Here is a 144,179-nt window from a genome sequence, read left to right on the forward strand (position 1 = left end):
CAGTATGGTTGTCTCAACTTCATTTGTGCTGTGGGTCAACTTCCAAAATATTGCCTGTACCAGTATGGTTGTCTCAACTTCATTTGTGCTGTGGGTCAACTTCCAAAATATTGCCTGTACCAGTATGGTTGTCTCAACTTCATTTGCGCTGTGGGTCACCTTATCAAATATTCCCTGTACCAGTATGGTTGTCTCAACTTCATTTGCGCTGTGGGTCACCTTATCAAATATTCCCTGTACCAGTATGGTTGTCTCAACTTCATTTGTGCTGTGGGTCACATTATCAAATATTCCCTGTGCCAGTATGGTTGTCTCAAATTCATTTGTGCTGTGGGTCAACTTCCAAAATATTGCCTGTACCAGTATGGTTGTCTCTACTTCATTTGCGCTGTGGGTCACCTTATCAAATATTCCCTCTACCAGTATGGTTGTCTCAACTTCATTTGTGCTGTGGGTCACCTTATCAAATATTGCCTGTACCAGTATGGTTGTCTCAACATCACTTGTGCTGTGAGTCAACTTACCAAAATATTGCCTGTACCAGTATGGTTGTCTCAACATCACTTGTGCTGTGAGTCAACTTACCAAAATATTGCCTGTACCAGTATGGTCGTCTCAACATCACTTGTGCTGTGAGTCAACTTACCAAAATATTGCCTGTACCAGTATGGTTGTCTCAACTTCATTTGTGCTGTGGGTCACCTTGTCAAATATTCCTTGTACCAGTATGGTTGTCTCAACTTCATTTGTGCTGTGGGTCACCTTATCAAATATTCCCTGTACCAGTATGGTTGTCTCAACTTCATTTGTGCTGTGGGTCAACTTCCAAAATATTGCCTGTACCAGTATGGTTGTCTCAACTTCATTTGCGCTGTGGGTCACCTTATCAAATATTCCCTGTGCCAGTATGGTTGTCTCAACTTCATTTGTGCTGTGGGTCAACTTCCAAAATATTGCCTGTACCAGTATGGTTGTCTCAACTTCATTTGCGCTGTGGGTCACCTTATCAAATATTCCCTGTGCCAGTATGGTTGTCTCAAATTCATTTGTGCTGTGGGTCAACTTCCAAAATATTGCCTGTACCAGTATGGTTGTCTCAACTTCATTTGCGCTGTGGGTCACCTTATCAAATATTCCCTCTACCAGTATGGTTGTCTCAACTTCATTTGCGCTGTGGGTCACCTTATCAAATATTCCCTGTACCAGTATGGTTGTCTCAACTTCATTTGCGCTGTGGGTCACCTTATCAAATATTCCCTCTACCAGTATGGTTGTCTCAACTTCATTTGTGCTGTGGGTCAACTTCCAAAATATTGCCTGTACCAGTATGGTTGTCTCAACTTCATTTGCGCTGTGGGTCACCTTATCAAATATTCCCTGTGCCAGTATGGTTGTCTCAACTTCATTTGTGCTGTGGGTCAACTTCCAAAATATTGCCTGTACCAGTATGGTTGTCTCAACTTCATTTGCGCTGTGGGTCACCTTATCAAATATTCCCTGTGCCAGTATGGTTGTCTCAACTTCATTTGTGTTGTGGGTCAACTTCCAAAATATTGCCTGTACCAGTATGGTTGTCTCAACTTCATTTGCGCTGTGGGTCACCTTATCAAATATTCCCTCTACCAGTATGGTTGTCTCAACTTCATTTGCGCTGTGGGTCACCTTATCAAATATTCCCTGTACCAGTATGGTTGTCTCAACTTCATTTGCGCTGTGGGTCACCTTATCAAATATTCCCTCTACCAGTATGGTTGTCTCAACTTCATTTGTGTTGTGGGTCAACTTCCAAAATATTGCCTGTACCAGTATGGTTGTCTCAACTTCATTTGCGCTGTGGGTCACCTTATCAAATATTCCCTGTACCAGTATGGTTGTCTCAACTACATTTGTGCTGTGGGTCAACTTCCAAAATATTGCCTGTACCAGTATGGTTGTCTCAACTTCATTTGCGCTGTGGGTCACCTTATCAAATATTCCCTGTACCAGTATGGTTGTCTCAACTTCATTTGCGCTGTGGGTCACCTTATCAAATATTCCCTCTACCAGTATGGTTGTCTCAACTTCATTTGTGTTGTGGGTCAACTTCCAAAATATTGCCTGTACCAGTATGGTTGTCTCAACTTCATTTGCGCTGTGGGTCACCTTATCAAATATTCCCTGTACCAGTATGGTTGTCTCAACTACATTTGTGCTGTGGGTCAACTTCCAAAATACTGCTTGTACCAGTATGGTTGTCTCAACTTCATTTGTGCTGTGGGTCAACTTCCAAAATACTGCTTGTACCAGTATGGTTGTCTCAACTTCATTTGTGTTGTGGGTCAACTTCCAAAATATTGCCTGTGCCAGTATGGTTGTCTTAACTACATTTGTGCTGTGGGTCAACTTCCAAAATATTGCCTGTACCAGTATGGTTGTCTCAACTTCATTTGCGCTGTGGGTCACCTTATCAAATATTCCCTGTACCAGTATGGTTGTCTCAACTACATTAGTGCTGTGGGTCAACTTCCAAAATATTGCCTGTACCAGTATGGTTGTCTCAACTTCATTTGCGCTGTGGATCACCTTATCAAATATTCCCTGTACCAGTATGGTTGTCTCAACTACATTTGTGCTGTGGGTCAACTTCCAAAATATTGCCTGTACCAGTATGGTTGTCTCAACTACATTTGTGCTGTGGGTCAACTTCCAAAATATTGCCTGTACCAGTATGGTTGTCTCAACTTCATTTGTGCTGTGGGTCAACTTCCAAAATATTGCCTGTACCAGTATGGTTGTCTCAACTTCATTTGCGCTGTGGGTCACCTTATCAAATATTCCCTGTACCAGTATGGTTGTCTCAACTACATTTGTGCTGTGGGTCAACTTCCAAAATATTGCCTGTACCAGTATGGTTGTCTCAACTACATTTGTGCTGTGGGTCAACTTCCAAAATATTGCCTGTACCAGTATGGTTGTCTCAACTTCATTTGTGCTGTGGGTCAACTTCCAAAATATTGCCTGTACCAGTATGGTTGTCTCAACTTCATTTGCGCTGTGGGTCACCTTATCAAATATTCCCTGTACCAGTATGGTTGTCTCAACTTCATTTGCGCTGTGGGTCACCTTATCAAATATTCCCTGTACCAGTATGGTTGTCTCAACTACATTTGTGCTGTGGGTCAACTTCCAAAATATTGCCTGTACCAGTATGGTTGTCTCAACTTCATTTGTGTTGTGGGTCAACTTCCAAAATATTGCCTGTACCAGTATGGTTGTCTCAACTTCATTTGTGCTGTGGGTCACCTTATCAAATATTCCCTCTACCAGTATGGTTGTCTCAACTTCATTTGCGCTGTGGGTCACCTTATCAAATATTCCCTCTACCAGTATGGTTGTCTCAACTTCATTTGTGCTGTGGGTCAACTTCCAAAATATTGCCTGTACCAGTATGGTTGTCTCAACTTCATTTGCGCTGTGGGTCACCTTATCAAATATTCCCTGTGCCAGTATGGTTGTCTCAACTTCATTTGTGCTGTGGGTCAACTTCCAAAATATTGCCTGTACCAGTATGGTTGTCTCAACTTCATTTGCGCTGTGGGTCACCTTATCAAATATTCCCTGTGCCAGTATGGTTGTCTCAACTTCATTTGTGTTGTGGGTCAACTTCCAAAATATTGCCTGTACCAGTATGGTTGTCTCAACTTCATTTGCGCTGTGGGTCACCTTATCAAATATTCCCTCTACCAGTATGGTTGTCTCAACTTCATTTGCGCTGTGGGTCACCTTATCAAATATTCCCTGTACCAGTATGGTTGTCTCAACTTCATTTGCGCTGTGGGTCACCTTATCAAATATTCCCTCTACCAGTATGGTTGTCTCAACTTCATTTGTGTTGTGGGTCAACTTCCAAAATATTGCCTGTACCAGTATGGTTGTCTCAACTTCATTTGCGCTGTGGGTCACCTTATCAAATATTCCCTGTACCAGTATGGTTGTCTCAATCACATTTGTGCTGTGGTTCAACTTCCAAAATATTGCCTGTACCAGTATGGTTGTCTCAACTTCATTTGCGCTGTGGGTCACCTTATCAAATATTCCCTGTACCAGTATGGTTGTCTCAACTTCATTTGCGCTGTGGGTCACCTTATCAAATATTCCCTCTACCAGTATGGTTGTCTCAACTTCATTTGTGTTGTGGGTCAACTTCCAAAATATTGCCTGTACCAGTATGGTTGTCTCAACTTCATTTGCGCTGTGGGTCACCTTAACAAATATTCCCTGTACCAGTATGGTTGTCTCAACTACATTTGTGCTGTGGGTCAACTTCCAAAATACTGCTTGTACCAGTATGGTTGTCTCAACTTCATTTGTGTTGTGGGTCAACTTCCAAAATATTGCCTGTGTCAGTATGGTTGTCTCAACTACATTTGTGCTGTGGGTCAACTTCCAAAATATTGCCTGTACCAGTATGGTTGTCTCAACTTCATTTGCGCTGTGGGTCACCTTATCAAATATTCCCTGTACCAGTATGGTTGTCTCAACTTCATTTGTGCTGTGGGTCAACTTCCAAAATATTGCCTGTACCAGTATGGTTGTCTCAACTTCATTTGCGCTGTGGGTCACCTTATCAAATATTCCCTGTGCCAGTATGGTTGTCTCAACTTCATTTGTGCTGTGGGTCAACTTCCAAAATATTGCCTGTACCAGTATGGTTGTCTCAACTTCATTTGTGCTGTGGGTCAACTTCCAAAATATTGCCTGTACCAGTATGGTTGTCTCAACTTCATTTGCGCTGTGGGTCACCTTATCAAATATTCCCTGTACCAGTATGGTTGTCTCAACTTCATTTGCGCTGTGGGTCACCTTATCAAATATTCCCTGTACCAGTATGGTTGTCTCAACTTCATTTGTGCTGTGGGTCACATTATCAAATATTCCCTGTGCCAGTATGGTTGTCTCAAATTCATTTGTGCTGTGGGTCAACTTCCAAAATATTGCCTGTACCAGTATGGTTGTCTCTACTTCATTTGCGCTGTGGGTCACCTTATCAAATATTCCCTCTACCAGTATGGTTGTCTCAACTTCATTTGTGCTGTGGGTCACCTTATCAAATATTGCCTGTACCAGTATGGTTGTCTCAACATCACTTGTGCTGTGAGTCAACTTACCAAAATATTGCCTGTACCAGTATGGTTGTCTCAACATCACTTGTGCTGTGAGTCAACTTACCAAAATATTGCCTGTACCAGTATGGTCGTCTCAACATCACTTGTGCTGTGAGTCAACTTACCAAAATATTGCCTGTACCAGTATGGTTGTCTCAACTTCATTTGTGCTGTGGGTCACCTTGTCAAATATTCCTTGTACCAGTATGGTTGTCTCAACTTCATTTGTGCTGTGGGTCACCTTATCAAATATTCCCTGTACCAGTATGGTTGTCTCAACTTCATTTGTGCTGTGGGTCAACTTCCAAAATATTGCCTGTACCAGTATGGTTGTCTCAACTTCATTTGCGCTGTGGGTCACCTTATCAAATATTCCCTGTGCCAGTATGGTTGTCTCAACTTCATTTGTGCTGTGGGTCAACTTCCAAAATATTGCCTGTACCAGTATGGTTGTCTCAACTTCATTTGCGCTGTGGGTCACCTTATCAAATATTCCCTGTGCCAGTATGGTTGTCTCAAATTCATTTGTGCTGTGGGTCAACTTCCAAAATATTGCCTGTACCAGTATGGTTGTCTCAACTTCATTTGCGCTGTGGGTCACCTTATCAAATATTCCCTCTACCAGTATGGTTGTCTCAACTTCATTTGCGCTGTGGGTCACCTTATCAAATATTCCCTGTACCAGTATGGTTGTCTCAACTTCATTTGCGCTGTGGGTCACCTTATCAAATATTCCCTCTACCAGTATGGTTGTCTCAACTTCATTTGTGCTGTGGGTCAACTTCCAAAATATTGCCTGTACCAGTATGGTTGTCTCAACTTCATTTGCGCTGTGGGTCACCTTATCAAATATTCCCTGTGCCAGTATGGTTGTCTCAACTTCATTTGTGCTGTGGGTCAACTTCCAAAATATTGCCTGTACCAGTATGGTTGTCTCAACTTCATTTGCGCTGTGGGTCACCTTATCAAATATTCCCTGTGCCAGTATGGTTGTCTCAACTTCATTTGTGTTGTGGGTCAACTTCCAAAATATTGCCTGTACCAGTATGGTTGTCTCAACTTCATTTGCGCTGTGGGTCACCTTATCAAATATTCCCTCTACCAGTATGGTTGTCTCAACTTCATTTGCGCTGTGGGTCACCTTATCAAATATTCCCTGTACCAGTATGGTTGTCTCAACTTCATTTGCGCTGTGGGTCACCTTATCAAATATTCCCTCTACCAGTATGGTTGTCTCAACTTCATTTGTGTTGTGGGTCAACTTCCAAAATATTGCCTGTACCAGTATGGTTGTCTCAACTTCATTTGCGCTGTGGGTCACCTTATCAAATATTCCCTGTACCAGTATGGTTGTCTCAACTACATTTGTGCTGTGGGTCAACTTCCAAAATATTGCCTGTACCAGTATGGTTGTCTCAACTTCATTTGCGCTGTGGGTCACCTTATCAAATATTCCCTGTACCAGTATGGTTGTCTCAACTTCATTTGCGCTGTGGGTCACCTTATCAAATATTCCCTCTACCAGTATGGTTGTCTCAACTTCATTTGTGTTGTGGGTCAACTTCCAAAATATTGCCTGTACCAGTATGGTTGTCTCAACTTCATTTGCGCTGTGGGTCACCTTATCAAATATTCCCTGTACCAGTATGGTTGTCTCAACTACATTTGTGCTGTGGGTCAACTTCCAAAATACTGCTTGTACCAGTATGGTTGTCTCAACTTCATTTGTGTTGTGGGTCAACTTCCAAAATATTGCCTGTGCCAGTATGGTTGTCTTAACTACATTTGTGCTGTGGGTCAACTTCCAAAATATTGCCTGTACCAGTATGGTTGTCTCAACTTCATTTGCGCTGTGGGTCACCTTATCAAATATTCCCTGTACCAGTATGGTTGTCTCAACTACATTAGTGCTGTGGGTCAACTTCCAAAATATTGCCTGTACCAGTATGGTTGTCTCAACTTCATTTGCGCTGTGGATCACCTTATCAAATATTCCCTGTACCAGTATGGTTGTCTCAACTACATTTGTGCTGTGGGTCAACTTCCAAAATATTGCCTGTACCAGTATGGTTGTCTCAACTACATTTGTGCTGTGGGTCAACTTCCAAAATATTGCCTGTACCAGTATGGTTGTCTCAACTTCATTTGTGCTGTGGGTCAACTTCCAAAATATTGCCTGTACCAGTATGGTTGTCTCAACTTCATTTGCGCTGTGGGTCACCTTATCAAATATTCCCTGTACCAGTATGGTTGTCTCAACTACATTTGTGCTGTGGGTCAACTTCCAAAATATTGCCTGTACCAGTATGGTTGTCTCAACTACATTTGTGCTGTGGGTCAACTTCCAAAATATTGCCTGTACCAGTATGGTTGTCTCAACTTCATTTGTGCTGTGGGTCAACTTCCAAAATATTGCCTGTACCAGTATGGTTGTCTCAACTTCATTTGCGCTGTGGGTCACCTTATCAAATATTCCCTGTACCAGTATGGTTGTCTCAACTTCATTTGCGCTGTGGGTCACCTTATCAAATATTCCCTGTACCAGTATGGTTGTCTCAACTACATTTGTGCTGTGGGTCAACTTCCAAAATATTGCCTGTACCAGTATGGTTGTCTCAACTTCATTTGTGTTGTGGGTCAACTTCCAAAATATTGCCTGTACCAGTATGGTTGTCTCAACTTCATTTGTGCTGTGGGTCACCTTATCAAATATTCCCTCTACCAGTATGGTTGTCTCAACTTCATTTGCGCTGTGGGTCACCTTATCAAATATTCCCTCTACCAGTATGGTTGTCTCAACTTCATTTGTGCTGTGGGTCAACTTCCAAAATATTGCCTGTACCAGTATGGTTGTCTCAACTTCATTTGCGCTGTGGGTCACCTTATCAAATATTCCCTGTGCCAGTATGGTTGTCTCAACTTCATTTGTGCTGTGGGTCAACTTCCAAAATATTGCCTGTACCAGTATGGTTGTCTCAACTTCATTTGCGCTGTGGGTCACCTTATCAAATATTCCCTGTGCCAGTATGGTTGTCTCAACTTCATTTGTGTTGTGGGTCAACTTCCAAAATATTGCCTGTACCAGTATGGTTGTCTCAACTTCATTTGCGCTGTGGGTCACCTTATCAAATATTCCCTCTACCAGTATGGTTGTCTCAACTTCATTTGCGCTGTGGGTCACCTTATCAAATATTCCCTGTACCAGTATGGTTGTCTCAACTTCATTTGCGCTGTGGGTCACCTTATCAAATATTCCCTCTACCAGTATGGTTGTCTCAACTTCATTTGTGTTGTGGGTCAACTTCCAAAATATTGCCTGTACCAGTATGGTTGTCTCAACTTCATTTGCGCTGTGGGTCACCTTATCAAATATTCCCTGTACCAGTATGGTTGTCTCAATCACATTTGTGCTGTGGTTCAACTTCCAAAATATTGCCTGTACCAGTATGGTTGTCTCAACTTCATTTGCGCTGTGGGTCACCTTATCAAATATTCCCTGTACCAGTATGGTTGTCTCAACTTCATTTGCGCTGTGGGTCACCTTATCAAATATTCCCTCTACCAGTATGGTTGTCTCAACTTCATTTGTGTTGTGGGTCAACTTCCAAAATATTGCCTGTACCAGTATGGTTGTCTCAACTTCATTTGCGCTGTGGGTCACCTTATCAAATATTCCCTGTACCAGTATGGTTGTCTCAACTACATTTGTGCTGTGGGTCAACTTCCAAAATACTGCTTGTACCAGTATGGTTGTCTCAACTTCATTTGTGTTGTGGGTCAACTTCCAAAATATTGCCTGTGTCAGTATGGTTGTCTCAACTACATTTGTGCTGTGGGTCAACTTCCAAAATATTGCCTGTACCAGTATGGTTGTCTCAACTTCATTTGCGCTGTGGGTCACCTTATCAAATATTCCCTGTACCAGTATGGTTGTCTCAACTACATTTGTGCTGTGGGTCAACTTCCAAAATATTGCCTGTACCAGTATGGTTGTCTCAACTTCATTTGCGCTGTGGGTCACCTTATCAAATATTCCCTGCACCAGTATGGTTGTCTCAACTACATTTGTGCTGTGGGTCAACTTCCAAAATATTGCCTGTACCAGTATGGTTGTCTCAACTTCATTTGCGCTGTGGGTCACCTTATCAAATATTCCCTGTACCAGTATGGTTGTCTCAACTACATTTGTGCTGTGGGTCAACTTCCAAAATATTGCCTGTACCAGTATGGTTGTCTCAACTTCATTTGTGCTGTGGGTCAACTTCCAAAATATTGCCTGTACCAGTATGGTTGTCTCAACTTCATTTGCGCTGTGGGTCACCTTATCAAATATTCCCTGTACCAGTATGGTTGTCTCAACTTCATTTGCGCTGTGGGTCACCTTATCAAATATTCCCTGTACCAGTATGGTTGTCTCAACTACATTTGTGCTGTGGGTCAACTTCCAAAATATTGCCTGTACCAGTATGGTTGTCTCAACTTCATTTGTGCTGTGGGTCAACTTCCAAAATATTGCCTGTACCAGTATGGTTGTCTCAACTTCATTTGCGCTGTGGGTCACCTTATCAAATATTCCCTCTACCAGTATGGTTGTCTCAACTTCATTTGTGTTGTGGGTCAACTTCCAAAATATTGCCTGTACCAGTATGGTTGTCTCAACTTCATTTGCGCTGTGGGTCACCTTATCAAATATTCCCTGTACCAGTATGGTTGTCTCAACTACATTTGTGCTGTGGGTCAACTTCCAAAATACTGCTTGTACCAGTATGGTTGTCTCAACTTCATTTGTGTTGTGGGTCAACTTCCAAAATATTGCCTGTGTCAGTATGGTTGTCTCAACTACATTTGTGCTGTGGGTCAACTTCCAAAATATTGCCTGTACCAGTATGGTTGTCTCAACTTCATTTGCGCTGTGGGTCACCTTATCAAATATTCCCTGTACCAGTATGGTTGTCTCAACTACATTTGTGCTGTGGGTCAACTTCCAAAATATTGCCTGTACCAGTATGGTTGTCTCAACTTCATTTGCGCTGTGGGTCACCTTATCAAATATTCCCTGCACCAGTATGGTTGTCTCAACTACATTTGTGCTGTGGGTCAACTTCCAAAATATTGCCTGTACCAGTATGGTTGTCTCAACTTCATTTGCGCTGTGGGTCACCTTATCAAATATTCCCTGTACCAGTATGGTTGTCTCAACTACATTTGTGCTGTGGGTCAACTTCCAAAATATTGCCTGTACCAGTATGGTTGTCTCAACTTCATTTGTGCTGTGGGTCAACTTCCAAAATATTGCCTGTACCAGTATGGTTGTCTCAACTTCATTTGCGCTGTGGGTCACCTTATCAAATATTCCCTGTACCAGTATGGTTGTCTCAACTTCATTTGCGCTGTGGGTCACCTTATCAAATATTCCCTGTACCAGTATGGTTGTCTCAACTACATTTGTGCTGTGGGTCAACTTCCAAAATATTGCCTGTACCAGTATGGTTGTCTCAACTTCATTTGCGCTGTGGGTCACCTTATCAAATATTCCCTGTGCCAGTATGGTTGTCTCAAATTCATTTGTGCTGTGGGTCAACTTCCAAAATATTGCCTGTACCAGTATGGTTGTCTCAACTTCATTTGTGCTGTGGGTCAACTTCCAAAATATTGCCTGTACCAGTATGGTTGTCTCAACTTCATTTGCGCTGTGGGTCACCTTATCAAATATTCCCTGTACCAGTATGGTTGTCTCAACTTCATTTGCGCTGTGGGTCACCTTATCAAATATTCCCTGTACCAGTATGGTTGTCTCAACTACATTTGTGCTGTGGGTCAACTTCCAAAATATTGCCTGTACCAGTATGGTTGTCTCAACTTCATTTGCGCTGTGGGTCACCTTATCAAATATTCCCTGCACCAGTATGGTTGTCTCAACTACATTTGTGCTGTGGGTCAACTTCCAAAATATTGCCTGTACCAGTATGGTTGTCTCAACTTCATTTGCGCTGTGGGTCACCTTATCAAATATTCCCTGTACCAGTATGGTTGTCTCAACTACATTTGTGCTGTGGGTCAACTTCCAAAATATTGCCTGTACCAGTATGGTTGTCTCAACTTCATTTGTGCTGTGGGTCAACTTCCAAAATATTGCCTGTACCAGTATGGTTGTCTCAACTTCATTTGCGCTGTGGGTCACCTTATCAAATATTCCCTGTACCAGTATGGTTGTCTCAACTTCATTTGCGCTGTGGGTCACCTTATCAAATATTCCCTGTACCAGTATGGTTGTCTCAACTACATTTGTGCTGTGGGTCAACTTCCAAAATATTGCCTGTACCAGTATGGTTGTCTCAACTTCATTTGTGTTGTGGGTCAACTTCCAAAATATTGCCTGTACCAGTATGGTTGTCTCAACTTCATTTGTGCTGTGGGTCACCTTATCAAATATTCCCTCTACCAGTATGGTTGTCTCAACTTCATTTGCGCTGTGGGTCACCTTATCAAATATTCCCTCTACCAGTATGGTTGTCTCAACTTCATTTGTGCTGTGGGTCAACTTCCAAAATATTGCCTGTACCAGTATGGTTGTCTCAACTTCATTTGCGCTGTGGGTCACCTTATCAAATATTCCCTGTGCCAGTATGGTTGTCTCAACTTCATTTGTGCTGTGGGTCAACTTCCAAAATATTGCCTGTACCAGTATGGTTGTCTCAACTTCATTTGCGCTGTGGGTCACCTTATCAAATATTCCCTGTGCCAGTATGGTTGTCTCAACTTCATTTGTGTTGTGGGTCAACTTCCAAAATATTGCCTGTACCAGTATGGTTGTCTCAACTTCATTTGCGCTGTGGGTCACCTTATCAAATATTCCCTCTACCAGTATGGTTGTCTCAACTTCATTTGCGCTGTGGGTCACCTTATCAAATATTCCCTGTACCAGTATGGTTGTCTCAACTTCATTTGCGCTGTGGGTCACCTTATCAAATATTCCCTCTACCAGTATGGTTGTCTCAACTTCATTTGTGTTGTGGGTCAACTTCCAAAATATTGCCTGTACCAGTATGGTTGTCTCAACTTCATTTGCGCTGTGGGTCACCTTATCAAATATTCCCTGTACCAGTATGGTTGTCTCAATCACATTTGTGCTGTGGTTCAACTTCCAAAATATTGCCTGTACCAGTATGGTTGTCTCAACTTCATTTGCGCTGTGGGTCACCTTATCAAATATTCCCTGTACCAGTATGGTTGTCTCAACTTCATTTGCGCTGTGGGTCACCTTATCAAATATTCCCTCTACCAGTATGGTTGTCTCAACTTCATTTGTGTTGTGGGTCAACTTCCAAAATATTGCCTGTACCAGTATGGTTGTCTCAACTTCATTTGCGCTGTGGGTCACCTTATCAAATATTCCCTGTACCAGTATGGTTGTCTCAACTACATTTGTGCTGTGGGTCAACTTCCAAAATACTGCTTGTACCAGTATGGTTGTCTCAACTTCATTTGTGTTGTGGGTCAACTTCCAAAATATTGCCTGTGTCAGTATGGTTGTCTCAACTACATTTGTGCTGTGGGTCAACTTCCAAAATATTGCCTGTACCAGTATGGTTGTCTCAACTTCATTTGCGCTGTGGGTCACCTTATCAAATATTCCCTGTACCAGTATGGTTGTCTCAACTACATTTGTGCTGTGGGTCAACTTCCAAAATATTGCCTGTACCAGTATGGTTGTCTCAACTTCATTTGCGCTGTGGGTCACCTTATCAAATATTCCCTGCACCAGTATGGTTGTCTCAACTACATTTGTGCTGTGGGTCAACTTCCAAAATATTGCCTGTACCAGTATGGTTGTCTCAACTTCATTTGCGCTGTGGGTCACCTTATCAAATATTCCCTGTACCAGTATGGTTGTCTCAACTACATTTGTGCTGTGGGTCAACTTCCAAAATATTGCCTGTACCAGTATGGTTGTCTCAACTTCATTTGTGCTGTGGGTCAACTTCCAAAATATTGCCTGTACCAGTATGGTTGTCTCAACTTCATTTGCGCTGTGGGTCACCTTATCAAATATTCCCTGTACCAGTATGGTTGTCTCAACTTCATTTGCGCTGTGGGTCACCTTATCAAATATTCCCTGTACCAGTATGGTTGTCTCAACTACATTTGTGCTGTGGGTCAACTTCCAAAATATTGCCTGTACCAGTATGGTTGTCTCAACTTCATTTGTGCTGTGGGTCAACTTCCAAAATATTGCCTGTACCAGTATGGTTGTCTCAACTTCATTTGCGCTGTGGGTCACCTTATCAAATATTCCCTCTACCAGTATGGTTGTCTCAACTTCATTTGTGTTGTGGGTCAACTTCCAAAATATTGCCTGTGTCAGTATGGTTGTTTCAACTACATTTGTGCTGTGGGTCAACTTCCAAAATATTGCCTGTACCAGTATGGTTGTCTCAACTTCATTTGCGCTGTGGGTCACCTTATCAAATATTCCCTGTACCAGTATGGTTGTCTCAACTACATTTGTGCTGTGGGTCAACTTCCAAAATATTGCCTGTACCAGTATGGTTGTCTCAACTTCATTTGCGCTGTGGGTCACCTTATCAAATATTCCCTGCACCAGTATGGTTGTCTCAACTACATTTGTGCTGTGGGTCAACTTCCAAAATATTGCCTGTACCAGTATGGTTGTCTCAACTTCATTTGCGCTGTGGGTCACCTTATCAAATATTCCCTGTACCAGTATGGTTGTCTCAACTACATTTGTGCTGTGGGTCAACTTCCAAAATATTGCCTGTACCAGTATGGTTGTCTCAACTTCATTTGTGCTGTGGGTCAACTTCCAAAATATTGCCTGTACCAGTATGGTTGTCTCAACTTCATTTGCGCTGTGGGTCACCTTATCAAATATTCCCTGTACCAGTATGGTTGTCTCAACTTCATTTGCGCTGTGGGTCACCTTATCAAATATTCCCTGTACCAGTATGGTTGTCTCAACTACATTTGTGCTGTGGGTCAACTTCCAAAATATTGCCTGTACCAGTATGGTTGTCTCAACTTCATTTGCGCTGTGGGTCACCTTATCAAATATTCCCTGTACCAGTATGGTCGTCTCAACTTCATTTGTGTTGTGGGTCACCTTATCAAATATTCCCTGTACCAGTATGGTCGTCTCAACTTCATTTGTGTTGTGGGTCAACTTATCAATGGTTATTTTCATATGCAAGAGACAGAGATCAATCCATCAATATAAAAAGGCACTACTCATCAAAAACTCTTCTTCATTGTGGCGTACCCCAAGGGTCAGTACTCTCACTCTACATATATCCACTCGGTCAGATCATTCGTCAACATAGTCTGGAATTTCACCAATATGCCGATGTTAGTCAACTGTGTTTAACATTCACCAGAGCCAACACTTCAAATGCAGTTACACAAATGGGACATTGTCTACATGACATCAAGAAGTGGATGACACTCAACAAGCTACAACTCAACGATGGAAAAACAGAAGTTTTGCTCATTTAATCCAAATTTGACCATACTCCTTGTCCTGTCAGCAGTATCCATGTTAATTCTAGTCATTGAGCCAGTCATAGCTGCATGCAACCTTGGAGTTGTATTTGATAATACTCTTCAATTCGAAATAAAATCACCATATGGCCAAAGTATTTACTTCAACATTAGATGTATAGGACAAATTCGACAGTACTTATCTACAGAAATTTGCCTCAAGCTGTTCACTCAACTCTTGTCGCTAAACTGGACTACTGCAATGCTCTGCTATGTGGCTTACCAACTGCACAACTAAATCAGTTACGAAGAGCCCAGAATAGTGCTGCTCGTCTCATTACTCACACAGAAAAGTTTAATCATATGACACCAATACTCCAACAGTTGCACTGGCTTCAGAATCCAATTCAAAATACTCATTACATACAAAGCTCTTCATCAGTTGGCTCCACCATACATTTCGGATCTCATACAACAGACATGGCTGCCCCCAGGGTTTGACCGGACCCCACACAAAGAAGTTAGTAAAATCTGTTCTAAACGTTTTGGATTCCTATGATGTATTCCTGATAGGAAAAGACGTACAATAATAAGGTTATTACGAGGATACTACAAAGTATGCACTCAGACAGTACGCTGTTGCATCAACTTCTGCTGTGTATCAGTCGATACCGCTGTACTATCTCTGTGCATACTTTGCAGTATCCTCGTAAAAACCTCATATCATACAGATGCGCCAACTGCAAAGACTAATTGTGGGCAATTGTATTTCCGCCTATAAAATAGTACACAAAAATATATTATTGACAGAAATTGCCAGAGTGGCAAGTCTAGAAACTATGCATCAATAATGAAACAGTGTATATACCAGATTGCAAGATTAACAAAAATAATTGGCAATGTACAAGAACAATTCAAAAATTACAAAAATATTTGCCAAAAATAAATGTTATTGACACTAAATGAACAAATCTGATAGAGAGCCACCCAGCATACTTAAATAAAACATATCAAATCAATTGTGCTGGTAGTTTTGAAAAATAGTCCAAAATAGCATTTTTTTTTTTTTATACCATTGGTCCAAAAATTACATTGAAATGAAGATATAGTCCTGAAATGAACAAATCTGACAAAGGTCCACCCAAGGTACCTACAAACCCAGTATCAATTGAGCTGGTAGTTTTCAAGGAGTAGAAAATGCAATAATTGTTGACAGATGACCATGACGAACAATCACCTATATGAACAGATGGGTGTAACTCGGTACGTTAACAATGTTAGATAGAAGAATTGACTGTCGTAGATATACTATACAAATAAACATGAACAGTTTATGCAGTATGAAACATTTTTTGTTTCTACCTTGATCACCTGGTAACGATTTGAGTATCCTAACTTTATGTGCAGTTAGTCCAATTATGAGAGTATAAAGCCGAGATTATTGCCGAACATCTGCAAGAAACATTCAATATTCCAACTGTGACGAATAACCTCAGAAACGCTACAATACAGTTTTTACAAAAGTTGGTTCATGTACATTCCTTGCTACCAGGATCAACATCTAAAATCATTGAAAAGCATGAAAAGTTCTGTTTTAATTTTGTATGGAGGGAGGAGGCGTGTCAATCAATACAATTAGAATTGACAATAGGTGTGACAATAACCTTAAATATGTATTGTTAATGTGCATTAACCAAGCAAATCAGTCCTATAAGAGGACACACTGGTAACATAACAGTAATAGCTCACAACAATATGATGAAGGCATGTTTTATTATAATATATTATGGGACAGGTCTATTGTAGACAAGTCAATGTACATTTTATAAGGTCACACAGATGACAAAAAAAGGAAACGTTACAGAGAATACAGAGTAAAAGTAGTTGGCAAATTCGCCAAACTCAAAAATGACACAGCTATTTCAAAGCGTTTTACAGTAATTTGATATTGGATGAAAAGCACAGATTTCCCCCATATTATGTAAATCTTTATATTAGTATCAAGTAGTATCACACAAATAAAAGTAAATATTGCTTGAAAACTCAGTATTACCAATGCACATTTCCTTGCACACATATCGATAATACTGGGAATTATTCCAAATTACAACCTTTAATAGGCACAAGTTTTACAGATGAGTAGATATGTGGTCACCTCATGATCAGTCGAAGACTAAATCTGAATAATAGCTAATGGTACATTCAGTGGTTCCTAATGTGCTATTTCTTCATAGGTACATGTCGGATATTATAACAATTTATATGAAATACTGACATTCTAGGAGAAATTAACGAGGATGACATATTTGCTTTATTAGTAGTGCATGTACCCTTGTAAATTACAGAGGTATGTGTATGTTCAAAATAAGTTGTGATTCGGTGTGCAATTATGATGCGCTTCTAATAGAGCAAATATAATAATGTTAACATGTGCAGTTTGCTTCACTTAGAAGTGATTCTAGTCACAAAAGAGCAAAAAAAGCTTTTTTACTATAATATATACATACATCTTAGTTAATCGTACAAGGGCAGGATTGTTTAATAATGGTTTTGATAATTTGTAAACACGAGTCAGTGAAACACTGTTTATTTACAGAAAAATTGTTTTTAGACTGCGCTATAACCACCATACAATCACGAAGAAAATGTAAAAGGGCTTTTATTTTGTATTATAGAATTCACCTGTGAAAAGAGCATAGATTGACAGAATCAAACTTATAAATAAGACCATCATCGCTGAATTTTTCAGGCTAAATACATCATCCCTGTTATTAATATTGATTTTTTACTAAAAATAATTTATAAAGCAGGTATTAATCACCGACAATTTAATCTGAAACGAGCATTCTCTTTGTTTATTTGCGTGTATGATGGTTGATGATTCTACATTCATTATTAAGCAAGACTATTCGAAATAGTATTATTATTTGCACTATCTAACATACAGTACGCTGTAGTATCTGCAATATCGCAAAGAACATATACAAACTCATAGGAACTGGTAATAATGACATCAAATTTTAACTGATTTGACAAGGGAATGAACAAAGCTGGGCAACCTAGATTTTTTAGAACTGTAAAGTATTTTCTGATTGGTCAAAATATTATATAATTCAAATAAGGGAATTAGAATACTAGTAAGATAGTTTTTAGTATTACAGAAAGATGTTAATTTTGTTAAAATTAATTTCAGTCGAATAAATGTGCTCAGCTATTACCACTCCCAATTACTGCACAACTGATAAAAATAAAATGTACCTCATTAAAAACAACGTTTCCACCTCTGTCTAAAAATATTTGGCAGCGATAATGTTTGACCAAGGAAGCACAGTACATTCCTACAAAAACTCAATGTTCAAAATACTTAATTTGGGGCACACAAACAGACAAACAGACAAAAATATTACCGAACCCTAAGGTTAGCTTTCACATGAAATGTTGAAATTGAATATTTTAACCTAATTATTTAAATTGTTGAGCATTATATTTTGCATATCTAGGTTGGCAGCCATTGTGCAAATAATACATCCTCTTTCAAGGTTAATATTTTTAATTCATTAATTAATATATCCTCTTCCTAGGATGGAAATTACAAATTTCGCAAAACGTATGTCTTCTTCCCCGGTTCATATTTTCTAGTTCATGAAATAATACATCCTCTTCCCAGGTTCATAGGTTCATTAAATGGTATATCGCCTCTTTCCAGGTGACAATTCCTGTTTTTCCCAAATGATACATCTCTTTGCTAGGTTGTTAATGACTTAATCTCGCTTGGAGTTTTTCTTTGTACTGATTTCTGTTTCCACAGCTTCCCAGGCAGCCTCGTCCCACCCACCAGCATCATCCCAGGTGTCTTCAAGAGTTAGTTTACCTTTAGGTGCTGAATGATTCATTTTGGCACTTACTTTGTCCCTGAAAGAGAAACCATAGTGGAACAAATGAAGCCATACTCAATTACAAATAATTCTACAACTTCCACGATATTTTCTCTTAGGTTTACAACAGCATACAAGAGTTGTATCAATCCAAGCCATCTGCAGCATGTTACTCTAGCAGTCATCTCGAGTGTCAACGGGTTTTTTGAGCATATTTGATAATTTTATCAGAAAGAAAGAATGGGGTATTATTTATTGATGAAATAGTATAAAACGTAAATGCAACCTTCCTGGATTATGAAAACTTACTGTTCATCGTCATCATCTAGCCCTAATAAATCGGCAGTACCAGCAGTGCCGTCATCCCACTGGTTATTCCAGCTATCATTCGTGTTGCTATGACCAACATTATTAGTCACAGGTTTATTCCAATCAGTCGCATCCCAGTTCCAGTTATCTTCGTCAACTTCCTGTGCCGGAGAGGGGGGTCTGTCGTACAATAAAGGTGTATTGCTATCATCAGGATCCATATTTCTGGATGTAGATGAAAAATGAAGGGACAAACACAGGTGAACACTCCCTGCCCCTAACGCAGCTAGCTAGACATGCCAAGAGCAAAGTCAGTAAGAGCATACGTACAGGATGCTAAGAAGCAATGAGCAAGACAAACAAAAATATGTTATGCACTTAAAAAAACATAGAAACATAACAATGGGAGAGGAGCATGCTAGAATGTTTTTAATGGCTTGACTTCCATGTAATTTAGTGAAACAAAATGGGAAGATTGAATCACGAAAATTTAAGACATTCAGAGAGTGCCATGCAGGAAGTACATTAAATGTGAAACGTCAGACTTTAAGCAAGCTCAGGCGACAACAAATTGGAGATGAAAGAACTCAATGGAAATATAACCAGAAAAGATATTATTATGAAAAACAGAATAGACAAGTCATTGTCAATGACACGTCCCCGTTCCGTTCATATTTGAGTGACATATACATTCAAAGCAGATCATGACCGAAATGCACCTGCATATGTACAACACATTGTGCTAAATCTGAACAAAATCCATCCATGCATGACTGAGATCCGGTTCTGGAATTGTGAGAATACGTGATTTTGATGCATTTTCGGCCTTAAAATGGCCATCATTCCGCTATTGTTAAGCAGATCATGAAACAAATGCACATATCTATTTGTGACATGATGTACCATGTGTGTGTGAAGTTTGAACTTGATCAATCCAGACATGTCTTGGATACGGATCCAGAACTGAATTCTTTAACAAAATGGCCGCCAGTCGGCCATTTCGAACTTGATCCGGAAAAAAAAGACGTGCATCAAGGTCCTATTATGTTTAATGTATGTACCAAATTTGAACAAAATCCATCCATGCATGACTGAGATCCGGTTCTGGAATTGTGAAAATACGTGATTTTGATGCATTTTCGGCCTTAAAATGGCCATCATTCCGCTATTGTTAAGCAGATCATGAAACAAATGCACATATCTATTTGTGACATGATGTACCATGTGTGTGTGAAGTTTGAACTTGATCAATCCAGACATGTCTTGGATACGGATCCAGAACTGAATTCTTTAACAAAATGGCCGCCAGTCGGCCATTTCGAACTTGATCCGAAAAAAAAAAAGACGTGCATCAAGGTCCTATTATGTTTAATGTATGTACCAAATTTGAACAAAATCCATCCATGCATAACTGAGATACGGGTCCGGAATGGTGAAAATGTGCGATTTCAATGCATTTTCGGCCTTAAAGCGGCCCCCATTTGGCTATCGTTAATGAGATCATGAAACAAATGCACATACATATTTGTGACATGATGTACCTTGTGTGTGTGAAGTTTGAACTTGATCAATCCAGACATGTCTCGGATACGGATCCAGAACTGAATTCTTTAAAACAAAATGGCCGCCAGTCGGCTATTTCGAACTTGATCCGGAAAAAAAAATGACGTGCATCAAGGTCCTATTATGTTTAATGTATGTACCAAATTTGAATGAAATCCGTCCATGCATAACTGAGATCTGGGTCCGGAATGGTGAAAATGTGCGATTTCAATGCATTTTCGGCCTTAAAGCGGCCCCCATTTGGCTATCGTTAATGAGATCATGAAACAAATGCACATACATATTTGTGACATGATGTACCTTGTGTGTGTGAAGTTTGAACTTGATCAATCCAGACATGTCTCAGATGCGGATCCAGAACTGAATTCTTTAAAACAAAATGGCCGCTAGTCGGCTATTTCGAACTTGATCCGAAAAAAAAAATGACGTGCATCAAGGTCCTATTATGTTTAATGTATGTACCAAATTTGAATGAAATCCGTCCATGCATAACTGAGATCCGGGTCCGGAATGGTGAAAATGTGCGATTTCAATGCATTTTCGGCCTTAAAGTGGCCGCCATTTGGCTATCGTTAATGAGATCATGAAACAAATGCACATACATATTTGTGACATGATGTACCTTGTGTGTGTGAAGTTTGAACTCGATCAATCCAAGCATGTCTCAGATACAGATCCAGAACTGAATTCTTTAAAACAAAATGGCCGCCAGTCGGCCATTTCGAACCCGATCCAAAAAAAAAAATGACGTGCATCAAGGTCCTATTATGTTTAATGTATGTACCAAATTTGAACAAAATCCGTCCATGCATAACTGAGATCCGGGTCCGGAATGGTGAAAATGTGCGATTTTGATGCATTTTCGGCCTTAAAATGGCCGCTATTCGGCTATCGTTAATCGGATGATGAAAAAAATGCATGTGCATATGTCCCATATAATGTGTGATGTATGAGTGAAGTTTGAACTTAATCGGTCCATGCATGTTCGAGATACAGGTGATCACGGACGCACGGACGCACGGACGCACACAGGGCAAAACATAAGTCCCCGTTTTCGGACTGCGTCCGAACGGGGACTAAAAAGAGAAGAGAATGTGCACATAAAGGAGGATAAATGATGATGATGATATACAGATGAAGAATTGGTATGCGTCCTGCGACAATATTACATTTATAATTGTGTTAGCTGAGATGCAAATTAAAAGAAACTATTTCATCAGGAGAGCAAATTGCAGTGCTGCAGCAGCTAGAATCAACCATTGCAGGTTTCAAGGCCACATGTACCACCGATACCAACCAGACTTTATTTTGATATTTTTTGTTAAGGATATACATACACACTGACAAAAAAGATACTGTAGGAGTTCCCAATTCCCCAAATGAATTATCTTCAGAACTGAGATGAATATTTGACAATCTGCTTAAAATTAATTGTTTTAGTATGTGGATTTTTCTAATTCACTGTCGCAAAAAACGGTCTAAAATTATAAATAAAATTGCAATTTGGCAGTGGCTTCCACAGACCACAATGAAAACACACATGAACAAGTACATGCTATGACAATATATATATTTTTTTTTCACTCCATGTCAACAACCCAAATTGTGAGATATATGCTTGCCATAGAGAAAAAAATGATAAAATGCCCAAAACAGACAAGACATGTTACATGTCCATTTTTTCTGAACCAAGTAAGATAAAATATTTTCATTTGATTTTCGTCATCTTTGTAACATGGAATTTCACATGCATAATATTGAGTACAATTCTACCTGAACAAATCATTTAAGTCAGCATATTATGTGCTTTTAATAGATCTAACACGCTAATGTCCACATAAATAACATTTTCACGATAGTGATATCAGTGGTAGAAACAAAATGTGATCATGAAACATACAACTGGCATATTTGAAAAAATTACTATTTGAGTGTTTGTCTAGAAGCACACAAAAGTAGCATCAACATCTTGGTATCCAACAGATGTTACATGAATGCGATATCCATATTAATATTAAAGATTAATGATTACCATAATTCTATATTTATTTCAGCATCAATTACTAATACTATTAATAATCTGAATTAATTTATTAGATAAATTTACACATTATAAAAGCTATCTTAACCTGCTGACACTATTTTCCCATTTCTGACTATTCACAGAGGCTTTCAGCAGGTCATGTGATAACTCATTCATCTGCACAATTTTTCCATCAAAATTTTACAAATTAGTTTGTAATTTCTATTTTAATGTTAGACCAAATACTGTTTCCATTTTCACTTTTCCATTGGCTACACGCCTTGATCTAATTTTTGAAAAATATTTGGAACAAATTATGCAGATTTTATTTTGTGAACATTGACAAAAGTTGAGGTTAGGGTTTGAGGTAATGCCATGAGATATAGAGAAAGAAAGGGAGATTGCAACAGTATGTTAAAAGTTAAATAAAACTTTACTCTTGGGTAGCACTGCACATTCCAATTGTGTTGGATAGTGTCAAATTACAGTAACGTCTCACACTTCCCGACTGTCCATGTATATCATTTTTTTCCCAACAACACATACAAGACATGTACAACATGTTGGTTTACACAATTCAAATGCTAGCTGTAAGAGACTGTATAACTTATGTACAACTTATTTTGGTTTTGGCAACAAACATTTGATTATTATACTGGTCTATGTAAAATTTCAATATATAAAATAAGAATGTTATTATATTTTGAAAAGAAAAATTCAAGCAGCTGTCATTGACAGTTTAATCTAGAACAACTTAAATATCGGTCCTACTATTTAACGCCCGGACACGCGAGGGAGTGTCCGGGCACGCGCGGAGGCGAACAGGGGGGAATACCTAACGCGCGGGGCAGCGGCAGCAATCCTTGTACTGTATAATATTCGTTTATGCTCAAAATTTGAACCGGAGTGGCGAATTCGAGCAGCTAACCACACTTTTTATGATCGACGCCCGGGCATTCCGGCGAGTCGAGTCCGCCATGTTGTTTACTAATTTTGGTTAGCGTTTAACAATAGGACAATACCATTCGATCCATGGGGGTGACAGTCCTACGAATGTGCCGACATTGTCAAAGGACAAGGACAGGACAAGTTTGTGGAAGTGTGGCGAGACTCCCGTAGTATTTTTTAGTAAGATTCATTTAAAAATGACCATGTAAGACGTCTGTTACGCAGAAATTATTCACCTCATGTTGTTTTCTCATTGTTATGTGTCCCCGTAAACACAGCATTGTATGCAGGTGACAATGCTACGTACACTTGCAATGAAGTCGGTATCCTAAGAATATCGTAACGTCTTTGTGTTTCCTGTTGCAGTGCAAGTTTGTATACGGTAAATATCGTGAACGGTACAGAGTTTGGTAAATCTCGTGTACGGTACAGAGGGGATATTTTCGTCCAATGTTTGTATACTTTGTAATGTAATTCAAACAAATAAACAAGCAGCCTATCGGCTGAGATAGCTCCGCTGTTAGCAATGCACATTTCAATTAAAGAACTGAAGACATCATTAGAAAATGAACAATATGAATAGTATCAAAGCAATCGGACTTACAGTTTTTAACAAGAAGTCAAAAATATCACTTTTTACCAAAAATTACAAAAATATTCACCAAAATAAATAGAGAATTGAAGATATCATCACAAAACAAACAAATCTGAGAGAGGTCCACATGTAGTACCTATATATGTAATATCAAAGCAATCGGACTTACAGTTTTCAACAAGAAGTCGAAAATATCACTTTTTACCAAAAATGACAAAAATATTCACCAAAATTAGAGAACTGAAGATATCATCACAAAATGAACAAATCTGAGAAAGGTCTACATGTAGTATCTATATATGTAATATCAAAGCAATTGAACTATTGGTTTTTAACAAGAAGTCGAAAATATCACTTTTTACCAAAAATTACAAAAATATTTACCAAAATTAGAGAATTGAAAGTATCATCACAAAATTAACAAATCTGAGAGAGGTCCACATGTAGTACCTATATATGTAATATCAAAGCAATTGGACTTGCGGTTTTTAACAAGAAGTCTAAAATATCACTTTTTACCAAAAATGACAAAAATATTCACCAAAATTAGAGAATTGAAGATATCATCACGAAATGAACAAACCTAAGAGAGGTCTACCCAAGGTACATATACACCAAGTATCAAAGCATTCAGGCTTGTAGTTTTCAAGAAGAAGTCGAAAAAGTAAAACATTGACACGAACGACGGACAATCACTCATATGATAAGCTCCGCTCGACAAAGTCGACAGCAGAGCTAAAAACGTATATTCGTAGCCATGGACAAGACTTAAAATGTAATCAACCGTTTTATTCATCCATGATTTGTACAAAGATCGTATATTTTGTAAGTGTATAAAGCATTTTCCACATTAAGCTTTCAATATAGATTCTTAAACACAAAATATCAAATATATCTTTAAGTGTAAAAATCGATTTTTTTATTGTAAATGGTAACTTCCTGTAAAAACTTAAGATGCCTTTTTCCTGTACCAGTCACCCACCCCCTGTCCCCACTCTTACAGCATGCGGTAAATTTCTTATTGTACACGCAGTTTACGGTAAACCTGGTTTATACCTCTTGTCGAAAACACAGAGTTGGGTCAATCTCGTGCACAGTATAGCGTACGGAATATGTTACGTTTCGTCCACATATTTCAAAGTGTTGACGCCGCGACACATATTCAGCTGTGATTGACACTCTATTGTACAACTACAACAGAGAGGGGAACATATACTGTCCCTAATTCAGTTCAACCACGGTCACTATTTTTAGTAACCGTGGTTCAACCCAAGCAAGGCACGTTTTTTTTCAAATAAACATGACATACCAAATATGATGAACTTGTGTAATTCAGAAAAAAAAGGTTGTCATTTGTTCCGGCTTGGAGCCTGATGGTAAGGGAAAACATTTACATAACCAGGGCGAGTTGCGTCGAGAGACAAAGCATTTGTTGTTTCTGTTGGAGCTATAACAGGTAACAAAAGGTCTTGAATAAATTAATGGCGTGATAAACGCCACCTTGTATTTCTATTTTATGGAATCTTTTGTAATTTGTTTGTGCAGTGTATAGTTACAGTAGATTATTTACAAGCTGATCCCAGACCAATTTGTAACGGCCGGGCTCGTAACACGGACCACATGATCCCCGAGCAGGGTGTGAGTCCAGTATGTGAGCTACTATAAAATCGCGATGCGACGGCTATGACCTCTATTCGCACACATGCTTCCGGTGCGCTAGTGTAATCTGCCGTTAACAATGAAACTGAATGACGTTCCCACTTTTATTAAATATAGGTAGTAATAAAGAGAGTATCACAACGCTTTGGAAGCGACACATCGAAAGGTCAAGTTTAGTTCATCGCCCGCTGTACGAATTCACGTTTGCGAATGAATGACCACTTGACGCGATGGAGAGATCCCAAGCCCAGTTGGCGAGCTTCATACCAGTAGTTTTCTGTATACACGCCCCGTGATCGATCTTTTCGATCTTTTTTTTTTTTTTTTAAATCAGTGTATGACGTTGCTTTTAGTTTGAACAATTTAACTTGCCGACATGATAACACCTTCTTTTCAGAACTATTACAGAGTTATGACATTGTCTTCGGTGTGGACGATTGAACTTGCCGACATGTTAATGTTTTGCTTTTTCAGAACTATTACAGAGTTATGCCATTGTCTTAGGTGTGAACGATTGAACTTGCCGACGTGTTAATGTATTTTTTTCAAAACTATTAGTGTTATGCCATTGTATTCAGTGTGGACCATTGAACATACCGACGTGATAATGCCGTTCTTTGGAACTAATGGGAGGCATGCGCAATTGTACTTCCCCGTTAATATTTTAACTTGGAGTTCTGATACTGCATTATAGCGACAACGAAAAACACGTTTATCATAGCATTGTCAATTTCGAATAATTTTGAATAAAAATATTTTCCACAAGGGCGGGGTGTCTGTCTATTTACTATACATGTTTTAATTTTCGTTTTAGTTGACTTGTACTTTGAATGATTTTGAATAAAAATATTTTCCACTAGGGCGGGGTGTCTGTCTATTTACTATACATGTTTTAATTTTCGTTTTAGTTGACTTGTACTTATTTTTAATAAAAATATTTTCTAAAAGGGCGGTTTGTTTACTATACATGTTTTACAGTGGGCGCAAACAAAGCGAGACTTTCTTAGCGGCACTGTTTTGAAAACGATTTGCTACATTTTGCGACAATCTCACTTTTTCTTGCAACACTCGATTATCGACAAATTATGTTTGGTCTCGATACGTATTATGGTTATAACATTATAACACAACCACGAAGCTCTTGGATGCTAGCCCTGAATACAGTGCTGTATGTACGGGAGCGCGTTTGGTTGATAGACGACCCCACCACAGCCCGGCGTACCTCCATAGACTGTACGCAGGACTACCTAGATCCATGATACGATACAATATAGCACAACAATGAGAAACATGCTTTTTTTTCACATGAAGTAAATAATTTCCGCGTAACTACGGGAGTCTCTCGCCACACTTGCACAAACTTTTCCTGTCCTTGTCCTTCGACAATGTCTGCACATACGTAGGACTGTCACCCCCATGGATCGAATGGTATTGTCCTATTGTTAAACGCTAACCAAAATTAGTAAACAACATGGCGGACTCGACTCGCCGGAATGCCCGGGCGTCGATCATAAAAAGTGTGGATAGCTGCTCGAATTCGCCACTCCGGTTCAAATTTTGAGCATAAACGAATATTATACAGTACAAGGATTGCTGCCGCTGCCCCGCGTGTTAGGTATTCCCCCTGTTCGCCTCCGCGCGTGCCCGGACACTCCCTCACGTGTCCGGGCGTTAAATAGTAGGACCCTTAAATATAGTCATGGAAATTATTGCTGTTGTATGACAATACCCCAACAATGTGCGACCTTTAGGGGTCATGCACAAATGCCGGGATGTGCGACCTTTAGGGGTCAGCACAAATGCCGGGATGTGTGACTTTTAGGGGTCATGCATAGGTGTGGGGATGTGTGACCTTTAGGGGTCATGCACAGGTGTGGGGATGTGTGACCTTTAGGGTCATGCACAGGTGTGGGGATGTGTGACCTTTAGGGTTCATGCATAAGTGTGGGGATGTGTGACCTTTAGGGTTCATGCATAAGTGTGGGGGATGTGTGACCTTTAGGGTTCACGCATAAGTGTGGGAATGTGTGACCTTTAGGGTTCATGCATAAGTGTGGGGATGTGTGATCTTTAGGGGTCATGCATAGGTGTGGGGATGTGTGACCATTAGGGGTCATGCATAGGTGTGGGGATGTGTGACCGTTAGGGGTCATGCATAGGTGTGGGGATGTGTGACCATTAGGGGTCATGCATAGGTGTGGGGATGTGTGACCATTAGGGGTCATGCATATGTGTGGGGATGCGTGACCTTTAGGGGTCATGCATAGATGTGGGGATGTGTGACCTTTAGGGTCATGCACAGGTGTGGGGATGTGTGACCTTTAGGGTTCATGCATAAGTGTGGGGATGTTTGACCTTTAGGGTTCATGCATAAGTGGGAATGTGTGACCTTTAGGGGTCATGCATAGGTGTGGGGATGCGTGACCTTTAGGGGTCATGCATAGGTGTGGGGATGCGTGACCTTTAGGGGTCATGCATAGGTGTGGGGATGTGTGACCATTAGGGGTCATGCATAGGTGTGGGGATGTGTGACTGTTAGGGGTCATGCATAGGTGTGGGGATGCGTGACCTTTAGGGGTCATGCATATGTGTGGGGATGCGTGACCTTTAGGGGTCATGCATAGGTGTGGGGATGTGTGACCTTTAGGGGTCATGTATAGGTGTGGGGATGTGTGACCTTTAGGGGTCATGCATAGGTGTGGGGATGTGTGACCTTTAGGGGTCATGCATAGGTGTGGGGTTGTGTGACCTTTAGGGGTCATGCATAGGTGTGGAGATGTGTGACCTTTATGAGTCATGCATAAGTGCAGTAGGTAGTGTATTTTTAATAAAACTAAAAGATCTCTACCTATTAATACAGAACAGAGGTCTGCTCTTACATATAGGTCTCTTTTCGCCTTCAACCTCCAAGATGGAAGGGAGAGAGATGGGGAGTACATATAAAGGCAAAAATGTGTATTTCAACATGCAGTTCTCAAGTAAAGTGTTATATACATACATTAATGAGAATAGATTGATGTACTAACCGTATCCTTTCTTCATTTCTTTGACTGGCTAATAATGGAGAGTCTTGATGTGGTACATTATTCACATGGTCTAGTGATGAGTCTTTGTCTGTAAATATTGTCTGGAAACTAGACCAGCCTTTAGTGGTGCCTTCAGCTACCTGTAAGCATATCACAACATTAACTACCCTGCATAAATACCACAATTTTGAAATAGGAAGTCTTTTTGGTGTCATTGCTGTCTGGAACCAATATATACAAATCATCATATAGTTCATGTATTGGTAAGGGCTGTCAGTGATTGTCAGTAGATATCGGATCATTTATTTGTCAATGTTCATATCTGCGGATTACCCCAGAGTATATGTGTGCAAAATTTCGATTAGATACAACAATGATGCATATTTTACAAATTAGAAATTCATTGATTACTTGATGGTGCCTGCCATGCACTAAATGCAACCAATATGGATACATGTTATAAACACTGAGATGTGAGCATTGTGACATCGTCTGCACTAAATGCAACCGTCTATACATAGGCATGACTAAACACTTTACAACTTTATTTTCTGATGCCATCTTGTGTAATGACAAGCATAAATTAATCGGCAATAGAGGGAGTTTGGCCGGCGTATTGTGTTCACACGGCACATAGTGTTGTGCAAGAGCTGGTGTGACAACGGTGTTTAGGATCTGGTCTACCCTTTAACGACGGTGTCAAATAAAAGACGTTGTGACAACAGCTTATTTCGTCCAGTGAGAACACACGCTGGGATTTGAGAAAGTGGGTATTGTTACTGCATTACATCCAGAACATTGGCCTTTCATATTGCGACTCAAAAATTACTAATTACTACTAATCACTTTTTTTGGCAGCCATTTTGAATTTATGATGAAGTCATTAGCGAATCAGTTCTCTCGGTAAAAAGGCATGTTCACGAAAGAGACATGTTTTACAGTATGTGCCAAGATCTGGCTCCAGAATGGCAGAAAAGCTTTATTTTGATGAATTTTAACATTAAAATAGCCACCATTTGGCCATCTTGAATCTGATTGTCAAACATATGATATGATGTATCTATAAATTTTGAACATAATTGGTCAAGGCATGTAAGAGATATGACAGCTGAACAGTAGTTGTTAGAAAAAATGGTATACATTTGACCATCTTGAATCAGATCATAAAATGAATAGACGTTCATATGTATGATGTATGTGTGAAAGTATTTGATGATGGTGCTCTGTGAAAGATTTCTGATGACCATGGATACATTTTTGAGACAGGGATATTTTGAAATCCTCTTAAATTTTCCTCTATGACTTGCTTTTTGGAAATTTGAAGAAAAAAATGCATTGATACTAAACCTAAACTAAGAAAATAACAGCCATATTATGAATGCTGGCTAGGCTGGGTGGCACATTACAATTTCTACCTGTGTAAGACAGTAAGTGGTTTTACCTTACTAGCGAGTGATTTGGTTCCTTTTGAAAGATCATCCAGTAAAGTGCCTTCTTTCACTTTATCTTTGGTTGGTTTAATAACACTCTCGTTCATTTTATATGCATATTCTTGTGTCTAAAAATAAACAGTACACATTGTTACAGCGGGCGTAAATATGATTTGTACCGGTAACTTGCAACTTCTCTGGAAAATTTCCTTTCAAAGTTTATCAATATCTGTATTAACTTCCCCAGACGATTGATCATACATATTATTTACAACTTTTTTTGTGTAGTCACAACAATGTTGCAATGTCCTGAGTAACAACCTTACATTGTAAAAAAATCCTGAAGTTAATCTGAAACTAGTACATTTGACTCACAAACTAATATCAAACTCGCACAATATACAAAAAGTCAGAGTGTCATGTCTACTGGTAGTTTGGATACAACAGAGACATAGTAAATATACACTGCATTTCTGAAAGTGTAGTCACTCATTTTTCTATTTATTAAATAATGAAATAATATATAAATATGACAAATGTGACATATTGCTAAATATTGGTATGTGTTACAATGTTTCAACTTAATCAAGTACATATGTTCTCACTGAAATTACCACACTGGACAAAAAAAACACTAAAATCACTGTTATGCGGTTATTCATTAATGATCTAAATACTGTTTAAATATCAATAAATTCAGTTTGGGAAACAAAAAAATGACTCAACTCATCTTGAAATCATCTCTTTTTGAGTATGTTGTCCCAACGATGTCTTTCCAATGACACCAGCCATATTGCCAATAGAGAAAGATTACATTGCTAAACTGCCACTCAAAGTTACATATGTATAATAAACAAGCAGCCTCTCAGCTGAGATAGCTCCGCTGTTAGCAATGCACATTTCAATTAAGAACAGAAGATATCATTAGAAAATGAACAAATGTATAGTATCAAAGCAATCAGACTAGCTGTTTTTAACAAGAAGTCAAAAATATCACTTTTCACCAAAAATAACAAAAATAATCATCAAAATTAGAAAATTGAAGATATCATCATGAAATGAACAAATCTGAGAGAGGTCAACATGTAGTACCTATATATGTAATATCAAAGCAATTGGACTTGGGGTTTTTACCAAGAAGTTGAAAATATCACTTTTTACCAAAAATGACAAAAATATTCACCAAAATTAGAGAATTGAAGATATCATCATGAAATGAACAAATCTGAGAGAGGTCTACCCAAGGTACATATACACCAAATATCAAAGCATTCAGGCTTATAGTTTTCAAGAAGAAGTCGAAAAAATCACTTTTTACTAAAAATGACAAAAATATTCACCAAAATTAAAGAATTGAAGATATCATCATGAAATGAACAAATCTGAGAGAGGTCTACCCAAGGTACATGTACACCAATTATTAAAGCATTCAGGCTTATCGTTTTCAAGAAGAAGTCGAAAAAGTAAAATATTGACACGGGCGACGACGGACAATCACTCATATGATAAGCTCCGCTCGACAAAGTCGACAGTGGAGCTAAAAATTTAAAACTATGATTTGAAAATTGTATTATAAACATTAATACATAACAAATTAAAACAAAAAATTACACTCACCTTTTGTGTTGCCACTGATCCAAATTTAATTGCCTGAAAATATGATATCACGAGTCGTTATGTTTTGGTTAACAAAATGAAGAATGAGTATACAGCTTATTTGCACTTGATGTTATTGTCAAAAGCAGAACAGCAAAACAATTTTGAATCTCATATTTGTCCCTAATTACACAGTTATGTGCAATCTAAAGAGAACCATACCAACCTATATCCTATATATACAAGGATACAATTTTATACAAAAGTTATGATTATTTTTTATATTGTTCTTCAAACATTCGGCCGAAAATTTTGTTAAGTGAAAAAAGCACATGGTAAAAAGACTACAATGAAAAAGAGAGCTAACATTACCCCATCTTTTGTAGCTGATGCAAATTTGGTTGCTCCTAAGGCAAATGTACTCCACCCCTGTAAATAAAATGCTTATATTAGAGTGATTAGGGAAATTCATTGATGGGGTCAATTTCATGTTGTTTTGCCTTTCTTTCACTTCTTTACAAAAAGCTTTTGCATCAAAATCCATCCCGCAAGATCATTCTTGATTACGAAAAACTGTAAGATACTGTCTCTCGGACATTTTACATACTGGTAAGTGCATATACTTCTAACCGGGAAAATATACAAAACTCTTAGGTAATGACGATCCAAAAGGTAGATATGGATATGATGAACTCAAAATATGTTAAAAAACTCACTGAAGACAAAGAAGATAATGCTCCATCTAAGAATTCATTATTGCCGCTGTCTGGTGGAGGATTTGGTGTATTTCCAAAACCTGTATAGCGCCCTCCTTGACTTGGTGGCAGATCACTGAGAAAGATACAAAGAATAAAAATATACCACAAAGCGCTTTATTTTGGAGAGTCACAGAAATTTTGTAGCTATAAACACTTCATTAAAGTTGTACTTTATCAGGGTCTTGGGACTACTAGGTTAAATATTTGATTTCTTATGAATTGTGGGAAATTATAATGTTCAAATTTCAAAGCTTTTAAGGACATCGAAAAGCGATCATTTCAGCTTTCCATTTGATTGTGCAACAAAAATACACAAAGATTTCTTCCAAATCATTTTAGGCTTCAGTAATTCAAAAGAAGACGAAATCCTTGCGAAAAATATTTTTTTTTTCAGACAATAAAATATTTCACGTAACAGTCTCAATGCCCAAATAATGCTAAATATGTTATTATATTTGATGTTATTTACAGATACTTACGCTGGCTTAACTGCATTTTCTCTCTGTCGTCGTTCGAAAAAATCTTCTTTTTGAGCATTTATTTCTTCCCTGATAAAAATATAACAGTAAACATCTTTATACAATTTGTCTCCCCCAATCTACAATGTAAATAATGTCAGCAAAGTTTGGTAACAATTCCTATGGATTGCATGCAATAGAGTTGTATCAGACCTACACTTAATTCAGTCTGAGGATGAATGACACTCTCACACTTTTGATGCAGGGATCTGTAATTTGTCTTATTATTTGTGACTGGCTATTTAAAATCTGAAGAAACAAAAATTGTTTCCATGAAAAACCTAATGATGCCTGGTGCTACAAAACTGCACTTTAATGTTCAGTTAATGGCAAGGGAGATATCTTGTTTATACCATAGCTATTGTATTTATTACAGTACACGTGTAACTTAAAATATACAAGGCTTCAAATAAAATGTCGAAAATATGACAACCACAAAGACAGACCATACCTCAAACTTGCCCCTCTATTAAGCAAAGGCAAAGTGAAGGCATTGAACATATAAATGTAGTACTGGGAAATAGGACATACTTTTTTAGTGAAAACATTGCATCCCAGTCATCCTGTGTTCCACTCTGATAACCCATTCCTTGTCCAGCATCAAAGTCTCGATACACGCCTCCAGAACTGTAAGAACCTCGGGATGAATTACCGGTACCGAAGGCTGGCGAAGACGCAGAGTGATTTAATTTCAAACTAGAATTGGAACTTGATGCACAATGTGGTATATGATTTCTGGCTGGTGATGTGGCTTCAGACCATGTCTTGCCTTGTGCTTCTGTCAATACCTGCAAGTATGAAATGTAAATGATTGTGGTACATGTAAATTTCATCTTATCACTTCTGTAGACAATAGACCTGAGAGCGAAATGTTCTTTGAGATCTTGCTGACAGCATCACAAGACTGGTTTTAGCCACTCAAATAGGATTCTATTTGCTATTGTGCTCACTATTCTAAATATCTGATATAACAGATCAGGGGAATAGCGGACACAGTGATGGGAGAGAATAGAACACGATTTGTAGGGAAAACATTTTCTGGCTCTCTTTTGTATCAAAGGTCTGTTATACAAAAATTCGTAGATGAACTATTGAGATAATGTAGCAGATGGACAAATGAATGAACAGACAGAACCCTATCCATAAGGAGGTATGTAAATGTGTCGAAATGGGCGTAGTGCGAGTGGTTAGTGCTAGTAGCACTAATCCGAAATAGTACTAGATCTAGTGCTAAAATGGCACTAGATCTAGCGCTAAAATGGCACTAGATCTAGTGCTAAAATGGCACTAGATCTAGTGCTAATATGTACATAGTGCGAGTAGCATTGATATCGCATTGTCAACGACGTCAATACATCCTGTAATTGTCCGAAAATGAATTAATATTTATGTAAATTGTTGTATCTTTCATTCATTGGAAATGTGCTGCAGTGGGAAAATTGAGAATGTACATGAATGTCATTGTCCACGTTTGTCGTAATCACGGTTACTAAAAGAGACCTTTGAAACAACGCGATCGGCCGGGAAACTAGCTCCACGGACAGTGAAACTGCAGGTCAAACTTCGCAATTTTTACAAATTGTGAATAGATACACTGTATGAAATCGTATTGTGTGGAAGTTTGTGTTTTCAGCTTCGGTGGATATAAACTTGTAACTTGTATGTAAATGGGGGAATTCAGCGTTGATTTTTTTTAAATCGCTGACGTGCCGTTTTATTTCTAGTCGGCGCCACATTTAATGAAAATAGATCTTCAATGAAAATATGATGCCATATATGAACTAAATAAAAAAATTGTATACTCCTAGTCTAAGTCCCGGGTCCCTGTAAAACTCGGTGGATTTTGTGTGTACGGCGACCTGTGAATGGGCATGTCGCTCAGTACCGCTGGGAACCAGACAGAAAATGAACCGTTGTCTGGTTGTCATGACATTGACCTTTGCGGACATAATCAACCAATGATAAAAGTGGATTCACACAATCCTGTTGTTACATTGTACCAAGGAGCATAGACCTTAGAATGTCTATGCAAGGAGGTACTAACGGAAGCAGCGACAACCCCTCTCAAGTGGCCATTTAAGCCTCTTAACTGACTTATTCCCCTTTGTTTCAACCCAAGTTAATCCTGACAAGGACACTGTCAAGCTCATCTTTACACAAGTAACCAGTTAGCGGAATATGATATAACCTCGCCGATTTTTTAACATGACCATATAATATATGTCTAGACACTTTCTCAGCAATAGTATTTTTTAGGAGTCCTATTATTTGTTCTAGACTCTCGAAATTTTGTTCTTGTTACAGTTGCTAATAATTAAAACATGCGAAATCTGTGAAGTTACAAGTTAGTCTGTTGAATTTCCGGTTGTGAAATGCGTATTTTAACCCTTCACAGCTAAACAAACCCAGTGCGCATACGTGATGACCGTAGTTTTGTATAGCGGCGATTTTTCGGCAGTTTTTTAATATTTTGGCGTAATTTTTTAGACATTTCAATCTTTCCGGACGCCTAAAATAGTCTATTTAAGCACCGTCCCTCAACACGGACGGTGATTTAAATTTTTATTCAAGAGCGTGTTTATTGTTACAAGCGTGAATGGGTAAGCTTCGTTTGGACAAAGAGCTGCTATCACTGTAAACAATATTAAATTATTCTTCTGATGCTCAGTTCATCTTTTGAAAACAACTATTTTTTGACTTGAAAAAAAAAATCATGCCATTTTCCCATCAAAATCCAAGCCAAAATATCGTACTACAACATCGGCAAATCTCTCTCAAATCCGCGTTGCGTTCAACCTATTTAAATGAGCTATGGTGATTTGAACACATGGGCATCCTTCAGCATTTTGATTGGTTAATTAGCGATTTGACCTATTAGCTCAACTCATGCAAAAGAAACATGGCGGATACCCATACAGCATCGAACGTTTATATGCGATCGGAATCATTTGCTTACGATGAAACTAAGTGAATTTTATTTGAATTTCATAACAATTCAACGAATTTATTTTTTGTGCATTATTATAATCACTACTGAATAATATTCAACAATTGTGAGACGCAGCATGACCGGATTGCGCAACCATAATCATTTGCTACTACCATGGAACTATAAACCCCATGCTACTACGCAATGCAGTTGTGTTCGTTTTTATTTGAAACTTCGTTGAGAATATACTTTCGTTACCAATAAAATAAAAACAAATGTATTTGAAAAATGACACTGGGCGATATTGTAATGAAATTGCAGGCGGTCTACTTTTTAATTCAACAAGAATTATTAATTATTATTGTTAAACTCTGCAATAGTTTCTTTCGTCTTAGGTGGCCCAACTGACGGTGTTGGAAGTCTGCGTAGTTAGATACTTCAATGATGAAAATGGAAGTCCCCAAAAAATATTTGATGATTATTTTTTGAAATTCTGAGCCCAAAATAAGTGCCCACCAGCGGTGAAATCCCCAGGGAGATTTTCGGATGGCTAATTTACGACGGCATATAAAGAAAGTATTATTATGGATATCTCGCGTATATTGCCGATGTTTTATACTGTTTGTAGTTTGAATATGAAAGTGGTTGTTGATGCCCCTCCTATTATTCGACGTCGTTGACAATGCGATAACAATGCCACTCGCACTGTGCACATTTTAGCACTAGATCTAGTGCCATTTTAGCACTAGATCTAGTGCCATTTTAGCACTAGATCTAGTATTTTTTCGGATTAGTGCTACTAGCACTAACCACTCGCACTACGCCCATTTCGACACATTTACATACATGCCATAAGCTTCCAGACTTTGTCCAGTCAGGGGCTAATAAAATGCAGTCTCAACATAAAAACAATCAGGAATCAGATAAAATTACATTTACCTTATCTCTAAATAAAGCAGCAGCTTTACTGTTATATTTTTCATGGAATGACCAATTGGAATTATAATCTGGCTGTGATTGTAAGAAAGATTTAAATTTATTATTTCCACCGCATTTCATCTTTTCTAATTCTAAGTCTTTCCATTTATCCATTGTAGTTGACCTAACAAAACTGGAAAAAAAATACAGAGGTACATGTAAGTATTTCTGAGAAATTCAAATGCTCAAGAAAACAACAAAATATAAATGATTACCGGTACCCTTTAAAGGGTATAAGTTTTTTATCCCAAAATTAGTAGCAGCATTTTGCATATTTTTATATATTTTTCAATGATTGTTTTGTTAACTTTGGATGAAATAGTCATAATTTGTTCACAGGTCTGAAAAGTGATTTAACTTCATGTATTTTGTATTCGTACATGTACATACCTGATCCAAGGAGGTTTTTGAAAAGAAATCACAAAATATTTTTCAATGACAAAATTTCTTTTAGAAGAGACCATTGGGTAGGGTTATAAAATGCAATGTGCTTACTGATATCTACTGTTGTCTTTACCCAAAATCACAAATAAATCAGTCAAGTTGATTACATACCTTAAATGTACTCCAAGTGACCGATGCTTTCCTGAGCATTCTAAACATATCCATATTCCATAAGTGACACTAACCCACTGTGGATTATGACCTCCACATTCAAAACATAACTGCAGAGAAAAAATAACGATTAACAAGAGTCAATAGCGTAGATTTCAATAAATTTATGAAGTAAACAAATAAAAACACAAACACTAAAATATAGGAATACATATTTGTAACTGTTTTGGGGTTGACAACACATCACTTATTATCTAATGCACTAGAAGTTTAAACAATTTTTTTTTCTAAGAATTGGAATCTTGTTTCTCAAAATATTGAAGATAAATACTTTGCTTGATACCTGAGGTAGCAAAGTAAAGTAAAGTTGAATGTGAAATATAAGACGAGCAGCCTCTTGGCTGAGATACATGTATCTCCACTGTTAGCAATGCACATTTCAATTAAAGGACAGAAGATATCATTAGAAAATGAACAATATGTATAGTATCAAAGCAATGGGACTCACTGTTTTCAACAAGAATTTGAAAATATCACTTTTTACAAAAAATGACAAAAATATTCACTAAAATTAGAGAATTGAATACATTATCATGAAATGAACAAATCTAAGAGAGGTCTACCCAAGGTACATATACACCAAGTATCAAAGTATTCAGGCTTGTAGTTTTCAAGAAGAAGTCGAAAAAAGTAAAACACTGACACAGACGACGACGGACAAACACTTCTATGATAAGCCCCGCTCGACAAAGTCAACAGCAGAGCTAAAAATTTACCTCAACCCTGTACGAGTATGTCACAGACTTGATGGAAAGGCCAAAGCCATTGGTCAATTATATTAATTAATTGACTTACAGAAGCGATGTTTGGGAAACCTTGGCACTAAACATGGGTGATGCCAGGATAGTGCATTAAGTCACACAAAGCACTGTGTCACACACTTGCAGTCCCAAATTTCAGGGTTGTATGCTTTTTGTGAAGACAACACTGCTACAAAATTTTGACTTTATAATGTTTTCTGTACATGTACATTAACTAAATTGTTGGCAAAAGAGTAAATAATCAATTAACAGCTCCTAGCATACATTTTGTAAACACAATATTTTGATTCTATATTTCAATGATACAATGTACTAACTACACTACAAGCAGTTTACACAGACACATACTTTAGAATACTTTATTTTCGCTGGAATTAATTTTCGCTGAAATGGCTTTTTAGGTGTTTGTATGGAATTTATTTTCACTGATTTTTGATGAATTTAATGTGAAATATAGGGAAAAAAGTATATTCGCTGGATTTTATTTTCACTGAATCATCCCTTCAGCGAAAATAGCGAAAATAAATTCCAAGCGAAAATAAAGTATTCTACAGTAAACTGCTGTTACTATTTAGCAGAATAATTTTATCCATATTAGTCCGTCTGAATAAAGCTGTGTTTTTTGTCAAGTGCATGACTGTGAATGTTGACAAAAGCTGACTTTGACCAGTGTAGGAAATTTGTCCAGATTACATACCAGACATCAGGGCTGGTAACTTTCAAAAGTTACAAGCCCTGCTAAAATGTTACCAGTCCCGCACATTTTTTTCAATTATTTTCGCACACACACACAAATAAACACAAGTTGTATACAATATACTATGCACGGTTTATTTTAACAACAAAGCAGCTGTAGAGAACATGCATATTCAGAACATGATATATCAGATGTCTGTGTCACTGTTGCTCTCAGCTAGATCAGAAAAATCTGAACCATAGTCAGAATTTAATCCAGCTACCAAATGAGCATTACCATCTGTTACAGCCTCGGAATAGCTTGTCTAACCTGTCAACACTTTTACCATTCAACATTTCGATGATTCTATCAGCAGGAAGTTGCTTTGGTGGTGGGGCATTCTTTGCTTCGAATATCGATTTGGCTTGTTTATGACCAATTGACATTTCATGGCATGCAAGGGCATCATGTTTTAAGTTGGTACATCCCTTTCCGTACTTACGAAGTTTGTCTGGTATTTTGCGGTTTGATAACGGCCCGTAAATAGCCCGGCAGATACACCGTATGATTACCGGTGTCATCGGTGACCAGCCATTCTTTGAACACCGTCTTCCAGCTTGGAACTATTTTGCGAGTACGTTTTGACTGGTCATACTCCTTATTTGCCGCAATTCTATCGATGCTCGACTTCTGTTTCTTTGTTGGAGGGTCTATCCCCAAAAAACGATACATGTTGTACGCGAAATGAAAACTACGCAACTATAGAACTGGTCAGGGGTCACCGGAAGTCTCACTGCACCATGGGAGATAGGACCTGACCCGAGGTCACGTACCTATTATTATGTTAATAAGTCAATGGATTCCGTGTTGTGGGATGAGAATGCGTGTCGGCAAGTCGCGATGTGAGACGGCAATGCAATATTTTCATAGTTAAAATGTTTAGAGCACACATAAAGAATGGTAGCTTGTTTTTATTTTAATTTCGGCGGAAGAATGTGGTAACATGTTACCCGACCATTGGACAGGGAAGTTTGAAATTCAACCAGTCCGATACGAAAGTTACCCGTCTCGGGCGTGCGGACGGGCAGGAATTTCCTACACTGCTTTGACATTCAAAAGGTTTAACCCTTTCGAGCATCATTAGTTTTACCATCAAAATGTTGGTGCACCATTTTGCCTTCTTTTATTTATTTTCCTATACATTTTTTTAATTTTTAACCAAATGAACATAATTTCTTACCAGTCTTGATAAAAATTTTGGAATAATTATAAAAAAATAAGGGGGAGGGGGGGTTAAAATTTGTGAATGTTCACCAAAGCTGACTTTATATCAGTATAATTATTTTACAGACATATTCAGATGGGGTTCCCTTTATAGGACAAATAATGAAATCCTCTTATAGCTTATTTTATTAGTACACTCCAATGATCTAATGTAAAAAACAAATATTTAATTTATTTATAAATATTGTAACTTGATAATGATAGTTTTACAGGTCGAAATAGAGAAAAAATTATACTGAATGCTTAAAATTGATTTTATTTGATATCTATAAAAATATGCCTGATTGTAGTTGTGTTTTGTACTGAGTCAAAATGAAATCCTCAAATTCAAGTTGTGTCACCTCATTGACATTGAATTTCATTTTACTAAATTACAAATTCCACAACAACAGTGGCGTCAATGACACATCAGTGAAATAGGACAACTAATTGTATCACAACAAATCCTTGCGTGTCAGTGGCATACCATATCGGCTTAGAGGGCAAACCGGAGCTATGGCATCATCCCTTATTTAAAACCAGCTAAAATTCACAGGCGAAATACGGTATTGGCGAAAACATAAGTTTATGCTCTGTGAACAAAACTGTCATTTCTAAGAGTCATTTAAATTGAATTTTAAACATATTTTTAAAGTAATTCTGGAATACTGATCATGAATAAATGAATCTCTGTTGTGGATCAACTAAAAATGTGTTTTAATTAACGCTAGGGATTGTGAGATACAAACCTGTGTTGGCTGTGTTTAAGGTTACCTAGCATATGAGGATATTTTTAGCTACAATCTGCTTAAACACTAAGTTACATGTACCACTTTTCATGTATGGGATCTCCTGTAGCTTAAGCGGGAAGGTCGTCATCTGCGCATACGGAGTCCCAATCGACGATGAAAACACGCTGAAAACACAAAGGCTCATGGGTAGACATTTGTTTGTAAACAATGGCAGGCTATGGCCATCTGACGCATGGCGACGACTCCCCGGCTTTAAGAGAGTGACCCAATAAAATAAAATGTCAACAAAAATTAATTAAATATAAAAGGTAGGAAAACATTGGTGGCAATCTGGAGCTATGGAACTGTAGCTACTTAGTAAACATGACATTATTCTTGCACAATCCTTTAATCAGGGCAGATGAGTATTGTAATTGGCAATCAAAACAAATTTCAGAATCAAGCAGAGCTTCGGCTTTAACTAAAATACGCTACCTAAGGTCGAGCAAATGATAAGCAAAAATCACACAAACTACTTGATTGAATAAAAAATATTTATAAATTATTAATAAAATGAGTTAAATATATGAATACTCGTAAGTCCTATAAAAGCATGATTTAACAATAAATCAAATAATTTTAAAATGGTTCAGTTATAAATACCATTGTTGGCATGACTTTATTAATTAAGGTTGTTCAATACAGTTTAACTTTTGGAAACCTTCTTGTTTGAATATACATGTAAGTAAAATGCCAATTTAGAAAAAAAATTGTTTTATACATGTACATGAATCTTAAAAATGTTTTATTTTGGGGGATTTAATTTCACATCATTGTATTAATTATACCTCTATGAAACTCTGTGCAAAATGATCAGAAATTCTAAAGTACGATTGTAAAAGCTACACATGTACAAATGTACATGTACATCACAAACTTTTCAAATTTTATGAGGAATCGTTTTCACATTCTGTTGTACAAGTATTAGTGAAGCGCTATTAAACTTGAATACCATTTTAAAAAAGTCAGTAAACCATTGTTTTTATTTGTAGAAAATGTTGTTCTTTAAAATTACCATAATTACCATGAGTTCCACAGTAATTTGTCATACAGTCTGTGTATTAACCATGTTATATGAGTTCCCCAGTAATTTGTCATACAGTCTGTGTATTAACCATGTTATATATGCATGTATGTATGTGTTGAAATCAACACAGAACAAGTGGTCAGTGCAAGTAGCAATTGTGCAAAATGATACTAGATCTACATGTAGTAGTGAAATAGCACTCGTTCTCGTAGCAAAATGTGCACAATGCAGCATGTACATGTACACGTCGTGTAATTTTGCCTTAAAAATGTTGTAATACAATGTACATTTTAAATTACATAAATGAAAAGACTAAAAGTGTACATCACTTTTATTGCTAATTCATCTCTATGTTTAATACTCTTCATAAATTTTCAAAGACAAATATTGGAATGCGACCGGGGAAGTACAAACAGACAAAACAATCAGACAGGTCAACAGTAAAACTACAAGTTGAACTTTTATAGATGGTGAAATTGAGAGATTGCATGGTATGGTTATGGTACAGGTGTTTTGATGGAAAGTTTGTTTGAAAAAAAAAACACTGGCGTCACCAGTGTACTGAGCTGGAATGTTTTAGTTCTGATCAATGCATATGTTTTTGTGTGTACATGTATTTGGTTTACACAGCCAAAACTAGGGTTTTTTGCACCGAATCAATCAACAAAAAGTGACATTGATTACAGTACAGTTCAAAACTTGTTTACCAAAATGCAAAACATTAACACATGTCAAATGCATATGCACACAGGGGTAACATGCCAGCACATTAGTATATTCAAATATTGTTTGGAGTAAAAACACGAACAACAGTGGATGGCATTATTCTTTGAAAAATAAAACATGACCTTTTAATCTAGATTCGACTTGGATGTAATCTATTTTTAGTACCAGAACAGTCCCTCAAAAAAAAAATATTATCTCCATGGATAGAGAGGTCCTGTGGCATCAGGAATAAAATAGAGGTTTCTTTTTCATTGTCAGTGTTATTTCACATAAGCTGTGTAAATGGATTGGATTTAAATCTACTAACAAAGTACAGTATGATTATCAGGTTTGAATAGTATATCGGCATGATGTCTTGTTTTGCTATTAAATGCACTAATTTTATTTTGGTATAAAACGATTGATCCTGCCCCGATTTTTTCAGTTTAAATGTTGATATATTATTAAAATTAGTCTTTTGCGTTAATACATTCAATGACTATTACTGCCAATGTTATTTTTATTGAAAGTATGTTTGACATAATTAATTATGAAATTAAACTACAACGCTCCATTCTCGTTGTCAATATGGAGTGATTATTGGGCAGTACTTGAAGAGAAATGAAAAAGGAAAATGCAAGTAGTGATATTTCGTTTTACTTGTTTCCACTGCAATTGTTGTTGTCATGATGTCATGGTGCTGAACCAAGACTACAGCAGCCATCCAATGAGAATTGTGAATCCACGAAGTTGTTTTGACAATTTGTACATGTTTTTGAATGACAAACAATATGTTAATTTATGCAAATTACATGATAATTGTTATGCAAATTAACTGTAACTCTAAGGAAAATTTCTGGAGAAAACACTGAGCTGACCTACATGTGTATGTTCAAAAGCTGAACTGTAAACAAACAAAATGGCTGAAGTTTCGGAATATGTCGCACCGAATCAGTTTTTGAAGAAAATGACATGAGAAAATAAGGTATACCAGGCTAGTGCAGATTGTTTTGTTGTTTACAGCAACGCACGTCTTACATGAATGTATAATTTATATTCAACAATCTGCTAATGATGAATCGATCGGTCCAAAATTATTTAGAGCGAAAATTATTTTTTACAAATTTGAAGATGCCCAATCAAGTATTTACTTTAATATGTAAATTAACAATCTTCTAATTATTTGTTCTCTGCTATGTTTTATGTCCACTGTTGTTCTCTGCTACGTTACATTTTTGTATATGCCGAATGTTGTTCTCTGCTACGTTTTTAAGCCCGCTGTTGTTCTCTGCTATGTCTTATGCCTGCTGTTGTTCTCTGCTACGTGTTATGCCAGCTGTTGTTCTCTGCTACGTCTTATGCCTGCTGTTGTCACTACTCAATATTTTATGCCTACCGTTTTTTTCCCAGTAAAATATTTTTGTTGGTATTCCCAAAAGTCTCATGTCCTCAGTTACGAGGCATAACAAATCAGTTGTTATCAAAATAACTTTATCGCAACTTGAGATGATACCAGAGAGTCATCACCTGTGCATGCTTCAGATGGCCATAGCGTGTCATTGTTTACAAACAAGTGTCTACCCATGAGCTTTTGCGTTTTTAGCATGCATTGTTATCTTTGCTTGAAACTTATGATTTGAAGGATGGCATTTTGGAGTTTATTTTCAAAATATAACTTGTTACAGAACCACCCAGGCATCTCTATTTTGAAATATTGCTGTCGCACGTGTTCATCGCAATAAGCTGCAGGCCTCCTCTGTTAACTCCAGGTTGGAATGGTCATATGATAACACAATCTTAACGCAGCGTTAACGTACGCAAGCACATTAGGTTAGCAAGTTTTGAGCTGTACTGTACCTCAACACATAAAGTTATGATGTCGAATGAACCTGATTGCCTTGAAAAATTGCTAGTTGCAACTATTGAATTTGTTTTTTGACAGTTTTAAATCTCACAATGAAACAAATTTTAAATAGACAAAACATGCATAATTGTATAAACCAGATCATCATTAAATGTTACATGTATTAAAACAATTGATTTACTGGTGGAAGAAGGAATGGATTCTTGAAAAAAATACATTTCTCTGCAGATGACGTGTGGTGTTTCGACCCCATGGCTGTGCTGGGGCTAGGGAAAGTCCTGATATGAATATCCCCACTAAGACAGCCATGTACGCAGTGCTATATAACTACTAAGTACCGGTACATGTATTTCTCAAAACTAGGTTGGTGACCCCATTTTTTATTATTTCTATATAGTAGAATAATCTGCCAGTGTATCAAAATGTGTTTGTAAAACTTTAGTGGCCATCCTTAATGAAAAGCTGGTAAGTTTAAGTTCACATCAGGTATTTTACCACCATGGTAGAATTGTCTGGTTATTAATATCACGAATGGCACTATAATGTTACGGCATGGCGTAACGTATGGTGACAACTTCCGTATGTCTCACGCAGTACTGACATTCTATTTCCTGTATAATTTTCACACCCGTCTGTAAAACAATTCCAAATGTGGATAAAAAAAAGTAAACGGTTGACTTACTTTATTGCCGTCTTTTACATTGAGATCTTTCAGAGCTCGTCGGGTTCTCGGGCTTGACATCTTCGATGATTTTGACTCGACAATAAATATAAAGCCAAAAAAAATGGAGGGAATCAGTGCAATAAATCAACTGATGTGACTGATATATGTGTCTCGCTCTGTGTTTTTTTAAGTAATTGATGGAATTTGATAATTTTTCAAGGTGGGTGATGTGTCACTTCTCTCAATGACGTTTTCCGATGTACGCCATATTGAAATTAATACGGACTGCCTAACTGAATAAAAATATACACAAAGGCAGCAATTTTATCAATTAAATAAAATAATAATTTCATAAATATAATGTAAAAGTGGTGTAACTAGTGCCGATAAACATTATTAGTTAAAAGGGTGTAATCGAATGTTTCACTAAAATGCCAAAATTCGAACATAAATTGGCGTTAGCTACCACCTAGGCTGAGAAAAATTCATACCCGGATGTTCGTCACTGGAGGGAGCACCTGGCTTTGTTGACCTCAGTGAGAGATTTTCCTTCTGTCAACGTACTTTGTGTTATTGCGAACGAGAGTCGGGCGATCATCCTGTGGGTTGCACTATGCGTTCGTGAAGTATTGAAAATCACCCAGTGCTTGGAACAATATGTCGAAAGGAGCAAAACAAGGCGACAAAGGGTTCGAGACTCCAAGACCATATAGATTATAAGTATACAGCGTGATTTTTAACCGCAATCACTCAATTTTGTTTACTCTTTCTTATATGTTTGTCATCCCTTATTTGCATCTTAGCAAGCAAGTTATTGCAATATAAAATTGTTTTAGGAAACAACAACAGCTATCCTCATGTTGGACGGACGGTATAACGCCCTCTCTGGCAACAATTAAGACTACAACCCGTTGCTTTTAAAGTAATGCCTCTGGGGGCGTTGTACAATCGGCTATGTCATGCTATCACCATGTTCATATTAATTATGTTTACGTAAATGATAAATTATAAAGGTGATGGTTCAGTGTAAGTTTGGTGTACTTGCCTTGGCTCACAATTGCCTGTGTTGGAGACCTGCTTCCTTTCCTTGTAAATTTTATTGGAAGTTCTTGAAATAGGAATGCTCTATCTTCAGGAACGGACATCCAGGCATTTTCACCGCCTGGCAACCATCGCGGTAAAAACAAAGGCCGAAAACTGTCAGAAAACTGTACTTTGAGATGGTTGTTGAAACTTGCTGAACAGTGTAACAAGATTACCCCTGTGTGTGCAACATATATAAATTTGGTTGTTCAGGATTACTTCTAGGTTGAGTTTGTGCTGTTTTCTTGAATTTAGCTATTTTCACCGGTTCTTCGAAAGTTTTATACGAGTCCATGTGACACATTCAATATGTGTGATATGTGATGATGACATATATAAAATGTTGTGGGAAATGAGAGACGATCACTAATTGCAAGACAAACATGACTTCCTAGAAATGCAAATAAGTGAGTCAGTGCTCTTGCTCATATCTATTTGCTTTCCATGTGTTCATTGAGTTCTGTGATGCTTTTGCCTAGAAGTATTTTCGATTGACTCGCTTGCAGAATAAGATCTTTATTGCATATCACTGCACACAGTTATCAAAGTTACACACATGTATCTTATAAATCCATGATAAAATAATTTGTTCATTACAAAAAATGGCATGATGATGGCTTGACATACATGTTTTTTGGCACTTTAAAATTCTACCAAAACCACAGTCGCCTAACTTCAATTTTATGTGGTTGGAAGCTGAAGTCTAGATTACTGTAAAATACTTTATTTTTGCTTGGAATTATTTTTCGCTATTTTCGCTGAAGGAATGACTATAATCCAGTGAATATATTTTACATTCAACTTGACAAAAATCAGTGAAAATAAATTCAATACAAAACACCCAAAAAGTGTTTTCAGCGAAAATTAATTCCAGCTAAAATAAAGTATTTTACAGTAGTATACATGTAGTTTAGTGATTGGATGACATTACATTATCAATCTGTTTTTATTCTGTAATTTGAATATTTTGAGATAGTGTTGTATCAGGATATCAGGAATAGGAATCCCTTTATTAGACGTTTCACCCCATAGTGTTTTTGAATTAAGGGAAGGTATGACTAAAACACTTGGCTCACATGTAACTACAAGCAAATATCACTAATAAATTATGTTAGCATATGTATCAGTCACTAATAATGTTGTTATTTTTCCTTTTTTCTTCACGAGTCACCAAATTCTGTGTATCACTGGTGTCAATTTCCAGAGACGGTCCTTAATTGTAAGTATACAGGGTGGCACACTTTAAACAAATGTTTTTCAATTAAAACATGCATATTTCCACTTTTAAAATCATAATTTTTATGTATGAAGTCATCTTATAAGACAAATGAAATTTTTTTTTTCAAAATCATTATCAAGTATCTTTTGCTTTTATTTGTGTATGTCCAGTGGGCAAGGTTTTAATAGTTCCACTATGTTTTATTCTTATTTTGCAGGGATATGTAGAACTACATATTATTCCACTGAAACCCAACCTGAACCGAATCAAGTTGAACAGCAAGCAGTGTAATATCCTTTGTCTATCGATATACTTTTTTTTACTGTACATTTAACCTACATACATAGATCCACTGTGGTTTAATTTTTTGCATACATGTACAAGTGTACTAAGTATACCCTGACAATTGTGTTTAATAAGTGTCCAACTCAACATACTGTAAAACATGTCTTTTTAGCTTGCATGTTATTTTAGCTAATTTAGCTAATCTGTAATTTCGCTAATACAAGATATAGCTAATTTAACAGAAAGTCTATTCTCACAGGGAGATAATCAACACTTAGCTAAATTAAGATTCTGTTAATTCATGCCAAGAGTCAAATCTGCTAAAATTGCATGCAGCTATTTCAACGTGTTCTACAGTATACAATACTTGTAAGAACATTGTTTCCTTTGAGTGCATGCTGTAAAACCATGTTGTGGCACAATTACATATACTTTAGATCTGTTAAAAAGGGAAGGATGATATACAACATTGCTTTTGTCACATTTGGTAACTCATTATTTGTGTGTGAATAATTTTGTTTGCTTACAAAATTCGATGGGAGGAAATGATAGAAAACATATTAACATTGTGTATTTTTGTTTCAAAAACTTGTCATTAACCTTGACTTATTAGTGTAAGGATTTATCGAGTATGTATCAATGATGTATGGGAGGCGTCATTCTTGTATAATGATCCTACATTGGCAATTTGCCAAAGTGATGCCAAGCAGTAAGTACTACCTACAGTGATTATTTCATCATTATGTCATTCAGGAATCTTTTACGCAGTTGTACCGTAAAATCTGTATTAGAAGCCGCATCCCTAATAGAATTCACACCCATTCTTTTTGAACAATTGAGAACCAAAAATTCACTGTTTCTCATATGTGTAGATGCTCCAATAGAAGCTGCATCACCTCTGTTGCATTGTACCATTTTAATAGAAGCTACGGCTTTTAATACAGATTTTATAGTAGTGTATTATATGTTATAAATTTAATTTAAAACATTTCTGTATTTTTTAATTAATTTAACACACTGTGACACAATTTGAATGCAGTATTTTTTTCTTGCTGCAATTTGGTGCAACATTTTGCAAATTTCTATGATTTTTTTTAGAATTTGGTCTAAATTGATATTTTTTTTGTTGAAAAATTTCATGGATTCAATATTGGTAGTGCTAATAAAAGTTGAAAGGGATAATTTTTTGCACCCTGAATGTTGTTATTATTTCCATTCACAATATACACCTGCATAACCCCATAAATTTTAATCAAGACCTGTAGACTTATTTTCTGATTATATAAAAAAATTAACCGTATATACTTGTTTGTGGCAAAAACTAGTATTGTATATAAGATTCCTTTTTTTTTCTCTCGTTAGGCGTAATTTGAATTTCTTCTCGTCTTGCCATGCCAGTGCTGTCAGCTCCGTAGATGCTGATAGCGGCAATGGTGAGCTGACTATCAGAATACCGCAAGAAGCCATGCATATTGTTCAAGGTACGGTAGTATATGTTTATGATAATATTCATTCCGTAATCAGTATTAGTTGTGTATATTGACTAATTTAAACAAATATCCGTAAAACATGTACATTGGTAAATGTTATTGTTTTGATGTTAGCCCTAATAAGGGCCAGGAACTAATGTTCTATTGTATTCTGTGCATCTGTCTGACCAGCCTGATAAGTTGGCGTGAGTGGCGCCCTGGACTGCTGCGAACCAGCCACTACAGTTTATAAATTGCTATACATGCAATTGCAGTGCTTTGTATATCTAATAATCTTGTGGATCTGTTAAATTTTGCTGAATGTATGTATTTTATTTTTAGAGTTAAAACCACTAAGAGTGAGCATAGAATACTCACTGGAAAAACCGCAAGGGGGAATCCAGTTTGTTGTACCAGAGATCGAAGGAACAATGACTGAGGTGAGACGATGCACTATCATGTAAACCACATATTTAGTCAATTCTACAAGAGACAAATACTATAATGAAAAGAATATTTACACAATTGTTTAAAATTTATCAAGCTAAACAAGTAACATGAAACAGTTAGCAATTTGCATTGAATATAATTCAAATTTACCACAGATAGCTTTCAGTTTTTTGCATGATCAATTTTTGTTGATCGACTATAGTTTGTCATTTAATTTTAGACGTCACATTATTTATTTTACATGACATCATTTTATATACCGGTAAGTTTGAACAGTACACAAATAACAACATGAGAACTTCAGACTGGATAGCAATTGTTCTCATGGTACAATGACATTAACTCATCGGTGGCTGTATCTACATTGTACAAATAATTTTACATATACTCTATCAACTTGCAATGTGTAAAATATGTATTTGATGTAAGAATAAATACAAATATTTGTCGTCAGTTTGGGTGTTAACTGACAATATGCTAGCTATCTTTTCATTTGATAGTTGCTTCTTTGTATTAGTGTGCATTGCGATATTGCAGTTCATACAATCATCTACAAAATATGTGATCAACTTTGTAATAATTTAATAATTTATGTTGGCCTTAAATTTGGGTGTCCTCAGATCACTTACTTAAACCTTGATGATGTGTTGTAGCAATGTAATCGTAAGACTTAAGGTACAATACTAGAAATATTGGAATAATTGTTACTTTTAAATATCATTTCAGAAATCAGCGCATATGTTTACCTACGGTTATGAGAACTCGGCCAGACTTTGGTTCCCCTGTGTGGATTCCTACTCGGAACCATGTACATGGAAACTGGAATTCACGGTAGATGCCACAATGACTGCGGTGTCATCAGGAGATCTCATTGAGACGGTATTTACACCTGATATGAGAAAGAAAACGTACCATTACGTATTGAATGTACCCACGGCTGCCCCTAATATTGCTTTGGCAGTTGGGTGAGTATATCTTTTCTGATTGGTCATTCAAAGTCACATGATTAAAATCAGCTGTTCAACTAATGATTTTGCTGTCTTAAGAGATTTTTTTCTGATTATCTGCTTTAAAGTCATGTGATTAAAACATTGGTTTGATCGTTAAGCGAATGAAAAGTGTAAGGGTTAAACTATTCTCTCTTGGGGGGGAGCTAAATCTGAAGTTTGAGTAGATTTTATTGTTTTGTTGTGTAGGACTTTTATGCACACTTTGATTCTGCTCAACATAAAATTTCATCTCATTTTCTAGCCCCCCCTCAGAAACAATGGTTCATCCCTTATATTGAGCATTTTTGTTCACATATCCACAACATTGATTCAATTGATGTAGACTGTTTAATCTGTTTTATTTCAGACCGTTTGAAATTTATGTAGATCCGTATATGAATGAAGTCACACATTTCTGTCTACCACAATTACTTCCTGTATTGAAACATTCCACTGTTTTTCTACACCAGGTAAGTTCTGTCATCGTGTATGCTTTTAGATACCACTGCTTTAATTTTGTGGGAAATATTATTTTGCAAATTTCCTGAGTTGGGAAAGCAAAATTTCACTAGTTCTTTAGGCAGTGAGTTACATTGAGTTTTTTTGAATTTATGTAACTGTTTCTGTAAAAAGTCTCAGTCAACTGAATCGCACATGATCATTTCTTAGCGGAAAATTTGAGGAGGTTTACCAATACATATGCTTCTATCAGACTGCTTTCCAGATAGGGTTAGTGCAGAATGAAGAATTTAAAAGTAAACTTCAGTTTCAAACTATGAAAATAAAATTGTGTGCTAATGAATTATCCATATGTAGATTCATATTGTACATACCTCTCTCAGTAATGATTAATTTTTTTGAGTGGTAACTATGGCAATACAGAATATTGATTGACTTTATATCAATTTCTCTTGAATTTGTGCTGGATTGGTAGAATTGTTAAAATCAGATTTATAATTTTTTTTTCTAGGCATTTGAATTTTTCGAGGAGATTCTTGGTACACGATACCCGTATACCTGTTACAAACAAGTATTCGTAGACCAAGCCTACAGAGAGGCTGCATCATTTACGTCAATGACAATATTCAGGTAAATAGTGCCCTCTATCTTTGTAACCATGTATGTGTACATCTTGTGTAACTGAACATATTGAAATATAATGAATTTAGCAGAATTTCCAATAATGCATCACAATTTTCCCACAATGCATCACATATTTGATTATTTTTCTTCCAGTACCAATATTCTTCATTCCAGTCGTATTATAGATCAAACGTTCAAATCTCGGCTATTGATGGCACATGCTATAGCCGAGCAGTTCTTTGGTTCATACATATCCATGCAGTCGTGGGCCGACGCGTGGCTAATCAAGGGTATCGCTGATTATCTCAGTGCCTTGTATACCAAGAAAACATTTGGAAACAATGAATACCGAGATGTCATTAGCAAGGTACGTAGTATCTTAGTTTTAAAATGGCGTAACTAAGTATAATCCGACAGACTACAAGTGTGGATGAAAATAAATTAAGAAAAACAAAATTAATATTATGAAAAGTAAAGGGTTCATTTTTTTATGGCAAAAATACCAGGACAGATAATGTTTTTTTTTAATGCACAGTTTTATAATTCTGTCACTGAAAAATAAACCACAACTAATGTGATATTATAATCAATTAAAAATTATTATTCCAAATAATTATATTCTTCTTATCAAAATGAAATAATAATTTCTATTCTCATCCCATCTCAGATTTTAGCAAAAGTGTGTGATTACGAGAGAGAGTGTGGTGGACTTGTTCTTTACCGCAATAGTAACTCACACTCCAGCAAATCAGACACTTTGAGTATGAGTAGTTCCGGATCCATGCACTTCCCTAGAAAGTTCCCACATACTACATCTTGGAAATATGCCAAGATGTTACGAATGAAATCGCATCTCGTCATCAGACTGATAGCTCTTAGGATTGGTCAGCATTTATTGCTTCAGGTAAGCATTGTTCAAATAATATCATAAATTGATTTAATTTTCAAACAATAAATTATTGAAAATTTCACAAATCGGGAAATTTAATTTGAAATTTTGAAATTATTTAGAATCCTAGGAAGTCACTGAACTGTTTAGAGTCCTAAGGAGTTACAGTGAACTTTTCTCTAGGATCCTAGGAAGATCCTGTGAACAATTTTTTGAAGTAACAGTAAACTATTCTCTGGGGTCTTGGGGAGTTACGATGAACTATTCTCTGGGGTCCTAGGGAGTCACAGTGAACTATTCACTGGGGTCCTAGGGAGTCACAGTAAACTATTCTCTGGTATTCTGTAAAGTCACAGTGAACTATTCTCTGGAGTCCTTCGGAGTCACAGTGAACTATTTTCTGGGGTTCTAGGGAGTCACAGTGAACTATTTCCTGGAGTTCTAGGGAGTCACAGTGAACTATTCTCTGGGGTCTTAGGGAGTCACAGTGAACTATTTCCTGGAGTTCTAGGGAGTCACAGTGAACTATTCTCTGGGGTCTTAGGGAGTCACAGTGAAATATTCTCTGGGGTTCTCGGGAGTCACAGTGAACTATTCTCTGGTATTCTGTAAAGTCACAGTGAACTATTCTCTGGGGTTCTTGGGAGTCACAGTGAACTATTCTCCGGAGTCTTAGGGAGTAACAGTCAACTATTCTCTGGGGTCTTAGGGAGTCACAGTGAACAATTCTCTGGGGTCTTAGGGGGTCACAGTGAACTATTCTCTGGAGTCTTAGGGAGTCACACTGAACTATTCTCTGGGGTCTTAGGGAGTCACACTGAACTATTCTCTGGGGTTCTCAGGAGTCACACTGAACTATTCTCTGGTATTCTGTAAAGTCACAGTGAACTATTCTCTGGGGTTCTTGGGAGTCACAGTGAACTATTCTCTGGGGTTCTAGGGAGTCACAGTGAACTATTTCCTGGAGTTCTAGGGAGTCACAGTGAACTATTCTCTGGGGTCTTAGGGAGTCACAGTGAACTATTTCCTGGAGTTCTAGGGAGTCACAGTGAACTATTCTCTGGGGTCTTAGGGAGTCACAGTGAAATATTCTCTGGGGTTCTCGGGAGTCACAGTGAACTATTCTCCGGAGTCTTAGGGAGTAACAGTCAACTATTCTCTGGGGTCTTAGGGAGTCACAGTGAACAATTCTCTGGGGTCTTAGGGGGTCACAGTGAACTATTCTCTGGAGTCTTAGGGAGTCACACTGAACTATTCTCTGGGGTCTTAGGGAGTCACACTGAACTATTCTCTGGGGTTCTCAGGAGTCACACTGAACTATTCTCTGGTATTCTGTAAAGTCACAGTGAACTATTCTCTGGGGTTCTTGGGAGTCACAGTGAACTATTCTCTGGGGTTCTCGGGAGTCACACTGAACTATTCTCTGGGGTTCTCGGGAGTCACAGTGAACTATTCTCTTGGGTCCTTGGGAGTCACAGTGAACTATTCTCTGGGGTTCTTGGGAGTCACACTGAACTATTCTCTGGGGTCCTAGGGAGTCACAGTGAACTATTCTCTGGGGTCCTTCGGAGTCACAGTGAACTATTCTCTGGGGTCCTTCGGAGTCACAGTGAACTATTCTCTGGGGTTCTCGGGAGTCACAGTGAACTATTCTCCGGAGTCTTAGGGAGTAACAGTCAACTATTCTCTGGGGTCTTAGGGAGTCACAGTGAACAATTCTCTGGGGTCTTAGGGGGTCACAGTGAACTATTCTCTGGAGTCTTAGGGAGTCACACTGAACTATTCTCTGGGGTCTTAGGGAGTCACACTGAACTATTCTCTGGGGTTCTCAGGAGTCACACTGAACTATTCTCTTGGGTCCTTGGGAGTCACAGTGAACTATTCTCTGGTATTCTGTAAAGTCACAGTGAACTATTCTCTGGGGTCTTAGGGAGTCACAGTGAACTATTCTCTGGGGTCTTAGGGAGTCACAGCAAACTATTCTCTGGAGTTCTTGGGAGTCACACTGAACTATTCTCTGGGGTTCTTGGGAGTCACAGTGAACTATTCTCTGGGGTTCTCGGGAGTCACAGTGAACAATTCTCTGGGGTCTTAGGGAGTCACAGTGAACTATTCTCTGGGGTCTTAGGGAGTCACAGCGAACTATTCTCTGGGGTTCTTGGGAGTCACACTGAACTATTCTCTGGGGTTCTCGGGAGTCACAGTGAACTATTCTCTGGGGTTCTTGGGAGTCACAGTGAACTATTCTCTGGGGTCTTAGGGAGTCACAGCGAACTATTCTCTGGGCTTCTTGGGAGTCACACTGAACTATTCTCTGGGGTTCTCGGGAGTCACACTGAACTATTCTCTGGGGTTCTCGGGAGTCACACTGAACTATTCTCTGGGGTTCTCGGGAGTCACAGTGAATTATTCTCTGGGGTTCTTGGGAGTCACAGTGAACTATTCTCTGGGGTTCTTGGGAGTCACAGTGAACTATTCTCTGGGGTTCTTGGGAGTCACACTGAACTATTCTCTGGGGTTCTTGGGAGTCACACCGAACTATTCTCTGGGGTCTTAGGGAGTCACAGTGAATTATTCTCTGGGGTTCTTGGGAGTCACAGTGAACTATTCTCTGGGGTTCTTGGGAGTCACAGTGAACTATTCTCTGGGGTCCTAGGGAGTCACAGCGAACTATTCTCTGGGGTTCTTGGGAGTCACACTGAACTATTCTCTGGGGTTCTCGGGAGTCACACTGAACTATTCTCTGGGGTTCTCGGGAGTCACACTGAACTATTCTCTGGGGTTCTCGGGAGTCACACTGAACTATTCTCTGGGGTTCTCGGGAGTCACAGTGAATTATTCTCTGGGGTTCTTGGGAGTCACAGTGAACTATTCTCTGGGGTTCTCGGGAGTCACACTGAACTATTCTCTGGGGTTCTCGGGAGTCACAGTGAATTATTCTCTGGGGTTCTTGGGAGTCACACTGAACTATTCTCTGGGGTTCTCGGGAGTCACACTGAACTATTCTCTGGGGTTCTCGGGAGTCACACTGAACTATTCTCTGGGGTTCTCGGGAGTCACAGTGAATTATTCTCTGGGGTTCTTGGGAGTCACAGTGAACTATTCTCTGGGGTCCTTCGGAGTCACAGTGAACTATTCTCTGGGGTCCTAGGGAGTCACAGTGAATTATTCTCTGGGGTCCTAGGGAGTCACAGTGAACTATTCTCTGGGGTCCTTCGGAGTCACAGTGAACTATTCTCTGGGGTCCTAGGGAGTCACAGTGAACTATTCTCTGGGGTCCTAGGGAGTCACAGTGAACTATTCTCTGGGGTCCTTCGGAGTCACAGTGAACTATTCTCTGGGGTTCTTGGGAGTCACAGTGAACTATTCTCTGGGGTCCTAGGGAGTCACAGTGAACTATTCTCTGGGGTCCTAGGGAGTCACAGTGAATTATTCTCTGGGGTCCTAGGGAGTCACAGTGAACTATTCTCTGGGGTTCTTGGGAGTCACAGTGAACTATTCTCTGGGGTCTTAGGGAGTCACAGCGAACTATTCTCTGGGGTTCTTGGGAGTCACACTGAACTATTCTCTGGGGTTCTCGGGAGTCACACTGAACTATTCTCTGGGGTTCTCGGGAGTCACACTGAACTATTCTCTGGGGTTCTCGGGAGTCACAGTGAATTATTCTCTGGGGTTCTTGGGAGTCACAGTGAACTATTCTCTGGGGTTCTCGGGAGTCACACTGAACTATTCTCTGGGGTTCTCGGGAGTCACAGTGAATTATTCTCTGGGGTTCTTGGGAGTCACACTGAACTATTCTCTGGGGTTCTTGGGAGTCACACTGAACTATTCTCTGGGGTCCTTCGGAGTCACAGTGAACTATTCTCTGGGGTTCTTGGGAGTCACAGTGAACTATTCTCTGGGGTCTTAGGGAGTCACAGTGAACTATTCTCTGGGGTCTTAGGGAGTCACAGTGAACTATTCTCTGGGGTTCTTGGGAGTCACAGTGAACTATTCTCTGGGGTTCTCGGGAGTCACAGTGAACTATTCTCCGGAGTCTTAGGGAGTAACAGTCAACTATTCTCTGGGGTCTTAGGGAGTCACAGTGAACAATTCTCTGGGGTCTTAGGGGGTCACAGTGAACTATTCTCTGGAGTCTTAGGGAGTCACACTGAACTATTCTCTGGGGTCTTAGGGAGTCACACTGAACTATTCTCTGGGGTTCTCAGGAGTCACACTGAACTATTCTCTTGGGTCCTTGGGAGTCACAGTGAACTATTCTCTGGTATTCTGTAAAGTCACAGTGAACTATTCTCTGGGGTCTTAGGGAGTCACAGTGAACTATTCTCTGGGGTCTTAGGGAGTCACAGCAAACTATTCTCTGGAGTTCTTGGGAGTCACACTGAACTATTCTCTGGGGTTCTTGGGAGTCACAGTGAACTATTCTCTGGGGTTCTCGGGAGTCACAGTGAACAATTCTCTGGGGTCTTAGGGAGTCACAGTGAACTATTCTCTGGGGTCTTAGGGAGTCACAGCGAACTATTCTCTGGGGTTCTTGGGAGTCACACTGAACTATTCTCTCGGGTTCTCGGGAGTCACAGTGAACTATTCTCTGGGGTTCTTGGGAGTCACAGTGAACTATTCTCTGGGGTCTTAGGGAGTCACAGCGAACTATTCTCTGGGCTTCTTGGGAGTCACACTGAACTATTCTCTGGGGTTCTCGGGAGTCACACTGAACTATTCTCTGGGGTTCTCGGGAGTCACACTGAACTATTCTCTGGGGTTCTCGGGAGTCACACTGAACTATTCTCTGGGGTTCTCGGGAGTCACAGTGAATTATTCTCTGGGGTTCTTGGGAGTCACAGTGAACTATTCTCTGGGGTTCTTGGGAGTCACAGTGAACTATTCTCTGGGGTTCTTGGGAGTCACACTGAACTATTCTCTGGGGTTCTTGGGAGTCACACCGAACTATTCTCTGGGGTTCTTGGGAGTCACAGTGAACTATTCTCTGGGGTTCTTGGGAGTCACAGTGAACTATTCTCTGGGGTCTTAGGGAGTCACAGCAAACTATTCTCTGGGGTTCTTGGGAGTCACACTGAACTATTCTCTGGGGTTCTCGGGAGTCACACTGAACTATTCTCTGGGGTTCTCGGGAGTCACACTGAACTATTCTCTGGGGTTCTCGGGAGTCACAGTGAATTATTCTCTGGGGTTCTTGGGAGTCACAGTGAACTATTCTCTGGGGTTCTCGGGAGTCACACTGAACTATTCTCTGGGGTTCTCGGGAGTCACAGTGAATTATTCTCTGGGGTTCTTGGGAGTCACACTGAACTATTCTCTGGGGTTCTCGGGAGTCACACTGAACTATTCTTTGGGGTTCTCGGGAGTCACACTGAACTATTCTCTGGGGTTCTCGGGAGTCACAGTGAATTATTCTCTGGGGTTCTTGGGAGTCACAGTGAACTATTCTCTGGGGTCCTTCGGAGTCACAGTGAACTATTCTCTGGGGTCCTAGGGAGTCACAGTGAATTATTCTCTGGGGTCCTAGGGAGTCACAGTGAACTATTCTCTGGGGTCCTTCGGAGTCACAGTGAACTATTCTCTGGGGTTCTTGGGAGTCACAGTGAACTATTCTCTGGGGTCCTAGGGAGTCACAGTGAACTATTCTCTGGGGTCCTTCGGAGTCACAGTGAACTATTCTCTGGGGTTCTTGGGAGTCACAGTGAATTATTCTCTGGGGTCCTAGGGAGTCACAGTGAACTATTCTCTGGGGTCCTTCGGAGTCACAGTGAACTATTCTCTGGGGTCCTAGGGAGTCACAGTGAATTATTCTCTGGGGTCCTAGGGAGTCACAGTGAACTATTCTCTGGGGTCCTTCGGAGTCACAGTGAACTATTCTCTGGGGTTCTTGGGAGTCACAGTGAACTATTCTCTGGGGTCCTAGGGAGTCACAGTGAATTATTCTCTGGGGTCCTAGGGAGTCACAGTGAACTATTCTCTGGGGTTCTTGGGAGTCACAGTGAACTATTCTCTGGGGTCTTAGGGAGTCACAGCGAACTATTCTCTGGGGTTCTTGGGAGTCACACTGAACTATTCTCTGGGGTTCTCGGGAGTCACACTGAACTATTCTCTGGGGTTCTCGGGAGTCACAGTGAATTATTCTCTGGGGTTCTCGGGAGTCACAGTGAATTATTCTCTGGGGTTCTCGGGAGTCACAGTGAACTATTCTCTGGGGTTCTCGGGAGTCACACTGAACTATTCTCTGGGGTTCTCGGGAGTCACAGTGAATTATTCTCTGGGGTTCTTGGGAGTCACACTGAACTATTCTCTGGGGTTCTCGGGAGTCACAGTGAACTATTCTCTGGGGTTCTCGGGAGTCACACTGAACTATTCTCTGGGGTTCTAGGGAGTCACAGTGAACTATTCTCTGGGGTTCTTGGGAGTCACACTTAACTATTCTCTGGGGTTCTTGGGAGTCACACTGAACTATTCTCTGGGGTTCTTGGGAGTCACACCGAACTATTCTCTGGGGTCTTAGGGAGTCACAGTGAATTATTCTCTGGGGTTCTTGGGAGTCACAGTGAACTATTCTCTGGGGTTCTTGGGAGTCACAGTGAACTATTCTCTGGGGTTCTTGGGAGTCACAGTGAACTATTCTCTGGGGTCTTAGGGAGTCACAGCGAACTATTCTCTGGGGTTCTTGGGAGTCACAGTGAACTATTCTCTGGGGTTCTCGGGAGTCACACTGAACTATTCTCTGGGGTTCTCGGGAGTCACAGTGAATTATTCTCTGGGGTTCTTGGGAGTCACAGTGAACTATTCTCTGGGGTTCTTGGGAGTCACAGTGAACTATTCTCTGGGGTTCTTGGGAGTCACAGTGAACTATTCTCTGGGGTCTTAGGGAGTCACAGTGAATTATTCTCTGGGGTTCTTGGGAGTCACAGTGAACTATTCTCTGGGGTTCTTGGGAGTCACAGTGAACTATTCTCTGGGGTCTTAGGGAGTCACAGTGAATTATTCTCTGGGGTTCTTGGGAGTCACAGTGAACTATTCTCTGGGGTTCTTGGGAGTCACAGTGAACTATTCTCTGGGGTCTTAGGGAGTCACAGTGAACTATTCTCTGGGGTCTTAGGGAGTCACAGCGAACTATTCTCTGGGGTTCTCGGGAGTCACACTGAACTATTCTCTGGGGTTCTCGGGAGTCACACTAAACTATTCTCTTGGGTCCTTGGGAGTCACACTGAACTATTCTCTGGGGTTCTTGGGAGTCACACTGAACTATTCTCTGGGGTTCTCGGGAGTCACACTAAACTATTCTCTTGGGTCCTTGGGAGTCACACTGAACTATTCTCTGGGGTTCTTGGGAGTCACACTGAACTATTCTCTGGGGTTCTCGGGAGTCACACTGAACTATTCTCTGGGGTTCTTGGGAGTCACACTGAACTATTCTCTGGGCTTCTTGGGAGTCACACTGAACTATTCTCTGGGCTTCTTGGGAGTCACACTGAACTATTCTCTGGGCTTCTTGGGAGTCACACTGAATTATTCTCTGGGGTCCTTGGGAGTCACAGTGAACTATTCTCTGGGGTTCTTGGGAGTCACACTGAACTATTCTCTGGGGTTCTCGGGAGTCACACTGAACTATTCTCTGATGTCCTATAAAGTCACAGTTAATCCTAGAAAGTTGCATTATTAATTAATTTTCTACAAACATCGCCATGATTAATGCCCGAGTCAATCGTTTTGATTATTTGGACTTAGCAGTCAAACGACAAGGCATGCTTTTTGACAGAGTTGTTTACATTTTGACGTCAGGGCGGAAACTGGCATCTCACTCGTAGTCACCGTAATTTATCGAGAATTTAAGCTTCCATGCTTCACACGCCACAATTTAATTTAAATATTAATTTATTTGATGATTTTGCTGTGATTTTTCTGCTTCAGTGTCAAACATTTCCTCCATTCGGTTGTAGGATTATAATATTTACAGGCTTATTAATTTTTTATCATATTTAACATTTAATTTCATTTGCTTGTTTTCTCTTCAGGCTCTGAATAAATTATTGTCATTGGCATCTTCTGCAGCTCAGCAGAAGTTCCAGAGTAACACCTGGTCAAACATGCTGCTGTCTACCAATGGGGTGAGATTATGCAAATAATAATCAAATTTGTCTTGTTCCTTTATTCCTTGTGATTAACTGTCATGGCAATTGTAGGTCAAGTCTTCTTCTGTTCATTTCATGAGAATGACACACATATTTGTGTTTGCTTTCATGCAATTTTCTATAATTTGTAAAATATACTTAAGTTTTTCAGGTAAAATGATTTAGGTCTGAATCTTATTTTTCTTCCTTTTTAATTTTTCGTTACTGAATTTCAGAATTACTTTAACAAATGGCATCACCAAACAATTTGTTATGATAACAGTGTTTGTATTTGTGTTTGTATTTGTGCAAAATTATGTTGAAATACAATTATGAAAAGTATTAATATTTAGCAAACAATAAATAGCTATGATACTCTCTATTTTTCTAGTTTCTCAAGTCTGTTGGAACCGTGTCGGGTAAGGATTTGAAGACTCTGATGGACCAATGGGTGTATCAGGGAGGATGTGTTCGTTTCCATGGTAGCTTTGTGTTCAACAGGAAGAGGAATATCGTAGAGATGGAACTCAAGCAAGATCTGACGAGTAAAGGCGTCATGAAATATGTTGTGAGTTTTACCAACTTACCTGGACAAGATATTTTAATTGAATGTCTTGTGTTAAATTTGATTGATTTTATTGAATAAATAAATTGACGCAAGCACGTTGTATACCTGCCTACATAACAGTTAATCTAAACACGCTAGATGTATGTAAATATTTTGCGCCCGCTGTAAAATATTAACTTCAACAATTGTCACATTATCTTTACAGTTTTAATAAACAATATTCTTCTATTGTGTAGGGACCATTACAAGTCACAATACAAGAGTTAGATGGCTCATTCAATCACAATGTACAGATAGAAGAAAACAGCACAAAACATGAAATGACATGTCACTCAAAAAGTAGAAGGTGAGAATAGAATTGGACATATAAAGTATAATGGCATTTAATTTTTGGCCAATATTGACTCGGTTTATTAATGCATCACCTGCTGCTGGTTATTGTGTAGATCTTGTTTTGTGTTAACAAATTTAAACAAATAATGTACACTTGTTGAATAAGTTGCATATCAAACATGGCGTGATGTGAATACTTTTTTTTTTTCAATATTTGTGTGCGAGGTGACAGTTCCGGACATTATGTGTACTTTCCAAGTGCGAGTACTGACATATAGTGCATTTTGAAACAGAGATTATATTACAGAGTGGGACAGATTTTTGTAGCAATTTTCCTATCCTAATGACATTATGGCAGTTTAAGGCACTATCATGGTACTATTATGCCACAACCAACCTTCAACTTTTGTCAACTTTCACAAAACAATTCTTCAAAATTGTTTCCATATTTGTTATTCAGAAATTCTGTTGGCAATGGAAAATTGCTTCAAAATTAACCATTTAAAAATTTTTAGAAAAAATGTGCAGCAAGTTGCTCCATGGGATATGGGATGCAAGACGTGGCAATTCATCGTAACATTGCCACTCATCACACAATTGCTATTCAGTATTTATTATCTGTTACCTTTATTGTTTATGTCATCTTTTTTGTGTTTTTTTATCAAAGACACAAGAAGAAAAAGATCCCCCTGGCAAATGGTGAAGAAGTTGATATGGACCTAAGTGCAATGGAGTAAGTGCAAATTTTCTCTGTCATGTATGAGTGGCACAGAAATAATACTTTAGTGTTCATATGTATATTCTTTTATTTGTAATTTACAATTTGATTCATTATGTCACTGATTTCGCTTTGTCACCACTGATTTTACCACCAGGCATAAGTCAATTTACCTTTTTGGCTTTCCACCAGGACAATGGATTTGATCAGTTTTTGATTCAAATCTTTGCATAATAATTAACCAATTTTCTACCTACATGTATATCTCAAAAACCAATTATTGCATTTCAATTTGGAAATATGCAAAATCATCACATTTCATCGAATTTGGTACCTTAATGCTCAGGTGTAATCCACAGATTAGTTTAATGTTGAAAACCATGCATATTGATTATCTATTTATTATCAGCCAATTTCTGATATCTCAAAAAATCAGATTTAAATTGAATTTAGGGTAGAGGTGGTACTATCAAATTTAATTTCTGTAAATATTATAAACGTCAATTGTGTGAATCAAATTGTTTTCGCATTGGACATGTCAAATAGCAGACAAATATTAATTGCCAAGCTTCTTGTTTAAAAGGCTAATCTTAATTTTTGAATTAATTTTTAATACTCTGCTGTTGTTAATTTTTGTACTTGATTCCTGGTGAGATGCTCAGCTGTGATTCACAAGCACTGTACTGATAGTTGTAGAATGTTTTCATTTTCTGTTTCTGTTTCTGTGTTCATTTATTACAGCGCAGATTCACCATGTTTATGGATTCGTATTGATCCTGAGATGACGACGATAAGACATGTGACGTTTGAACAGCCCGATTACCAATGGCAATATCAGTTGAGATACGAACGAGATGTTGTGGCCCAGTCGGAGGTACAAAATCACCGTTGTCCAAAATCTATATTGTTGCTATGATGACTGTTGCAGCAAGTATTACAAGTATTGGGGCAGCCAATTGGCAACCTCAATAATGAATTGGCTTACTGCTTGGGTTGTGACTACCAGTAAACAGTTGGATTTTGAATCTCGCCCACTCTGCTGCTGCCCTCTCTGGCTGCCCTAATACTTCTGAGAATTGCTGATATAATCCATTCTCTGGAAAAGAAATGAGATTGGCATGCTGGTTTTCACTGAAAAAAAGAGAAAAATTATTTTTAAATATTTGTAAATACCTTGGTATTTAGATGTGGAATCACTTTACGTATTTTTGTTTATTTTTAGGCTATTTCTGCCCTTGGACTGTTCCCAAGTACGGCCACCAGAGTAGCATTATCTGATATCATTGAAAATGAACAGTGTTTCTATAAAGTCAGAATGGAAGCCACGCATTGCTTAGCAAAGGTATGTTATGCGAAACTAATCATAAACATTAAAATTAGGTGCTGTACACGAGCGCCGGTTTGAGTCACGCATGCAGTACGTGTTTACTTTGATTTGATGTTACAGTAGTATTTACCATGCTGTTCATTCGGTGTTATTTGCTAACATTGAAATTATGTTTATTTTTTGTAATGTTTACAAAAAAATTATTATAATAGTTAATAAAGATGTGAAAAAGAACAGTTTTTAATTTTGCTCTGTTCTATTTTTAACTTTTCCAATAAAGTAGTTTTAATTTTAGAATTGTTGCTTTTGTATTTCAGGTAGCGAATGAAATGACAGCATCTTGGACAGGACATACTGCTATGATGTCGATGTTCCGGAAGATGTTTGGATCATTCTCCTGTCCGAACATCGTCAGACAAAATCATTTTATGAATCTTCAGGCCTATTTTATACAAAAGGTAACAAATTTTCAGTCTCAGAAGCAGATTTCGATCCACTAACAGATTTCGATTTTACTAACAAAGTCTACTTTGTAACTATGGTGACCAAAATCAACTGATGTGTATTCCGATGTGTAGACAAATTCCAAACTGTAAATGTATGATTTAGTCTTTATGTGTGCGTCCTCTGGAGCACTTCATACATACATGTATGCACATACAATGATTTGTCATGTGATCAAAGATGGCCGACTGTTGACCATTTTAGTTGTAAAAAAAAACACAGGTATTTTGACATGTTCAGTCCAGAATCTAGGGCATGTGTTGGTCAATTTTCTTCAAATTTGGTGGAGAGAATAACCATGGAGGTTGATGCATGTCCTTTTGATTTGTAAAGGCATTTTCTATAGTTCAGCTATATATGTTTTCATTTAAAGGGTGGTAGTCGTCGCATCACGCATGCGCGAGATATATGGGTCTCGTATAAACAAAGATGGTGACTTTTACTGTTACCAAGCTTTAATTTTTTAGGTGATTGGAAGATATCGAAGGAGTCATTGTCGGTAATTAGTGCAAGTGTCGTCCAGGTCAAACCTCATACAACTGTGCTTGTGATTCCCATTAGAAGATCGCATTGGATTGTGGGAAAATCAATATTTATCAGCACAAATGTTGCACATGCGCAGCGCAATGACTGCCACCCTTTAAATGTACCTCTGTTAGACCAAACGGTATTCACAATCAAATTCTTGTTTCCTGACACCTTTAATTTTATTTTTATTTGTCTTTATAATAATCACTTTATTGTCGTCATGGATTACATAAGGTATTCAACTGAAAAAAGAAAATCATCACACTGTTAATTGAGTTCCTTAAAAACTATAGCAACATGTATTTAAACAATTTTGAAAATTTCTGTGGACAGTGGAATCCTGTGACTTTCATGATATTGTGTCTTCACAATCCTGAACTCACGAACATTTTTACCAGTGAAATTTATGGCATCGTGATGCATGTACCTAAATACAATAAAGTTGTGTTATAGCATTTTAAGAACTGAACTAAATTTAAATTCTCTCTTTAGGGACAAAGATGTAGAAACAATGACAATTGTTGTGTAATATTATATACGTAATATTATATACTTATTAAATGGTCTTTGAATCAATATACAACGAGGATGATGCATTTCAAAATTCTTGTTAGTCCCTGTTCGGCTGACTGATGGCCATTTTGTTTTTCATGATACCCATGCCTACTTTCCCATGAATACAATGAACATTTCTGTTTTGTACAAAGACAGTATACCAATAGATATATCAACATGAACATTATTTTTGTAATTTGGTTCAATATGACTGCCCAATGTTCAATTCTCGTGTAAAAGCACTAATTTAAAATCATAATTTTATACAAATCCATCTCCTTTCAATCTAATCTCAATGACTTCATCAGCATCACATTTTGGACGGGGACTGTGTCATTAGCAATGACTTGTTTTTCCCGATTTTTTTCAAGAATTTATATTTGTTTTCATTTGTTTGAAAAATTATTATAGCAAAAATGAACAGGATGATTTGATGAGAACTTGAACCGGAAACTAGATGTATCAATATTATCAGTCTTTAGTGTTTCTTGTTATAACATTATTTGTTTTCCCCTTACAGACAGTTCCTGTTGCCATGGCGAGTATTCGTAATGCAGTTTGTGTCTGTCCCAAAGAAGTTGTTGATTTCATATCTGATTTAATCAAGTACAATGATAATAGAAAAAATAAGGTATATTATGACAGTTGGTTAGGGACTGACCATTCTTTATGAGGGGGGTGTTAGCTACATGTAGAATCAGAATACCAAAAATACAGAAAAATCATAGTTACACTAAGACAAGATTTAGTATTCTGTTTACATTGTCTACTGATAATTTTGAGCCCGGATATTATTTTTCTGTAAACAGATCCAGATTGAAGCCTTTCATATCACTGAATCTCAAATAATAGAGAAGTATCAGCACAAGTTCATTTCTTTTGCTATGTTTATGCATTTTAAATGGTTATACTATGTGTTTAGTTTTCAGATAATTACTACAGAGCAGCTTTGATAAATGCATTGGCACAAACCATCACTCCATCGGTGTCTCTGGTTAAAACAGTAGAAAACTTGTCACAGGAAACCAAGGTATACACGCATCATAATAAATTTTGTCCTGATTTTGATCATTTTTATGTGTTTGCCGATGTGATTTATTGTTAAAGTAACAAATGTATGCCTGAGTATGCCGTACAGTGTGAAGGTATTGTCTGAGGCGCATAGCTGAAAAACACAGGAAGTCTCTGCCTTTACAACTTTGTTATGATTGTTGTTTTGATTTTACTGACAACTTTGGAGCAATTTGCTGTACATTAAGGGACTACCGACGATAGTTTGATATTAACTAACACAATTGTTTTTACCCATTCATTATCATTCAGACAAATGTGGTATCGACATTAAATAGAATCTTCTCAGATGGTGAGGTAAACATAAAAAAATCATAGTAAAAATAATTAAAAAAAACACAAATAAATGAAATCCAAAGTCTAGTTTGGTCACTTTTTACATAATAAACTACTCAAAACCTGTCATAATTTTTTTCAAAAAAAACTCATCAACCTGTGGGCAAAGGAGGTTCGGTTCATTTGGTCAACAATTCTAAGAAATTAAACAAAAATGCATAAAAATGGGAAAAAATTGACTCCAACAATTTGGTAGGGAAAATTATGTTCTTATAGTTGATACAATTGAGTAGCGAAACTCTATGGATAACTTTCTGTCAGGAGATGGTGTCTCTTTAAAAAAACTCTCCAAACATACCGGTAAATACGGTATATGCATAACTTTCATTTTAGTTTGATCTTAGATGCAAATTACTGTGGAGAGTTTGTCGCGAGTAGGAGAATCACGCAACTGTTTTTTTCCCATCCAGTAGTGTTCCATTCTCTCCATCAATACGATCACCATGGTGATGACCCATATTGATGACTGACATGATGATGGGGGGAAAATAGAACAACTATTTCAGTTGCATAGTTTTCTCGCTCTCAATGAGATCTCAACCACCATTTGCATCATAGATTTATTAGTTCAATGGAAACATTCCTTAACTCTGCTGTTTCACTCACACAGTTGGTTGTTGAAGAAATCACTCGGTTTTTAAATCTTGAGAAATTGTTGCCTTGTTATCGGCATGTGGTAACAGTGAGCTGCTTGAAAGCCATCAGAATACTTCAGAAGAACGGATGGATACCAAGCGATCCTGGATTATTCAAGAGTTATGCCGAATATGGACACTTCGTCGATATCAGGGTTACAGCATTAGAAGCTTTAGTTGACACAGTCAAAGGTCAGTAGTAATCTCTGAATCAGAGTTGATGTGTCATGTTTTTATCAGTGAGCAAGAGACCTCAAGTTTTACTAGAAACTATATGCTTAAATATTGAATTAATGTTTTGTTTTGTTTTTTTGTTTTTAAATGTTTTTGTGCCAGACGACAGTTCTGGACATTGAGTGTCACTGTTGTCTCTCCCGACTTTTTTGTAAGTGCAAGTGCTAGTGCTGACAAATAGTGCTTTTTGCCACATTTGGGACTACATGACAGAGCTGTGTGGCCATCTCTATGCACTATCCTGGCGTCAACCAGGCTCGGTTGAACACAAGCACCTGCAGACCTTAACCAAGGTTCCTCCAAAGTTGCATTAGTTTGTGAATGAATGGCCTTCCCATTGAGTCTGTGGTACACTCACCCAGGGTAGGGTCTACCCTTTTGATGTTCAGCCTAAGGTAGGATTTGAACTTGGGTCTACCGATCATAAGTCTGATGGGACATCCACTGTGCTACCAGTGACTGGGAATTAATATTAATTATATCAGGATCAAGCCAAAATGATAATTCTGAATACTGTGGAATACTTTATTTTCGCTGGAATTAATTTTCGCTGAAAAGATATTTTGGGTGTTTTGCTTGTAATTTATTTTCACTGATTTTTGTTGAGATTAATGTGAAATATAGGAAAAAATGTATATTCGCTGGATTTTATTTTCACGGAATCATCCCTTCAGCGAAAATAGCGAAAATAAAGTATTCTACAGTATTTAGTTGTTTACTGTGAAAAATATTCCATGCTGTATGAAATCTTAGGTCACTGAAGATCAAATTTCAATATATATATGACAATGGGTCAGAGGTCAAGATTTTTAGCACCTAAAATATATCTGTAGTGGTAGATTCTCTCAGCCATATTTCATGTTCAGGACTACATGACAGGGCTGTGCGACCAATTTCCTATCATAATGGCATTATGGCAATTCAGTATTTTACTTGGTGTCAGGTCAGTTGGAACACATGCACCTGCAGACCTTAACCAAGGTTATTAGCATTAGCTTTGACCTTCACATTGAGTCTGTCACACACTCGCACTAACTCATGATAACCAAATTGTTGGTGTTCAATCTCAGATAGGATTTGAACTCTGTATCTTTGGTTTGGTACACCCACCATTATATTGCCAGTGATTAATACATTCAATACTTAATATTTTCTCACTTCACATATCTCAACAGATTTTTAATACAGAATTTTTCACTATTTTTTCTCCCAAGTTGAATCAAATGAAGAGGTATTCTGTTGGTTATTAGAAGTAGTAGAACAGGATCCACTGCCATATATAAGGTAACCATTTTGTTTCAATATGTTTTAGTTACCAAAGATACTGCTTCAAATTTATTTTTAATTTGCCACAAAAGGCTTTATTCATTTACCATAATGTCTTATTTTTTTATTGAATAATTTTGTGCTAGAAATTTGTATTTTGGTCAACATGATTGATATGAACATTGTGTAAAATCAGATTAGCTGGAAGTTGATTTCTCTGATATAACTGATTGAAAATATAATCTTGACATTTGGTCCACATTAATCAGATTTTAATCAGATTGGTTTGACATCAGTCTAGTTTTAGTATTTCTCTGTGTGATTAATTAATGAAGCAATGATACAGTGGTTAACATGTTTTCAGAAAGGTTGCAGGCTTGATTCTTGTCAAATTTTGCTTAGATATGTTGCTGTACTATTATTTTTAGAATCTTTTATACAATTTATGTTATGTTATTTTATAAGGGTCATTGAGATTAATACAGTACATGTAGTATAGAGGAACGTGAATATTAATTAATTTTTTATGTAATTATGATGACTTTTATAGCCTCAATTTTTCTGTGCAAAATGCTTATATAGTATGTTATTGCATTGTTTGAGGATTTTTATTCTCACTTTTGCCATGCAAAAAAAAGATAATGCATCGTTAGTTTGTATCCATCCATCCATTTGTTATTTAAAAATCTAGGTTCTCAATGGACAAGGTCGTAATAGTTACACTATGTTTTATAGCTAAATGTCAAAATACCGATCTTTGAGAGAGAGATATTGTGATGGGATACCCTTACTTCACCCAACATTGACATCTTCAAATGTACATTGCATATAATTAAAAGTAAAAGCCCTCAACAAATAGTTCCATGTTTGTTGAATCCCATATAATGTTTTGACAACACTATACCTTTATTTGTTCTGTTTTCACGTTTTGATTTTAGACACACAGTGTTAAAAATGTTAACTAATAATCCACCATTCACTAAGAAAGACAGCTCTCCAATGAGTAACGAAACCATGGTAGAGAGAATATGGTCATTAATGAAGTAAGTCAAAATGTTTTTGTTTGTTTTTCTTCAAATTTTGAGGAGCTATGGTTATTGCTGCAACTCAATTAAGTCATGGTATATTGATTAGGAACATTTGCATCATGGGAAAACATAGACAGCAAAGACGTATTTTTTTTTTTAAATTAATTTAATAAACAAATATTATAACATATGCCCGATTTGGATACATTATGTGGAACATAGATCAAATTGCTGGAAGGTACCACTTTCACCTATTTAGTTAAACATACCTAAACTAGACTCAACTCAATAACTGACAGCAAAGACGTATAATTTATGCCATATTTAAAACAATTACCGATTTGCACTGTTAGTGACACATTCGCTTGCGTGAGGTCTGTCTGGTCTGGTCATACAAAATGTAGTATAAAGTCACATTTTAATAATTCCAATATACAAAACATATGCCTGCAGCTCGTGCATATATGTCGTGAATTGTGCAATATCGAGTGGTATACCCAACTTCGGCGGGGGTTATTGCTATTATATTATACCAGTATATTGACAATTCAATAAAACTAGTAAAAAAAGAGATCATGGTTATGGCCCTTGAACATGAATATTTATAAGAATAGTATGTAGTTGTACGCTGAATGCATACAAAAATTACATACGCAACACAGTTTAAATTGAATACAAACTAATTTTTATTCCGCATGAAAACGAAACGTATCCAAAGTGAATAGAGCAGTGTAAAAACAAAAATTAACATAACAAAAGATGACCTTTCTGACCTTTTACTGACTGCGTCAATGCCATTTGACATACAGGGTCGTGTACAGTTTGGATCATTAAAACTACGGATTTACCACGTTTTCATTTCGGGTTTTGTACAATTTGGATTGTAATTTGCTCATTGAAATACAGTTGTGAAATAAACCGGTTTTGTTCAGTGGTACTTGGTTCTACCGAAATTTGAGGCGCGGCGAGACGCGGTGTATCATGTATGGCGATCGGCACGGCGACTTCAGTTCCAACATCTAACCTGGATACCTTTGGTATAACCAAAGTTTTGTGACAGTATGACTGACAAGTTTTGTTGTTGTTCTGGGGTAAGTTTGATGGTGTAAGATCGGATTCTCGCATCGTTTTTGTGACACTTACATTGTCTCAACTCAACTCCGGCTGAAAAAAAGACGCCGTCGCTCTAATGCAGTGGTTTGTGTACACTTGGAAACAAATCTGCAGCTTTCGAAATTACCTTCATCATCTCCTGTAATTCATTTACCCATAGTGGAGAATTACAATACCATATATCGTCGTCGAACTCTGCGTTGTCCCGTGTTCTTTGAAACAGTTGGCAATTATCCTGGTGCAATTTCACTGCAGTTTTGTCAGCTAGAATTCGAACGCCGCTACATTATTGGTGGCATACATTTTTTGCCTGTGACTCATAGTTTTTTGCATTTTTTTGTCCCTCAATCTCATCTAGTACTTGATGATCATGTTTTCTTTGTTGGAGGTTCGCAATCCATTTCAAAGTCACGACACAGCGTTCTGGCTTTCGTTTAGGCACCTCACGGTTTTGAGGGACGGTGGTTTAGGTTTGTGTGGCGAACGACAATCACCCAACGACCGACGCTCACCATTAACAAAAAGCAGTATTATGGTTATACAATTTTTAATTCAGTATTTTTTTCGGTATTTTTCCAAAATTCAACCACTATATTTCCCTAAAAATCATTGAGACAAATAATACCGGTTTTATGTATTTCCCTATTAAACCTGTAGTAAATTCATGTTCCAGGGCCACTTGTTTAGCCGTGCATTATCAGCCAATATACCATTAATTGCATATGCAAATTTTGTGTTTGGACCAATCGAATCAATCAATTAACACCATCAAATAAATCATAAATATTTTTGTGGTAAATCAGTAAACACTTTGTCATATATCATTCAACATGTATTGATGAGAATCGTATGCAAAATCATAAATTTTTGTTGCAGTAAAATTGTTTTCTGGAGTTATAACGACAGCAACTTTTGCAAAATATTGTCGTAAATGCAAATCACTGAAAATTAAATAGTTCACAATGCTACATTGTATGCATATCATAACGTGAAGATTTGACCACATGGGTGTTCATAACATCAATCATTCTCAGTATTATATAGATTAAAAATATGAAAAGAAATGAACATTTGTTGTTTTTCCAGTTCTGGTCTATCCCATGATGCACGTTTGCGCTGTGATGCTGTTGATTTGTACAATGCATTGTGGGGCAGAACAAGACCTTCATCGCTACCCATTCCTGAGGTAAGTTGATTTGTACAATGCATTGTGGGGCAGAATAAGACCTTTATCGCTACCCATTCCTGAGGTAAGTTGATTTGTACAATGCATTGTGAGGCAGAACAAGACCTTCATGGCTACCCATTTCTGAGGTAAGTTGATTTGTACAATGCATTGTGGGACAGAACAAGACCTCTATCGCTACCCATTCCCTGAGGTAAGTTGATTTGTACAATGCATTGTGGGGCAGAACAAGACCTTCATCGCTACCCATTCCTGAGGTAAGTTGATTTGTACATATTCCTTCATGGCTTCTGGTGTTTGAAACAATATGGCGATGATGCATTCGGAACAGTATGGCTGTGACAGTAAATCGTGTGTAAGTTGAGTTTGATTGTTTTTGTTTCTTTTTCAGCTGGGAATGGTATTGAACTTGATAGAAAAGAAAGCTGTTCTAAATCGATACTTTGTTCCAGAGGAATCGTCTGCAAACGAATTCCAGTCACAGGTATGTACTCGGGAGTACCGTTATGTACTTTACGACTCAGGAAGTGAGATGCATCATGGGAGTACCATCATGCATGTAGGATCAATGAAATAATGTTATTAGCGTAGTTCCAGGGAGCTCTAAAAATGTTTTCTTTATTCTGTTCTTTCTTAAATTTTTTTTTATTACTTTCTTTGTTAATGTGCTAATGGCTAATGGGTCTTCATTTAATGACATCATTACCCATAATGCACTGCATGTAACCTCTGAATTAATGTGAGTGTACACTATCTTTATGATCTAATACTAAAGAATTAATGTAGCATTCAACATTTAAGTATGTGTTTAAAATACCATAGTGATGTTTATTCTCATAGCGGATGTAAACTGAAATGCAGTTGCCATTCCAGTTAGAGTTAAATAATGGCTTCCACTACTGTAGGAACTGTAGTCCTTGATGAAGCAACATGCTAATTTTTCTACTCCAATCATAAATAATAAATCAGCTGTGGTTAGTTCCATATCTTAATTGTGTAATTCATGTATAGTAAGATGATCTGTAGACTGTCAACAGTCCTCTGGTCTAATTTGTTAGTATACTAAATCAGTAAATGCCGAAGGCAAGGTGATTCAGCAAAGGCCTTGATTTTAAGTATGCATGCAAGCGAATGACACCACTCTGTTTTAATAATAGGCTGAGCATGGCTCAGTTCACTTACTGTTTAGAGGTCAACAAAATAAAGGTCACAGATCCATGTGCTTTTTTCGCTGTTCTTTCGTGCTCGTGATCAGCAGATATTTTAAACTAGAAACATCAAAGCGTATTCAACTTTCTATTTCCTGTGTACAGTACACAATGATGTGTCCACCGAATCTGTGATTGGCTGGTTGCTTTGTGACGTTGCATGAGCTGTCAATCATTCTCTGATCAGTACCGGTTGAAAACCATGTAATTTCGCGTGAGGGCATTTACAAGCGTTAACAGTCCTCAGGCCTCCAACCTTCGCCTGAATGCCTTCAGCCTTTGGTGTTAGCAGATTTAGTATACTATTATTCCCGATTACTGTCAACAGTCTAGATGGATCTGTAACAATTTGTATACACTGATATGTTTGACAGTCATGGGCCATTAACGCATATGCCCCCCTAGTTACCAGTGATAAATAAATGATTGTTTACATAACAGTTCAAGTTTATCACATATAGCAATATTACATTTTATTGAACTTAGTGAGTGTGATGTAAAGTGACAACCAATTTGAGAACAATTATAATTGAACAGTATCCCTTTAATAATAATTTTGAAACATTTTTATTTTTGTTTTTATATTATCAAATTCTGAAAAAAAACAAGGAAATGAAAAATTACAATCCCCCAGTGTAATTTTCTGATATTCCATCTGTAGAACAGCTACAGTGAGGTTAATGAAAGTGAAATTGGTAGAGAGCCCTCCCGTGACAACAAAAGGAAAGCTAGCTCACCTTTGACCTCACATGATGTACAGTTGGAATCAAGTTCTGATCCTAATATTAGTGTGCATGCATCTGAGGAAAGCCAGTTCAAACTCAAAATAATGGTGAGTATTGTATCTCTGCACAAATCCCTTTTTTAATGCCATATTTTTTTCCCGCCAAAATTTTGGTTCTATATTTTGCATATTTTTGTGTATTCTCCTGTATTTTCTTTAATTTTTAATCAAAATGACTTAATTTCCCGTTTCCTCCAGGTCTGGATCAACATTTTTGAGATAATATTCCAATAAAATGCTGGTTTATTTTGTGATTAGTGACAGTTTAAATTCAATGGAAAACAAAACGTACTTTCATCTGTAACACAGAATTGCGCTTTTCAGTAAACCAATCTAACCTGATTCACAACCTGAATCTGGACTAAACTGGAAACCAAAGTGTGTAAAGCAAAAACCAGAATTTTCAGAATTAATAAAGTAGTTTGTTCTGTTAAATTTTGTATCTCCTCAAAATTTTTGGATTACTATTTCTACTACATGTATGCGACAAAGTACAAATAATATATACAATTGTTAATAAGTAGACATGAACAGTTGTATAAACATCAATAAAATTGAGAGAAAATAAAAATAAAGCAGAAATGTAGTTATAATTAGTCCCCGTTCAGGTGGATTGGCATTTGTCTGTCTGTAAGAATGCAACAGTTTCTCACAAATTTTGCAGCCGATAACATTGTTGATGAACAATTTGTTTTTGAATCTGTATATCCGACGGACCACTGCGCATGTGCAGTTAGGTTGTAAAATTGGAATGAGATTCAAATCAGATTCATGAATTCACTGATTTGGAATTCACAATTTGTGCATTGTATGTGTGATCTGAAATAAGTCTGTGTGTGTACTATGATTGGAAAATACATAGTTGTCATCAACCCAGAGAAACCTATCACAGACCTATCATTGAAAAATTTATAAAGTTTACGAAGAGAGGAAATTCCACCAACAACAATTTTTGTAAAAAAATTAATATTATTCTGTATCACCTTTATATTAGATGTTGTACAAGAAATATTTCCCAAAAAGATATTATCTTTATTTTATGTATTGCTTTTCTTGTTATTTACCTTTTAATACGTGCATATTATTTTTCATAATATTAAGTACTTACAACATGCAAACATATTGATTTTATAAAATTATCAGACACTGACAAATTCAGAGTATTAATGGCATTAAAGTTTTATGAATTCTAGTAATTAAATTCATGCCATGGGTATGTGTATTCTTTGAATCAATCTTACTTTCAATTATAATCTCAATTTTGTGTTCTTATATTACCACTGTTTTTCCCTAAGTCAATGTTGTGTCCATAAATATTATATAATTACTGCATGAATTATTGAAACAGTTTACTGGAAATAAAGTTTATACTGGAAAGAGGCGATGATTGCTAGAATAAATCATGAAAGTTATGTAGGTGAATCATGGAAAAACAAATATGAAGCTATGAACCTGGAACACTGCATGACCTCTATGAACTACCGGTACATGTGTTTTCTTAGTTTCACAAAAACATGAGAAGACAGGATTTGGTCTGTGGCATGCATATAGTAGTTTGCGTCAAATATTACTGGTATGAGTTTAATCTTTTATTAAATATTGAAGGGAACGTTTGTGGTATTGATCGTAACCATGAACATTAATTCACTGTACAGTCGCCATATTGGTGCCCCTTTGCTTATTAGGCTGAAAAGGGGGACTTATGTTTTGACCTTTGTGCAACCATGCCTGCGTCCTGACCTGTATCTTGGACATGCCAGGACCAATCACAATAAAACTTCACACATACATCATACATAATATTATACATATGCATATCAATATGTTTCATGGTCTGATTCAAGATGGCCGAATGGTGGCCATTTTTGTGCTAAAAAATCATCAAAATCAAGCATTTACGGATGGATTTTGTTTAAACTTGGTACATACATTGGACATTATGGGACCTTGATGCACATCATTTTATTTTTCAGATCCAATGTAAAATGGCTGACTGGCGGGCATTTTGTTTTAATGAATGCAGTTCTAGTGCCATATCTCTGCCATGCTTTGACTGATTATGTTCAAATTTTTAGCTCCGCTGTTGACTTTGTCAAGCGGAGCTTATCACATGAGTGATTGTCCGTCGGTGTCCGTGTCAATGTTTTACTTTTTCGACTTCTTCTTGAAAACTACAAGTCTGAATGCTTTGATACTTGGTGTATATGTACCTTGGGTAGACCTCTCTCAGATTTGTTTGTTTCGTGATGATATCTTTAATTCTCTAATTTTGGTAAATATTTCTGTCAGTTTTGGTAAAAAGTGATGCACCTTGATGCACATCATTTTATTTTTCAGATCCAATTTAAAATGGCTGACTGGCGGGCATTTTGTTTTAATGAATGCAGTTCTAGTGCCATATCTCTGCCATGCTTTGACTGATTATGTTCAAATTTTTAGCTCCGCTGTTGACTTTGTCAAGCGGAGCTTATCACATGAGTGATTGTCCATGGGCGTCCGTGTCAATGTTTTACTTTTTCGACTTCTTCTTGAAAACTACAAGTCTGATTGCTTTGATATTGCATATATAGGTACTACATGTGGACCTTTCTCAGGTTTGTTCATTTTGTGATGATATCTTTAATTCTCTAATTTTGGTGAATATTTTTGTAATTTTTGGTAAAAAGTGATATTTTTGACTTCTTGTTAAAAACCGCAAGTCTGATTGGTTTGCTATTATATATATAGGTACTACAGGTAGACCTCTCGCAGATTTGTTCATTTCGTGATGATATCTTCAATTGTCTAATTTTAATGAATATTTTTGTCATTTTTGATAGAAAGAGATATTTTCGAATTCTTGTTGAAAACAGCAAGTCTGATTGCTTTGATACGATACATATTGTTCCTTTTCTAATGATATCTTCAGTTTTTTATTTGAAATGTGCATTGCTAACAGCGGAGCTATCTCAGCCGACAGGCTGCTTGTATATATTCGTTTTACATCATGTTATAGATAAGTAGATGTATTCAAAATGGCCAACTGGTAGCCATTTTGTTTTAATTAATGCTGTTCCAAAGCAATATTTCTCAATATGGACAAGTACTCGTTTGACGATCAGATACAAGATGTCAATCATTTTAATGTTAAAAATCATCATAATCAAGTATCATCTTCTGGATCCATACTTCTGACATGTTTATATTCCAGCTATATTAATATAAACAAAACTGTATATCTTAAATTTGATATCTAACAGGGACTGTGCCGTGCATGGCTTGTTTCTGCTGTTTTGAATTTCTAAACCAAAATATATTTATTTAATTATGTTCCTTATTACACAATAAATAGAAATAATTTAAACTGATCAGAATATAATGATATTTGCTTAGTATCATAACAAAACAAAATCTGTAGGAGAACTACATGAGATTGGTGCCAGTGAGGTGGAATTATTCACAAACCTGCAGTTTAAGGTTAAAATCCATATTTGCCTAATTTCAATTCTACTAATACATCTTACTAATAATCTTTCCCTGTCCAAAATCAAATATTTTTCTTGTGTTATATTTGTAAGTATTCTCAATATCATGTCATGTCTCATTTACCCACATGTGTTCATTCAAAACTCTCTTTATTATACTCTCTTTTAACTACTAACTGTTTTTTTTACAAACAGCAGTGGCATTTTATGTCTTTAAATATTGATCTATTTACCCTATATCAAGCTAACATTGTCATTAAAAATGTAGTAATATCACTCACCAAGAAGACTTCAGACAATTATTGTTACTACTCCATTGAAGGTTATGAATGACCAGCCCTTATCGATACTGGCTTGCTTAATTATTACTTTCTCAAAAGACATACTACATGTATGACAAATAGTCTTGTTGCAATTGTGTACTTTGCGATTCTGGGGTCTGGGTCAATGGAAGTCTTGTTACAGTAAAATACAAGATTATTTTATATGACATTACTTTATGATGAGTTGTGCTCACAACAATGTATCACATTATGAATTTTTTTAAATCAAATGACAAGGACTGTGACATTCATGTCTTGTTTCTCAACTGAATAATTATGTAACTGTTAAAACGAATATTATGTTACCAAATGTCTTTTTGTCTGAACATTTTTGGATTACTTGTTGCCCCTAGCCAAAAAAAAATAAAAACAGAATAACTAGATATGAGGTTTAATTACTTGGTTAAATAGATATTACGGAAATGACATCAGACTAAAATTAAATTGCTGAATTTTCATTTTTGTGGCATTAAAATTAAAATTTGATAACAGTACTATGGATCGATATACCTGGAGGTGATAAGACAAACGGATAAACAAAGGATATCTCTTGTTTCTCTGATGTGCAGATGTCCCCAATCTGTTCAATACATAAATCATTTAAAATCTTAGATATTCTCAAGTTTTATTACCATGGTTACAAGATGTTGCAGATTATTTTATAGAATATCACGTTTTTGAACAGACAAGAAATATCCAAGAATTGGTGTCGATTAAATGGACACATTTTCACTTCTAGGAATGTGTGCAATTTGAAGATCTAGTGGGAGTTCATGAGAACAAATAAAATGTTCACTGCTACGAACAGAACAGAATAATGTTTGCTAACTTCTGATATTTAAATGTGAAATCTTTTTTATCTGCTATGTCAATGAATAATTAAATTTATCCTTTTGAAGGTCAAAGTTGACTTTTGTCACTTTCATATAATTTTTATTTATTTATTAACACTTACTCACTCCCCCGGAGAGAGTGGAAATGGTTATAGATAATAGTAAAAGTTTACAGTATTAATAAGCTAATAAGGAAGTAATAAAAATAAACTAATCTACATATTAATGGAAAAAAACAATTCCTTCTATAAAAAGAAAGATGTACATTATTCCCAAATTTGTTGTCTAATTTCAAATAATAAACCCCTGTTAAATAACCATTAATTTTATATTTTTTGATTAAGATCTATATCTAATGGAATATCTTATCTAAAATTGAAAAAGAAATTACAAAAAAATACACAAAAAATGCAAAATGTTTCACCCAAATTTTGTTCACGTAATGACCTCATTTTAAGTCAATGTGAACGGAGCATGTGTGCTATAATGAAAAGTTTACAAGTAACCTATAAATATTGCTAGTTAAACAAATATTCTTAGCAACATAGAGTCACTAATGACGTGAAAGTGACATTTATTCTCTGTTCCATTTCACAAGTACACATTTGTGGGACCATCTGTTTTATTGCTCACATCTCACAGTGTCAATAATTCTGATCTGGATGTTCAATGTGTACAATACTCCACAGTCAACCTTATGTTTAATCCTTCAATGTCACATATTCTAGCACTATTTTTGAGGGAGGGAGGGGCATTGTGGTCTTTAAAACTGTAGACTACAATGTTTGTTACTGGGTAAACTGTTTTTGAATCACAACCACTGGCGTTTTTTTTTAAGTATCCATGAGAAAAAGGGGACTTGTGGATTGATCTCCACGAATGTGTGCATCCTCACCATGCATTGCCCAATCACATTCAAACTACACACATAGGACATACATCTTCAGAGACATGTGCTTGTTAGTCCCCGTTTTGACGCAGTCCGAAAACGAGGACTCATGTTTTGACCTCTGTGTGTCCATGCGTACGTCTGTGCGTGCGTCCGGACCTGTATCTTAGAAATGCCTGGACCAATCACAATCAAACTTCACATATACATCATACATGATATTATACATATGCACGTCAATTTTTTTCACGATCTGATTCAAGATGGCCGAATGGCGGCCATTTTTGTACTAAAAAATCCTAAACCTAAAATTAAATCCTAATCAAGCATTTCTCGGCTGTTTACAGATGGATTTTGTTCAAACTTGGTATATACATTAGACATAGGACCTTGATGCAAATAATTTTGTTTTTCAGATAAGATTCAAAATGGCCGACTGGTGGCCATTTTGTTTTAATGAATGTGGTTCTCGTGCCATATCTCATTATACATCATGTCATAGATAGACAGATATATTGGTTTGACGAGCCTATTCAAAATGGCCAAATGGTGGTCATTTCTGTGCTAAAAAATCATCAAATATCAAGCATTTCTGGCATTTATGGATGGATTTCGTTCAAAGTTGGTACATACATTAGACATAACTGGTTCCTGATGCACGTCATTTTATTTTTCAGATTGGATTCAAAATGGCTGACTGGCGACCAATTTGTTTTAATGATTGAGCTTCTAGAGCCATACATGTATCTCTTAAATGCTTGACTGATTATATTCAAATTTTATATATTTATTATACATCATGTTATATATATATACATGTATTCAAAATGGCTGATTTTGAATGCTGTTCCAGAGCAATATCTCTCAATATGGACAAGTACTTGTTTGACGATCAGATACAAATGTCAATCATTTTAATGTTAAAAAAATCATATTCCTGACATGGTTATATTCCAGCTATATTACTATAAACAAAACTATATATCTTAAATTTGATAACTAACAGGGACTGTGCCATGCATGGCTTGTTCATTCATTTCTTGATCTGATTCAAGAATCCTGAATGATGATTATTTTTATGTTAAGAAACCAAGCATTTCTTGAACCAATATCTTTGAACTCTCTTGACCAATCATGCTCAGAATTTATATACATTTCATACAAGGTTTTCTTCTAACATTACACTAAACTGAATATGTGTGAAAATCTTTATGAAACTTTGAACTTTTGTTAGTTCTCGTCGGACGAAGTCCTAAACAGGGACTTGTGTTTTGACTTGTGTTTTGGGTTTGTTCCATCCATCGGTCCTTCTGTCTGTGTGTCACTGTGTTTGTTTGCCTGACATCATTTCCCGGACATGCCTGGACTGATGTTGTTCAGAGTTGGAACAAATGTATTAGTCTTAAAGGGAGACATATATATGATCAGGATTCTGCATAATGAATTAGTTATTCAAGAAAATGTAAAATCTAGAGACATCGATATTTATAGGTGCAATATCTGGTTCAAGAACATGTATGACAACAAGTATTGCAGTTGTAGCTACATTTCATCTTCTATTTGACAAGTTATATATCCTATATGACTCGCGATGTGTCCCATAGGACTGTTTCCACATCCTGTTTAGCACTATTATAATATTATTATAGTATTTATTCTGTATGTCCTAAAAAGTGCACTATTTGTCCTATAACACTGTTTTCATGACCTATGACCTATATGACTTGTGCCATGATACCATATATGACTTAATAGTCACAAATATAATGAACATCAGAATGTAAAGAAGTTTGAAAATCAGAAAATTCAATTTAACTCATGAATTTTCATCTTGTATCATTTTTGTTTTTGTATTTCTGTAATTTATTTCAGAAACCTTAAGAAATGTAAGATTTTAACACTTTTATACATTCCTATAAAACTCTTTAAAAGGCTGTAGGACATTGATTTCTTTTCTATACTGCTTGTAAAAACATTGTTATAAACTTATTAAAAAGTGAATTCAATGAACTAATTAAAAAGTTGCCTTATATCGTTTGATTACGAAATCTTACTAAAAATAGAACTGAAGTAATCATAGAATGTGGTACAGTGCATAAAATAGATTAAATGAATGAATGAATGAATGATAAATGTGTTAAGCTCATGAATTAAAATACCCAGAATTTATTCATTTTGTAATAAAATGTACTCCAAGGCAATATAAGGATATTGACCTAAAAAAACATTGGGGGGTCACAAGCCTTTTTTTTTTCAAAAAATTGATGGTGTGTATTTTAGCCATTTTGACACTATTATAACACAGGTTGCTATGGCAGAGATATTATGCAATATCTCAAAAGCTAGCCTGGTGACAATAATATATCGTTAATGATGGAGTACTTTTTGTTGTTCTGAATTATTTAAACAATCTGGGTTTTAAAAAGTGTCAAAAAATGCAATTTTTCTTTAACATTGTGTTCTATGGAATTGTTCTAAAAATACCAATTTTGAAGAAATATTAGGACACATTTCTCAAAAAGCTTAACTGTAACACACAAAATAATGCTATTTAATTGTACCATGGGACATTAGCTTCATGATTGTACATAATAAACTAATGAACATTCTCATGCAATTTATGACCAATTTTGTCAAAAATTATGACTAGGCTTCTACCTTAAGACAATAATATATTTTTAAACCCAACTGCACTGTATTTGAGATTTTTGAAGATTTGTTGTGAATACCAAGGAAGTTTATTGTCTGAACAATGCTCTTAAGAAATTATTTTGGACAAACAGTATTGTGTTCAAATGATTATTAAACATTCATTATATTTGCAAACTTAAATTGTTTCACTTTGTTTACAGTTGGGAGGAAAAAGCATTGATGAAAAAACAGATAACAAAAAGATAGATGTGGATGAGAGAAAAGAAACAGAGGTTGCCCAGGGTAACACTTCATCACAGAAATTAGAAATGGATCACCGTCCTATAGACTCTTCGTTTGAAGACCGACCGCCGACTCCTGGAGCTATGTTGCCTGACACATTAGGGGATTCATTCAAGCCAGGTACATGTACTGTAAAATGCATCTTTTTGGCCAGCTTGTCTGATTACTTCAAGATGTAGGTACACAGTCTTTTGTCTGACCATAATCCAGTTTTCCAACCATTAACCCTCTGGTCTTTTCATCTAGTCTTCGTAGGATGTAGTCATAATTTGTCATAATTGTTTCCCTTGAGTACCTTCAAAAACCCATTAGGAAACATGGGGCAATTCAGTACTGCTCAATAAATGCTTAGGAGCCAGCCACTAAGTATGTTCGGGGGGGGGGGGGGGGGGTCAGTTTGACACTACATTTTTTCCGCCTTCATTAAATTTGTTTTTGTTCAGGGTGATGAGTATTTAGCAACTGTTTTTCTTTATTTGACACCCCCCCCCCCTGCATTTATTTAATGATCAACCCCCTCATCAATGTGTTGACCTTGCTTGGATGCCATTTACATTGTTCTCATTCAAATGACAAGCTTGCACAGATCCAATTAGTTTTGACTAAAAATATGTGCATATTAATTACCTAATTTGCATAATAATTCATATTTTTTCTGTTTTTCCATTAACATCTCAAGTCTAATCACATTTCAATGAAACTTTGTATATTTATGGTCTGTGGCATTGCGCAGAACTTTTTTAGTTTTCCATCAAAATCTGTAGTTATCAATTACCTGTTTTGCATAATAATTAGTTTTCAGCTTTTCCATCAATATCTTTTTTTCAATGAATCTTGGTATGTAAATACACTTTGTACGTAAATACAACGACAATGCATTAGTTTAGGATTGAAATTCGAACATACAAATTGCAGAATATGCACAATGTGCATAATCATCCCATTTGACTGTAATTTAGTTTATACAGACGTGATTAGTTTAATAATGAAAAACATGCATATTGACTATCTAATTATTATTGATTTGAAACATATTGAAAATCTGAAAACCACAGATGTAAAATCAAATGTATTTTCTGTAAGTGAAATTCAATAATGTGGAGCAAATTGTAGCAGACAAATATTAGTTGCCAAGCTTCTTGTTTGAATAATTAATTAATTGTTAATGTGTCTCCAATACACTCATCAAACAGGAGTCCTTTCTAAGCTTTCTTTGATATTTATTTTCATGACAAGTACATTTTCTCAACTTGCAATGAAACAGCCATAAACAAGACTCTGTAGATGACATTGACATTGAATTGTTTTCTGACCCATTGTCTTTTTATTTCTCCTCCCAGCAACTCCTAAAATGGAAGAAACACTAAGTTCAAGAAGCAATACTCCCTCCCCGATTCTGAAGAATCCGACACCTCTCACTGGTCTGACTGGTGGGGGCAATAGTACACCAATATCATCTAAGATGCATTCTACCATACCCCCTATGCATACTCATATCAAGCGAGAGAGACCTCTTCATGGAGCAAGTGGCACTGATAAATTGCATAAAATCAAGAAGAAGAAAAAGAAGAACAAACACAAGCATAAACACAAACATGGCAAACATGACCACCATGATAAACATAAAAAACATCATGGTGGGTCTGCAGGTGGTTCATCCAGTCAATTTCATAAAGGATCATCATCAGAGAGGAAGTAGTTGCTATGCCAACATTAAGGTAGAGATGCAGTTTACCTGACAGATATTTTAATTAGTTAATTAGGAAACCAAGATGACCACCCTTATCCACAAAACTATATATTTTCGGAAAGCTTATTGTATGAATTTTAAAATTTTTTTAGTATTTTTTTTATGGACACTGTAGTTTGAAATATGCCCAAGAATGTGCTTTTTTGGTCAAAAGTGATTTAAAAAAAATTAGCTCCTAAACCATGCTTCTGTTTCCTGTCAAAATTGGTTTGTGGGTACATCTGTTTACTATGAAGAAAGCACTGTCTTGAAAACCGTCTACCAGTTGTCAATTTTGCAGGGCAGCAGCCCAAATTTCACTACTTCAAGTTTATGCATAAATTAACACCCAGGCCAGTTGTCTGTACGATTGTTGTAACACTGTTCAACCAAAAACAATGCCCCGACGGCGTTTTGAAGATAAACACATTGTCAATCATTTGTGAAAATTTCAAAACAAAAGGTCAAAGCGTCTAGGAGCTATTGTTTTTTAAAGTTCTAGGATGTGCACTAAAAAGCTGAGATAATGGCTAATTTGCATAACAATTCACTCAGTAAGAAGATTGCTAATGCTCATAATTAAAATGGCTGTAACAGTTCCAAATTTAAATGTTTTGTAAAAAGTTAAATATAGTGCATAATATGGAGATCCCATCATTTCTTTTTTTCAACATGTTTCTTTTTTATTATTTATGTACAGCCGTGCTAAATCTTGCTAAGCATTCAAAAGAGAGAATGTTTGCACCTGTTATCTATATTTTAAAATCGTTTTTGAGTATGTTCCACTATTCACAATTCTCCAAAATTTTAACACTCCCAAATGCCCACAGACATGCATCTCTACCTTAATTGAACCATTACATTGGAGTTAATGTGCTGTGATGATGGAACAAGTTTGTCTATTTGTTATGTAATCTGTGTCGGCATCTTGGGTGTTTAAACCACAATTGACATGTGACCTTACACCACATAGAACATACACCATATATAAATTATGTCATAAACACCATGGAGGACATTGATATCATGTCTCCATACACCACACACAGTTGTTTCATTATGTCTTCATACACCACACATGTTACCAAACATCACACACAATTGTTATAAATTCATACACTGCACATGTTGCCATAAATCACACAATTGTTATAGCAAGTCTTCACATACAGTCACATCACGTCATCACATCACATCGCATCGCATTGCATCGCATCGCATCGCATCGCATCGCATCGCATCACATCACATCACATCGCATCACATCACATCACATCACATCACATCACATCACATCACATCACATCACATCACATCACATACAGTCATTATATTTATGTCTTCATGCATCACACAGGACAGTGGTAAGATACAAAACATTTTAGGTGAAAATAATCATAAATGATTTATTGTTTTTAACACATAAACAGTAGATTATGGACGTAACATGTATGTTAATGATCTGCTTGTACATTTTTTTATATAAATAAAGTATTGAATGTTACCCATAATCATGTATTCGTAGATTATTTATTGAAGGTTTAAATGATGTCTTGCTGCAATGCTGGGTAAGATTATTGTGCTCAGGTGTACATACCTATATTTGGAATGCTAGGGAGATGTTAGGAAGAATAGATGGTAAGCTGGATAGATTTCACTAAAACAGGAAAAGATAATCTACAGTGAAGTAATGACAAGTACCTGTACTTCAACGCTCTCCATGCCCTACCCTATGCCCAATAGAGAGCATATTGGTTGTACATAATGTGAAGGACTTTAGATAGTTATGATATCACACGTTAGTGGCACAAAATTTGACAGACTTCAGATGGTTATGATATCACACATTAGTGGCACAAAATGTGACAGACTTCAGATGGTTATGATATCACACATTAGTGGCACAAAATGTGAAGGACTTCAGATGGTTATGATATCACACATTAGTGGCACAAAATGTGAAGGACTTCAGATGGTTATGATATCACACATTAGTGGCACAAAATGTGAAGGACGTCAGATGGTTATGATATCACACATTAGTGGCACAAAATGTGAAGGACTTCAGATGGTTATGATATCACACATTAGTGGCACAAAATGTGAAGGACGTCAGATGGTTATGATATCACACATTAGTAGCACAAAATGTGAAGGACTTCAGATGGTTATGATATCACACATTAGTGGCACAAAATGTGAAGGACTTCAGATGGTTATGATATCACACATTAGTGGCACAAAATGTGACAGACTTCAGATGGTTATGATATCACACATCAGTGGCACAAAATGTGAAGGACTTCAGATGGTTATGATATCACACATTAGTGGCACAAAATGTGAAGGACGTCAGATGGTTTAGATATCACACATTAGTGGCACAAAATGTGAAGGACTTCAGATGGTTATGATATCACACATTAGTGGAACAAAATGTGAAGGACTTCAGATGGTTATGATATCACACATTAGTGGCACAAAATGTGAAGGACTTCAGATGGTTAGGATATCACACATTAGTGGCACAAAATGTGAAGGACTTCAGATGGTTATAATATCACACGTTAGTGGCACAAAGTGTGAAGGACTTCAGATGATTATGATATCACACATTAGTGTCACAAAGTGTGAAGGACTTCAGATGATTATGATATCACACATTAGTGGCACAAAATGTGAAGGACTTCAGATGGTTATGATATCACACATTAGTGGCACAAAATGTGAAGGACTTCAGATGGTTATAATATCACACGTTAGTGGCACAAAGTGTGAAGGACTTCAGATGATTATGATATCACACATTAGTGGCACAAAGTGTGAAGGACTTCAGATGATTATGATATCACACATTAGTGGCACAAAATGTGAAGGACTTCAGATGGTTATGATATCACACATTAGTGGCACAAAATGTGAAGGACTTCAGATGGTTATAATATCACACATTAGTGGCACAAAATGTGAAGGACTTCACATGGTTATGATATCACACATTAGTGGCACAAAATGTGAAGGACTTTAGATGGTTATGATATCACCGTTAGTGGCACAAAATGTGAAGGACTTCAGATGGTTATGATATCACACATTACTGGCACAACATGTGAAGGACTTTAGATGGTTATGATATCACACATTAGTGGCACAAAATGTGAAGGACTTCAGATGGTTATGATATCACACATTAGTGGCACAAAATGTGAAGGACTTCAGATGGTTATGATATCACACATTAGTGGCACAAAATGTGAAGGACTTCAGATGGTTATGATATCACACATCAGTGGCACAAAATGTGAAGGACTTTAGATGGTTATGATATCACACATTAGTGGCACAAAATGTGAAGGACTTCAGATGGTTATGATATCACACAGTGGCGCAAAATGTGAAGGACTTCAGATGGTTATGATATCACACATTAGTGGCACAAAATGTGAAGGACTTTAGATGGTTATGATATCACATTAGTGGCACAAAATGTGAAGGACTTCAGATGGTTATGATATCACACATTAGTGGCACAAAATATGAAGGACTTCAGATGGTTATGATATCACACATTAGTGGCACAAAATGTGAAGGACTTCAGATGGTTATGATATCACACATCAGTGGCACAAAATGTGAAGGACTTCAGATGGTTATGATATCACACATTAGTGGCACAAAATGTGAAGGACGTCAGATGGTTTAGATATCACACATTAGTGGCACAAAATGTGAAGGACTTCAGATGGTTATGATATCACACATTAGTGGAACAAAATGTGAAGGACTTCAGATGGTTATGATATCACACATTAGTGGCACAAAATGTGAAGGACTTCAGATGGTTATGATATCACTGTTAGTGGCACAAAATGTGAAGGACTTCAGATGGTTATGATATCACACATTAGTGGCACAAAATGTGAAGGACTTCAGATGGTTATGATATCACACATCAGTGGCACAAAATGTGAAGGACTTCAGATGGTTATGATATCACACATTAGTGGCACAAAATGTGAAGGACGTCAGATGGTTTAGATATCACACATTAGTGGCACAAAATGTGAAGGACTTCAGATGGTTATGATATCACACATTAGTGGAACAAAATGTGAAGGACTTCAGATGGTTATGATATCACACATTAGTGGCACAAAATGTGAAGGACTTCAGATGGTTATGATATCACTGTTAGTGGCACAAAATGTGAAGGACTTCAGATGGTTATGATATCACACATTAGTGGCACAAAATGTGAAGGACTTCAGATGGTTATGATATCACACATTAGTGGCACAAAATGTGAAGGACTTCAGATGGTTATGATATCACACATTAGTGGCACAAAATGTGAAGGACTTCAGATGGTTATGATATCACACATTAGTGGCACAAAATGTGAAGGACTTCAGATGGTTATGATATCACACATTAGTGGCACAAAATGTGAAGGACTTCAGATGGTTATGATATCACACATTAGTGGAACAAAATGTGAAGGACTTCAGATGGTTAGGATATCACACATTAGTGGCACAAAAATGTGAAGGACTTCAGATGGTTATGATATCACACATTAGTGGCACAAAATGTGAAGGACTTCAGATGGTTATGATATCACACATTAGTGGCACAAAATGTGAAGGACTTCAGATGGTTATATCACACATTAGTGGAACAAAATGTGAAGGACTTCAGATGGTTAGGATATCACACATTAGTGGCACAAAATGTGAAGGACTTCAGTTGGTTATGATATCTCACATTAGTGGCACAAAATGTGAAGGACTTCAGTTGGTTATGATATCACACATTAGTGGCACAAAATGTGAAGGACTTCAGATGGTTATGATATCTCACATTAGTGGCACAAAATGTGAAGGACTTCAGATGGTTATGATATCTCACATTAGTGGCACAAAATGTGAAGGACTTCAGATGGTTATGATATCACACATTAGTGGCACAAAATGTGAAGGACTTCAGATGGTTATGATATCTCACATTAGTGGCACAAAATGTGAAGGACTTCAGATGGTTATGATATCACACATTAGTGGCACAAAATGTGAAGGACTTCAGATGGTTATGATATCACACATTAGTGGCACAAAATGTGAAGGACTTCAGATGGTTAGGATATCACACATTAGTGGCACAAAATGTGAAGGACTTCAGATGGTTATAATATCACACGTTAGTGGCACAAAGTGTGAAGGACTTCAGATGATTATGATATCACACATTAGTGTCACAAAGTGTGAAGGACTTCAGATGATTATGATATCACACATTAGTGGCACAAAATGTGAAGGACTTCAGATGGTTATGATATCACACATTAGTGGCACAAAATGTGAAGGACTTCAGATGGTTATAATATCACACGTTAGTGGCACAAAGTGTGAAGGACTTCAGATGATTATGATATCACACATTAGTGGCACAAAGTGTGAAGGACTTCAGATGATTATGATATCACACATTAGTGGCACAAAATGTGAAGGACTTCAGATGGTTATGATATCACACATTAGTGGCACAAAATGTGAAGGACTTCAGATGGTTATAATATCACACATTAGTGGCACAAAATGTGAAGGACTTCACATGGTTATGATATCACACATTAGTGGCACAAAATGTGAAGGACTTTAGATGGTTATGATATCACCGTTAGTGGCACAAAATGTGAAGGACTTCAGATGGTTATGATATCACCGTTAGTGGCACAAAATGTGAAGGACTTCAGATGGTTATGATATCACACATTAGTGGCACAACATGTGAAGGACTTCAGATGGTTATGATATCACACATTACTGGCACAACATGTGAAGGACTTTAGATGGTTATGATATCACACATTAGTGGCACAAAATGTGAAGGACTTCAGATGGTTATGATATCACACATTAGTGGCACAAAATGTGAAGGACTTCAGATGGTTATGATATCACACATTAGTGGCACAAAATGTGAAGGACTTCAGATGGTTATGATATCACACATCAGTGGCACAAAATGTGAAGGACTTTAGATGGTTATGATATCACACATTAGTGGCACAAAATGTGAAGGACTTCAGATGGTTATGATATCACACAGTGGCGCAAAATGTGAAGGACTTCAGATGGTTATGATATCACACATTAGTGGCACAAAATGTGAAGGACTTTAGATAGTTATGATATCACATTAGTGGCACAAAATGTGAAGGACTTCAGATGGTTATGATATCACACATTAGTGGCACAAAATATGAAGGACTTCAGATGGTTATGATATCACACATTAGTGGCACAAAATGTGAAGGACTTCAGATGGTTATGATATCACACATTAGTGGCACAAAATGTGAAGGACTTCAGATGGTTATGATATCTCACATTAGTGGCACAAAATGTGAAGGACTTCAGTTGGTTATGATATCTTACATTAGTGGCACAAAATGTGAAGGACTTCAGATGGTTATGATATCACACATTAGTGGCACAAAATGTGAAGGACTTCAGATGGTTATGATATCTCACATTAGTGGCACAAAATGTGAAGGACTTCAGATGGTTATGATATCACACATTAGTGGCACAAAATGTGAAGGACTTTAGATGGTTATGATATCACACATTAGTGGCACAAAATGTGAAGGACTTCAGATGGTTATGATATCACTGTTAGTGGCACAAAATGTGAAGGACTTCAGATGGTTATGATATTACACATTAGTGGCACAAAATGTGAAGGACTTCAGATGGTTATGATATCACACATTAGTGGCACAAAATGTGAAGGACTTCAGATGGTTATGATATCACACATTAGTGGCACAAAATGTGAAGGACTTCAGATGGTTATGATATCACACATTAGTGGCACAAAATGTGAAGGACTTCAGATGGTTATGATATCACACATTAGTGGCACAAAATGTGAAGGACTTCAGATGGTTATGATATCTCACATTAGTGGCACAAAATGTGAAGGACTTCAGATGGTTATGATATCACACATTAGTGGCACAAAATGTGAAGGACTTCAGATGGTTATGATATCTCACATTAGTGGCACAAAATGTGAAGGACTTCAGATGGTTATGATATCACACATTAGTGGCACAAAATGTGAAGGACTTCAGATGGTTATGATATCACACATTAGTGGAACAAAATGTGAAGGACTTCAGATGGTTATGATATCACACATTAGTGGCACAAAATGTGAAGGACTTCAGATGGTTAGGATATCACACATTAGTGGCACAAAATGTGAAGGACTTCAGATGGTTATAATATCACACGTTAGTGGCACAAAGTGTGAAGGACTTCAGATGATTATGATATCACACATTAGTGTCACAAAGTGTGAAGGACTTCAGATGATTATGATATCACACATTAGTGGCACAAAATGTGAAGGACTTCAGATGGTTATGATATCACACATTAGTGGCACAAAATGTGAAGGACTTCAGATGGTTATAATATCACACGTTAGTGGCACAAAGTGTGAAGGACTTCAGATGATTATGATATCACACATTAGTGGCACAAAGTGTGAAGGACTTCAGATGATTATGATATCACACATTAGTGGCACAAAATGTGAAGGACTTCAGATGGTTATGATATCACACATTAGTGGCACAAAATGTGAAGGACTTCAGATGGTTATAATATCACACATTAGTGGCACAAAATGTGAAGGACTTCACATGGTTATGATATCACACATTAGTGGCACAAAATGTGAAGGACTTTAGATGGTTATGATATCACCGTTAGTGGCACAAAATGTGAAGGACTTCAGATGGTTATGATATCACCGTTAGTGGCACAAAATGTGAAGGACTTCAGATGGTTATGATATCACACATTAGTGGCACAAAATGTGAAGGACTTCAGATGGTTATGATATCACACATTACTGGCACAACATGTGAAGGACTTTAGATGGTTATGATATCACACATTAGTGGCACAAAATGTGAAGGACTTCAGATGGTTATGATATCACACATTAGTGGCACAAAATGTGAAGGACTTCAGATGGTTATGATATCACACATTAGTGGCACAAAATGTGAAGGACTTCAGATGGTTATGATATCACACATCAGTGGCACAAAATGTGAAGGACTTTAGATGGTTATGATATCACACATTAGTGGCACAAAATGTGAAGGACTTCAGATGGTTATGATATCACACAGTGGCGCAAAATGTGAAGGACTTCAGATGGTTATGATATCACACATTAGTGGCACAAAATGTGAAGGACTTTAGATGGTTATGATATCACATTAGTGGCACAAAATGTGAAGGACTTCAGATGGTTATGATATCACACATTAGTGGCACAAAATATGAAGGACTTCAGATGGTTATGATATCACACATTAGTGGCACAAAATGTGAAGGACTTCAGATGGTTATGATATCACACATTAGTGGCACAAAATGTGAAGGACTTCAGATGGTTATGATATCTCACATTAGTGGCACAAAATGTGAAGGACTTCAGTTGGTTATGATATCTTACATTAGTGGCACAAAATGTGAAGGACTTCAGATGGTTATGATATCACACATTAGTGGCACAAAATGTGAAGGACTTCAGATGGTTATGATATCTCACATTAGTGGCACAAAATGTGAAGGACTTCAGATGGTTATGATATCACACATTAGTGGCACAAAATGTGAAGGACTTTAGATGGTTATGATATCACACATTAGTGGCACAAAATGTGAAGGACTTCAGATGGTTATGATATCACTGTTAGTGGCACAAAATGTGAAGGACTTCAGATGGTTATGATATTACACATTAGTGGCACAAAATGTGAAGGACTTCAGATGGTTATGATATCACACATTAGTGGCACAAAATGTGAAGGACTTCAGATGGTTATGATATCACACATTAGTGGCACAAAATGTGAAGGACTTCAGATGGTTATGATATCACACATTAGTGGCACAAAATGTGAAGGACTTCAGATGGTTATGATATCACACATTAGTGGCACAAAATGTGAAGGACTTCAGATGGTTATGATATCACACATTAGTGGAACAAAATGTGAAGGTTTCAGATGGTTAGGATATCACACATTAGTGGCACAAAATGTGAAGGACTTCAGTTGGTTATGATATCACACATTAGTGGCACAAAATGTGAAGGACTTCAGTTGGTTATGATATCTCACATTAGTGGCACAAAATGTGAAGGACTTCAGTTGGTTATGATATCACACATTAGTGGCACAAAATGTGAAGGACTTCAAATGGTTATGATATCTCACATTAGTGGCACAAAATGTGAAGGACTTCAATTGGTTATGATATCTTACATTAGTGGCACAAAATGTGAAGGACTTCAGATGATTATGATATCACACATTAGTGGCACAAAATGTGAAGGACTTCAGATGGTTATGATATCTCACATTAGTGGCACAAAATGTGAAGGACTTCAATTGGTTATGATATCTTACATTAGTGGCACAAAATGTGAAGGACTTCAGATGATTATGATATCACACATTAGTGGCACAAAATGTGAAGGACTTCAGATGGTTATGATATCACACATTAGTGGCACAAAATGTGAAGGACTTCAGATGGTTATGATATCACACATTAGTGGCACAAAATGTGAAGGACTTCAGATGGTTATGATATCACACATTAGTGGCACAAAATGTGAAGGACTTCAGATGGTTATGATATCTCACATTAGTGGCACAAAATGTGAAGGACTTCAGATGGTTATGATATCACACATTAGTGGCACAAAATGTAAAGGACTTCAGATGATTATGATATCACACATTAGTGGCACAAAATGTGAAGGACTTCAGATGGTTATGATATCACACATTAGTGGCACAAAATGTGAAGGACTTCAGATGGTTATGATATCTCACATTAGTGGCACAAAATGTGAAGGACTTCAGATGGTTATGATATCACACATTAGTGGCACAAAATGTGAAGGACTTCAGATGGTTATGATATCACACATTAGTGGCGCAAAATGTAAAGGACTTCAGATGGTTATGATATCACACATTAGTGGCACAAAATGTGAAGGACTTCAGATGGTTATGATATCACACATTAGTGGCACAAAATGTGAAGGACTTCAGATGGTTATGATATCACACATTAGTGGCACAAAATGTGAAGGACTTCAGATGGTTATGATATCACACATTAGTGGCGCAAAATGTGAAGGACTTCAGATGGTTACTGCATGTTGAACAACTTTATTGTAAACTTAATATGTTACTTTTGCAGCACACAGTCTTTCAGCGAAAATGACAAATGCTTATACATTTGTGCAGTGATTGTAATATTGCATACCAAAACACAAAGTGCGCATGCGTATTAAAAATGTTATTGTATTATTGTATACTTAGTTGTGTACTGCAAAATGTGTTTAAAAAAATAGTTCACGATAAATCACATTCCATTGTTTTCATCAACATACAGTATAACACTCATATTACTAATTACATAATTTTGCATATTTTATAATAATTCTGGTAATTAAACTTTATATACATTGTAAGGACTGTAAATAACAAATATATTCGTATAAAGTCCAACCACCAGAATTCAAAACATCACAATTATAGATATGACGTTTTTTCGTTTCAAAACTTGGTAAAATAAATTGTTACAATAAAATACGCCCTCTAGAGACAAACCCATTCTGTGACGTAAAAATAGGACAATTCTGTATAATGAATACGTTCGTTCTTTAGAATGTAATAAATCGATAAAATAAAACATTACTTTTATTGTCGGACTCCCACGGATCAAAATGATAGTGACGCCGCAAACTGCGATCAATTACGTCACTGAAGAAAATCCGAGTTTACACTCAATTATTGGCTGGATTATTCTGCCACAATTTTTATTTAAACAAAAAGAGCCTGTTTCAGCGTTGCCATAGTAAATGATGTCTTTTGGTATGAAGCTTCGCGACGTCGAATATTCCCTCATCTCTGCAGTATCATCCTATGAAATCTACGCTAGATCGATAGATTCACTTTTCGTAGGCAAGTGTCACGGTATCTGAACCTTTTGCACTATCAACCTCTTACGTCTTAGTGATTGCTTGTAGCTGATCCATAAGTATCACACTACATACCATGTTGTCATGGCAATCATCATTAGTTTCAAAATTCGATATTTTAAAGTGATCCATATGCCTAATGTGAAGTTCGATTATCGAACTTAGCTTACTAGCTGAGAAAAAAAAACATACTTCAAAATTAATCACATTTTTCCTAGAGTTGAGTAATGAATTAAATAATGGTACAGTGGTTGTGGGATGTCTTCTAGATGACTGCGCATGCAACAATGCAACACAGACCACCAAGCATGTATCATTAGGTTTGGGAGAATCTGCCCGTGATGTGAAGGAGAATATCGTCCTTTCCGATGTAAGCGATGAAAAACTATCAGTAAAACTACTCGTATCCGTATTGTCCTTAGCACACGTTGCACTTGAAAAACCAATGTATTCTCATTACAAATATTTTGTCCGTTGCTTATTGAGTAAATAAATAATCATCACGTGACCAGAATACAATTTTCACTTTCTTTCCTGTGTAGAACAATTTATCGTATTTTTAAGAATCTCGCCATTACGAAAAACTAAAATTCCAACATTTGAAAAAGCTGTCATCAATAAAAATCTCACCTATCTATTACTCATGTGCGTAACTAGTAACTTAGCATACATACTTGACGAGCAATGTCGTATTTAGAATACTCAGTAAACCCTTACTGTGTAAATCACGTGATCCTAGATATGAACACATCAGACGTAACACACTTGACACTCAGTCTGGTAAACCGTAAGAAATAAGCCTGTTCAAAATGCAACCATGCCTTGCGATGTTGAATACCTGTGAATGTCAATAAAGATTAAGCCCACCTTAGAATTAAATATTTCTGCGCAACGGCTTGAAGTGTAGAAATGATGCCCTTTGTGCGGTTTTCACGGAAACCAGCTTGCGAATCAGAATTTATTTTATTTAACAATTTGCTGGTGCTGATAAGAAAGAAAGTTCTCTGTAGTTATTAACATCTGATCTGATTTTGTCAAGTACCATTCTTTTATGAAAATATAGAAAACAATTTACTGATTACTACAAATACTTGGTTATAAAATCACTCCTGCACTTAAACATCTCATTTACAAAAGCGCCTGTGTCTGCATGGCAACTAATGAAAAGGACATATATACTGATAAGGAACCGATAATATTGTAAATGTCCCACTGCAGACCGTCGCTTTGTCTTAGGTCTGAGCACAATTTCTTATGAAATGTAACAATAATATGATGTATTATAATAATGTCATCATATTTAGTTGACATGCGAACCACATTCAGCAGACTGAATTTACTTTGAGGTAAAATTTCCTGTCCTACCAAGCGGCACTGTTTTTACTGTCATGGCGTCTGTAAGTTTAACCTTATGACGTGCTTTTAATATCTTCGATTATAAGGTCCACTGTCTTGTCATAATTAAAGGTGGTCGTCGCGCCACGCATGCGCGAGATATGGGTCTCATTCAAACAAAGATGGCGTCTTTTACTGTTGCGCAGACCAGCGAGTACAAACTGTGGACACAAAGCTTTAATTGGACAATTTGTTAGATGACTGGAAGGTATCGAAAGAGTTGCTGGCGGTAATTAGAGCAAGTGGCGCCCAGTTCAAAACTCGTACTCTTGATTTCATCAGAAAAGCGTATTTAATTGTTAGGCAATCCATGTTTATCAACACAAATTTTGTACACGCGTGGCAGGATGACCTCCGCCCTTTAAGAATAGCCGCTTGGATAAATCGTTGAAAATTATAAAGATTTTAAAGCGGGAGGTCCCAGGCGACGATAACAACACGCGCTAAAAACGCAAAGGGTAGGCGCTTGTTTGTGTGTATGTAATAGTCTTTATTGAAGTCGTATCCTAAAAATGGACATAGATCTAAGTACAATAAAGCATGGTTGTCATTCCATGTCAGAAACATGATACACTAGAAGATACACTAGTATAAAAAAACTAAACTAAACACAACTAAAACAACAAACTTGCCCGAAAGTGGGTTAGAAATGCAAATTAATAAAGTAAATGTTAGGATTACTTATTTAGATATCTGTGAGGCAGCTGTGGTTTTTTTTTAATTTGCTTTCTCTTATGTTGAAACATTCGTATATATATTTTACTAGACATTTTAGCATGACAGTATTCTTTGTGCCTAGTATGTTAATAAATCTTGTATCAGTGTTGCCCTCAGAACACTGTCTAATTGTGTGGAGAAGGATTTGTCTTTCACGTTTGTATAACTGACATTTTAACAGAAAGTGTTCTTCATCTTCAATATCATTTGTATTACATACAGGACAGCTTCTTTCAGTAATGTAAATTTTATGGTATCTGCCCATTTCAACTTATAAAACATGTGCGCTTAATCTTAGTTTAGTCATTGATGATCTGTGTAGTGGGTTATTTACTGTCAGCAGATAATTTTCAAGTCCAAATTCAGTTTTAAATTTTCTATAAGTACGTAGTTTATTTCTGTGGTTAATACCTTTATTGTCATTGTTTAGAGAATCCCTACTGTTTATTTTGAAGTTTGTTTCAAGTGCTGTAGTAACATTATTTATTAGGTATTTGTTCTCATTAATCTTTATATTTTCCCACTCATGTTCCATATTAAAGTCTTTGAGAATTGTTTTAATACAATTGACCCAATTTTGGCTGTCTGAGTTATCCATATTGATTGTCAATCGGTATGCTTCATTTATGAGGTTGTTTTCAGACATATTACGCAATCTCAACCAATATTTAAGCATCTGTCTGATACATGTAGTTATTAGGGCGTATCGTCCCAATTCTAATATGCAGGCAAGGTGTGTGGTCCTGCAGTTTACTTTCAGTATGTACTTGCAAAATTTTAAGTGCATGTTTTTCCATTGGTGGCAATAAGTGCATGAGATAGTTTTTATTTTTTATTATGTCACATGTCTAAATTTCTGCACAATATGTGAGTATTGGTTTGATCATAGTGTCAAACATTTTCAGATAGATTTTGATGCGAACTTGAGCGAGTTGAGCATCTGCTTCAGTTTGAAAAATGCCTTCAGAGCCCGGTTTTTCAAGTCTACTTGTGCTATATCTAGGTTGTAAACAATGACATGCTATGGCCATTTGGTGCATGCGCAGGTGACGACTCCCCCGCTTTAAATTGACTAGTCTACAAAAAAATGTTCCCGATATAATCGGATTGCAACGGTATTTGACCCAATTGTGTACGAGGCAACGATAACCTTTCTCACATTGTGTAGATCCTCGCCGAACGGATAAGTAAATGCCATGGGTTCAGATATGCCCCCCACGCCATAGCTCTAAACGCCCATCTGACCCCACTCCACTTTGTCGAGTTCATTGCATTCAGCAGAGGTCACATGGTTATCAAGCTGATAAATCACATCTTTGCGGAAATGGTATTTCAGACATTAACGAGAACGTGTTATTGATTAATTGATTGATCGACCTCCTGATTCTATGATTGTAGTGATTTCACTTTGTCTGCTGTAGTCGATTTGGAAATTGATGACATCGTTATTACTACCCAAACACGTTTAAAGGAGAAACTCGCGTGTCAAATCTGACTATCAAAGTTACCAAAGACCGATTTTTAAGTAAATTTAGTATAATTTGAAGCATAAACCCAACCAGTTACTGTTACATTTAAATTGTAAACAAAAAGAATATTAGCGATGGCAAAACACAAGTAACGTTTTATTATATGCTACATCAATTTGTATAAACAAACCACATTACTCTATTTTATTGAGAAATGTTATATAATACTGTCATTAAATTTCATTTTAAAAAAACGAACAGAGGTTGATACTTATTCGGAAACTGAATAATTGCACTGTGCTACCTGTCATCTATGAAGAGTATAATTGTAGTGTGAGACATGTACATTGTCATCTATGAAGAGTATAATAGTAGTGTGAGACATGTACATTGTCATCTATGAAGAGTATAATTGTAGTGTGAGACATGTACATTGTCATCTATGAAGAGTATAATTGTAATGTGAGACATGTACATTGTCATCTATGAAGAGTATAATTGTAGTGTGAGACATGTACATTGTCATCTATGAAGAGTATAATTGTAGTTTGAGACATGTACATTGTCATCCATGAAGAGTATAATTGTAGTGTGAGACATGTACATTGTCATCTATGAAGAGTATAATTGTAGTGTGAGACATGTACATTGTCATCTATGAAGAGTATAATTGTAGTGTGAGACATGTACATTGTCATCTATGAAGAGTATAATTGTAGTGTCAGACATGTACATTGTCATCCATGAAGAGTATAAGAGTATTGTCATCTATGAAGAGTATAATTGTAGTGTGAGACATGTACATTGTCATCTATGAAGAGTATAATTGTAGTGTGAGACATGTACATTGTCATCTATGAAGAGTATAATTGTAGTGTGAGACATGTACATTGTCATCTATGAAGAGTATAATTGTAGTGTGAGGCATGTACATTGTCATCTATGAAGAGTATAATTGTAGTGTGAGACATGTACATTGTCATCTATGAAGAGTATAATTGTAGTGTGAGACACGTACATTGTCATCTATGAAGAGTATAATTGTAGTGTGAGACATGTACATTGTCATCTATGAAGAGTATAATTGTAGTGTGAGACATGTACATTGTCATCTATGAAGAGTATAATTGTAGTGTGAGACCTGTACATTGTCATCTATGAAGAGTATAATTGTAGTGTCAGACATGTACATTGTCATCCATGAAGAGTATAAGAGTAGTGTGAGACACGTACATTGTCATCTATGAAGAGTATAATTGTAGTGTGAGACATGTACATTGTCATCTATGAAGAGTATAATTGTAGTGTGAGACATGTACATTGTCATCTATGAAGAGTATAATTGTAGTGTGAGACATGTACATTGTCATCTATGAAGATTATAATTGTAGTGTGAGACATGTACATTGTCATCTATGAAGAGTATAATTGTAGTGTGAGACATGTACATTGTCATCTATGAAGAGTATAATTGTAGTGTGAGACATGTACATTGTCATCTATGAAGAGTATAATTGTAGTGTGAGACATGTACATTGTCATCTATGAAGAGTATCATTGTAGTGTGAGACATGTACATTGTCATCTATGAAGAGTATAATTGTAGTGTGCGACATGTACATTGTCATCTATGAAGAGTATAATTGTAGTGAGAGACACGTACATTGTCTTCTATGAAGAGTATAATTGTAGTGTGAGACATGTACATTATCATCTATGAAGAGTATAATTGTAGTGTGAGACATGTACATTGTCATCTATGAAGAGTATAATTGTAGTGTGAGACATGTACATTGTCATCTATGAAGAGTATAATTGTAGTGTGAGACATGTACATTGTCATCTATGAAAAGTATAAGAGTAGTGTGAGACATGTACATTGTCATCCATGAAGAGTATAATTGTAGTGTGAGACATGTACATTGTCATATATGAAGAGTATAATTGTAGTGTGAGACATGTACATTGTCACCTATGAAGAGTATAATTGTAGTGTGAGACATGTACATTGTCATCTATGAAGAGCATAATAGTAGTGTGAGACCTGTACATTGTCATCTATGATGAGTATAATTGTAGTGTCAGACATGTACATTGTCATCCATGAAGAGTATAAGAGTAGTGTGAGACATGTACATTGTCATCTATGAAGAGTATAAGAGTAGTGTGAGACATGTACATTGTCATCTATGAAGAGTATAAGAGTAGTGTGAGACATGTACATTGTCATCTATGAAGAGTATAAGAGTAGTGTGAGACATGTACATTGTCATCTATGAAGAGTATAATTGTAATGTGAGACATGTACATTGTCATCTATGAAGAGTATAATTGTAGTGTGAGACATGTACATTGTCATCTATGAAGAGTATAATTGTAGTGTGAGACATGTACATTGTCATCTATGAAGAGTATAATTGTAATGTGAGACATGTACATTGTCATCTATGAAGAGTATAATTGTAGTGTGAGACATGTACATTGTCATCTATGAAGAGTATAATTGTAATGTGAGATATGCACATTGTCATCTATGAAGAGTATAATTGTAGTGTGAGACATGTACATTGTCATCTATGAAGAGTATAATTGTAGTGTGAGACATGTACATTGTCATCTATGAAGAGTATAATTGTAGTGTGAGACATGTACATTGTCATCTATGAAGAGTATAATTGTAGTGTGAGACATGTACATTGTCATCTATGAAGAGTATAATTGTAGTGTGAGACATGTACATTGTCATCTATGAAGAGTATAATTGTAGTGTGAGACATGTACATTGTCATCTATGAAGAGTATAATTGTAGTGTGAGACATGTACATTGTCATCTATGAAGAGTATCATTGTAGTGTGAGACATGTACATTGTCATCTATGAAGAGTATAATTGTAGTGTGAGACATGTACATTGTCATCTATGAAGAGTATAATTGTAGTGTGAGACATGTACATTGTCATCTATGAAGAGTATAATTGTAGTATGAGACATGTACATTGTCATCTATGAAGAGTATAATTGTAGTGTGAGACATGTACATTGTCATCTATGAAGAGTATAATTGTAGTGTGAGACATGTACATTGTCATCTATGAAGAGTATAATTGTAGTGTGAGACATGTACATTGTCATCTATGAAGAATATAATTGTAGTGTGAGACACGTACATTGTCATCTATGACAATGTTTTGTTGTTGTTCTTTTATTGCATCATATACTAGACTGATTGGGCCATTCTTTATAATATTTTGGTAGTATATGATTACATTCAGTTGAATTTTTGCTAGTAATGTTAGTCATCCAATTTCCATTCTACTACCAATGTTACTTGTTCTGTTATTAACATTTAATAAGCGTCTACAGAACATTAAATGGTGTTTATCTGTACACGTATTGTCCCAGTACTCTGGTCTGCCATTGATTCCCCAAATTTCTGCAGCATAAGTTAAAATTGGTGTCTGGACGCCCTCAAATAATTTCAATTGTAAAAGCATGTTTAACTTGTTTGATGTTAATACTGGTTTGATTACTGCATCAGCTTTATTTTTTCTTTTTTGCTTAATCTACCAATTTTTCCATGGTCATGTTCATTGCCCCATTTGTATTAAATGTTACCCCTAGATATGTGAATTGGTTTAATTCTCAATTGTGTTTAGCCCATATGAGAATTCTGTATTTTTTGTTTTATGACCATTTCTAGTGAAAATCATAATTTTTGTTTTTCTTGTATTCAACTGTAAACCCCATTGTTTTGTATATTCATAAAGTGCGTCTAATGACCTTTGTAAGTCTTCTTTGTTAATAGCTGTTAGAACAATATCATCAGCGAATAGAAGTGAAGAGATGTTTTGACTATTTAGGTTTGGACTATTCATTGTACAGTTATCAATGTTGGCTACCAAGTCGTTTATAAAAATGTTAAATAATGTTGGGCTTAATGGACACCCTTGTTTGACACCTTCTCGCATTTTATAGCTCTGGGTCACTTTGTCGTCTAATTTAATTTAATTTTAAATTGCATATTCATATGCATATGCTTTAGAACTCGATATGTATTACCACATATAGGAACGCGTTTAATCGAGTTAATATCACAACTATATTAAAAGTTAATTCAACCACGGTCCCTCTATCCCGTGATTCAACAATGGTAAGACATGTGTGCGCGCGTGTGCGTATTACGTTATTTTTTTATTGTACTGTACGATTGTAATGTATTTTGAACTGAGCCCTGACTTCTGTAATAAATAACTAAACTGTTTGAGATGATGCAGCACCTGGTTTCCATGGTAACAAGTAGTTTTCACATTGTGTTCGCGCGATTCACGCAGTGTCTGTGAAATCACGCGTGAGAGCGTTCTGGCATTGTTCCAAATGATTCCCTGCTTCACACAGACCGGTTTGGTAATGCTCAATTCTGTCTGGGTTTTACTCAACAGTCGTTTCACGTCTACGAACCCATAGCTTAATCGGAAAATTAAAAATGTACCAGAGCACAGTCCCTAGAGGGACTAGATGGACTGTGACCAGAGAAAATAGAAAACACTTGAAAATGATAACGTAGGTAAAGTTTATATATATATAAACTATTTAATTAACCTAATTACGTGGGTGCATAAATACATATCACTGTCAAAATATAATAAAGACATGTGAAATATTTATAGATTTTCAAAATCGCGACTAATAATTAATAATTATTTAGCATTTTTGATTTATTAGTTAAATATAGAAAAGCAACGATTGAACCCCAAATATAAAGTAAACTTAAAGTTTTAGTGCAAAGAAGATTTACACTAAAACATATTTATTGTGCTGACATGGGATAGCAGTGACTTACAGGGCTGTCTTGCATCACCAGCTCGGAAGGTTTCGTATTAATTCGTCAATCTGTGGAAGCAATAAGCTCAAACATTATACCTTGAAAATCTATGATGCTGCATGGGTCCAGTTTTCTAAATGGTTCGCGAACCGAAGCGCTCCCGTGACGTCAAAATGAAGTACATGGATGTCGTTCAATGTCGTTCAAACAGACTACTGTAGTTGTAGTCTTTCACGATTTAGAAAATTAAAAATCTCATGAAATATTTTTGTCATTGTCAGACGACCACAGATGCAAACAATAACAGTGAATTGTTTGAACACCCCCCCCCCCACTACCACCGCCACCACCACCACCACCACCACCCACACTTAGGTGTCATGACACACCAAGTTACAAAATGAAATTCGTACAAATTTCTCACATAAACTACAACAAACACCAATATTACGTAAAATTCTCATCACGGAGTGGTCTTCGATTACACAATTCGTCAGATTTTACATGAACACATTTGGCAGCAAATATACAATATTTCAAGCCATGTCATCTTCATAAAGATTGTATATTTTGTTCAAAATGACAATCTAGTTAATACGATCTCTGCAGACGATTCTATTGGGGGTTTTGTCATTTATGTAGTGGGATTGAAATGAAACCGAACATTGTTGGATATGGATCATGCATTAATTGTCAATATTGCAAAATATTACGTTCATCTGCGAATTAAATTCGCCATGATAATTTTCCAACCAACAGGTTAGCTAACAATGTGCAATGCTAGAGAGCGAACATCCGGGCATTTTCACCGCTTAGCAACTATCGCTGGTAAAAACAAAGGCCGAAAACTCTCAGAAAACTTATTTTAGGCGAGTTGCTGAGTCTCTTCTGAATAGCGTAACAAAACTACCCCTACATGTGCAACATATACAAATTTGGTTGTTTAGGATTGTCTCAAAATTGGGTTTATGCTGTTTTCTCGACTTTAGCTCTTATCAAAGCAGCTCGCACAGAGCCCATGCATGTGATGTGTAGTCTTAGCAACATAGAACGTTCTGTGACGTAGCTCCGTCCCTGGGAATAATTTATATAGTTGTTGATTTGGGGCAAAATATACATCATTTTTCATTTCATGTGGGTTTATTTAGTGAAAAGTGACAACAGTTCATGACTTTGGTTTCTGTTCTCATGGATTAAACTTCATGTAATATAAATGATGGTAGCTGTATCAGGCAATTAGTCTGCGTTTTTTTACACAATAACTAATGAACACGGCGAGGAAATGAGATGTCGAAAGTACAAGATGGATACACATCGTCTTCATTATTCGTAATCACAAATGCAGACACCCCGCTGCGAAGTTCAAAAGTTCTGTTTCACTTAGGTGCTCAGCTGTGCAGTACTGTGTACAATTCCGAAACTGCTCTCGTCATACTAATTAAATGACCACTGGCGTTCTAATTAACTTGTATATATTTGATATGACTTGTTTTAACCCTTTGAACTCCATAATTGCTCCCATCAAAATGTAGGTGAAATTTATAAATATTTTATATAGCAAAATATTCACGCCTTCATGAAATTCACTGTACTCCGATTAACTTATTTCTACCGCAACAAAATCAACCTTTTTTGTTCGAATACCAGTTAATTTGTGCTATGTAACCCACTGAAATATACAATAACATCCTCCTTACTCGGACTCTTCTGGGATAAAAAGTCGTCCCCGCGATAATGTGGTCATTGATCTAATAATTTGCATACTGAAATTAATATAACTCAGTGACGGAGCACGCGAATTTGCCAGATCGAGCGTTGTATGGGCTCCGAGTTCGAATCCGACTTCTTTGGTTTTCTCTTAGCATAGTAAAACTTAGTCAGTGTTACATCTCTGATATAAACGTAGCGAACAATTTATGTAAAGAAAGGCGTATAATTATCCTAGGCAAGTCACGAGTACAATGAGATTTGACTTGAGAAAACAAAACATTTGAAAGTGCGGCAATGTGTTCCTTCCATGAACATACATACATTTCACCACAGGACTGTGATTTCACTATGGTAAAAATATTTTTATACATAACGGTCGACTGATTTGCGGATTACTTCTACAATTTGTTTTGAAATATTCTTCTATTGTTAGCGGTCTATTGTGTTCAATAGCGCACTTTAACATCTTGTCTTGTTGCAGTTTGATTGCTCATGGCTGGCCGTATCTAAGTTTGAGTGTCGAATGTGTAGGGCAGAGATATGTTTTACAACCAATGAGTGATGTACTCAAAAAAGGAATGACAGTGGTTTAACTATTGTTTAAAAATCAAACCATAAACGCCCAATTTTCAAAAAACGGTTGATTTACACTAAAAGCCCGCTCAAAGCAGTCTTGTCCCTGGTTATATTCGTCTGCTTCGCGGAAATGCAAATTCACCAAATACTGATGTTGTGTGTTCCTCCCAATTAATTATTAGTTTTCTTTTTGTAGAAATTACTTGTTGTACGATTACCACGCCCATTTACATCAAACTACAATATAGCCTCTCTAAGTCTGTCTATATTATTAACACCGGATCTGATTAGTTTTATGGGGAGGGGGTTCTAAAAAAGTGCAAATTAATTAGTTAATTTGTGTAAGATTTATTTTAGCATGTTACTATGAGCATATGGATATCAAATAACTAATTTGCATACACACTTTCACCTTGCATACTTTGTGTACTAGCAAATTTTGCTTTGTTCAGTCAAATGAGATACCATTTTGCGATTGTTTTGCGCTCGATAGTAATATCTCTCAGTATGGCCAGCAAGTGTCGAATCAGGGTGGCCTATCAAAGAAAGTGGCTTAGATCGTCACTGTCCGCGTGATCGACTCTAGCTTTCAAACGACGGTGTCCAGATTAACGCTGTATACGTGATCGACTCTAGCTTTCAAACGACGGTGTCCAGATCAACGCCGTACACGTGATCGACTCCAGCTTTCAAACGACGGTGTCCAGATCAACGCTGTACACGTGATCGACTCTAGCTTTCAAACGACGGTGTCCAGATCAACGCTGTTCACGTGATCGACTATAGCTTTCAAACGACGGTGTCCAGATCAACGCTGTACACGTGATCGACTATAGCTTTCAAACGACGGTGTCCAGATCAACGCTGTACACGTGATCGACTCCAGCTTTCAAACGACGGCGTCCAGATCAACGCTGTCCACGTGATCGACTTCCAATTCACATAGAAACAACGCATATGCCTACTTCGCCAATATATACGAGACACGAGTCAATAATGAATTAATGTAGTCAATATATATTTATATATATATAAGTTATCAGCTTATTTGTTAATTAATGATACATATATTTAATAGAGACAAATTAACGTGATATTCAATTTGGGTATTCTGTAAATGACATCCATATATCAATCTCTGTACATATAAAAAAGATGTTGACTGCATGGTTTCTATCAACTGTTTCGTTGTCATGTCACTCGCTGGTCTCTTAGTGAAGTATCGCCGGAATTATAGCACGCATTATGAAATGGTGCATTAACCGTACTTGTTCCGTTTTCAAGGGGTATTTAAGTAGTCTGTATAGTACATATCTATTTATTGCGTGCGCATGATCGGCCTCGTTTTTCCATTTGTCCATGGGCAAGAATAACTGCATTTTGTTATTTAATAAATCGTTTCTACAAATCAATATCATTAAGAGCACGAGAAATTGACTCTGACTTGCACTCTTAAGCTTGGTAAATTTTAAAAAAATGCGATTGAATGCGACGTGTTTTTAGCACGTTATGGGTGATCATAGAACGTTCGAAGTGTACTAATGTGATAAAGTAGTGATGTAAGTGGGTGCAATCAGAGCGTTGTTTACGGCGATGATTCGTTAAGATTTAATATCCACCCGTTCAAAATCACATAAAAACAAATGCGACGATGTTAAAGACATTCATTTCACGGTGGTCGTCGCGTCGTGTTCGATATGATCTTATTATGACGTATATAGTGATGGTTTATACACATTTCGAACACGCGCTGCGCGACGACCGCCGCCCTTTAAAGTCATAAAAGCGCGTTATCACCAGAGGACGAGGCGAAGATACTTGCGAGATTGTGCATGATTGCCCAATATAGTCAGGCCGACCAGGGAAAAGCTTGTTTGTTGACAAGTTTTTTGGGGGGTGTTTTTTTTTCAAATTCTGCCTTGTGCATATGTTTCGACTCATCTGGAGGACGCAAGTTGGCGGCCGTTATCGTCATAAGAACACCGCGCAATCTTTCAAAATACTGGACTGAATGAAATGTTTAAGTCGTCTATAAAATACTAATCACTAAGCGCTAATCGACGCTACCACCGATGTTTGTCAAATTGTAACGACTCTTCGTTATAGATTACCTTAGTTGGGATGAGCGAATTTGGAATGTACATTTAACGACGAGGTCACTTTATATAAAACAAGTAGTATCTATAACTTGGAGTATTTTTGAGAATTTTAAAATAGTTTTGTTTAATATCGCTTCTTTATTTAAAAACAGCATTAGGGTATGATTTATCGACAATTAAAAATATTGTTTTGACAGCAACCATAACAGTGTTTTAAAATGCTAGTGCGCGTGCGCTTCGTTAATAGCAAATTATTTAAACATGCTCAAAACTTAATATTGCCTTAATAATTATGTTTCGCTAACAGCCACCTGAGTTATTACTAAAATGTTATGAGATATGTATTGCCACATTCAGTCGTATTCTATATCTTCCAGTGTTCCCAGCTGGTCTAAATTCTGGATATCAACATCTGGCGTCGTCGTCTCCTTCAGTCGCATTTCCAAGCTTTCTTCTGAAACTTGGATTTCGACGTCCCGCCGCGTGACGGATTCGGAATCGATTCCCAGCGAGGTTCCTTGAAAAGTGTCAAACTGTAAACTTGGGAAATCGCCGCTTGATGGTCTATCTGGGCGCGGATTGTACGTTCCGCTGTCGCTATCGACGTCTGCTCCGACGGGAGATACGGAACCTGCGTGGTCGTTAACGTGAAAAACACGTTTAATTCGGCATTTGAAGCACAGTCGGACAATTTCTTTCACCCGAGCCCGGAAAGCTCTGTTCATCACACTGTATATTATAACGTTACAAACACTACTTGCAGTTCCTAGCCATAAAACGATGAATGCGAGCCATGCGTCGACTGACTTTGACGTAGATGCATATATCACAGAAGTAATAGCGTACGGAATCCAAGTAAACGAGAAACCACCGCTCACTACTAAGAACATTTTAGCAGCTTTCAAATTGCGGCGGTTGGATATTCCGAGTTTAGGGCCATCGTTAGCAACCGCTTGGTCGTCTATTCTGCGGGCGTGGTTTCTGGCAATCTGAATAATTCTTAAATAAATACAAATGAATGCTACACAAGGCAAATATACAAAAACAGTCATAGTTAATATTGTTAGACCCTTAAATTCGTCTTTTCCATAGCTGCCATAACATATATTGGCAGCTTCTAAGAAATCGTAGAACTCATCAAACAACGATCCAAGAATAACGGCATAGAGCTCGAGAAGGACCCACTTGGCGACGATGGCGACACATACCCGACGCACTGTAAACCAGCGCAGGTATCGGAAAGGCATATTTATGGCTATGAATCGGTCTACACTTATGAACATCAATGACACAATCGACGTTGACGTGAACGCATGAAGCTGCATACCACAGAAAACACACCAAACATTGCCATACACCCAAGTCTGTGTGATTGCCACGGGAATGGAGAATGAACTAAAGATTCCAACTCCCAAGTCGGAGGCTGCCAGTGAGATCATAAAACACCTGGTCGGTTGAGGAATTGCATGTGTCTGTGACAGTACGGTTATGTTTATGATATTTCCTAAAACCGCCAAAACGCATATAACGGTGATGACAAACGTTTGGACTATTGCCTCCACAGACATGATGTCCTTTGACCAATTCACGTGGGTAGGTCTTTCCACATAACGCACAATTCACTGCATTTAGTAAACCATAAAGTGATGGTCACCGTCTCACATCCGGGCGTGTATACTTTTTTTGCGAAAAACCCTTACGATCACAGACAATTAATTGCAGAATTAATCAATGTTCGCCAGAGGTTAAACGGCTGTGAAACATCGCGACGCTCAATTATTTCCATGGCAACGTGATTTAACATCATTATGTCCTTGTTGTCCTATGTCAGTCTAGCGATGGTGACTGGCGCACTGGATTGTTGAATCATAATATTGTGCACAAATCAGTGTTTTTTTCGTTGTTAAGTGGGTGACACAATTAAGAGACCAGTACTCTGCGTAAACACAGGAAATTCCAATTTCGAATATATCTAAGCAACAGACTCGATGTTTTGAAATACAGTACGCCCTTCGTTGGTTGCCAGCATCATCCACAATTTCTCGGGAAACAGTCCCTCTCTAGCAGCTAAATGATAAAACAAAACGAACTAAACTGTTTAAGTTATTTATGTGTGAAAAAATATTTGTATATATATATATATAGAAAGAGAAACTAAATTATTAAGAACAGTGGCAGTTTTCCTATCTTTGCCGACATGTCATCGACAGGGCGAGGTCACAACGCAACTGCAGGTGCGATGCAAACGCATTGCGATTTTTTAAAATTGGCAAATATTAAACAAAATACACGTAAAATGTATATGTATATACGTATATGCTGCTAATTCTGGTTCTCTTTGAAAATTATGAAGTTTGTCGTCTTTCGTGAAAAAAAAAATTACTTTTTAAAAAGCTGCCTGAGGCATAAATATAATTTTAGAAGCTTTACGACAATCTGAATACAATAAAATTAAACGCACCTCGGCTTCAATTTAAAATATCTTCCATGCTTGAGGATTTATTTGTAACTGGTTGATCATTGCGTATGTGGTTTGGAGTATTAGACTTACCTTTGTGTATCCGTGTCCCAGGGATCAGCTGAGGCAGTATACGACGACCACGTACTCTCGTAAGAGAACAAAATCACGCACAAGATTACACGCGGAGAAGATAACGGTGATATCCGATATTTCCTCTCATATGTGACTGTTTTGTCAAAACACGGAATTGAGCCAAACTTCACGATTCATCAACAGCATATAAACTCTCGCGTACTACAAAGGCTGCGACAGAGACACGGTGATCACATTTACCTCTCCGCGTACAGTGAGCGTGAATTACCTCGAATTACACAGACAGATGTTCCATGCTTTCAATATCATGCCAGTGCCTTTTTGCGTGGTCAATTGCCTCGAGCACGTGACAACCAGTTTAGAACACTTGAGTTTACACGATATGTCACCAAGGCATTCCTGAAAACAATGTTGACGATGAGTCTTGTTTTGATTTTGTTATGACGAAAACTTGAATTAATAACGGTTATTTTCAAAAGAAGAGCACGTATGGCTTATATAACCTCCTGGTAACGAGTGATATATGCTTATTTTCTTTCTTTTTCTGAAATATTAAAGACTTCCTCGAGACACCGCCATTATTTGTATACCTCCTAATACTAGTAATATCTCAGTTTTGTTGACAAGAATAATCGCAAGAATAATAATGTTTGCTCATTGAGATGGATAATTGGAGATAAAGAGACCAAACAAACATCCACGTGAAAAAGATGATTTGATGAAAAAATATCACACTGTCAAATACACAAAACAAAGGCTTCCACATTTATATTTTAATAGAACTATATTCGCCTTAAATGTTGGTTCCACCCTGGACTGAATACCCTGGCCTAATTCTTGTTTTTGTGAGCATGGCATCAATTTTTTCTTCAATCTCAGTTCTCGTATATTTTGTTCAAAACGCAACGGTTTCACCTCCCCATACGCATTTTTTATAATTGGCGTGGTTGTGGGAGACGATGCTTTGCGATTATGGAAAATAGCCAAAATTAGCATGCAAAATTATCGAATACACAATCAACACCGATTACCACATCAGAACGACTTATAATAAACTCAGGATTTATTTACTAACAGAAAGCAATCTGGAGACTTACAACGCGATATGACAAATTGTAAGAATGACACAGAACTTGCTGCATGTCCTTGATATACATCGATAAACTCTTGACCGTGTAAGAAATTTGCGGGAAAGCATATTATCGGCTGAATAAAAAAAATAAAACAAAAGAACACACTGCGGTGGTTTCTATCACGTTCGCACTCATTTCGTCGTTGCACTTCATAATCCGTATTTTGAAACAATGCATAAGTCAGAATATAGTATTATTAAAATTGTATAAAACGAAATGAATAAAACGATTAACAAATATTGCATGTTTCAATTACAATGCTTCACAGATAAATGATTCAGAGGTTACTCCGACAGCGGTTGTGTCGTCACAGGTGTTGGGAGGGCGCCGATCTGCAACGTCAATGAAGTAGCGCGTATCCTCAAGCGGACATCCGGGTATTTTCACCGCCTGGCAACCATCACGGTAAAAACAAAGGCCGTTAAAAATGTACTTTGGGATGGTTGTTGAGACTCTCCTGGACAGTTTAACAAGATTAACCCTATATGTACAAAATATGTATATATAGTTGTCTACGCGTGATTTTGTTGTGTTCGAAATTGTTCATGCACACACACTGTGATTTCTCGAAATGCATACTAATTAGGTAACTTGTCGCTGTTGAAAGTTATTGAAAACATTTTGAGCAATAGAGTGAGATATGAGCGTGCTTCTGCATTCCCCATGAATTTCGTAAGAAAAAACTTGTGGGTCGGTATGTGGTTCTGCACAAATGTTCCCACCTAAGAACAATCTATGATGCCCGTAACTCGAAGTTCGGTTCTAGGGGTCACATTTCTTTACGGGTATGCGAGGTAACACCTTTCTGTGAAAATCCCGGCCCGGGAGGCTAAATTCATCAAAAACCCGCTCCTTGAAACACAAACCACCCCTTTGAAGTGAACGTCCAAGGAAAACCCGCCCCTTAAAGTGGTTTAAACATTTTTCAACAACATCAGGAACAATGGTAAAATGGAGCTATCATTGCAACATATCACCACGGTTACTAAAAATCCTAGTAACTGTGATATCACACATTACATGCATTATTAGTATGTCTACACAGCTTTGATTTAGAACTGCATTAATTAAAATAAAATGACCACCAGTCAGCCATTTAAAATCCGACCTAGAAAATAAATTGACGTGCTTCAAGGTTCCACGATATACAACGTATGCGCCAAGTTTGAACAAAATCCATCCATAAATAATTGATTTTAATGTATTTTCAACTCAAAAATGGCCGCCATTCGGCGATCTTGAATCAGATCGTGAAACAAATTGATGTGCATATGTATAATATCATGTATGGGTGAAGTTTGAATATAATCGGTCCATGTATGTCTAAGATATAGGTCTATACAATAAATCTGTGTGTTTTAATCCAGCAGTCCTCGTACATAAAAAAATGCGGCCCTCCCCTATACCTGCACACATTACTGTAACCCCCCAACAACACTTGCACGAAAATCAGTAACCCACCCCCAAAAAACACCGACCTACCCCTTTGTACTTTCTGTCCAGTCCCTAACTTTGTACTTTGTCTCTATAATTTGTGGTCATTCCTTGTACGTGATCACGTGTGCAGTGAAATTGACACATTTTCGAAGTTTAAACTTGAATATATACCCAATGCTGGTCCTAGATATATCGAGTTTTCTGGTCACTGAAAATTACAAATACTTTTTCCACATTAGTTCACCTGCGGAAAAGTACCCAACCTCACGAAAACACTACGACATATCAAAGATATTAGAAAATTTGTCTAACGTCTTTGGTCACATTAAACATAATCTAGACGTAGATGGCGCTATGTATATAAACTGAAGGTTGTCTAAACTGAAGGTTGTTTTTCTTTCTGGGCTACATTCCTGTGTAATTTCACGAGTACACAAACTAATCTAACATATACCACATCTGTCCATCCACTTTCGAGTTGTTAGCTGTTTTGAATTATAGATTGTGAAGTCATTATTGCCTACGATAGAGGGCGTTATCATGATGAATAAAACACATTTTCAGGGAAAATGAATGGATATATCTTTGTAGAAGTGAAAGAACTAAGCAAATGTAGGCAATTCGAACGCGCTCTGCGTGACGACTAGATTGTACACGTTAAAAAACACAACATGGTGCATGCCCAGTTATTATTTTAAGAACCAAATCAATCAGCGTGTATGTCATTGTTTTATCGAACTAATACTGAGTTGTATACAACAAGATCAACGTTTTAATAATACTCCTTGTTATCAAAATGTATTAATGAAAATAAACTAATATTTGACAAGAAATGAATAAGTAGTAGTGAAAGATATTAGAATAATATCTACAAATACAAAAACCAACAAATACAAAACAAGAGAAAGAATTTGGACAACACGAATCTAGTCAGACCTTTTTGACTGGTACCAGTAAATAAAATGTGTATATATCTCCAAACTAATACACAATTCTGAGTATTACACCTGGTAATGAAAGGTAAATAAATGAGTAAATAAATAACAAACAAACAAACAAATAAACGTACTATCTTAGAAAGAAAGGTTTATTTTTAAATTTGTTCTTGTTCTCCGCTGGAAGATTATTCTAAAGCATGGGGCCAGCATAAGATATTGCAAATTTCTCCAATGAAGTGTTCATTTTTTTGTACTGCATCATCCCCCCGATTTTTCTGCCGAATGTTGATATTGTGATGGATATAGTTTAAATTGTACATAAGCATAAAGGGTGGAGTTCTCCCATAGATAAGGTCAGGTTAGAAAGGAGGAATTGATGAAGCTCAAAGATGTCAAGGATTATGAGTTGTTTAAAAATGGGTGCAGAGGTGCAGAGGGCGCGGTGAAATCGGAGAATGTTAGAATTCTGGCGATCATTTTCTGTGTAAATGTAGTTACAATACTTTTCAAACGTAAAGATATGTATTTCCTCAGATTCATCCTCGTTCACAGGAGTTGATGGAGAGACAGCCTTCTGCCTCTGACGATTTACGACGCCCGCTTATTATCGTGTAGTTAGTTAGATAGTTAACGATTTATTGGTATTACACCAGCATGCTATCTCGTCACAATGTTTACTGAATTTTGTATGATCAATATCAATGCCTGATGAAAATATATGAAACAGATTCATCTGCAAACAATCTGAATTAAAGTAGTCAGTTGAATTTCGAAGATCATTGATATATAAAAGAAATAGAGTTGGGCCGAGGACAGAACATTGCGGACACCACAGGTCGCGGTTATTATGAGTTGGTGAGAAGTCAGTCCATTTGAAGAGATAAATAGCGACCTATTTTCAAGGTATTTTTTATCTAAAGGTTGTGAATCCCCGTATACCATAGTGTTACACTTTAGACATGAGTATCAGGGGGATAATTCTCTTTCTCTGGGGTTCTCCACCTTGTCAGGGGGGAAACTCGTCTCGTCTCTCTATCTCGTCCCTTTGAGGTACGGGATCGGGAAAGTCACTTATACTTTACAGTCAAATAACACGCACACAACGAAATACGTTTCAGCTCTCGTCTTAGTCGATCTTTCGAGCACTCTATAAGACACAGCGCCCTGGGGAAAAAATCCCCAAGACTCTCGCAAGGCTGACCCAAGACTAGCCCAAGACTGGACTGCCTCAAGGCTCGCCCCAGGACTGGACTCTCGACTCTCTAGGACTGCGTCTGTCGTGGAGTATTCGCCAAGACCAACTCAAACTCTCTTTATTCATTTTCAAAACTCTAACCAATTACAAAGCAGTAAAAAGACTCTAGGGCGTAACCTTCAATCATAAAGCCAATCACACTAAGCACTGAATACGTCATATCTTTTGATTAATCGTTCACTACATTAATAACTACGGTCGTCAGAATAGCGACGGTATCTTGTAATTAGTTCCAAACCACTGAGCCAAGTTCCGTCCAAAACTTCAAATAGACCTAAACGATGACAGACATAACACAGCAATTCGCTAATAATCAGTTAATTAAGTCGGTCAACAGATACGCAAAAACAAATTCATGACACATCCCTTCACCCAAACTGAGATATGCCTCTCGGCATTGCACGTTCATAAATCAAAGATACCGTCAGCCACACATCGTCATACAGGTTAAAAACAATACTAATAATAAAAGGTATAAATCAAAAAGAGAAAAACACACTAATTAAGTACAATGATTATAAAGTCTAAATACAATGGTTATAAAGTCTCAAATATCAACGGTTATAAATCAAAAACAAGGGAAAGGCTACCAATCGACTCACTTTTCTCAAACAGGTCGCCGAGGGAAACCTTTCGCTGCACTGTCTCCGTTTCTAAAGTTACAAACTCTATATCAAAAGGTCAAAAAAACTAAAGCGTGGCGGTGTAACCAAGCGATCAGCCAATCGCTGCAGTCGACAGCATGATCACGTGATTACCAGGGATGCGTCTCTCGGTTACAGCATTGCAAAGCGGTAACTAATAAACAATGAATAAAAAGCTATTAATCAAACTCCTGTCATATACGCTTATAAACTTCAACTGAACTCACAAGTCGTTAATCTAAACAAAAGTCATACGGCGTGGAAACAGAATGGAAAGATAAAGCCGCTTTCATAACACATTACTTCTCTGGCACTAAAGACGGGGAAAAAGACTAAAACGATAGAAACTACTGAGTTACATATAATCCTGTCAATCATGAACAAAAGCTTGCGATATCAAACAATACGTATATAAGCGCACCAAACTCTCACCTCAAAAAGACATTAAAAACGTTACAAAGGCGCTCTCAACTCAAAAAAGCGTCAGAAGTATTCCGGAAAACAACACATAAACAAAAACAACTCTTAAAACGTCGATATCTCTGTACTCGACAAATCTCAAAACTCTGAAAAACTCATTGGGGCATTACTTTCCCCATCATAATCCGTACTCATAAACTCATTAAAACACCATAAAAACTTAACAAAACTCAAAACACTGTGTTGCAAATACTTGTCCACTGCGGCGCGCTTAAATCGTTATAAAGGACCTCGTACGTCACTAAATATCACTTCAAAACAAAGATCTGGGCGCTTACATAACATACAATTCGACATCACTAAAAGAAACGGTAAAAACGATAGGAAAAGCAAGCAATACATTACATTACTGAGCAATAGGGTTAGGGTTCTGGAAAAGAGTTCAACGTCCTTGAGTTACACAGTGTCAGTTACAGTGTCCAGCGAGCAGTTCTCTAAGCAATACACAGATAGCTAAAGTCAAAGTCTATAAGCGTCTTCTCTCTTGTCGCGTTAGTCCGGGTCGTTCTTTTTCTTCATCTTCTTGTCTTTAATGTCGCTCAATTCTTAATTATACAGTCCTATTCGGTACTCGTCCTTCATAAGGGGTTCAGAAGTCTTCATCTCTTCGGCGTCGTTCATCGGTGCCATACTGGTAAAGTCGTTAGTCGTCAAGCGCAGTTTCCGAGTCGTCGAGCTGTTAGTTCGGTTCACAAGAAAGACACATCTTCGCCATTCCACTTCTCTTCACAGGATGTCAATGTGTGTAAAACACAATGCCCAGGGTTCTCACACCACGTATCAGGGGTAAAATTCTCTTTCTCTGGGGTTCTCCACCTTGTCAGGGGGGAAACTCGTCTCGTCTCTCTATCTCGTCCCTTTGAGGTACGGGATCGGGAAAGTCACTTGTACTTTACAGTCAAATAACACGCACACAACGAAATACGTTTCAGCTCTCGTCTTAGTCGATCTTTCGAGCACTCTATAAGACACAGCGCCCTGGGGAAAAAATCCCCAAGACTTTCGCAAGGCTGACCCAAGACTAGCCCAAGACTGGACTGCCTCAAGGCTCGCCCCAGGACTGGACTCTCGACTCTCTAGGACTGCGTCTGTCGTGGAGTATTCGCCAAGACCAACTCAAACTCTCTTTATTCATTTTCAAAACTCTAACCAATTACAAAGCAGTAAAAAGACTCTAGGGCGTAACCTTCAATCATAAAGCCAATCACACTAAGCACTGAATACGTCATATCTTTTGATTAATCGTTCACTACATTAATAACTACGGTCGTCAGAATAGCGACGGTATCTTGTAATTAGTTCCAAACCACTGAGCCAAGTTCCGTCCAAAACTTCAAATAGACCTAAACGATGACAGACATAACACAGCAATTCGCTAATAATCAGTTAATTAAGTCGGTCAACAGATACGCAAAAACAAATTCATGACATGAGTATGGAGTGGTTAATTGTTTCGAAGCCCTTGTCAATTTCTAGTGGTGGGAAGCAAGAACAAAGAATTTACGCATGGGTTTATAAGATAATACCGAAATGATTTGGGGAGTTTTAACTTTTGAGGCCAGATTTGGGCCAATATCAACAAAAAACTTGTTGAATGCGTAACTTAACAAATCCTAGGATTACGTAAGATTGTGTTGCAAGCATCTGAATTGATTGTCATGTCTTTCGAGAGCGTCATGTTTATGACCAGGCCAATAATTTTATTCACTGTGTCCCATGTCTTTCTTGTATCATTTTGGTAATTTGGTAATATTTGTCAACTTTGCGAAGTATACTTGTAAGGATATTAATTTCTATAGTATGTCAGATGTTGTTTAGCATAGTTTGTTAGAATCACGTTTGAGTAAGTTTATGCTTAGTTTTGATTGATTTTTAATAGTTGGTGTAATCCAATGTTTGGTGTTTTTGTTACTGGTACAGTTTACATTTGTCTTGACCAATGACACATTGTATTGACGTTTAATAAAACATGTTGAAAGAGGTGTTTATATCGCTACGTGTGTAAATATCAATTCAACTGAGGTTTACATCGGTCAGGTTAAACTTTCTAAAATCTCGATACGTTATTTTAATTTTGTGTGGTGAAGATTTACAAAGAACATTTTTGAAAGTGGCATAAATTGAGAAGTGATCTGAGATATCAATGGTTATAACTCAGATATTTGTACAACAGGAGTTGATATTATTATAAACATGATCTATTGTAGAATTACTGTTTTTTGTAACACGTGTGGGATCAGTACTGAGTTGATTTAAATATAGGCTTTGGAGGTTTGAAATGAAATCAACAGTATTAGAGGAAATGCTTTGATACATCGACATTGAAATCGCTCATACGGATACAATTATGTTTATTTATTTTAAGCTGGGATAAAACACTCATTAAACTCGCTTCGAATTCGTCGTGATCAGTGTTTGGTTTCCTGTATAATAAACCAACAACATATTAGATTTAGATGGAATGTCGATGCTAATACATGTATATCAAAACACAGTGTCAAACATTAATGACACAAACTATGCATTCTCGCCTCTATCGCATTTTTAACGTTAATTTATAAAATATTTGTATAACCGGGCTAATTTATATACATTCAGATGAATGCATACTTTCAATAAGACCATACGCCTCGTATATATACAAATTATAAGACTAAAACACAGATTAGTGCAGTGTTCGAAAAAATAAGCCTTGATCACAAAATGTTTGTTCGTGGTCATCTCGATTTACACGATTACACATTTTTTTGCGATCTATTAGCAACTTAAACTCAGAATGGTTTTTATTTAAAAAAAAGAAAAATTGATAATAGGAAATCTACTTTGAGGCAGTTGGCACGCAGTGCGTGCGTGTGTGTGTGTGTGCGCGTGCGTAGGTGCGTGCATGCGTAACGGAGTCGCTCAGCGCCGACCTCGCAATCGTATTGCACACATTTCGAACTGCCCATGATTTTCGAAAACTTTTTTTAAAACTTTTTAATTGTGAAATCGAATTTGCAAAATACACGGCAGCGGCGTATGGCAAATAAAGATCAGTCAGGCCAAAACGACGCTAGGGTGGACTTCAGCATAATAAGTTAGTGCAGGTCGTTAGACCCCCTAGTCCAGTGAAGATTAATATTGGTGAACAATTCAGCGTTTAGTTAGTATAGTCCAGATAACTTAGCAGTGTTCCCTGGAGTGTTCCACGTTCACGCCCAATTCCTCGACTGTCACATCTTTCAATCTACGGTATAACATGCAGGAATCCGCAATAGTTTTTCTTTTTGTATATTAGCTCCCCTTTATCCAGAAAACTCCTCACTCTCAACCAGTTGCGACTCTTTTTATAATTTTTGGCCATGCCGACATCGATTGCGACCCCGCCATCGTGAACGTCGTTTACATATAACGTGTTTGATGCTTTTTTCTTGAAACCTGTGTTAAATTTGTTCTTTGGGTACAACATATAACACAATCTTCCATCTTCTTTGGTCAGTTTACCGATGATGTAATCGTTGATAGGTATTTTAGGGGGACGATCTATCCCATCTCTACCACCTGGATTAAAGACTCGACATGTTGGTATAGTTGCCACCTCACCCGTTGCGCTGTAACATAAACAATTGTATATTATCATGATGACGACACAGATAGATTGCAATTAATAGTCGCATGTTGGCGCCCTTGTACTAGAAATCGAGTAAAGTGTGTCGATCAATGTTGTACTGTGAATCCATTGATGGATTTTCAAAGTACTTTTTTAAAAACTTTGTTAGTGTGTTTGAATAATAATCATGTTTAATAGCTCATCATAATAGATAATACAGTGAAGGGCGGAAAGCTTTCATTCAAATTCGTGATTGACTCAAGTGTTGAATATTTTGACATAGCGACTGCGATGGCTCACATATTCAAAATGAGGAGCATTCTGTTGAAGAATGTTGAACTATCTCATTAATATTATTCAGAACCGTAACGGTGACGTCACAATATCATTTCTGGATTGGTCAATTTAAATTCCAACATCCATTTGCAGAGGCGGCGGAACGAAATGTTGCATGAAGGGTGAGACCTGATCACCAACTTACTAGGGGGTTCCGGGGACATGCTCACCCTTAAAAAATTGAAATCTAGACCCTCTGAAGCGCTATTTCCTGCATTTTGATGGCATTTTGAGGATTTTAAAGAGGCGACGCCCTTCCAACATTTTTTTCGAGCGGGCGACCCCCCTCTACCACCCCCCTCTGCCGCCGCCACTAATTTATAACGACCACAGCTTTATGCCCTTCACTGTATTTGAATATGATTTCTGGTATAATAAGATAGTTGGTTTGGCAGCAAACTTGAAAATCCATTTTAGATTATTTCATATAAAGAAATCCTTTTGTTTTTGTTGCTAAAATACCTGTTTTATAATACATTAATTTGCATATTATCGGATGTTCGAAGCAGAAACGCCCGAGCGTTTCCGCCAATTCATCTAGCGACTAGTGTTTCTATTTTACGATAAAGCATACCAAACTGGTTTAACAAGATGTATATTAAGATATATAATATAAAGATATTAATTTAAAAATTATTTAAACATCTCCAAAAACCCACATTGCAGAATTTAAATGAAGTCATAAATAACATAGAAATAATTGTTTGTGAACGAGGACGGTGATTAACGGAAGCCTACCTGACGCATACTAAACAATGATCTGTTATGTGATAGAAACATACAACACTTGAAGGGTTGCTTGCCAGCCCACCTGCAGGACACTTATTTGTCGGAAATCCAGGAGGATTGAACTTGATAACTGTGAAGACATATATATAAATATATTAAAACATTTTTAAAACAGCGCCTCTACAGCGGGAGCCGGAGATCACTGGTGAAACCACCTGTTGGTAGGAAAAGTCGTTATTTCGCTTCTTTTCAAAGGAAGTCCACTTTCTTTTTTGAAATATCATATGGCATATTTGTACAAGATTATTCTTAATTCACGATGTTTCGCATCTATAATGATAATTGCAGTACCCATGTTAACCGAACGATCCTGTTGAAAAAAGGCCGCCAAACGATTTACATGCGCCCTGCTTATTTCTAAAATTGCTTCGGTTGTAGTTTAGACAACACATATTCTTCTCATTCAGGGATGTACCATTTATATTACAGCGGGGCAGTACAAATAAAGTGGGGGCCATAAAATAACACACACGATCTCCACACAAGCATACACATGATAAAAATGAAAACATTTGAAATGTCTGCCATAGCGACGCGAGCCGTGATATTGCCCCGCCAAGACCACTTCACAGCTGTTAGGACCTCTCACAATATCAACTTTTTTCCCTATTTACAGAAAACATAAACTGTAATTGTAGAAAATTACACAAATTTGGCAGTTTTGTGAAAACGTGAAGTATTTTTCCTACAATAATTTAAACAGCGAATGTGTTGTAAATTGCGTTAACCATGCAGACGACCAGACAATGCGGCCGCCATCTTGTTTCGTCCCGTGGTGACCGATAGTGATAATAGAATGTAAATTGTTTTTAAAAGGACTGATATTGCTTCAATTGACGCTTCGGCAATAAGTACACAAATTAATGATAAACGTTACACTGTCATACTTCAATGTAATAACCACAGGGACTCATCGCGTGAATACATGTTCAAATAATCAATCACAGCAATATTTTGGGAGTAGAATATTCCTCTGTCGTGTTGGAGGTTGACCTTAAACACACTTTGATCAGTTCACCATCGTCGTCACACATACGTCAATAATGGATATGCGACCATTGCGCAATGTAAGGCATTGGACTGTGCGAAACGCCGTGGTGAGATAAATTTACATACAATAACGGATAAAAAAAAAAACAGTTTCACCTGTCGGAAGCTATTATAACCACAGCTACCGTACTAAATAGGATTTGTCAAGCGTTCCGTGACTAGAGAGCGGCAACGCAATCAGACGTAAATACCAACATATTCAAATACACACCAGTACAGATCAATTAAAAAATCGTAAACTAAAATGGAATTTAATTACAACAATAACTGTCCCGAGTTACTGTTGTCAAAACGTTCTGTGTACGTGTCGTGTCCTACATTGCATTGTTACATAAAAAGGGTCACTGTATAAAACGAGCCCCCCACAAAAGAAACCAGGTCCTCTCCTTTGTTGACGCCAAACAATACGTATTGTGATGGCGGTTTATTTACCCTAACACTCTTGAAGACGCGCGTAGAAATATGTTCGAAATATTCAAGCCTTTACGTACCCTTGAAACGTAAATTGTGTCGAATGCATAACATTTGCAGTCATGCAAATAAAACACAGTCGGTCACCACATCGAATCACGCACAGCCATGAACTAAACATAGCTGTAAATTTAAACCCACTCGATTCAGAAACGTTTGCCTGGCAACTTAGAAATATCACTACGACTAATCTCTTAACATCCCCAAGCTATTCTCTTATATACTTTCTCTCTACAATAATATAAATCCAATTTAGTCTACTTATCGGGTTAAATTAAGCTTTGAAAAAAACGGTTTCGTAAAATTTCTGTATGACCCACCTTCCTTATAGAGCGTCATGATTTCTATCGACGTCTGTGTTTACCCAAGGATTAACTGCCAGGGGAACCGACGACCCAATGTGTTTGCACAAGCTAAAAATACGAGAAGAATTATTTCACAGTGGTAACTTATGACCATCTATACCGGGGTGCATTTCGACCTCGAGTATGGGTGATGTCTATTTTCTATTGTGGGAAACTTGTGTGTTGGATAAGAATACAGTTTATTTGGTGAATTGAACAGTACTGGCACACTTAAGTCCTCACGAATAAACATAATGCATCAGAGGTGGGATAAAAAGAGCATCCCTAACTAATAAATTGTTCTCCTAGTTATACATTCGAAATGGGTTTCTGACAAATCTTGCATTCTGGTATACCCGCTCAAAGTCTCCTCAGTCTGCTATGACGGACTGTGCTTTTCACGGGTACAATAATGTAGACGTCAAACAAAGCGTAATACGTTTCACAAAGCACATTGTTCATAATAGTGCTGTAAATCAAAAATACATAATGATCTACCAAGCATTGTCAGCGCGCCTTGCAGTCCTTGTAAAGTTGCTTTGTCGGCAACATTTTGTTGAAAGACCTTTCCGTAAATTTTAAAGCGGGAGGGTCGTCACCTGCACATGCGCGGGAATTGAGTCCCAAGCGACGATAATAACACACGCTAAAAACGCAAAGGCTCATGATTAGACGTTTGTTTGTAAATAATGACACGCTATGGCCATCTGACGCATGCGCAGATGACGACTCCCCCGCTTTAAGAACTCAAAAACGCTGTCAATCCAAATCTGCGGAAATGCATGGTTAATTTTCGGTTCTTGATAAAAGATTTCTGTCCGAGGTATTTTGCGAATAACATAGCTGTTGCAGTAAAATGACAAGCTTCAAACGGTGAAATATGAATCAGCAGACTGTTGGCGGGGAGTGGAAAAGAGGCAAGGAAGACATTAGAAAGAGAAGAGAGGGACAGGCAACTGGCGACAAACTTCAAGGAAACGGAGCCATCCCAACCCAGAGAAATCACTGGAAAAACATCTAAATACACACAGAATAAACCCACGGGTACACAGCCGCTATGTAGTAAACAAAAGATCACATGCTAGTCTCACCTTTGATCAAGGTAATGCATGCCCTAAAACGCGCTCACCTAAAAAAATTAAAGCAATTTCATTGTTTATTGCAAGGCATTTACTAGTAAACGAACGGTGACTGTTTTTTTTTTTTTTTTTTTTTTTTTTATTTGTTAATATTACATAAAGTTACAATCATAATCATCTATTTAAATAATACATATAGTATCTGTTAATATTATATATTATAACTACAAAAAATATTCGCTTAAGTAATGTGGCTACATTGTAATCAACAGAGACTTTTTTTATTATTAATTGAGAGAGGATTCCAGTTCAACTAGTCTTCCCCATTTTAATTTAGCTTTATGCTTATTAATTTCGTGTTCAATGTTAATTCTAAACATGAGCTCTGATTTAAATAATGAAAAACAATTAAAAAATTGGAATGTGCTTATAGACTGTAACGGTGACTGATTGATTAGTGACATAATTACGTATAACTAGCAGCGCCCCCAGTGTTGACATACATAAATGCATAAAGCGTGATAGTAAACGTATTCATTCCTCAGCTCCGAGAAGGAGGTTTCTTGTAATTGCTGTGTTTATGATCTCAATATAGTGAATGTCAATGCACTTATGTAGGGAAATGCTACTCGGAGTTTGTGTTTGAAATTTAAAGTTCATTCTAGAAACAAATAGTCATTAACAATAATAGTGGTGATGGAGTGGGGGTGTCTTGTGACCTCATTAATATGCATAACTGTAATATCTCAAGAGCTGTGGCAGATAGGAACATGCAACCAGGGACAAGTGATATGATTGAAACAACCTAAGATACAACTTCAAGTCGTTTTACCCCCAATCACGATCTTTACTTGAAAATTTGAAATTCCATTTAGTCGATCATTTCTAAAAGAATTCATGAAGTATGGATGTTTTTTCTACTGCTCCTAAATTCACATATATATTTCATTGAACCATTACAGGATTTTTAACAAATATTTTCAACTTTTATACTCAATATTTTCATTGTGAAACCAGACTTTACACTGTTGTAATATGAAATGTATTTTAGTATATTGTCAATAATACAAAATAATTTAACGTGAATTTAATGTGATAACTTTTGTAAATAATTGATATGAATTAATGATGTCCTTTTGATTAATAAATGTTCATGTTAAAAACCAAATATACTGCTCTCGGTTGACAGATTGGTCACCGTCAATTCGCATGTTTACGATCGGGGCCAACAACGCTATCAATTTCCATGTTTGTTTTGTTCAGGATGAACGTGACACCCCAGAAACAATTATCTCCAGGGCAGATGAATGTGTTGTTTGTAAATGCAGTTGAAAAACAGAAACTATTCGTGTGTCGATAGTATATATTTATAATATTGCATATATCAGCTTATTTATTTAAATATACATATAAATCCCATATTGTAAAATACTTTATTTCAGCTGGAAATAATAATTTTTTGCTGAAAAAAATTGTGGGTGTTGAATTGAACGAGTGAATGTAAAATATAGGAAAACAGGTATATTTGCTGGATTTTATTTTCACTGGATCATTCATTCAGCGAAAATTAATTCCAAGCGAAAATAAAGTATTTTACGTTATATTGTATTTATTAATGTGCACTGCTAACAGCGGGGATTAATACAGTACATGGATTAATTGAACATTTTAATTAGTATTTTCTTAGAAAATGATGGTGTACTATAAATTTTTCATACCAATTGTGTTATTTTATTTTTATTAATTATTGATGACTTCTCTGTGCAAAATAGCGTAGTTATATGATTGCATTGCATCAGGACTTTTATGCTCTTTGGCCACACAAATAAAAGGTCCACCAGGTATCGTTAGTCTGTATCCATCGATTTGTTATTTAACAAGATTCTCAACAGAAAATTTGTGCATAGTTGTGCTATGTCCTATTTCAATAAACAGTACCATCACAGCTAATGATTTTGGCACGAGCATTTTCAGTAAATTAATGATTAACATTTTGTTTAAGAGATGAATAATTATTAATACTTAAATAAACAAGAGATAAGCACATACGTCGAGTATCTGTACAAGGAACGATGTTGTTGAATAACCATGCAGTCAAATTAGAATTCTAAGCTCCGCTCAATGTTGGTATTTATAACCACCACGACAATGATACGTCGAGTGCTAGTAATACTCAAAGTCGGGTCATCTCTCACCAAGAACGCGTTCGAGCCAACAATAAATTCGCGGCATTTCATATTGCAACCTGACAGCGTGTCAGTCATTTCCGTGGATGTTGGTGAAACGGCCATCATTTAGAAATTCCCCTACTTTTACAAAGCCTGCATTGCAATCACGTGCAATGCTTTATGGGAGGCGGTCGGGGACCATGGATTGAATACTACATCTAAATCGGGGTAATCGGTATTACTTTGATCCTGGAATCACTTGAGAATTTGAAATTCGGACGACAAACTTATTAATTGAAATACTCTTTTCTTTAATTATATATTTATTTCGAGAAGAGCCTTATTCCATCAGGAAATCACATGTCGTTGTATTCTTTTTTTATTTGCCCATGCTCATTAAAACGGGGGTCGTTACCTGCACATGCGTCAGATGGCCGTAGCGTGCCATTGTTTACAAACAAGCGTCTACCCATGAGCCTTTGCGTTTTTAGCGTGTGTTGTTATTGTCGCCTGGGACTCAATTCCCGCGCGTGAGCAAGTGACGACCCTTAGTCCAGTGGATTTAGCCCTGAAAAAGGCCGAACCGGGAAGTAAATAGTACATTAACAAGTTTGGTATCAAAAGATTTTTTGTAGATTTACCAAAAAAAACCCCAAGAACTGATAACGTGAGCAATTTTTTTACACGGGTAGATGTAAGGGGTAGTGTTTTTCGTACATTTTAGATTTTTCTTACATTTATATTTTGTAATTAATATTACTTGCAGCCTACACATTATTTCATATAGATATTGCTAGTGTTTTCTATACACTTTTTATTTAGATAAACTAAAGAAACTATCCGCCAGTTATGAAACAGAAATTTGCTGATGTCAGCATTTTTTACAATTATTTTAATTCTGTCAAGTAGTCAACCAATCTTTTGTTTTACCAGATACCTATCGTTATAACAAAATATCTTTCCTTTATTTCTAAGCACCAGCATCTAGGAAACTGTTTAAACTTTTAATGACTCGTTTGTAATTTCCAGGGGTTTTCAAACACCCTGATATTCCCAAAATATAGCTGAATCCTGTTACACAAGGAAGATTGTTATGGTAAGACTTATATAAACACTTTGCTATGATCACTTCTCTTTTTCCTTTCTGTATTATTTGCTCTGTTTAGAGTAATCATATTTTAATATAGTTAAAACAAGTCATTTGCAAGTCCTTGCATGACTGTCAATCATAATAAATTGCTCAGTTTGTAAAGTCAATATGACTTTTGATTATCATCACGTGATTTCCTTATATGGCAACCAGACGAACCTCAAGTAGCACAAGATTATGTCGCAATTTTTTTGCTTGAACACGTTCAGACTTTGTGAATGCAAACACTGACAACTTTTACCAAGATTTGAAGGCCTTTGTGCGTACTAAACGCGTCTTGTTTATGCTTGTGATAAATTTAGATTTGCGCCGCGGCGTCCCTGAATTGCAACATTGCAACAACAAAACTCAAAGTACAAGTCAGACTTCTCAGCATCAGTAATTTTACATGAATTCCACTATCATGCAAAGAATGGAGACCCTGAATCTCAAAAAAATCAACTTAATAACTTATGCACAACTTATTAAAAATCATGTAAAATCACAACTAGTCAGTTATACCTAAACACTGAAGAAATGCAATCGACTGAGAAAGCCATTTAATACCTTCCGTACACCCTGAAAGTTTTACTTCAAGATATGCTTGTTGGAAAAGACACTGATGTTAAGGTGGCATTCATAGGGCAGGCCATCATGCCCACGAGTTATAGTGACTCCACTACAAATAGGACTTGCTGTTCAAATGCATCGCCAGTTTGGCTCAGGATTTCTCATTGATTCTCTCCATAGTCATGGGTTGTGTTCATCATATGCAGAGGTACAGAAGTTTGAACGTAGTGCCAACTTGCACCAACAACTGACTTTTGTGGAAAATCTCTTGGTTGTTACATCCATCTAGACCATCTTGGAATGGTTTTACGTAAATGGTACATCAAGGTCCTCATCCTGGGGTCTCATCTATAATGTTCATGCCAATCGATATGAAATCAACTGATGAACCATGTATCTTCTCAACTAGGTGTTTCATCAGTGAACAAGCCAAGAAGTATGATGTAACACCAGTGCTCACCTTCGACTAGCCTTTGTGGTGGAAATCACTGGAAATCCAACAGAATGAGCCAACAAGTAGCAGTGTGAGGAATATTGTTCTCATACTGGGTGGTCTGCATGTGCAAATGGGTTTTCTGGGTTGCATTGGACATTTGATGAGTGGATCTGGACTCGAGAAACTATTGGAGACAATTTATGCCGAGAATGCTGTTGGACATATGTTGAGTGGCAAGGCCATTTCCAGGCCATTTCCAGACACAACTCATCTTAGGCGTTCAATAGGGAAAATGTCTACAAATGTTAACTTTGATTCTGACATGGTTATGAATATGAAAAAACAACAGTTCCTTGCAAATGCAGCAAATAAGCAGCGGTTCATTAATATCATGGGAACTGAACTGGAAGTGAAGGGAATCAAGGTTCGACATTCTGAAGATGATGCAGATGCTCTTATAGTGATGACAGCTGTAGACACTGCTATCAATGCACCAATGGTAGTTGTAGGTGAGGACACAGACTTGTTAGTGTTGTTGATCTACAATGCCAACTTGAATAGTCACAAACTGTATTTAAAATCAGGGGCACGGCGAAATACAATAAACGAAGTCAAAGTGTTGGACATAAAACATACCAAAGACAAACTAGGACCACATGTTTGCAAAAACATATTATTTATACATGTTGTCTTGGGTTGTGACATCGCATCCAGGATATATGGATTAGGAAAGAGTCTGCCTGAATTCCAAACCAACAAGCAGTTTAAATGTCATGCTTCAGTGTTTGACCAAGATGATGCTTCAAAAGACGACATTGTGATTATGGAGTCAGGAGAAAAAGCTTTCAAATTGGTCCTTTTATATGATGGCAAGTCCGATGAAACATTGGATTCACTCAGAATTGCAAAATTCTTTAAATACATGTGTAGGGCCTGGAATATTCCACCAACATCTGCAGCTGTACGTTACCATAGTCAACGGGTATTACACCGGGTTCTGATGTGGAAAGGGCAAACTCATGTTAATCCAGAAGAATGGGGCTGGAAAGTGAAGAAGGGAAAATTGCTTGCTATCCAAACTGACAAGCTTCCTGTACCTGACGATGTAAATGTAAAGCAGATTGTCGAACGACACATTGCACATGTAGAAAACATGGACTAACATGACCCTGCATGTGTGATGAATGTAGAGGTGTAAGCTGTAGAAATTCATCCAATCTGGATCTTGATGATGATGATGATCAACTATAATATTATAAACTTAGAATTATACTGACTTGATTTGATGATTGGCCAACCAACCAACCAACCTATTTTCGTACCAATCCCAAACAGGATGAAGGTATGACAAAACACAAGTATGATCGTGGTAAGTTTGTAACTGTCTCATTTTACCACAAACTTTGACATATTTATTGATATAATCGATACCTCACAAGTTTTGACAATCACTCTTTTGATATTACCACATCAAACCTTGATATGAGCCCCCTTTAATATGTGATCATTGCCACATTCCACATACATGTACCTGTAACTGTGAAATGTCCTTCATATATATTACCTTTGTATTACCAATCATTACATGATACAATCACATATACTTTGATAAACACGATTCATTTGTGTGTTTTATGCAGATGTATAATTTGTGGAAGGTACGAGTTATGGAGACCGACTGCAGCAAAGTATCATGGTGATTTGGCGAATGATGGATCTAAATACGCTCCAAATAAATAATTTTGTTTAATAATGAAAATGATATATGAATAATAATCCCAGAGTTTTCTATATTGTGTAGACTTTATACTGATAAAATGCCAATGAAACAAGACTAATACCAGACCCTGTATATTTCTGAAAATATCACCACTTGGCGGCGCTGTACATGTACATAGAGGGCGCTATTTGCTTCACCATGCACAAACAAATTTTGGCTGACTAAATATGATAAGTGTGATAAATATGTGGATATATTGACCATTATTAACCCATATGCATTTGTATATGTACGTCTTACTGCATCAATAAAATGGCTTAATATTTCCATTATATGGGCAATATCAATACCAGAAAAAATCAACTTTCCCTTTGTCCGATTTTGGTAGACTTTTGATATGTTGTTTATAGATGTATATTGTTGCTACATCTGCAAAGAAACTTTCTGTTGCAATTTTGTATGGGTTGACCTAAAAATCAAAATAGATTGACTGGACTACTAGCTTTTAAAAGACATCAGCTTCACAAGGTCGACAGACTTATGCCGTCAGCAATGACGTCATCATGTATATGACGTCATAATGCATGTTGCAGTGATCTGTTACAGATGCAGATTTATATTTCATTCATTGTTTTTAAAATATGGTTGCTATACAGTAATACATTTCAATGGTAATTAGAGATCATTGCTTTGATTGATCATTGATGATTGGATATCTGCGGTAGGTAAAATCATTGCTAAAAAACAATAAATCTTCAACATGCTCTAAAAAAAATGCCCAACGGTTTAGGTCTTGGGTTTTTTTTTGGTCATTCTCAATGACCTTAGCCAAAGTTTGAAACAAAATTCGCTAATGTACTATTTTATTCCGGGTCAAACCCTAAATCCACTGGACAACCTTTTGCTTTAATTGTTGCAACCAGCAAAATATCAAGAATTTGCAGTGTTTTTAAACTGTAGGTCTTTTCACTGGCTATGTCCATCTTTTGATAGCCTCAGGCTGGCTACAGCCGGGGAGATTTTTCCTGTCTCAAGTGAATTCTAGAAGTATTTACACAAATTACAAATGGGGATTTCATCGATTGTAAAATATATTTATTTGAAAGTTTTTAAATCACATCACTCAAAAATGTTAACAGACTTAATAGAATGTCTTTTTGTGCGGCACAATAATGCAGTATACAATTATTATGTGATCTTTAAATCTATCTTAACAACTAAGTCTACATAGACTTCTAAATCTACCCTAACTACTGAATGTACTACTAACTACTAACTGCTTCTGTTTGTATTGATTTGCATTATTTGTCCTTTTCAATTGCAAATTATATATTAATTCTCCTGCGCATACAGTCTTGTGGAAGTACATCTAATTTGCTTAAAATCCTCTTTCAAAATAAGTGCGCCCTCTGGAACTCATTACATCAACATTGACACATCAATTTGTCACCAGTTTACCAATTTTTGTAACTATCGTCTCTGAATTTAGAATTTATTCCTAGTTATAACATGTATTTGATTTTTATTATTATAAATTTGAAGTTGAGCATTATTAAAATGCTTTTACACCAAAATATAGTGAAATTAATACTTGATTAAAGAAAGCTTAGAAAGAATTGTATTATACTGAAGGCATACTTAAAATTAATTAATTAATAAAAACCATACAAGTTTTTAATACTCACAAAAAATAAATTTGATTGTACATCCATGGTTTACATTTGATTTATTCCAGAATACCTCCTGCCACCAGTTCAATTTTCATTGAAGTGTGATGATTTGTTTTTGAGATACAATTATTATGTAAATTAGATAACTATAACTATAGGTCACCACATTGTTTTAGATAATTTATGTACCAAGATTCATCAAAATAAGATGATTAGTACTTGAGATATCAATGAAAAAGGTGAAAACCGACTAAATATTGAACAAATTAGGTAAATAACATGCACAGATTTTAACACTAATACGATCTATGCAATGTCACATAGCATCTATATACCAAGTTTCATTGAAGTATGATGAGTAGATATCTGTGAATAAACTACAAAAATACAAATTATTATGCAAATTAGGTAATTAATATAAACAGACTTTAATGAGCGATAGTCTCTGCGACACATATGCGCAAGAAATATGGGTCTCATATAAACACATATAAACGTCATATAAAGATGTTACCAAGTTTTAATATTTTACCCCAAACCGAATAGGTCTGTGCATTATGTTAGAGTACCTAGGTACCAAGAGGCATTGAATTGTGATGATTAGTACTTTAGTGGAAAAGGCGAGGAATGATTAAAGTGCAGTGGTCGTCGCGCAGCGTGTGTTCGAATTTCATGTAAACAATGTATTTTAGACGCATTGTATACGTCGCTATGAGTCCCATATCGAACAAGACGCGGTGCGACGACTGCCTCCCTTTAATAAATCAGGTAAATAATATGTACAGATTTTTACCTCAAACACATTGTCACAGAGCACTTATGTACCAAGTTTCAATGAAGTCTGACCAGTGGTTCTTCATATCTCTGGACCAGACAAACATACATGCATGCATATACTCACATACACACAGACAGGGTAACTGCATTGTGTGATTCACACAGGAATCACAAGCTTTGCTCTCTAATTCAGCAGTTCTTGGTATATCCGATTTACATTCGTCTAATTAACAGGTCAGCATTGTTGTTTGCTGATTCCATCCAAGTACATTTGCCATCAACGGACTCAGGACATGTTCACTTTTCTGCTCATTTATTACCTGTGAAAGGAAAAGTTTAAAAAATACAATCAAAGTCACTAATAATCCCAATGCTGGATACTCTGCTGTATCCCTGCATCATAAAATAATTTGATTGGTTGAATTATTTATTAGTTATTAGCTTGTGTATTTGAATGGAACCTCGTCAGAAAAAAAGTTTGCATAAGACTGTAGATAAAGCCCCCCTACATAAACAATGGAAACTGATTTTTATTTCTTGATTTTAACTCTCTGAAAGTCTGTCAATGGCAGGTTGTACATTACAAAGCCCTTTTTAAAGATTACAACCAAATTACCTTACATTACAGTTTCTACCTCACAGTAGAGGATAAATTAACCCATATTCTATGTCCTGTCCACAGCGCCCTTCACCTTTACACTGTATGGACTCAGTTCTTGAGTGCCTCCCATATAAACACCTATGAAAACCAACAAAATACATAATCCTTGTCAATCGTCCCAGGTGATTTGTTTAAGTGTCTTCATTTGGTAAGGGACAAATTGTTGCCACATAGAAACTGCAAAATGTTGTAGTAGTAAACATATTTGTCAACATATTAAACAACCTTTTCCAAAATGTTGCCCTCACAAAAGCTCCAATTGCCGAATTTTCAAAGATTTGGTTCAACAAGTCCATAGTATAAAAACAACTCACATGAGACAATAAAAAAACAAGTTAATACTTCAGAAGATTTTGCATGGTTAATGAAATATGCAAATGAAATTCCCTGAAACAATTTCATCAATGTCCCATTGTTGCCTTCTGAGATGTACTCAGAACAATCAAAATGTAAATTAATATTCATGGCTTTGAACTAAAACCAATTATTGTCCCAATTAAAGCATCCACAATTATCGCATTTCAACTCCCCAAAATGAGTTATATTCAACCAGTATTGAAATAAGCAGAACAACAAGTTATACTCACTCCTGTCCAGGTACTGCTGGCAAGTACTGTAATTCAAATGGTGTGGGATCTTCTACATCTTGTTTAACACAATATGGACACAAAGAGTAAACCTCCAATCGTACACCGGGCCACAGTTGTAAGATATCCAATATTTCATAGTATATGGTTAATATTAAATTCCATACATCACTGTAGTTACTTTCACCTGCTAACATTAAATAATTCAATGTTTTGAAAATAAATCAGATGAATACTGCAAAGATTTATGATGTCATATTTGTCGCAGCGTACATATTCTACATACAGAAATTATTTATTTGATATTCAGATTCTCAGATTTTATCTGCGCCAAAGCATTAATTTGTATCCTACTCTGGATAATTGATTTACGTTCCTCATTACTCAAGAAAAGGGTATATTTTGGTACTTCATTTCTTAGAGATATGCTACAAATATAGACAAATTAAAGTAGCTGATATCAGCAGATATAGCTCTGTTCGTGTTACATACTTGTTTTATTGAAGGTATCGTCACCACATTAACAAGATGTGGAAAATATAGATTTCGTTTATATCAAAGCAAAAAGAAAAGCTGTTTTAGGCCAAAAATGTGAACAGGCAAGTTTAAAGGATGGGTAGGTGGGGAACAGGAACAACATGTAGAAAGAAATTAAAATGTTGTTATTCAACATAAGGCCAACAAAACAAATATTTCTTTGCCCTCAGCGACCGACCGAAACATATGAAATATCAGGTCGCGTTTTTCCCATATACCTCGGCTATTTACGATACCCGACCGACCAACCCAAACTTGAGGGCAACATAAGTTGTTGTTATTTTTGGCCTAAGGGGTCTTCATGTTTTCAGCTTTCCTATCATAATATGAAAACTCACACTTTTTCTTTCTGGCAATCATAAACACTTCTTCATCATTCTCGTCAGTGATGTAGATAAGGGACTCCACTGACTGGTTATTGATCAACTTAATGTGCCTATGATATAAGGTGATCCTTAAATCTAAATCCTTTCGATGACAGGTCACAGATAACTTCTCAAAGAACCCACGAGGCTTCATTGGAAAAAGAGAAAATTGGACATTAATCTCTTCACATTCTGAACATTTAGAATCCCATATTTCTTGCTTGATGTTTGGTTTCTCTGAGAGATAGCATGGGAATAATGAAAATCTACTTTCTGCTCCAAGCTTTCGCCGTAATCTTGTCTTTGACTGATCAGGGTTATTTGAAGTAGAGCTTGCAGTCTCTAAAGACAGAGATGAAGTACTGGATACAACTGACTCGGTGTCTGCAAATGTTGTTTGTTCTTCATGATTTGGCATTGCCACACCTAACATGGATGTAGTATCTGCAGCTGCTTCCCCTACCTGATAGCCATTCCCTAGATTGGTCATAAATTGACCATTTACCATTAGGTTAGGTGCGCTACTGTATTGGTTATATGGAGGGCTATAGGTTGGAGAATGAGGAATTGTAGAAAACATGCCACTTTCACAGAAAGGAATATATGGATTTCTATCTGGCAGTATGTAATGTGGAGCAATTTGAGGATAAGGATTGCAATAGACCGGAGCTGGATATCCAGGTTCCACATCAGCCGAGGGCACATACATTGGGGAAGGATTTTCTGTAGTTACCATGCCATGATTAGTATGCAGGTATGTTTCCTGGGTATACATGGCTTGCATTCCGGATGGAGGAATTCCAAGTGCTAGGCTGCAATTGTAGTAATTGGGCATACACGGGGGAACTAAAGGAGGATGGTATGTAGAAAGCTGATGGCATGCAGAAACCTCCAGTGAACCGCTTCTAAGTTCAACTCCTGGAACCATTGGTTGATACATCACTGCATCTGTAACACTCATCACTGGTTTCCCGGTCTCGGATAGTCCCTTTGGTATTGGTGACAAAGGTTGTGTACCAGTGGGTTCCTGAGGCTGAAAATCTGGAGCTTTTGGATCCAGTTTCTGTGGTTGTGCCCGTACATCTGCGTCCTCTATCGTATGACATAGACCAAACTGCTCCAGAATTCGGACCAGTACACCTACTTCAGACTCTTTGGCAGGCAACTTCATCCAGAGAATGTACAGCAGCTTGTGATTGATAAAGGCTTCTTCTTGAAACTTTCTCAGATAAATATTGAACTTCATCTTAGTTAAACTTGACCGAATCTTCCAATCACGCCATTTTGTGTTACAATTTGTGAGGTTTTTTTCAAGATCATGTCTGATGACCATCTTGAATACATCTATCAGCATAGATGGGTTGACAAAGACATGTTCCTTCAAATCATTAATGTCATCAAACCAGATGATTTCACCCAAGTTATGAAGATAATGCAGGACAGGGTTTATGTTATCCAGTGTTTCCATACCAAAAATTTCTTTTTTTATGCGTTGGATAAGAGATTTGTGTGATCTCATTCCTGAAATAAATGAAAAACAATTCTTTGGGTTAACAATGGTCACTAAAACATTGTTACAGATAATATAAAAGTAAAGATAACATTATAGCCAATCAACCATGATAATTTTTCATGCCACAATGTTTTTTATGTTTTTCCTGTTTTGAGCAAGTTAAATCATAATCAGTAACTGTAAAAACATACAAAACAAATTGTGTATGTTCAACTAACAATTCTAAGACAACAAAACAAACATCACAATGCATGGCCAGTTAAGTGACCAATGTTGCAAATTTAAGGGTAGTACCTGTCCGACTTTTATCATCACTTAGAGAAACCTTTCTTTCCTCGAATAAGAAGTTCTCAACTTCCTTCCATGATTTGGGTCTGTTTTTGCCGCGCTGTGGAAATCGTTTCTGGTCTAATGCCAGACTTATGACAGCATCCTTGAACTCAACAAGTCCTTCTGTGTTGGGTTCTTTAGAGCAAAGCATTACGTAATTTGGACAGATCTGAAGAACAAATGATGAAAGATATGTGACAAATGAGTTGGGAATTAATTTCTTAAAACGGATTGTAGGGCCAACAATGTTTTTATTCATATTAATTATAGCCCATTGTCGTATTCTATTGCCCTCCAACAATTTCACTCGGCAATTGCATGAGTTAAAAAAGCTGTCAAATTGTACATAAGATATATATTGAATTATTCTAAACTCGACATGTCTAGCTAGTGTCATTGGGCTGTGAGGCTTGGTCGCGGGTTTTGGGTTGGTTGATTGTTATTTGTCATCTGGGGAAAATGTCTGGGTTGAATTTGGGGTATGTTGCTTGGTTTGAGTGTACCTTCTGGGTTACCGGTCACTGGTAGCATAGTGGTTGTCGCATCAGACTCATGATCGGTAGACCCAAGTTCAAATTCTACCTTAGACTGAACATCAAAAGGGTCGACGCCTACCCTGGGCGAGTGTGCCACAGATTCAATGGGAAGACCAATTCAACTGGTCAAGTTTCATTCACTAACGAATGTGATGTTGGGGGAACCTGACCGGGTACTCGGCGGAGTTCCACTGCATTGTGGATACCTTTGGAAGAAGGGGGGCTAAGGGGTAAACTCTACAGAAATCCAGAGTAGAGACCCTGAGGCACTTGGATCAACTATTAGTCGCCCTTCTGGCAGCTCCTGCAGCCAAGCCGGCTCCAAACGTAGTGCTCTGCATTTCCTTGGACTTCGTTGGTGCGGAAGAGAGGGGAACCTTGATGACTGGGCAGCACTAGGTTTCCATACACACATGCCCAGGCCTGCGCCCTGGAGAGACCACGAAGACTGAGCGAGCGACTCACTGGGAACAAACCCATCGTCTCCTGAGATGAAAGGATGCCTACTCTGGGAATTGCATAGGTAATATTTGAACAGCTCAACAATATTTACACTGCATGTCGTTTTCATCACTTTATAATATAACACACACCCAGAGTTGAACGTTCGGGGGCCTAATTATACATCAACGCAGAGTGGTGAGTCGTACAGAACAGATTTGTCGTTCATTCCGTCTTCGACCCAACTCTCTCATTGACCAGCTACCCTGCACTCTCCTCTTAACTCTAACTTAACTCTAACTGTCCTAACTCGTAAAGTTGCATTGTGGGATGTATCGTGTTACCTTGAGATCACTACACTCTTTTGCGTAATCATGCGAAATGTAGTGCGCCCGCAGCGACTGAGTTAAATACAATTCGGGCAGCAATCACCACTGTGATTGCTCATATAGGCAAAGGGAATACTTTCATATACTTTTAAGTGTATCTCAGACTGGTGAAAATAGTATTATCTATACTTAAAGACTGTAATTCCATTACTAATTAAGTCATAACTTGTTAATTGGTGTGTTCGCACATGGTCATTGTTGTGTGCTTACAAACAAAATAACAAAACATATACCTGAAGATCTGCTACCTTTTTTTCATTTTTCAACTCTCGTATTTTCCTGCTCAGAACTTCGAGTTTATCCTGTTGCACATCTTCACTTTCCTCCATGTCTTTTATTCTTTCATCTAAAGTAGTAATCCTACTTTCTAAGAGATCTCTTTTTTCTTTGAGCTGATTTGTTATTCTTTCCATGATATCTTCCATCTTTGCCTCAGGATCTTCACCTCTTTTTTTCACTACATCTATGTGTGTGCCAACTACAAGAACAACTGCATTAGGAACTCTCATTGACACATTAGCAATCCACAGATGGACGAGTTCTTTGTATGACATGTTTTCAAAGTTGTTATCAACAAGCTTGTATTCTGCAAGGTTGACAACAAGAACTACCAAAGCATCATGGGTAATGAAGATATGGTGAGTTTGATAGTAAACAAGCTGTCCAGCAAAATCCCAAAACACCAACTTCACATCGCGGAGATCAAGTAAATGCTTCTCAATACCTACTGTGCGCTCAGTTTCTACAGTGCATTTCCCTTCGACAATTGTTTTGCATAGAGTTGTTTTCCCAGCTTCTGATGCACCAAGAAATATAACTTTAAGTCTGTCATCCTTAATATCACCTTGTTTAAAAGCTCTACAATATTCACGCACTGCTGATAAACCACGAGTAACAACTTCTAGTGGGGGTTGTACAAGAGGATTCCCCTCAGCATGGAACATCTGCAGCTTGGGGTTTTCAAACAATTCCAATGGTACAGTACGCAATTTATTTGATGAGACCAACAGCTGTTCTAGATTCTGAAGCTTCAACAGTGCTCTTGGCAGTTCTGTAAAACGATTGCTAGCTAACTTTAAATATTTAAGACTCTGGCATTCTCCAAAATTATCAGGAATGTACCTCAATCTATTAGACCCAATTCTAAAGTTTACCAGGTTTTTAAGGGCAGAGAACCCAACTGGAATCTCCTCAATCTCATTCACGGAGAGACGAAGAACCTTTAATTTATGTAGTCGAAATATTGGCAGAGGCACTTTCTTCATTTGGTTGTTACCCAAGTCCAAGTTTTCAATTGTTGTCAACTGTCCAAAGTCAGGTTTAAGCTCCTTAATCTTATTCCGGTCCATACTACAGTTCCTCAACTCAACAAAAACATCCATACCTTCAGGGATATCATTCATTCTATTCACAGCTAATAATATCTGACTCACTCTTGGAGATCTTTTATCTTCACGTACATAGAATGGAATAGAGCTTAATACTTTACATTTTATTACTAAGCTGTATTTTTTATCCGTCAATTGCTTCCATATTGCAGTGCAATTGTGTACCTGGATCTTTGTTGTCCTCATCCAGTATGGATGTTCCATAGCTTTCCTAACAATTTGCTCCTGCTCTGGGTCTGGAAGCTCTTCTGCCGTGATCATAAACTGGTAGGTGCCTTTCTCTTGTAGATTCGCTGAAAAGTATGTACTTATGTCGATGGTGGGCCGAGCCATACTTACTCAAAAAGTTTTTGTAAATTTATTTACAAGTTCTGTGGAAATAAATAAGTAGAAATTAATTATCAAGACAAGTCCAGTAAGAGTTGTTAAACTGTTTAGGCAAGGTGATCATAGGATAGAAAACAGAACAAACATTTCGAAAAAATAGACTCTGATAAAAGTATATAAACACAAAAAAAGTTTCCACTGCCTAAAAAGCAACAAATAATTGGTCAAATAATGGTATTTCATTTTTTGTTTCATAAACGTTGGTTAGCAATTTCAGGGATTAACTATTTTTTTTTCAGTTTAGTATGTCGGTATTACAATTACTTACAATGACTTGGCAAAAAGAAAAAGAAATCGCTGGTCAATTAGTCAGACCAAAGCTGCGCAAAGAAAGGCACCTGCCCTTTTTCTGCAGGAGAAGGATAACAAATATCATCCAGGGAAATTTGATGAGAAAACACAATGAAGAAACTATAAGGAATACTATTAGTGTGCACTGGTAAATAATTGGCACACAGGTCCAGATATTTGTAAGTGAGCTTATCTGGCCTAGCACAGAAAGATGGTGGAGAAATAACATATGGAAAGTTACTAGCGAGATTAGACGTGAACCTTCGTTCTATTGGGCAATAATATACATCTGCAGCAAAATTGAGGATTATGTAGTGTAAGAAAGTTAAGACTTTGGTGATGCTATACTAGATTAGACTTAGATTGCATTCCCAGTAATGGACATTACTTCACAAGCAGGCTGGAAATAGAAGATGGAATATTCAGAGCCAATCTTACGGTTAGAAGGCAGTGATGACGTAGTTGATTTTGATATGTTTATGTTGATTGTTTACTTTGCTGCTTACCAAAAATAAATCGCTGCATATGAAATCGAGGCTAAGTATTGACAATGTTATTATTTGCTACTTTGATGAGAAAAACCATAATGTGAATGTTTGAAGGGATTGCTTCATAGAAGAAGGATGCTCATGAAGAAGGTAACAGATGGATTTTTCACACTAGATGTTGACTATACTCTCATCACAATGATATGTTTTTGTCATATTACATCAAATCCTACAAATAGAAGTGTGCATGGAATAATGAAAACAAAAACGGTGTGCATTGCCATGTGATAACTGTTATAAAGGTCGTACTTGTTTACAACTCTGGAAGGACAATTGGAGTGTACCATGTGTGATTGTGATTTACATAACAAAGGATGTTTACGATCTACTGACTATTTACTATCTACTCCCCTATTTTAGTGAATGTATTCATTGTATTATTGTATGTGCTTTGTTTCTTGTAATTATTAACTTGATATTTTGGTGTATGTGTATTTCCAGAACTATTGTCTGGTCTACCTTAAACTCGCAGTGAAATAACCCCCTGTCCAGTGTGAATTATGTGTAATAACATAGTATTTTTATATTTTGCCTGGCTAAGCTATTTTGTGGTGATGCACATATTCATTTGGCTGTTATTATAAATGAATTATTATTATTTCATTTCTACGGTTGTCGTCGCGCTGTGCATGTGGGACATTTGTATTGATAAACATTGATTTTCCCACAATCCAATGCGCTCTTCTAATGAAAATCACAAGTATGAGGTTTGGCCTGGGCACGACTTTCACTAATTACCGCCGGTAACGTCTCAGTTTGTACTCGTTGATCTGGGCAACAGTCAAAGTCGCCATCTTTGTTTATATGAGACCCATATATCTCGCACATGCGCCTTTTAATGTAGTGACTCACGTTCGTGGTCTCCCATTTTAACAGTTTTCCTGGCTTACAATAACACTCTTTGAGGACAGTTTATATTTATATCATCAGATATCAACTTCCTTTGACCTAGGCCAACTTGAACCTGGTCGTCTGGCAAAACAAAAGAATCAATTATGCAGTTGTTAAAGGTTTAGTCTTCAGGGGCGGATACAGAATTTTGTTATGGGGGGGGGGGGTTCAAAATTTAAAATCGCCATACTAAGTTAATGATTTTTATACAAAAACAAATTGAATAAATTTTTCAACGGAGGGGGGGGGGATTCCAAGAACCCCCTAGATCCGCCACTGGTCATTCACATTCCTGAATTTGTTTTGCAACAACAATTAAGATTGTTTTATGAGTACTATGATTAGTGTCAAAGGAGCATCATGCTCAATATGTTCGAAGTTGGTGGTTATTACTGGTAAACATTGTAAACAGCGATGCTTCAATTTCAAATACAGAACTGAAGGTCACACTCAAATCCCGTGATCCTTTTCATATAGAGTGGTTTGCAACTACGCCAAATCAAACGCAGCGTCTCCCAAATATTGCTAAACGCTAAGTTGGATCCCAAACAGTACAACCAAGTCGATAGATCACGAGAGATATAATGTGTTTTTTATCATATATCCCCAAATTGTAAATGTAATTTCATTCTGTAACCTACACTATTATTTGGATAATTTGATCTTAAATTTGATCAGAAAACCTATAAAACAAAACATTACAATTAGCCACGAACGTATGCTGATTACGTAATATCCCAGTACAACAGACTTTTTTAGAATTATTCAATGGCAAAGAACAAACCCGACGCAAGCGAATTGGCGGCAAAAGAAAATAAAAAGTTAGTTTTATTCTGTTGAATCTAAAATTTCTGGCATACAGCGAAATACAGCACTAAAAGGCAAAAAGCTTGAGGGAAAAAACAAAATAAACGAACCTAAAACAGAACTGTGACAAATCGATAAAGAGCACTCAAAAACGAAAAAAACAAAACAAAGCGTGATACTAATACTAAACGATAGAAAAGCGAGTTGGCATGACCGCGAGAAAAAAATGGGTGGGTGGGTGAAAATAACCCGAACAGAAATAACTGGGCACGAACAGCGTGCGATGTAAACAGTGCATGTAAACAGAACGAAGCAAATGGGCTACAATAATCGTGCGCAGTGGAGAAATGAAACAAACGAACGAAGCTTATGCAAATGAAAAGTATGCAAATGAATAATTAACAATTTTGAACTGCTTACAAAATACAACCATTCAATACAGGGAAACAGTAAACGGCCTGACAAAATATTACGTAACCAGGCAGTTTATTGTGTGTAGTTGTTTAAACATTCTATATTTGTTTGCAATGTTTCTTTTCCCCCTAATTGACCAATCATTTGCAATAACAAAGAATTGGCAGATTTATTGAAAAGTGCATGGACAATAAAAAAAAACATTCAATTTTCTTTTGTCCTGATTCATTTTTTTCTTCTTAATAACTAGTGTCACACTTTCACATGTTTCTATTTACAACATTTCTGTATTCAATCCAAAACCAAATTGTTGTGGCGAATTTGATTAGCGTGAAGATAACAGAACATACACCTATTCAGGCATTGATTTGACGCCATGTGTGCTACCAAAAGTTAGTACAATTGATTAAGAATTTTCTTTTTAGTTTTACTACAATGGCGACAAATATTATCAATGAAGCAACAACAAATTACGAATGATTGACAAATATTTTCGATGTGTTCGTTCAATTCCAACAATTGTAACAAATTGCTTACATTATTAGGGTGTCTAATTTAGATTACAATTATTCAGTGAGTCACAAAGCTCGTTGAAACAAAGGAATGACTTGGGTTAGTGAACTCTATCTACGCGGGATAGCATTATCTGCGATTGGTGAACCTAATGGTGTTCAAAAACCAAGGAGGGCGCTTTATCTAACTTAGAACCCACCGCCTCAAACCTTCTACAGATATATATATACGTTCTGTGGTATTTCGTAGTGGGAATGGGGATCATGTCCCTGTTTTAAACAGTATACGCTATAAAAGCTCTTTAATATCTGTTACTCAATGCGTGAATCGCGATCGGTGGACATTTAGTTTTAGTATATATAATGTCCTGCAATGGTGTATTCTGATTGGCCGAGAAGAACTAAATGGGCATAAGTACCGCTAGCCTGACAAGTTGGCGTAGCTGGCGCCCTGGACTGCTGCGATCCCTGTGGGCGCCACCTACGCCAACTTGTCAGGCTAAAGTACCGCTAGTTGCAAACACTATCAAATAGGTAATTTGGGTAGACCATTTGAAACTCTGGGGCAATGGCAGAAAAAGAACTATGCAAAATATTAGACAAAGACAAAGCCGTTCTTCTTGGACTCCTCTGGAATATAAAATCGTCCACGCGATGAAATCTTGGTCCACAGTCTCCCAACATCTTAAGGGACTGTGTCAGGTCGGACTTATATTCAAGAAGAGTCATCGTAGTCGAGCTTTATCCTATACACAGCCGGACGATGAT

The 144,179-nt window shown here is 37.0% G+C and overlaps 5 protein-coding genes across 6 annotated transcripts; 1 reads left to right on the plus strand and 4 right to left on the minus strand.

Annotated features, from left to right (window-relative positions):
* Positions 1-16,393: 16,393 nt before the first annotated feature.
* Positions 16,394-45,502, minus strand: LOC102805776 (ADP-ribosylation factor GTPase-activating protein 1-like). Of its 2 annotated transcripts, none has more exons than XM_085493412.1 (12): positions 45,231-45,502; positions 37,402-37,511; positions 36,808-36,979; positions 33,471-33,727; positions 32,901-32,969; positions 32,380-32,494; positions 32,036-32,092; positions 31,685-31,717; positions 30,079-30,195; positions 28,638-28,777; positions 18,824-19,003; positions 16,394-18,551 (listed from the first exon to the last, which is right to left on the minus strand). In XM_085493412.1, the coding sequence occupies exons 1-12, from the start codon at positions 45,288-45,290 to the stop codon at positions 18,401-18,403; spliced, it is 1,461 nt and encodes a 486-aa protein (XP_085349538.1). In that variant the 5' UTR covers positions 45,291-45,502; the 3' UTR covers positions 16,394-18,400. The 2 variants fall into 2 exon arrangements, with proteins under 2 accessions (XP_085349538.1, XP_085349537.1); XM_085493411.1 differs by having other exon boundaries at positions 18,824-19,048.
* Positions 45,503-45,722: 220 nt separating this feature from the next.
* On the plus strand, positions 45,723-85,879 carry LOC102802774 (transcription initiation factor TFIID subunit 2-like). Its single transcript, XM_085493049.1, has 28 exons — positions 45,723-45,928; positions 47,460-47,514; positions 47,732-47,799; positions 48,413-48,508; positions 49,162-49,280; positions 49,611-49,708; positions 50,445-50,683; positions 51,075-51,177; positions 51,678-51,796; positions 51,944-52,157; positions 52,458-52,694; positions 60,707-60,799; positions 61,194-61,370; positions 61,607-61,716; positions 62,371-62,436; positions 63,163-63,295; positions 63,644-63,763; positions 64,066-64,206; positions 65,856-65,966; positions 66,258-66,365; positions 67,353-67,569; positions 68,826-68,895; positions 69,816-69,920; positions 72,105-72,204; positions 72,596-72,688; positions 74,074-74,244; positions 82,558-82,759; positions 83,980-85,879. Exons 1-28 carry the CDS (start codon positions 45,870-45,872, stop codon positions 84,336-84,338), a joined length of 3,783 nt encoding a protein of 1,260 aa, XP_085349175.1. The 5' UTR covers positions 45,723-45,869; the 3' UTR covers positions 84,339-85,879.
* A 22,719-nt stretch (positions 85,880-108,598) lies between these two features.
* Positions 108,599-109,813, minus strand: LOC146731998 (trace amine-associated receptor 6-like). Its single transcript, XM_085493050.1, has one exon. The coding sequence runs from the start codon at positions 109,811-109,813 to the stop codon at positions 108,599-108,601; it is 1,215 nt and encodes a 404-aa protein (XP_085349176.1).
* Positions 109,814-119,020: 9,207 nt separating this feature from the next.
* LOC100372790 (uncharacterized) lies at positions 119,021-123,389 on the minus strand. Its single transcript, XM_002740056.4, has 3 exons — positions 123,242-123,389; positions 121,350-121,470; positions 119,021-120,276 (listed from the first exon to the last, which is right to left on the minus strand). The coding sequence occupies exons 1-3, from the start codon at positions 123,258-123,260 to the stop codon at positions 119,913-119,915; spliced, it is 504 nt and encodes a 167-aa protein (XP_002740102.3). The 5' UTR covers positions 123,261-123,389; the 3' UTR covers positions 119,021-119,912.
* Positions 123,390-131,440: 8,051 nt separating this feature from the next.
* LOC102809546 (uncharacterized) lies at positions 131,441-139,894 on the minus strand. Its single transcript, XM_085493051.1, has 7 exons — positions 138,898-139,894; positions 138,407-138,663; positions 136,772-136,976; positions 134,938-136,485; positions 134,063-134,249; positions 133,431-133,553; positions 131,441-133,134 (listed from the first exon to the last, which is right to left on the minus strand). Exons 1-6 carry the CDS (start codon positions 139,892-139,894, stop codon positions 133,451-133,453), a joined length of 3,297 nt encoding a protein of 1,098 aa, XP_085349177.1. The 3' UTR covers positions 131,441-133,134; positions 133,431-133,450.
* Between the last annotated feature and the right edge of the window lie 4,285 nt (positions 139,895-144,179).

The sequence above is a fragment of the Saccoglossus kowalevskii genome, chromosome 18, assembly GCF_978046115.1.
Source record: "Saccoglossus kowalevskii chromosome 18, keSacKowa6.1, whole genome shotgun sequence".
NCBI lineage: Eukaryota > Metazoa > Hemichordata > Enteropneusta > Harrimaniidae > Saccoglossus > Saccoglossus kowalevskii.

Coding starts and splice junctions, on each gene's coding strand:
- LOC102805776 (XM_085493411.1), bottom strand. CDS start 45,290: ATGTCAAGCCCGAGAACCCGACGAGCTCTGAAAGATCTCAATGTAAAA. Junction 28,778..30,078: donor CCAAATCACTCGCTAGTAAG/GTAAAACCACTT, acceptor ATATGCTTACAG/GTAGCTGAAGGCACCACTAA. Junction 19,049..28,637: donor AGAAATGAAGAAAGGATACG/GTTAGTACATCA, acceptor ATCTACATCCAG/AAATATGGATCCTGATGATA.
- LOC102802774 (XM_085493049.1), top strand. CDS start 45,870: ATGTCGAAAGGAGCAAAACAAGGCGACAAAGGGTTCGAGACTCCAAGA. Junction 47,800..48,412: donor ATCAAGTTGAACAGCAAGCA/GTGTAATATCCT, acceptor TTGACTTATTAG/TGTAAGGATTTATCGAGTAT. Junction 51,797..51,943: donor ACGTCAATGACAATATTCAG/GTAAATAGTGCC, acceptor TTTTTCTTCCAG/TACCAATATTCTTCATTCCA.
- LOC146731998 (XM_085493050.1), bottom strand. CDS start 109,813: ATGTCTGTGGAGGCAATAGTCCAAACGTTTGTCATCACCGTTATATGC.
- LOC100372790 (XM_002740056.4), bottom strand. Junction 120,277..121,349: donor CATTGTTTAGTATGCGTCAG/GTAGGCTTCCGT, acceptor TTTATGTTACAG/CGCAACGGGTGAGGTGGCAA.
- LOC102809546 (XM_085493051.1), bottom strand. CDS start 139,894: ATGGCTCGGCCCACCATCGACATAAGTACATACTTTTCAGCGAATCTA. Junction 136,486..136,771: donor TGATGATAAAAGTCGGACAG/GTACTACCCTTA, acceptor CATTTATTTCAG/GAATGAGATCACACAAATCT. Junction 134,250..134,937: donor GATTGCCAGAAAGAAAAAGT/GTGAGTTTTCAT, acceptor TAATGTTAGCAG/GTGAAAGTAACTACAGTGAT.